The sequence below is a fragment of the Malus domestica genome, chromosome 16 (assembly GCF_042453785.1).
Source record: "Malus domestica chromosome 16, GDT2T_hap1".
NCBI classification, from domain to species: domain Eukaryota; kingdom Viridiplantae; phylum Streptophyta; class Magnoliopsida; order Rosales; family Rosaceae; genus Malus; species Malus domestica.
In genome coordinates this window covers 31,844,465-31,988,643 of record NC_091676.1, presented here as the reverse complement: position 1 = coordinate 31,988,643, position 144,179 = coordinate 31,844,465, and the positions used below count along the sequence as shown (strand labels likewise).

General features: G+C 38.2%; 3 protein-coding genes and 3 long non-coding RNA genes across 8 annotated transcripts; 5 read left to right on the top strand and 1 right to left on the bottom strand.

Annotated features, from left to right (window-relative positions):
- The first annotated feature begins 20,098 nt into the window (after positions 1–20,098).
- On the top strand, positions 20,099–27,359 carry LOC139192819 (uncharacterized). Of its 2 annotated transcripts, none has more exons than XR_011577242.1 (8): positions 20,099–20,679; positions 21,298–21,356; positions 22,171–22,235; positions 23,353–24,977; positions 25,078–25,167; positions 25,430–25,496; positions 26,371–27,115; positions 27,223–27,359. It is a non-coding gene; the product is annotated as an uncharacterized lncRNA (long non-coding RNA). The 2 variants fall into 2 exon arrangements; XR_011577241.1 differs by having other exon boundaries at positions 23,283–24,977.
- A 7,047-nt stretch (positions 27,360–34,406) lies between these two features.
- LOC139192860 (uncharacterized) lies at positions 34,407–47,114 on the top strand. Its single transcript, XM_070815697.1, has 5 exons — positions 34,407–34,618; positions 34,753–34,882; positions 35,274–35,340; positions 36,191–36,269; positions 37,169–47,114. The coding sequence occupies exon 5, from the start codon at positions 39,407–39,409 to the stop codon at positions 42,167–42,169; it is 2,763 nt and encodes a 920-aa protein (XP_070671798.1). The 5' UTR covers positions 34,407–34,618; positions 34,753–34,882; positions 35,274–35,340; positions 36,191–36,269; positions 37,169–39,406; the 3' UTR covers positions 42,170–47,114.
- Positions 47,115–49,698: 2,584 nt separating this feature from the next.
- On the top strand, positions 49,699–53,785 carry LOC139193117 (uncharacterized). The gene is made up of 6 exons (XM_070816085.1): positions 49,699–50,506; positions 50,588–51,024; positions 51,114–51,404; positions 51,489–51,761; positions 53,367–53,426; positions 53,585–53,785. The coding sequence occupies exons 1-6, from the start codon at positions 49,699–49,701 to the stop codon at positions 53,783–53,785; spliced, it is 2,070 nt and encodes a 689-aa protein (XP_070672186.1).
- A 10,835-nt stretch (positions 53,786–64,620) lies between these two features.
- On the bottom strand, positions 64,621–74,297 carry LOC139192964 (uncharacterized). Its single transcript, XR_011577554.1, has 4 exons — positions 74,170–74,297; positions 73,763–73,844; positions 71,895–71,977; positions 64,621–64,684 (listed from the first exon to the last, which is right to left on the bottom strand). It is a non-coding gene; the product is annotated as an uncharacterized lncRNA (long non-coding RNA).
- Positions 74,298–79,109: 4,812 nt separating this feature from the next.
- LOC103403751 (diacylglycerol kinase 7-like) lies at positions 79,110–87,557 on the top strand. 2 transcript variants are annotated; one of them, XM_008342585.4, is made up of 12 exons: positions 79,110–79,583; positions 80,503–80,625; positions 80,744–80,881; positions 80,966–81,051; positions 81,897–81,987; positions 82,492–82,567; positions 83,035–83,117; positions 83,501–83,571; positions 84,180–84,257; positions 85,228–85,315; positions 85,892–86,008; positions 87,038–87,557. In XM_008342585.4, exons 1-12 carry the CDS (start codon positions 79,230–79,232, stop codon positions 87,200–87,202), a joined length of 1,470 nt encoding a protein of 489 aa, XP_008340807.1. In that variant the 5' UTR covers positions 79,110–79,229; the 3' UTR covers positions 87,203–87,557. The 2 variants fall into 2 exon arrangements, 1 of the variants encoding a protein (XP_008340807.1); XR_003769795.2 differs by lacking the exon at positions 85,228–85,315.
- Positions 87,558–104,256: 16,699 nt separating this feature from the next.
- LOC139192922 (uncharacterized) lies at positions 104,257–106,099 on the top strand. The gene is made up of 2 exons (XR_011577480.1): positions 104,257–105,285; positions 105,354–106,099. It is a non-coding gene; the product is annotated as an uncharacterized lncRNA (long non-coding RNA).
- Positions 106,100–144,179: the final 38,080 nt, after the last annotated feature.

The window sequence follows — 144,179 nt, the reverse complement described above, 5'->3', positions numbered from 1 at the left end:
TTAATTAATCAAACGAATAAAGTTCGTTAAATACCTCAGGTTAGTTTTGGGCCGCAAGGCCCAATGGGATTTGAATGTCAAGCCTATTAACTCAACTTGTATGACAACTTGAATAAACAGAAGGCTTTAAAGCCCAATAAACCCTTAAGGCCGGCCAAATAGAGGAGGGTAGTGAACTTGCTTTAATTGCAAGTTTGCCATTCCATTGTGAGGTGGTATAAAGGCAACTTTATAGCCATTTCATCCTTAGGGTTTTCTTTTGGGGAAAGGATGAGAACACAATGCTCTCCTTTTCTCTCTAAGAGGCCGGCCTCCTTGGAGGAGATTAGCTAGCAATCTCTCATCCTCCAAGGTCACTCATTTCTTCTTCAAGTCCCTCCTTGGTGAGGAAAAATTAGAGGTTGTCAATTTTGGGAACTTGGAGAATCCTTTCTACCATCCTCCTCCAAGAAATCGATGGAATTAAGAAGCAAGGAATGAAGGCCCTCTCCTTGGGTGATTAGCCTTTGCTTATGCAAAGAGGAATCAACAAAGGTATAAAATATCTCAACTCACTTTGCTCTTGAGTTGAGTCTTGGTTCACCTTTCTACTAGGCTTTGAATTTCATGGGTAATGTTTTGTTTTTGAGTGCATATAAGCATGATTCTGCCTTTAAATGTTAATTGCATACCATGGATGTTGCTCAAATAAACATGTTTTTCACAAAATTTCCTTCATAAAGAAGAAGGAGGGGAAATGGAAGTGGTAAATGTGAGAAAGATGGGATTTGTTGAGAAGGAGAGGGAGGAGATATGGTAGGAGCAGGGACTAAAGGATGTTGAAAGGTGAACCTAGTTTCATCAAATAGAACATGCCGAGATATGTAGATTCTCTTGGCCACAGGGTCAAGACATTTATAGCCTTTATGATGCAGACTATAACCTAAGAAAACACATAACTTGCTCTTTGGATGTAGCTTTGAAGGAGAATATGGTTGTAACCAAGGGAAGCAAGCACATCCAAACACTCGAAGAGTACTGTAATTGGGAAATTTGTGAAATAATAACTCCCAAGGTGAAGATTTGTATGGAGTAGGTAATCGATTGATTAGATAAATTGCAGTTGCAAATGCATCAACCCAATAGAAATGAGGAACACTAGAAGCTGGCAACAAAGTCCTTGCAGTTTCAACTAAGTGTCTATGTTTCCTTTCTACACACCCATTCTGCTCAGGTGTATGAGGACAACTGAGTTGATGTTGAATGCCATTATCAACTAAAAACTAAGAGAAAGAAGTACTCATGAATTCACCTTCAGCATCAGATCTTATAGCAATGAGTTTAGTACACAGAGAGTTTTCAACAAGATTCTTGAATTGAACAAACACAGAGAATACCTCAGATTTGTATTTCAAAGGGAAAAACCAAGTGTACTTGGTGTAATCATCCACAAAAAGTACATAGTATCGAGAACCATTAAGAGAAGACACAGGTGCTGGCCCCCAAACATCTGTGTGAACAAGTTCTAGAGGTTTACTCGTAGTGCAAGGAGTAGATACAAAAGGAAGTCTAGAACACTTGCCTAATGCATAATCTGAGCAAAAAGATTTATTTCTACTACTTGAAATTGAGATATAAGAGTTTGCAGCCAATTTATGCAAAATCTTCACAGAGGGGTGGCCCAACCATTGATGCCACACGTTATTGGAAGCTTTAACAGTTGCAGTCAAAGCCTTGGGATGCACATCATGAGATGAAGAGGGATGAAAAGGATAGAAACCTTCACTGATTGGACCTTTAAAAAGCGTCTTCCCTGAAGAAAGATCCTTCACAGTGAAGTGAAAAGGATAAAGATGCATTGAGCACCAGTTGTCAATCAAAAATTTGTTTGCAGAAAGTAGATTGTGCTTAAGATCAGGAACATGAAGCACATTTTGTAATTGAAAATTATAATGTGCAGTAGGCAAAATAGAAGAGCCAGAATGAGATATGGATAATCCTTTTCCATCGCCAATATAAACTTGTTCAGGTCCGGTATAGGCTTCTGGATTCTGAAGATTGCCATAAGAGTTGGTCATGTGAGATGTAGCCCCTGAGTCTACAATCCAAGGAGGAGCAGAAGTAGAAGTGTTCGCCACCATTGCAGAGGGAGAGGATTTCGCACCATAATTTGCATTCATGCGATGAGGACAATCCCAAGCTTCATGATCAAATTGTCGACATATTTGACAAGGAACTTTCTTGCCAGAAAATTGAAAATTGTGTCGACCTCCACGATTATTATTATAGTTTTGCCTCTGATTGGTGCGATATGAATTCTGCCGCTGATTGTTATTGTTGCTTGAACGAAAGTTGCCTCGATTGTAAGAGTAATTCCTTGAATTTTGATCCACACCACGGCTGTTAGTTGTGGAATTGGAGAAATTTTGATCTGTTCCATGTCAGATAATTCGTAGTAGTTAGCTTAATCGGGTCCAGAGATCCAATATTCTGAATCATGATTGATGTAATTGCAGAAGAGGCGGAGGAATTTGGGCTTAGAGTAGCTGGAGAAGAGCGATGAGAATCTGCATCAGAGGACGAAGATGCATTAGTCGCCATGGCTAGGGCTTGAAGGTTAGTAATTAGAAAGAAGACAAATCGGGGAAGAAGATCAGAGCGAGAAGCGGAACAGTTGGGATTGAAAAAGAGAGGCGGTCGTTAGACCAAAAAAGGCGGTGATACCATATTAGAAAATGTATTTTCATTTCCTTTTTCCTCAATAATATTACATTTTGAGTATATATACATGTAAGACAAACCTAACAAATTGTCCTAACAAATTGTCCTAACAAATACTAACAGTTACTCACTGTCCTAGCAAACTGTAACAATTACTTAGTCTCTAAGTTTTATCTCTTGAAGAGATATTTACACTTTCATCCTTAATACACTTTACCCATCTTGCTTCCTAGATGATAAGAAAGCATCAGAACCCTGAAAAGTGTGTGAGGTGGCAAGGTACAAGTAGTAGGAGAGCACTATGGTAAAATCTTGCTGTCTATGAGTCTCTAAGATCCTGGTGTCTCATCTTGCCTTCTTTTTGGGTAACACGAGAAATCCCCGGAGGCCATCCTCTATTGAGCATACGTACTGTTAACGAAATTAACATAGCAGAAAATTATATCTTGCAGATTTGACAAAGAAAGTGAAGAATGAAAGAGCTTTCGAATTTTCTTCAAGTGAATACAGTGACTGATACAAATGGTATATATAGCTTACAGAGCTTTCGTGGTCACTAAGCAAAGCTTAACAAGCTAACTGACTCTTACAACAAACTAGCTACTGTTACAACAGACTTCTAACAAACTTAGGTGAGCTGGCAGTCAACTATAGCCAACATCCCCATCAATCTCAATTGGAATTTTCAAGCTTGTGATTGTAACAATGGCTCATAAATACGAGACTATGAAGGCCCCTTGTTAGTACATATGTTGTTTGACTATCAGTGGGAATATAAAGCACTTCCAAATCACCTTGTTGAACCCTTTCTCTCACAAAATAGTAATCTGTGCGGCTGTGCCTAGGTGTTTGATTATAGAGTGAAATACTGAATTTTCAGTCAATGCTATAGCAAACATGTTATCACAGTGAATTATCAGAGGATTAGGGAGAACAATAACCAAATGTTTCAAAATGCACCTAATCCAAGCAATACCGACAGGAGTATGAGTTAGGGCCTTCTATTCTGCTTCAGTAGAACTTTTGAAAACATAATTTTGTTTCTTAGACTGCCATGAGATTGGATTACTGCTTAGAAATACTTTTAAACCTGTTATTGATCTTCTTTTTGGTGTTAAGGTTTGCAACCCAATCTAAGTCTGAAAATGCAGCGAGATTTGCCTAAGTCTGAATTATGATGTATTGTTCATTGAAGATATCTAAGTATTCTTTTGATAGTTCCAAAATGAATTTTTGTAGTGTGGTCGTGAAGTGACATACTAAATTTATTGCAAAACCAATATTTGGCCTAGTAAAGATCAAATATTGCAGTGAACCAACTATGCTTCTATATAAACTTGGGTTTGAAAGTGGTGTTCCTTCTGACATCGTCAACTGATTATGAGGTTCACAAGGAGTAGAAGCATGTTTACATGAATCCATACCTGCCTTGTGAATCAAATCTTTGACATACTTTGATTGATTCACAAAAATATCACCATTTGATCTTTTATGTCAAACACATCAGATAATTCTTGAATCACATTTTGCACTTTCTTAGGATTTGAGCCAGTAAGAATTATGTCATCCACATAGAGTAGGAGGATGATTATATCTTCTCTATCTCTTTCCATATACAAACTAGTATTTAAAGTTGAAGCATAAAAATTCACAGCTGATAAGGAATTTTTCGTAAATTTTTAATTCCATGCTCTTGATGCATGTTGCAGACCATAAAAGAACTTAATTAACTTGCATACACGTGTAGGATGAGTAGCATCAACAAATCATTATGGCTACTTCATGTACACTTCTTCTTGCATATCACAGTGCAAAAATACATTTTTAATGTCCGATTATCTGAGCTCCCAATGATTTATAGCATCCCATACCATTCTAACTGTTGTATGTCTAACAACATGACTGAATGTATGTGAATAATCAATTCCACGCTGCCTCGAGTCTAACTTTATATCTTGGAACACTGCATCTAGGTTTTTCTTTACTTTGTAGACCCATTTCCTTCCAACAATTGATCTATCACTTGGAGGAGGAACTCATATCCAAGTTCCTTGAGCCCAAAGAGAGTCATATTCCCCTTTCATAGTTACCTGCCAACGTGGCATAGTGGCAGCTTTTCTAAAGGAAGATGGTTATGTAGAATCATTCATTTCATAAATAAAGGAATAGCCACATATAAATGGCTTATTTTCAGTTAATTTAAGTGTTTTTAATTCAAAAAAAAGTAGCTAGTAAGGTTGTGTAATTCTTCTTCTCAAGAGCTCCACTTTTCAATCTTGTCATGATAGAATAAACTGGTACAAAATTGATAACAAACTAAATAGAATCAGATGTAAAATCAGATTGTGATGAGAGAGGAATAAGTACTTCAAGTTGTGAATCATTGTGCACATGCATCATTGATGATGTACTAGAAATGGAAGTAGAGTGATGATGTTGAGACTACTTCATATATCTTAAGTAAACTCCATATATCTGCAATTGAGTCGGTAACAAACCATATGTAAGTTTATGTATTAATATATCCTGATCATCAATATATTCACTGTATATATGCATTATGAAAATATTACGAATACTGATGTTCATGATGCGTATATACTAAGAATATTGGTATTGAACATTCATGGAATATAGAGTTTAGAGATGGTTTGAGTTACTTTAAAAAAGAATCGACCTGGCTTAATTGTAATTCTAATCATAAGAACTTAGATTAAAAGAGAAAATATATGGTCGATATTTTCTTCATTATCCAAAAGAAATAGAATGATTGAAGGCAAAGTCAGCAACAACAAGCTAGAAATTCTTGAATTCCATTTGTAGAGTGGAAAGGGAAGGAGGAGAAGGAGGAGGAGGAGGAGGAGGAGGAGGAGGAGGAGAAAGATTTAGATGCGATATATATTTATGTGGAGGATGAGTTAGAAATCATCAACCCTAGTGAATGAAGAAGACAAAAGGTGCACCAAGGCCCACGAGCCGCACAATCAGTCACTTTTTTTTTTCAAGCACATCAATATATTCATTGTATATATGCATTATGAAAATATTAAGAATATTGATGTTCATTATGCGTACATACTAAGAATATTGGTATTGAACATTCATGGAATATAGAGTTTAGAGATGGTTTGAGTTACTTTAAAAAATAACTGACTTGGCTTAATTTTAATTCTAATCATAAGAACTTAGATTAAAAGAGAAAATATATGGTCGATATTTTCTTCATTATCCAAAAGAATTAGAATGATTGAAGGCAAAGTGAGCAAGAACAAGCTAGAAATTCTTGAATTCCATTTGTAGAGTGGAAAGGGAAGGAGGAAGAGGAGGAGGAGGAGATAGATTTAGATGCGATATATATTTATGTGGAGGATGAGTCAAAAATCATCAACCCTAAATAATGATGAAGACAAAAGATGCACCAAGGCCCATGGGCCCTACAATCAGTCACCTTTTTATATTAAAAAAAGGAGAAGTTCTACAAAGCCACATAATGGCCATCCTAATTTGTTATCGAATTTTCTAATCACGAGATTCGAATCTAAAATTTTTCACTTCTAAAGAATACTATCAGAGCGTAGTACTGAATTGTTACAATCAATCACTTTTATACCACAACCTAGCCCGATCCCAACAGAGCTAAATCCTAATCCTCTTTTGCTATAGGTCCACCCCACCCCCGCGGCAGGTGCCCTAGCTTAGGAAGGGTTCTTACATAGGGTATGTGGATTGGAGGTGATGTGAAAAGCGGGCTGAGACCAAATTTTAGGGTATGTTGGTGGGCCTTACTATCAGAGGGTGGGGTATAGTAACTTTTTTGTGCCTACGCCATAAGAAGAAGGGGATTATGATTTTCTACTCTCTTATTTTCTTCCTTTTTTTTTTCTCTCACAGTTTTCTTTTTGTCATTCTTTGTCTATAAAAAAACTCAATACAAGATGTCTTGTAACTACTTAAATAGGAGGAGAGGAAAAATGAGAGAGATTAAAAAAAGCAGAGAATCTTCCTCCGAAAACAGGTGGTCCGGTTTCCTTTCCCTAAAATTTCTCTCTAGCTAGAAGATAACTGTCCTTTTCATTTGTTTTGCATTGCTTTGCTTTTGTTTGGTTGATGAGAAAATTGGGTGAAATTGCAAGATGGATTTGAGCCAGTAATTTAAGTTGGTAAATGACATTAAATTAAGTTGTGGGAAATTCAAGAAATTTCAAGTGCATTGGCTTCAGTTTGTGTTTGACTTTGAAACAAGATGTTTCATTTTTCTTAATGTCTAACCTCTACTCAACTTTCATTGACGATAACTAACTCAACAAATCATTTTTTAACTCATAAAATAGGGTGGTGATTGGTGAGCATCACCATCACTTGAACGTGGTAAGCAAAAATGCTCTCATTACTAGAGAGAGACAGAGCTCGATAACAAGTTTAAAGCTTTTAAACTCGCTCAAGCTCAGCTCCTATGCGAACCCTAGCTTGAGTGTAAAAGAGTAATACTCCACTTACCATCTATTTGCACCATCACCCTAATAAAGTTAGGGTTTACCAACGCATGCGGATTCCATCTCTATTAGAGAGATGGTACAACTGGTAAGAATAACATTTTTTTGTGCGAAAACAAAAGTTAACCTAACAATTTGTGAAAACAAATGTTTTTCTCAAACTTCACCTGAAAAGATAGAACTCCTCAACTAGATCTGGCAATTTCTTATAGGATCCGTTAGCACGACATGTAAACGACACGAAAATAACGGGTTTTTGGTCAACACGATAACTAATCGGATCGTTATCGGATCATATGATAAGAACTCGTTTATAATGGGTCCTTAACAGGTTTACACAAAGGTGACACGCGGGTAACCTGTTTCGACATGTTAAGAAAAAAGTTATTTTGATGATTCTAATTTTTTTAACTACTAAAGAAACTTACTATAAAATACGATAGCCATAGTGTGTATGTATATATTGTATATTAAATATGTATTTTTGTATTATTATTATTCTATATAATTTTAAATTTAAGTTTTGTTTTATTTATTTATTTGGGGTTTTTTAACTTTAATTGACACACCCCGACCGAGATCAAGGCATGCTGGCCGTCACGTGAGGGTGACGTAGCCATGTGCACAATGCAGAAGCAATTTAGATAAGAAATATACAAATATTTAAAAAAACCGAAACTACTAGAGTGCACTAGAAAACAGGAAGTGTTAGGAGTTAGTTACAAAAGTAAATACTCCTAATCAGAGCATAATAAGTCTAGGTGCAGTCCAGTAGGACAAGTACTAGTTATACAATACTAGGAATGTCCTACTATTATTTAGATATGTCAGAACCGTCGAAATCCTTAAGACCACCGACATCAAGCTTACCTAAAACCTGGAGGGCGCAAAACAAAAAACGTGAGTGGGCAAAAACAAATGTTTTACAAAACCATTTCATTTATCAACATTTCTAACCCCTCGCTGTAAAACATGTATAATTTTTTCCCAGAATCAGAATATAAGCATATACATAAATATATATATATATATATATTAATTCAAATCATGCTTCACAATATCATATTCATATGTATGCCATGCCAAGATATAACAGAGTAAGCAATTCAGGTAAGAATAATTTCATATAAATATAACATGTTAGCCGGAACCCCTGTGGTAGTCTATACGGCTGAATTCAAAGCTCAAAAGTCAATCTAGCCGGAGTCACTACAATGACCTATACGGCATTATACTGCACAAGAGTCGGAACCAAATGAAAATGTCTGTACGACAATAATAGGTGTAATATAATCATGCTCAATGCTACTCACACATAATAGATAGGTGATAAATCGTTAGTCACCGACGAGTCAGAACCACCTAAGATGCTCTATACGACATGACTGTGCACCTAAATTGGATCCAATATGAGCATATGGTGTGGGATGTGACATAATAAACAGGCCTGTACCATATCTCTGGCTAAATCACAATCATCTTAGGTGCAGTTCCATGAGCTCAACATTATTCAATCACATATCGCACCATTGATAATTCACATAACCAAACATAACTCACCTGAGCTTACCCAAGCATGCACAACACCACAATTATATATAATGCATCATATACAAATTCATATACGAAATATAAATTCATATGCATGGCATTTAAGGCATACTTTCATTTAAACTTATTTTTTCTGGGAAAATATCAAGTGTATAAATATATACTGAAAACCAAAAGCCCACTCAATGGTATGTCGAAGGTTCGTAGCCCCCGAGTCGCCCTTGAACACGCTCATCCTCGGGATAAATCTCACCTATATGCAAATTAACTATAAAAACGTTATTTAAAGCACATAGGCAAAACTAGCTAATAACTTCTCATACAATGCTCAATTTTGGTATTTGAATATACCACAGTGACCTACACAACCTCAGGATCATTCCCAAATTTTTAGAATATTTTTCTGACCCCTCACGTGCCTCCACGCGCCGGCTAGTGCATGGCAACACACGTAGCCACGCGCAGGGAATCCTGACGGATTCTCTAACTGCCATTAGGAATATTCCGTTAAAACCCAACGGTAATTGTTAACTCTAACTGACGGCGTCAGAATATTCTGTCATAATTGATGGAATATTCCATCGTCTTTTTCCTAAATCCCCAGCGACCGTCACCGTCGTCGAAAACTAGGCATTTTGAAAAATCCTATTTTCTCACTCGTTTCTTCACCATTTTCTATGAAATTTGCACCATTGGAAAGTTGAAGATGAGAGGAATGACATTATACCTATTTTAGGACCTGTAACCCACGAATAATTGCCGAAGAAATTCGAGAAAACCGGCCAACTTCGAAACTAGCTATCCCGACGTCCAATTTCTTCCAACGAACTACTCCGAGTCTCGTGAAGACCTCCTAAAGCTCCCTGTGTCCTTAAAATTCCTTGAAACACAAGATTTTACGTCCACATGAATAGTACCTCAAATCGAAGCTAGGATTTTCATGGGTTTTCGAGGGTTTCCTTACCTGAAAATGGTACCTTTGAACTCGTATGGTTCTCACGAACACAATGGTGATCTTAAAACCTTCGATCTACAAGGTTTGAGAGGGTTTCTAGGTTGGTCCGTACAAAGAAGGGAGAGAGAGAGTGAGAGTCTACGAGAGAGAAAGCATGGGAAGGAGAGAGATAAAAGATGGGTGTGTATGTGTGTGGTCCAAAAGCCACCAATCAAAACTAAGAAAAGTCTTAGTTCTAATTGGGTCACCAATCTAAAACAATTTAACCCAATAATAATTCACACACATCAATTAACGTCCGAGGACAGTTCCATCAAGTTCGGGACGGGCTATGACAATCTTCCCACCTTATAAAACTTCGTCCTCGAAATTACTTACAATCACTGCATCTATTAATAATCATAAAACAAGCATGGGTACATCTCTCTTATCCGATCCTCTGTCTCCCAAGTAGCTTATTCCACTGAATGATTTCTCCATAACACTTTTACCAAACGCATTGTTTTATTTCTTAGTTCCTTATCCTTCCAATCTAGCAGAGTCACTGGTTCCTCATCATAAGTCAAATCCGGATTAATTTCCAAAGGTTGAGAAGGAATCACATGTGAAGGATCTGATACATAATGTCGAAGCATCGAAGCATCGAAACATGAAACGCATCATGCACTTTGGACAACTCTGGAGGCAACCCAAGCCTGTAAGCAACCTCACGGACATGCTCGGTGATCATATATGGTCCAATGTACCTAGGACTCAACTTTCCTTTCTTTCCAAATCGTACAACACCTTTCCAAGGTGATAGCTTCAGAAATACCCAATCACCTACATTATACTTCTAATCAGTGGCATGCTTGTATGTTAACCTCTTTTGTCGATCCTGGGCCGCTTTCAGGTTAGACTTAATTACCTAAACAGTTTGAGTAGTCTCATCCACAATCTCAGGGCCCACTAAAACTCTTTTGCCAACCTCTAACCAACATAGAGGTGTACGACAAGATTTCCCGTAAAGTGCCTCAAATGGTGCCATACCAATACTCGAATGATAACTGTTGTTGTAGGCGAACTCCATCAAATCCAAACAATCAATCCAACTATCTCCAAACTGCAACACTGAAGATCTCAACATATCCTCTAATGTCTGAATAGTCCTCTCAGATTGTCCATTTGTCTGAGGGTGATATGTCGTACTAAAAGTAATCTGGTATCAAGAGCTTCTTGAAATGCTTCCCATAACTTGGAAGTAAATCTAGGATCCCGATCCGAGATAATAGTAAATGGAATGCCATGGTACTTCACAATTTGTGATATGAATAACTTAGCTAATCGGCTTAATGAATACTTCTCCCCTACTAGAATGAAATGTGCTAACTTAGTAAGCCGATCAACTATACCCAAATATTGTCATAACCATTCTGTGCACGAGGAAGGTTGTAGAAAAAATCCGTAGTAATATTTTCCCATTTCCACTGTGGAACGGGAAGTGGCTGCATCAACCCAAACGGCTTCTTCCTTTCAGCTTTAACCTGTTGACAAATGGTACACCTACTCACATATTCGGCAATTTCTCTTTTCATACCTAGCCAATAATAAAATGGCCTATGGTATGATGCATCTTAGTGCCTCTTGGATGCATCGCATATGCCAAAATATGTGCTTCATCCAAAATTTCTTTATTTAATTCAGTATTATTCGGTATATACATTCTGCTTTCCTGTATAAGCATACCATCAGTTTCTCGAATCTCGAAATCTTTCTTTTTACCTTGATTCCTTGCTTGAATTATTTCCTGGGTTTCTGCATCATTCATCTGGGCCTCAAGCACACGATCAATTAAAACTGGCCTAACTTGAAAATTAGCAAGCAAGGCTTCCTCTCGATTTTCCATTCCTAATTCCACTCCAGTGGACCTCAAATCCGCAAGAAGAGGAACATGACAATCATAGATGGCATTAAGTCTAGCTGGAGTCTTCCTACTAAATGCATCCGCCACTGCATTTGCACGATCAGGGTGATACTCAATCGTGCAATCATAATCATTAAGTAACTCAATCCACCTCCGCTGCCGAAGATTAAGATCTCTCTGAGTAAATAGGTACTGAAGACTCTTATGATCTGTGAAGATCTTACATTTCTCACCATAAAGATAATGCCTCCAAATCTTCAAAGCAAAGATGATAGCCGCTAACTCCAAATCATGAGTAGTGTAATTCTTCTCATGAGGTTTCAACTATCTCGAACCATAAGCAATTACCCTACCATGTTGCATCAATACACAACTCAAACCATTCAAGGAAGCATCACTATAAACCTCAAAATTTCCGCTATCATCTGGGAGTGTTAGAACAGGTGCATGGGTGAGATAATACATCAACTACTGAAAACTTTGCTCACAATTATTATCCCACTCAAACTTAACATCCTTTCGAGTCAACCTCGTCAATGGCAAAGTAATCACTAAAAAATCTTTAACGAACCGTCTATTATAGCCTGCTAGGCCAAGAAAACTTCGTACCTCGGTGACGGTTCGAGGTTGCTCCCAATTCTCTACAGCTGCCACTTTCTGAGAATCTACTTGAATGCTGATAGGAGCATATTTATGCAACTTAGTTAGCTTGTTCTTGTGCATTTATGTTGTTATTTCTTAGTTGATTTAGTATTTCAAGCCATTTTCATGTGGTTATAGGTACAAAGGGTTAAAAAGGCAAATAAGTGCATTTTGGTGCCTTTTGGAGTAGTTTTGGGCATGGAATAGATATCACATGCATGGAGCAAAGTGGTTGGACGAAATTAAAGATGTAAAGAAGCTAGGAATGTGCCAAGGAAAGGAAGAAAATAAATTGAGGACCAAGAAAGACAAGGAAACCATTAAGAATGAAGAAAGACTAGTTAAACTTGCCTTATCTTGTCGTTAGCTTTCCTAATCCTAAATTACCAAAGATTTAGTCACACGAAGGGTTCCTAAATACTTTGGGACATTTCATTACATAGTCTACAAGTCCTAAACCTGCCTTAAAAGTCCAAGCCATACCATCATTCACCATTTCTCTTCCTTGTCGTGCAAGATAGCCATTCATTTCCTATTTTCTGCCATAAATCACCCCATTTTACCACCCACGCCTTGCACATTCATCCATGTTCCCTCCTTGCACTCATTTGCTACACCATTCCATTTCCTAGATGGTTTGGCTCCTTCTTCCAAGAGTATTCGATGCATGCAAGTGGTAGGGCTAATTCCCTTGATATAGGCCAATGTCCACCCAATGGCAGTTTTGTATTCCCGAAGCACCCTCACCAACTTGTCCTCCTCTTGTGCAGTGAGTGAAGAAGAGATGATGACGGGCAACGTCTCTTGTTTTCCCAAAAACACATATTTCAAATGGCTAGGCAATGGTTTAAGCTCTAGGGAAGAGGGCTGGATTACAGAAGGATGCAGCTTGTTATTCGAAATGGGAATTGAAATTAGGTTAGGAAACTTACCAATATGCCTTGGATTTGAGTCTACGGCAGCAACCATCTCCACCAATTCTTCTTGAATAGGCACGGCAAGGTGTTCCTTATTGTTACGGTGTGCATGCCTAAGTGCTAACCCTCTGTTTTTTAGTATAATGCTTTGCGTGAGAGTCTTTTCAAGTGCATCCTCACTCAAATCATCAAGGAATTTCTACGTCAAAGAGTCAATCACATCAATAGAGAAACAAGAGTGACCATCATGAGGATATCTCATAGCATCAGAATTATTGAAATCAATAACTTCCCCATCAAATTCCATGGTCAATGTTCCCTTGAATACATCTATCTGTGTACGCGTAATCTTCATGAATGGTCGGCCAAGTAAGATTGGTAATTGAGGGGAATGGTTCAAGACTTGCATTTCAAGCATGTAGAAGTTCGCCGAAAAGACTAGGTGATTCACCTGCACTAAAACATCCTCCAAAACACCTTTTAGATACGCATTAGATCTATCGGCCAGTTGAATGATCACTCCATCAGTTTTTAATTCTCCCAAGTTCATAGATGCATATGTTGAATAAGGCATGGCATTTATTGAGCCCGTCGTCATCTGTTTTAGTTTGTGTTTTTAAGTGTTTTGATTCAAGTAAAAGTCAATTTTCGTCCAAAGTCATTCCTAGTGTCTAGTTTAAGTTATTTGGTTGTTTTAAGCTGTTTTGAGTATTTTAAGTTTGCTTTGAGTCTTGTTAAGTGTTTTTAAGTGTAGTTTTATGTTTTTGAGTCAGTTTAGAGGTTATTAGCAAGCCCTCATAATCCCCGGTCCAGAACGATCCCTACTTATACTTATACTACAATTGTCAAAAGAGGGTTAAATTTGTGTGTTTAGTTAATTTTCGCATCAAGTTTTTGGCGCCGTTGTCGGGGATTAGCAATTTTGCTAATCCTTGTTATTGCTTTTTGTTTATTTTCATGTGTTTTTGTTCCTAGTTGCTAACTTTACTTGTTTTCTTGTTTTAGGTGGTTTATGACTCGAAGTTCTCAACCTGTTCATAAGCACATCCTTGACTTTGGCGACAATTTTGAACGAACTTTGAGATGAGCAAGGAATCAACAAGAACCCCAACCATCTCAACCTGCACCAGATCTTGAAGAAGACAAAGTAGAAGAGCAAGAGGAGGCCACGGCAAGGACTTTTGAAGAAGTCCAAGATATGGCAGTAGACAATCGAACAATCAAGGAGCTTTCTGCTTCAGGATTGGACAATGCTCTGCCTTTATGCATTCAATATCCAAGGGCGGCCCAAAACAAAACCGACAAGTTCAAATTAAAGTCCAGTTTATTGCACCATATTCCTAAGTTCCATGGGTTGTCCATGGAAGATTCTAATAAACATTTGAAGGAGTTCGAGGTTCTTTGTTCGAGCATGACCCTTGTGAATGTTGATGGGAGCATTCTGAAAATGAAGGCTTTTCCTTTTTCTCTCTTGGAAAAGGCTAAAGATTGGTTGTATGAACTAGCCCCCGGAACTGTCACATCATGGGAGAGTATGAAACGGGCATTTTTGGAGAAGTTTTTCCTAACTTCTCAAGTCATTCGACTACACAAAAGAATTAGTGGCATTCAGCAAAACCAAGGTGAATCCTTTCCCATTTACTATGAGCGTTTTAAAACCCTTGTTGCTTCTTGTCCACAACACCAAATGAAGGAGGAGCTTCTTCTTCAATATTTCTATGAAGGGCTTCTACCAATTGAAAGCCAAATACTAGACGCCTCAGCGGAAGGAGCTTTGGTGGACAAAACCCCCATGGCTGCCAAGACCTTAATTGCTAACCGAGCATTGAATGCTCAACAATATGAAGACGTTGGTCAAAGAGACAACCCACAGCAGCAACAAGTTAATGAGGTAAGTGTTATTTCTGAACTTCAAAATCAAATGGCTAATCTTACTACTCTTCTTTCATAGGTGGTTGAAAAACCAAAAGAACAAAGTGTAGCTGTTTGTGGCGTGTGCTCAATGAATGGACATCTCAAGGATAAGTGCCCTCAATTGATCGAGAACGGAGGGTGGGAATCTACCAACGCCATGGGTTTTGGGAGTCAAAACCAACCAAGGAATGATCCGTTCTTGAATACATACAATCCAAGTTGGAAAGATCATCCAAATTTCAAATGGAGGGAGCCCCAACAAACCTAACAACAAAGTGCATTCAGACAGCAACCTCCGGGATTCTACCAAAGGCCGTATGCACCCACACAACCCTAAACACAACCTGCCCAAAATAACTCAGGTTCGTCTTTTGATAATGCTCAAGTTATTCAGTTACTAACTACATTGGCAAAGGGTCAGGAAAATCAAGCCAAAGATATGCACAATTACGCCAAGGAAGTGCAAAATCAAGCTCGAGAGGTGACTGAATTGAAGAGACAAATGGGACAAATGGCTGAATTCATAGGGTAATTTAGTAGAGAACAAGGTAAGTTACCTAGTTCGACGGATGTGAATCCAAAGGGAGGCTTCAAATCTGCCAAAGCCATCACCTTGCGAAGTGGAAAAGAAGTTGGATCTGATCCTAACCCATCTAAATCCAATCAAAATGAGGACGAAAAGATGCAATCTGAGGAGAAAGAACAAGGCCTGCCCTCGGCAAGGATTGAGCAATCTTTGCCGCAGCCACCTACACACCCTAATTCGACCACCAAAGGTAAGTTGGGTTCAAATTCCATAACTTCTAATTCCATTCCACAATGCACCATTTCCTCATAGGTTTATGCAATCAAAGAAGGATGAGAGTCACAAAGACATCCTTGACACATCCAAAAAGGTGCAAGTCAACATTCCACTTCTAGATGCAATTAAACAAGTCCCCAAGTATGCTAAGTTCCTGAAGGAGTTGTGCACTACAAGGAAGAGAGCTTCGAACAAAGAGGTGGTAAGGGTAAGTGAGAATGTCTCAACTATGTTGCAACGAAAATTACCTCCTAAGTGCAAAGATCCTAGCATTTTACAATTCCTTGTGTTATAGGAAATACTCGCTTTGAATCTGCCATGTTAGATCTAGGTGCATCAATAAATGTCATGCCTTATTCAATATATGCATCTATGAACTTGGGAGAATTAAAAAATGATGGAGTGATCATTCAACTGGCCGATAGATCTAATGCGTATCCAAAAGGTGTTTTGGAGGATGTTTTAGTGCAGGTGAATCACCTAGTCTTTCCGGCAAACTTCTACATGTTTGAAATGGAAGACTCGAACCATTCCACTCAATTACCAATCTTACTTGGCCGACCATTCATGAAGACTGCCCGTACAAAGATAGATGTATTCAAGGGAACATTGACCATGGAATTTGATGGGGAAGTTATTGATTTCAATATTTCTGATGCTATGAGATATCCTTATGATGATCACTCTTGTTTCTCTATTGATGTGATTGACTCTTTAACGCATAAATTCCTTGATGATTTGAGTGAGGATGCACTTGAAAAGACACTCACACAAAGCATTGGACTCAAAAACGGAAGGTTAGCACTTAGGCATGCACACGGTAACAACAAGGAACACTTTGCCTTGCCTATTCAAGAAGAATTGGTGGATATGGTTGCTGCCCTAGAGTCAAATCCAAGGCATATTGGTAAGTCTCCTAACCTAATTTCAATTCCCATTTCGACTAACAAGTTGCTTCCTTCTATAATCCAGCCCCCTTCCCTAGAGCTTAAACCATTGCCTAGCCATTTGAAATATGTGTTTTTGGGAGAACAATAGACGCTGCCCGTCATCATCTCTTCTTCATTCACTGCACAAGAGGGAGACAAGTTGGTGAGGGTGCTTCGGGAATACAAAACTGCCATTGGGTGGACATTGGCCGATATCAAGGGAATTAGCCCTACCACTTGCAGGCATCGAATACTCTTGGATCAAGGAGCCAAACCATCAAGGAAATTTTCCATGATTGTCATTTTTATTTATTGCTTGTTTAATTATTTTTGGTGTGGGTTTATTTTTGAAACATTTACAGATATGCAAGGTATTTTTACATTAAAATTCGTGGAAAATAAACATAAGGCAGAAAAATACAAGAGGGAGCCTTCACAAAGGTTGCTTAGGAGAAGTCTCAACAGTCGGCGGAGCCTCAGAAGGAGGAAGCGTCGGAGGTTGATCATTTGGAGCTTCATTACGTGGTACAGCCCCAGAATACGAAGGCAAATACTGTTGGAACAAACCCACAAACCTCTGATGATCAAGTAAAATCTGACCATTAGATTCTTGCATCTGGTCAATCTTCCTCTTCATGTTTGTAGCATAGTTATGTGCGAGCCTGTGCAACTGTTTATTCTCATGCTTGAGCCCTCTAATCTCCTGTTTTAGACTCATCACTTCAGCCGCCAATGATTCAACTTGACTAGTTCAAGCAAATAGGCGTTGGGCTATATTAGACACTGAACCTGCACACTGCACACTGCGAGCCAGAGAATCCTTAACAACCAACTTATCAAACCGTTTGGAAAGTAGTCTGTTATGTTTGGGAGTGACAATGTTCCTAGCCACCACCGTAGCGGTCATATCATTCTTCATCACCGAATCCCCAACGGTAAGAGAACCAGTAGGGGATATGAAGATGGGCGCCATATGTTGTCTTAAGAAGGCATAGCTGCCTTTTCACCAAGGTTCAAGTCAAAACGATGGTTGAAGGGGCCAAAAATTTTCAAAGGTGTTAAAGAAAGAAGAGGTCGGACAAATCAAGATCTTAGAAGTGCAAGAAGGGAGTTCTACAAGCAGAAATTCAAGCATGGGTACCTCTGCAACAAAGCCTCTCGAGTCACTCAGTGTTCCTTATATCAAGTATATAAATATATACTGAAAACCAAAAGCCCACTCACTGGTATGTCGAAGGGTCGTAGCCCCCGAGTTGCCCTTGAATGCACTCGTCCTGGAGATAAGTCTCACCTATATACGAATTAACTATAAAAACGTTATTTAAAGCACATAGGCAAAACTAGCTAATAACTTCTCATACAATGCTCAATTTTGGTATTTGAATATACCACAGTGACCTACACAACCTCAGGATCATTCCTAAATTTTTAGAATATTTTTCTGACCCCTCACGCGTCGGCGAGTGCACGACAACACACACAGCCACGCGCAAGGAATCCTAACGGATTCTCTAACTGCCGTTAGGAATATTCTGTTAAATCCCAATGGTAATTGTTAACTCTAACTGACGGCGTCAGAATATTCCGTCATAATTGACAAAATATTCCATAGTCTTCTTCCTAAATCCCCGGCGACCGTCACCATCGCCCAAAACTGGGGATTTCGAAAAATCCTATTTTCTCACTCGTTTCTTCACCATTTTCTATGAAATTTGCACCATTGGAAAGCTGAAGATGAGAGGAATGACGTTATACCTATTTTAGGACCTATAACCCATGAATTCTTACCGGAGAAATTCGAGAAAACTGGCCAATTTCGAAACTAGCTATCCCGACGTCCAATTTCTTCCAACGAACTACTGTGAGTCTCGTGAAGACCTCCTAAAGCTCCCTGTGTCCTTAAAATTCCCTGAAACACAAGATTTTACGTCCACATGAATAGTACCTCAAATCAGAGCTAGGATTTTCACGGGTTTTCGAGGGTTTCCTTACCTGAAAATGGTACCTTTGAACTCGTATGGTCCTCACGAACACAATGGTGATCTTAAAACCTTTGATCTACAAGGTTTGAAAGGGTTTCTGGGTTGGTCCGTACAAAGAAGGGAGAGAGAGAGTGAGAGTCTGCGAGAGAGAGATCACAGGAAAGAGAGAGAGAAAGGATGGGTATGTGTGTGTGTGTGTGGTCCAAAAGCCACCAATCAAAACTAAGAAAAGTCTTAGTTCTAATTGGGTCACCAATCTAAAACAATTTAACCCAATAATAATTCACACACATCAATTAACGTTCGACGATAATTCCATCATTTTACATCATCAATAATAAAAGTTCAGGATGGGCTGTGACAATAATCCTTCAAGAACATTGAAATTTAAAATAAACTTGCTAGTAAATTACATATTGATTATAATCCCTTGATGTGTCCTTCATTCAAAATAATTAATGTGCATTTTATTTAATGTCTTCCATTAAATTTTTAAATTTATTAATATACAAATTTTGATTTATTTTTTTACCCAAAAAAAGTTTTTTAAATTATTAATTTTATTTAACATTCTTCAAACATGAAAGACTCAATTAATGTACATAAATGTATTAATGTACATAAATGTATGTACCGAAATGTATTATATTGAACTAATGTATTTAAATGTTAGTACTGAAATGTATGTACCAAAATATATGCACCGAAATGTATTATATTAAATTAATGTACCTAAATGTGTGTACCGAAATGTATGCACCAAAATGTTACTACTGAAATATATTATATTGAATTAAAGTACCTAAATGTTTGTATCGAAATGTATGTACTGAAATGTGTGTACCCAAATCTATGCACCGAAATGTATTATAATGAATTTAATGTACCTAAATAAAGAAGACAAAGTACATTGAAATATATTGTATAACAAAAATTAGTTTATCTAAATGTTTACAACAAAATATATTATGATAAATGTGACAGCCCATAAAGTTTTAATAAAGGATTTTACAAAAATGCCCTTTGAGGCACGCGCATTATTCAAGGTTAATCGTTGTGTCGTGCCATCTAAGATTTGTTTTCTTGACATATCCTCATAGTACTCGTCGCTACGGACGCATGGGCGTAGACAATGCGTGATTTGGAGTTATATCGAAGAATTTATTAACGTTTGAAATTTGGGCATTTTAGGAATTATAATTTAGTAAAATCTGGAAATTTTTTTATGATAATGGACGGCCCAAATTTAATGAAGAATTAAATGGATGGCTGGGATGAGAGAAGAAGGTTTGTGGGTGTGAGTGCGTAAGAAGAAGAAGAAGAAGGCCTTGGGAGGAAAAGAAAACAGAGAAAAAAGACAGATTGGGCAAAGCTACCCAATCGGAGAAGAAGGAGGAGAGGCCGATTGGGGAGAGGAGAGAGGAAGCTGACTGGCCAACCAGAAGAAGGAAAGGAGGGAAAGGATGAGGAAGGAAAAACAGGGGATTGGTTGGGTCCATTTGACCCGCGCGGCGACCCGCTCCCGCAAGGCCATTTTCCGACGGTTTTCCGTCCAAATTTCTGGTCTTCTTCAACCTCTCATCAACCCCAAACACCTGCAACATATCCTAGCATCCTAATTGACCCAAAAATCAATGAATTTCGTGGTGATTTCGCAAAGAACACCCACACTGGTGCCACAACTTTCTTGTTCAAATTCACCCAATCCCGAAGCAATTTCTTTCAATTGCCACCACCCATACACTTTTCTTGAGGCCTAGAACAAAGCCCAAGCATTAGTTGGAGCATCGGAGTGGTTTTGGAGGTCGAATTGAAAACACCCATTTCTAGGGTTCCGCACGGATTTTGGTGAAATTGAAGTGTTTCCAGGCCAAATTGGCATTGGCCTCAGGTATAAAGTTTACTCTACTCATTGAGATCTTCAATTCTGTATTTGTTTAGAATTTTTAGAAATAGTTAGATTTTCCGGCGAGCCGGGCCGGCCAACCGCCACCCGCAGCGGCCCGTGCGGCGGCGCGTGGCCAATGGCCCGCCAATGTCATTCTTAGCATGTGTTTAAGGTTCTAGGTTCAGTTTTGATAATTGATGGACGTAAATTGAGTAATTGAACATAAGTTCATTTCGATTCGTGGTTAGATGAAAATGTGAATTGACGATCCGACCGTTGGATCATCACCAAACTTTGATACGTTGTAATACGTAATATTTTAGGATTATAGGAACTTACGGATTGGGAATCCGATTAACGGATCTTTCGGAATTGGAGTTGTAAGTTCATAAAATAGAATGTTAACCGTCACTTGGTTTTGGAAATTGACGGAGATCCGACCGTTGGATGGTAATGAAATTTTAGGATGTTGTCCTAGAGGTATATTGTGGACCTCTGGAAGATATGGATTTGAAATCTGAGTTGCAGATCTTCCGGATCGAACTACGTAGTGACGTATTTTATATAAGTTATATATTCTATCGATATGATTTCTGAGGTTGGATTTGATTATTGTTCTAGGCGCTGATCGTCATGACGCCTTGATTTGTGGTGCTAGGGAGTTATTGGGCGAACTCCAGGTGAGTGGGCAGTATTTCTGTTTATACCTATATACTATCGATTTTCCAGAAATTGAGTTTAAATGAAAGTAGGTTTTAAAATGCCATGCATGCATATTATGAGATATATGAATTGATAATTGATGCATATATATATATGTGAATTGGTGTTGTGGACGCACAGGTGAGTATCAGGTGAGTTTTATGTTATTCATGTGAATCATTGATGATGTGAATTGTGTTAAGAGCTCATAACCTGCACCCCTGGTGTTAGATATTATTCACCGCACCGCACGCTCACCTTGGATCCAAGTACGTGCATGTCGTACAGACCATGAGAGTGTTCCGACATGCTAGTCGTACAGACCACTAGAGGTGGTTCCGACTAGTAGGTGACCTTAGATTATGTGCACAGATGATTGATGAGAGAAGCACTAGAGCATATTATTACAACATTCTTATCGTACAGACTACTTCAGGTAGTTCCGACTTATGTGCAGAGTAGCGCCGTACAGGTCACCGTGGTGACTCCGGTTGGATTGGATATTGAGCTATAGAATTAACCGTACAGGACCAACTGCAAGGTCTCCGGTTGATTCCTTATTTCACCTGTTATATTGATGCATCCATATTCTGTTTTTGACATTATGACATGGCATACTTTTTGGTTTTGATAAAGATTGATGATTTGAGATATTTTAAGGTATATGCTATTATGTTATTTTTTGGGAAAGTATACAGGTTTTACAGCGAGGGGTTAGAAATGTTTTAAATGAAATGTTTTCGAAAAACTTTGTTTTACTGACCCACTCAACTTTGTTTTGCGCCCCTCCAGGTTCTAGATAGCTGAGCTTTGGTGGCCACAAGGAATCCAAAGGTGTTCTGACAGAATGCACAAAAGTAGGACTCACCCTCGGGTGTTTCATCTTAGTAATTGTATCTTTAAAGCTTCCGAACTGTGTAAATGGTTACGTCACTCTCACGTGACGGCCAGCGTGCCCTTCTTCGGGACAGGGTGTGTCAATAAATGAAATTAAAATTAAAATTAAAACAAAATAAAATTAATACATTAAAAATTAGGAAGAAAAAGAGACATAATTACAAATCAAAATATAATTAATAAATGAGGTTATTAATGTATCAAGGGATTAAAATTAGATTTTGATCTTACTCATGATTTTAATCTAAAAGTCATCTTTGCCAAAGATTAAAATGAATTTTCTATATTTATTTTTATAATATACTATAGTATAGGCAAGAGTGAGATTAAAAACAATTATAAAACACATTAAAAATAAAAGTATCAAGTAATTTAAAAATACCAAACACATTAAGAAAATTATAATAATTAATTTACAAGTGCGAAAAATGTGAAAAAATATACAAAGACTCCTGATTGCATCCTCTACGATTTGAGTATGGGTACATTATTGTTTGAATTTTTAAAACCATACAAACCCTCATGAATAGTATTTTTAAGGGAGTTCAAAATAAATAAAATTCATAATCATTAATGTACAAGTCTAAAAAATGTGAAAGCATATATAAATAAATGTGTAAGGTTCCTCAACCTTGAAACGCAACTCCCTTCATTTTTCATATCTTTGAACATTTGGTATTTTATAGTAATGTACTAATATTTTTTTAGTAGGCTCTTATTATGTTTTAAAGTAATATTAAAGTAATATTAAAGTAATATTTATTTGACAATGTTGTGTGCATATACTAATTTAGTATGGCTTTTTTTATTAGCACACCACATAATGTTGAATGCACCCCACATTAAAATTTAATATTAAGTGACTTATGTGACCTACTATGCAATGACCATTTCGACCTTATGAGGTTTAAAGAAAACACGAAATTTCTAAATACACCCCAAATTACTTTTAACCTATTATTTATTTTCTTCAACTATCAAAACTAACACACCCCGACCCGAATCAGGGCATGATGGTCGTCACATGGAGCGGAGAAATGGATTAATCATATTGAGAAGACTTTTCGTGTAATGCAGAGTCAGGGGAATCTTCCTCCTTATAGGTGGGTCGAGACGACTACCTGGTTTTTGGGTTCGGAACCTGCGTCCTGGTGGAGACAAGAGTCTTATCAGTTGACCCCAAAGGAAATTGCGGACTGGGAAGTGTTTAAACAGTTGTTTCAGAAAACGTTTATTCCCCTTGAGTATATTGATCGCAAAAAGAAAGAGTTTACTCAATTAAAGCAGGGGAAGATGACGGCAAATAAGTATTATATGAGATTCATTGACTTGTCTCACTATCATCTGGAGGTTGCTGCTAATCCAGTTGAGATGCTCCGTCGTTTTAGGTTGGGTACTAAGAAGAAATGGCATTCTATGGCGACATCGACTCCATGTGCCACTTACCAGGAGTTTTATGAGGTTTTATTGCTGATTGAGGACTTAGAAAACATGCCCAGTGAAAGTGAAGATGAAGAAGAAAAGAATGGGAACCAGAGGCAAGATGATAAAGGTAAAGGCCAATTTTAATTGATCGTGTGCTTGAAGCTCAGATGAATGATGAAGAGACCCAAGAAATAATTCAAGCAAGAAATCGAGGCAAGCTGAGTCCTAGGTACATTGGACCGTATATGATCACCGAGCGAGTCGGTGAGGTTGCTTATAGAGTTGAGTTGCTTTCAGAGTTATCAAGAGTGCACAATGTTTTTCATGCCTCTATGCTTCGTCATTATGTCTCAAATCCTTCACATGGGATACCTCCTCAACCATTGGAAATTAATCCGAATTTGACCTACGATGGGGTGCTAGTGACTATTTTGGATTGGAAAGATAAGGAGCTGAGGAATAAGGCAGTGTATTTGGTGAAAGTTTTGTGGAGAAATCATTCAATGAAAGAAGCTACTTGGGAGACAGAGGACCGGATGAGAGAGATGTATCCACGATTGTTTTATGGTTATTAGTGGATGTATTGTTGTGTTTGAATTTCAAGGACAAAATTTTTAAGGTGGGTAGATTGTCACAGCCCGTCCCGAATATGTTTATTATTTTACCCTCGATGACATGAATTTACTTAAATGCCTTGGACGTTTTGAGTTGTGTTGTGTGGTTTAGACTTGGGTAGTGGACCAATATGCTAAGTTCTAAATATTTTGGACCAATCCTTTTTATTCCTAAGTATTTGGAGCTAAAGGAATTTGTTTGTGTTGTTTGGTAGCCAATTAGGACCACACACATCCATACACACAAAAACACAACCCATTAACCCTCCATCTTTCCTCCTTCTCTCGAATTTCTGCCATCGTCCGTACCATTGTACGGACCATCTTCAAACCAACCTGTTTCTTCATGGATCGACGTTGAAAATGTAATATTCTTGTTCCCTACAGGCTCCTAAGTCCATTCGTATCAGTTTTAGGACTTGAAAACTTCGAAAACCTGAGGAACCAATATCCTAGTTTTGAGGTACTGTTCATGTGGTCGTAATTGTGGATGTGTCAAGAGATTTTAAGCTTGTAGGAAGCTTTATAACGTCCTTACGAAGCTTAGAGAAGAAAAACCAAGTAATTTGGACGTCGGGAAGTCGAGTTTGACGAGTTGTAAGTTTTAGCATGATTATCGAGTTTTCTCCATCGAGATTCTGTGGATTTCAAGCCTTGAAATTGGTAAGGTTTTGTTCTTCTAGTTAGAAGCTTCATTTTAGGACAAATTTGAGGTAATTCGGTTAAGAAATGACTGAAATATCAAGGTTTTTCGAATTTCCAGTTTTCCGGCGACGGCAACAATTACCGGAGTCGAAGGAAGAAGATGAGCGAATATTCCATCAACTTTGACAGAATATTCTAACGGCGTCAGGTTAGTTTTAACGGTATATGCTATTATTTAACGGAATATTCCCTAATGTCGTTAAGGTTACCGTCAGTGTGCCTGGCACGTGCCTCCGCATGAGCGGTGCGTGGGTGGTCGGATAATTTTTCTAAAAATATGGGAATGTTCGTGAGATTATGTTGATCACATTGGTATATTCAAACATCCCATTTGAGCAATGTATGAGAAGTTATTAACTAGTTTTGTCTATGTGCTTTAAATAATGTTTATTCAGTTATTTCGCATATAGGTGAGACCTATCCCGAGGACGAGCGCAGTCAAGGGTGGCTTAGGGGCTACGACCCTTCAACATACCAGTGAGTGGGCTTTTGGTTTTAAGTAAATATGTATATGCTTGGTATCTTTCCCAGAAAATGCATTTAAATGAGTTATGATTTAAATTGCCATGCCAAATGTTTTACATTTAGAATATGCTATGATGTTTGCATATATATATATATATATATATATATATATATATATAATTGTGATGTTGTGGATGCTCAGGTAAGCCCCAAGTGAGTTTATGAATTGTGAATGTGAATAACGGTTATGATTAATTGAGAAACATTGAACATTGAGCTCATAAACCTGCACCCCGGTGTTAGTGATTTAGCTAGAGATATGGCACAGGCCTGTATAATGTCACCTCCCGCACCATATGCTCACATTGAATCCAATTTAGGTGCACAGTCTTGTCATACAAACCATCATAGGTGGTTACGACTCGTAGGTGATTAGTGATTTATCGCACAGCTATCATGAGAGCGTAGCATTGAGCATAACTATATTACACCCAGTATTGCCGTACAGACCTTTACAGTGGTTCTGACTCGTGTGCAGTGTAGTGCCGTATAGGTCACTTGTGGTGACTCCGGCTAGATTGACTAATGAGCTATGAATTCAGCCGTACAGACCTCTGCAGGGGTTCTGGCTAATATGTTATTTTCTATGAATTTATTTTCACTTGAGTTACTTATTCTGTTTTATATTTTAGCATGACATACTTATGAATATGGATATGTGAAGCATGAATTGAAATTTATATATATATATATATATATATATATATTCCATTTCTGGGAAAGTTATACATGTTTTACAACGAGGGGTTAGAGCATTTGATAAATGAAATGGTTTTGAAAAGCTTTGTTTTTGCCCACTCACACTTTTTGTTTTGCGCCCCTCCAGGTTTTAGATAAGCTTGTTTGTTGATGGCTCATGAAGATTGATTGGAGGTACTGACAGACTATCACAAATGTAGGGCATCTTTGGGTGTCATTTAATTAGTACTTGTTTTCTGGACTGAAGTTAGGCTACTTACGCTCTGATTGTGTATTCACACATATTCTAGCACTTGTCTTAACTAGTACTCTTATGAGTTGGTTTTCATTTATTCATATTCTTTATTATCATTATTGCTTCTACACTGTGCACATGGCTACGTCACCCTCACGTGACGGCCAACATTCCCTGATTCAGGTCAGGGAAACCCATCTCACCCTCCACTCCATTATTGAATACAATTCTAACTATTGAAACTATAAAGACGTTGATTGAGAAAAAAAAATTAACGAATGGAACACAATATCAATATCTCGAAAGCTTCACATGAGGTAAAATTTCATATTTGTTATTATTTTAATTATTCAACGACATCTGTAATTATTTAAGCCTGCTTTTGCTTTCCATACTACCCAATTTCATAGGAGGCCAACCCAGTCATACCTTTTCCGTTCTTATTCATCTTCTGGGGTTTACTTTTGCTATGTTAGGTTACTCCCAGTTGCCATTTTTTAGGAAAAATCCTTTTTTGTTAGCAAAAGGCTTAAGAGACAAAGAAAAGGAGATTGGCTGTGATGGCTGTCACAGCCCGTTCTGGGATTTTATATATCGGGGACGTAAAATGACGAAATTACCCTTGACGGGTATTAAGGTATGTGTATGTGTGACATATCTTTTGGACTAAATACATTTATTTCATAAGTTTTTATAAAATTATTAAGTGGGATTAAAATGTTGGTTTGTAATTTATGTGGTTAGGGAGTTAGGAAAAAGAAATGGATGGTGAGGGGTTGTGATGGACCACACACTTCCTTCCCTCTCTCCCTCCCCCGTGTCTCTCTCTCTCCTCCATCACGGCTTTCTCTCTCTCTCTCTCCCTCTCGAATTGTACGGACAAGCTAGGAACCTCCCATTTCTTCACGGATCAAAGGTTCTAAGGTAAGATTTGAACTCCTAGTAAGCTTGTGAGTTCGTATATGTGATTTGTGGAAGTTAAAACCCACAGAATCGTCGTGAAACCCTAACCCGAAAATGTGCACTGTCCATGCACACATAAAATCTTGCATTTCAGGGAATTTAAAGCTCATAGTGAACTTAAGGAGATCCTCACGAGCTTCGGGGTACTTCGTTGGTAGAATTTGGACGTCGGAGGACTGACAACGGAGTTTTTCAAATTTGGTCGGATTATCGAGCTTTCTCAGGTAAAATCTAGTGGATTTTAGACCTTGAAACTAGTCTATCGTGATTCTACATGTTGAGGGCTTCAAATTGATATAAAATACGAAGAAAACGGTTGAGAAATGAGGGAGAACAAGGGGATTGAAAAATCCCCAGTTTTCCGACCACCGGAAAACACAGTTCGGCGAACCAAGGAAGAAGATGCGCGTGGGGGGTGCGTGTACCCGTGCCTTCCCTGGTGCGTGGGGGCGCGTGCCACGTCAAAAAAAAATTCTAAAAATTTCTCGACGTTCGTGACGTCGAGTAGGTCGATGTGGTATATTCATATACCCAAATTGAGCACCGTATGAGAAGTTATTTCGAATTGTCGGTTATGTGCATTAATTAACGTTTTTATAGTTGTTTCGCATATAGGTGACACCTATCCCGAGGACGAGCGCATCCAGGGACGTCACGAGGGCTACGACCCATCGACTTACCAGTGAATGGGCAGTTTTGTTTTCGTATATACCTATATACTATTAATTTTCCCAGAAATTGAATTTATATGAAAGTACGTTTTCAATTGCCATGCATGCATATTATGAATATTATGAATTGATATTAATGCATATATATATCTGTGAATTGGTGCTGTGGATTCACAAGTGAGTATCAGGTGAGTTTTATGTTAATCATGTGAATCATCGATAATGTGAATGGTGTTGAGAACTCATAATCTGCACCCTTGGTGTTAGTGCTTATATTATTCACCGCACCGCACGCTCACCTTGGATCCAAGTAGGTGCATGTTGTACAGACCCCGAGAGGGTTCCGACATGCTAGTCGTACAAACCACTAGAGGTGGTTCCGACTAGTAGGTGACCTTAGATTACACGCGCAGATGATTGATGAGAGAAGCACTATAGCGTATTATTTCACCATCATAGTCGTACAGACTACTATAGGTAGTTCCGACTTATGTGCAGTGTAGTGTCGTACAAGTCGCAATTTGTGACTTCGGCAGAGCCGTACAGGTCACAGTGGGTGACTCTGACTGGATGGGATATTAAACTATAGAATCAGCCGTACAGGACCATTGTAGGGTCTCCGGTTGATTTATTATTTCACCTGATTTATATTTATGCATTCATATTATATTTTGGCATGGCGTGGAATCTTCTTTCTGAAAAGCGGTGAAGGATTGTGAGTTGAGTTTTTGATGATATATATATGTTTATATACTATTTTTCTGGGAAAGTATACAGGTTTTACAGTGAGGGGTTAGAGACATTTTAAATGTAATGTTTTGGAAAGCTTTGGTTTTACTGACCCACTCAATTTTGTTTTTGCGCCCCTCCAGGTTCTAGCTAGCAGTTGGTGGCTCATGAGGTTCTCTTCGGCGTTCTGACAGACACCCTGCATGTAGGACTCACCTGCGGGTGTTGTAATTTAATTATAGTCTTACTTGACTGCACCTAGTACCTAAGCTCTAAATTGTGTGTTTTATTATATAACTCACTCTAGCACACTAGTTGGTTTTTACTGTTAGTAGTTGGTTTTTTATTCCTTCGTATTTATTATATCCTTTGCTTCTGTATCGCACTTTTGGTTACATCACACTCACGTGACGGCCAGCAAGCCCTGATTTCTGGGTCGGGGTGTGTCAGTTTGGTATCAAAGCCTAGGTTGCAGTCTTGTATAATTGTTAATGCTCTAATGATCTTTTAATGTTTTCTGTCAGAATTATGCCGCCTCGTAGAGAGTCACGCCGTGCTTCTGAACCTAATTTCCCTGATATAACTCAACTAGGGGAAGCGATGGCCCAGGCCTTTCAGAATGCAATCCGCCTTCCTCCTTCTCCTCAGATGATACCCCTGGAGACTATGTATAATTTGAAATTGGATCATTTTATGGGTAATGAAGGTCATGAAGGGGCAGAAAAATGGCTAGACCGTATTGAGATGACTTTTCAGGTGATGCAGAGTCAAGGAAATTTTCCTGCTAATAGATGGGTTGAGACCACTACTTGGTTTTTGGGACGAGAGCCTGCAGGTTGGTGGAAAAATCAAACTCAGTTTATGTCCCCTGAGATGGCAGCTGATTGGGAAGTATTCAAGGAACATTTTAAGAAAAGATTTATCCCTCCGGAGTACATTGATCGCAAGAAGTAGGAGTTCACTCGATTGAAGCAAAAGAATATGTCAACACATGAGTATTACAGGAAGTTTACAGACTTGTCTCGTTATGATCCTGATACATCTGGTAATCAGGTAGAGAAGCTTCGCCGTTTCAAGTTGGGAACTAAGAGGAAATGGCGAACTTTTGCTACTGCACTTCCTTGCAATGATTATCATGAGTTTTTCGAGATCTTGGTTCGGATGGAGGATCCTAACAACCTTCCTAGTGACAGTGAGGATGATGAGGACAAGAATGATGGTCAGAAGAAAGATGATAAGGGCAAGGGTATCTCCACTCAAGGACCCCGTAAGACACAGAATTTTAAGAAAAGTGGACCGAGTTCAAGTTCTTCCAGTGGAGTATTTAGTGTCACAGGCCTGAGAAGAGGTGGAAGATTTGCTGGCGGGGCTAGATTTCAGAGACAGAGAGATTTTGGTAGTGCTGGTGGATCTGGTGCTCCGTTGTGCCGCCGTTGTAACTTCAGACATCAGGGAGAGTGTATGAGGAATAGTGGGGCGTGCTACACTTGTGGACAAACGGGACATCGAGCGGCACAGTGTCCCTAGAGTCAGCAAAGGCCTCAGCAGCCTGTTATGCCACCTCCAGCACCGACTCAGCAAAGCTTTGGTTCAGGCAGTTATGGTTAGACGGGTCGTGGTGGTGCTTACCATTACCAAGGTGATGTTGCTCCTTATGCTCCAGGACAGTATCAGTATTCCCTAGATCCTTATTCTCGTAGTAGGTATTCCCAAGACCCTGGGGGTTTTCCTTCTTATTCTTCCATGCCAGCTAGTAGATCTCAGTGGCACCAGGGAGGTCAGCCCCGACAGGGAGAGGTTGCTGCCAGTGGTGCAGGATCATCTAGGCAGTCTAATCAGTCAGGACAGGGACGTACTTCTCAGGGGCGAGGTAACCAAGGCAACAGAGGTCGTGGTGGACGAGATCAAACTCAGGGACGTGTTAATCACATATCACTGCAAGATGCTCAGAACCATCCAGATTTGATCATGGGTACGTTAAATATTCTTGGTCATTTTGCTAGAGTTTTGATTGATTGTGGTGCGACACATTCTGTGATTTCTCATACGTTTGCTCAAATGACTCAACCTCACCCTTTGCCTCTAGGATTGGATTTAGAATTTGCCATGCCTATAGGGGATAAATGTTATGTTGATAGTGTCTATCTTGGATGTCCAGTGATGGTAGAGGGTGTAGTTATGCCAACTAATCTTATCTCGTTAGATATTTTGGATTTTTATGTGATTCGAGGGGCAGATTGGTTGCATTATAATCATGCCCATATTGATTGTTACGGGAAATCTGTTACCTTTTATCGTCCTGGATTACCAGAGGTTACTTTTGTGGGTGAAAGAAGTGGGGTGAGACATGGTGTTATTTCTGCCATGAGAGCAAAGAAGTTATTATCGAAGGGTTGTCAAGGATACTTAGCACATGTGGTGTTAAATGATGTTGTTCCTAGCAATGTAGAGGAAGTTGGAGTAGACAGGCACTATTCTGATGTATTTCCAGATGATTTGCCGGGATTGCCGCCAGACAGAGATGTGGAATTTTCCATTGATTTGCTTCCAGGTACAGATCTTATATCTTTAACTCCATACAGAATGGCTCCAGCTGAACTGAGAGAGTTGAAAATTCAGTTACAAGAATTACTTGATAAAGGTTTCATTCAACCTAGTAGGTCACCTAGGGGAGCTCCGGTATTATTTGTGAGAAAGAAATATGGAACCCTGAGATTATGCATCGATTATAGGCAATTGAATCGGGTGACAATTAAAAACCGTTATCCATTGCCTCGCATTGATGACTTGTTTGATCAGCTGAAAGGTGCATGTGTGTTCTCTAAGATTGATTTGAGATCTGGTTATTATCAGTTGAAGATTAAAGATGAAGATGTACCTAAGACGGCTTTCAGGACCCGTTACGGACATTATGAATTTCTGGTGATGCCATTTGGATTGACTAATGCACCTGCAGCTTTCATGAGGTTAATGAATGAGGTATTCCAACAATATCTTGATAAATTTGTTATTGTTTTTATCGATGATATTCTGGTATACTCTAAGTTTAAAGCAGATCATATTCGACATCTTAACTTGGTATTAAAGAATTGAGGGAACACCAGTTGTATGCCAAGTTCAGTAAATGTCAGTTTTGGTTAAATGAAGTGGCATTTTTGGGGCATGTAGTGTCGGCACAAGGAATTCAAGTAGATCCTCAAAAGATAGCAACAGTGGAAAATTGGGAACAACCGCGAACCGTCACTGAGGTACGGAGTTTTCTTGGTCTAGCAGGTTATTATCTACGGTTTGTTCAAGATTTTTCTATGATTGCTTTGCCATTAACGAAGTTAACCAGGAAGGATGTTAAGTTTGAGTGGGATGAGAATTGTGAGCAAAGTTTCCAGCAATTGAAATATTGTCTCACTCATGCTCCAGTATTGGTACTTCCTGATGATAGTGGTAACTTTGAAATTTACAGTGATGCCTCTTTGAATGGTTTAGGATGCGTTTTGATGCAGCATAATAGAGTGATCGCCTATGCCTCTCAACAGTTGAAGATTCATGAAAGGAATTATCCTACTCACGATCTTGAATTGGCAGCCATTGTTTTTGCTTTGAAGATTTGGAGGCATTATCTTTATGGTGAGAAGTGTAAGATCTTCACAGATCATAAGAGTCTTCAGTATTTATTTACTCAGCATGATCTTAATCTTCATCAACGAAGGTGGATGGAATTGCTAAGTGATTATGACTGCATTATTGAGTATCATCCGGGTCGCGCTAACGTAGTAACTGATGCACTGAGTAGGAAACCTCAAGGTCGCCTTTATGCTTTGTATGCTTGCCATGTCCCTCTTCTTGCAGAACTGAGGGCTACTGGAGTAAAGTTGGACTTAGAAGATCGAAGAGAAGCTTTTTTTGCCAGTTTCCAAGTCAAGCCAGTTTTGGTTGATCGTGTACTTGAAGCTCAGATGGTTGATGAAGAAATTCAAGAAATGATTCAATTGAGAAATGAAAGGAAAAAGAAGACCTCAGAATTCGAGAATCAGATGGCATGCTTATGAAGGAGAACAGAATGTATGTGCCGAATAATGAGGCATTAAAGAAAGAAATTTTGGATGAAGCACATTGTTCAGCTTATGCGATCCACCCAGGAGGAACTAAGATGTACCATACCATTCGACCATTTTATTATTGGTCGGTATGAAGAGAGAAATTGCTGAATATGTAAGTAGGTGTATTGTTTGTCAGCAAGTTAAAGCTGAAAGAAAGAAGCCTTTTGGGCGAATGCAACCACTTCCTGTTCCTCAGTGGAAATGGGAAAATATAACTATGGATTTCATGCATAAGCTCCTTCGTACACGAAATGGATTTGATGGTGTTTGGGTAATTGTGGATCGCCTTACCAAGTCAGCGCACTTCATTCCAGTGAGGGAAAAGTATCCCCTGAATAAATTAGCTAAGTTGTTCATCACGAAGATTGTGAAGTATCATGGAGTTCCAGTGAATATTATTTCTGATCGAGATCCAAGGTTTACTTCTAAGTTTTGGGTAGCTTTTCAGGAAGCTCTTGGTACGAAACTGCTTTACAGCACTGCTTATCATCCTCAAACCGATGGTCAATCAGAGAGACTATTTAGACGTTGGAGGATATGTTGAGATCTTCAGTGTTACAGTTTGGTGATTCTTGGCATGACCACCTAGACTTGATGGAATTTTCCTATAATAATAGTTTTCATTCGAGCATTGGTATGTCACCATTTGAGGCACTTTATGGTAGAGCTTGTCGTACACCATTATGTTGGTCAGACGTTGGCGAAAGAGTCTTAGAAGGCCCAGAGATTGTGGATGAGACTACTCAGAATATTCAGGTGATTAAGTCTAACCTGGAAGCGGCCTAGGATCGACAGAAGAGCTTAGCGGATCGACATGCCATTGATAGAATGTATAATGTGGGTGATTTTGTATTTTTGAAATTATCACCTTGGAGAGGTGTGGTGCGATTTGGAAAGAAAGGCAAATTAAGTCCTAGGTACATAGGACCTTATAAGATCACCGAGAGGGTTGGTGAAGTTACCTAAGGTTGGAATTGCCTCCGGAGTTATCTAAGGTACATAATGTGTTTCATGTCTCGATGCTTCGACATTATGTCTCAGATCCTTCACATGTAATTCCTCCACAACCTTTGGAGATTAATCCGGATTTGACGTATGACGAGGAACCAGTGACTATATTGCATTGGAAGGATAAGGTTCTAAGGAATAAGACAATGAGCTTGGTGAAAGTATTGTGGAGGAACCATTCAGTAGAAGAAGCTACTTGGGAAATAGAAGATCGAATGAGAGAGACGTATCCAAGGTTATTTTATGGGTATTAAGCGGATTGTTTGGTCGTAGGAATTTCGGGGATGAAATTCTATAAGGAGGGGAGATTGTCACAGCCCGTTCCGGGATTTTATATATCGGGGACGTAAAATGACGAAATTACCCTTGACGGGTATTAAGGTATTTGTATGTGTGACATATCTTTTGGACTAAATACATTTATTTCATAAGTTTTTATAAAATTATTAAGTGGGATTAAAATGTTGGTTTGTAATTTATGTGGTTAGGGAGTTAGGAAAAAGAAACGAATGGTGAAGGGTTGTGATGGACCACACACTTCCTTCCCTCTCTCCCTCCCCCGTGTCTCTCTCTCTCTCTCCTCCCTCACGGCTTTCTCTCTCTCTTTCTCCCTCTCAAATTGTACAGACAAGCTAGGAACCTCCCATTTCTTCACGGATCGAAGGTTCTAAGGTAAGATTTGAACTCCTAGTAAGCTTGTGAGTTCGTATATGTGATTTGTGGAAGTTAAAACCCACAGAATCGTCGTGAAACCCTAACCCCGAAAATGTGCACTGTTCATGCACACGTAAAATCTTGCATTTCAGGGAATTTCAAGCTCATAGTGAGCTTAAGGAGATCCTCACGAGCTTCGGGGTACTTCGTTGGTAGAATTTGGACGTCGAATGACTGCGAACGGAGTTTTTCAAATTTGGCCAGATTATCGAGCTTTCTCAGGTAAAACCTAGTGGATTTTAGACCTTGAAACTAGTCTATCGTGATTCTACATGTTGAGGGCTTCAAATTGATATAAAATACGAAGAAAACGGTTGAGAAATGAGGGAGAACAAGGGGATTGAAAAATCCCCAGTTTTCCGGCCACCGGAAAACACAGTCCGGCGAACCAAGGAAGAAGACGCGCATGGGGGGTGCGTGTACCCGTGCCTGCCCTGGTGCGTGGGGGCACGTGCCACGTCAAAAAAAAATTCTAAAAATTTCTCGACGTCCGTGACGTCGAGTAGGTCGATGTGGTATATTCATATACCCAAATTGAGCACCGTATGAGAAGTTAATTCGAATTATCGGTTATGTACATTAATTAACGTTTTTATAGTTGTTTCGCATATAGGTGACACCTATCCCGAGGACGAGCGCATCCAGGGACGTCACGGGGACTACGACCCATCGACTTACCAGTGAGTGGGCAGTTTTGTTTTCGTATATACCTATATACTATTAATTTTCCCAGAAATTGAATTTATATGAAAGTATGTTTTCAATTGCCATGCAAGCATATTATGAATTGATATTAATGCATATATATGTGTGAATTGGTGCTGTGGATTCACAGGTGAGTATCAGGTGACTTTTATGTTAATCAAGTGAATCATCGATAATGTGAATGGTGTTGAGAACTCATAATCTGCACCCTTGGTGTTAGTGCTTATATTATTCACCGCACCGCACGCTCACCTTGGATCCAAGTAGGTGCATGTCGTACAGACCCCGAGAGGGTTCCGACATGCTTGTCGTACAGACCACTAGAGGTGGTTCCGACTAGTAGGTGACCTTAGATTACACGCGCAGATGATTGATGAGATAAGCACTAGAGCGTATTATTTCACCATCATAGTCGTACAGACTACTATAGGTAGTTTCGACTTATGTGCAATGTAGTGCCGTACAGGTCACAGTTGGTGACTCCAGCAGGGCCGTACAGGTCACAGTGGGTGACTCCGGCTGGATGGGATATTGAGCTATAGAATCAGCCATATAGGACCATTGTAGGGTCTCCGGTTGATTTATTATTTCACCTGATTTGTATTGATGCATTCATATTATATTTTGGCATGGCGTGGCATCTTCTTTCTGAAAAGCAGTGAAGGATTGTGAGTTTAGCTTTTGATGATATATATATGTTTATATACTATTTTTCTGGGAAAGTATACAGGTTTTACAGTAAGGGGTTAGAGACGTTTTAAATGTAATGTTTTGGAAAGCTTTGGTTTTACTGACCCACTCAATTTTGTTTTTGCGCCCCTCTAGGTTCTATCTAGCAGTTGGTGGCTCACGAGGTTCTCTTCGGCGTTCTGACAGACACCCTGCATGTAGGACTCACCTGCAGGTGTTGTAATTTAATTATAGTCCTACTTGACTGCACCTAGTACCTACGCTCTGAATTATATGTTTTACTATATAACTCACTCTAGCACACTAGTTGGTTTTTACTGTTAGTAGTTGGTTTTTTATTCCTTCGTATTTATTATATCCTTTGCTTCCGTATCGCACTTTTGGTTACGTCACACTCACGTGACGGCCAGCATGCCCTGATTTCTGGGTTGGGGTGTGTCAATGGCCCAATGAAACTCAAGCTCAACAAACCGAATTGTAGACTTCTCTTTTTAAAGAATGTTAGGGTTTAAATCCTAAGTCAATTTAATTTATAAAAATTGAAAATGAGTATTATAAGATTTGAAGAATGTGGGTGTATGGAAAATGTAGGGTGTATTAGACCCGGCAATTTCTGACACGACACGAAAATAATGGGTATCGGGTCAACACGATAACTTGTCGGGTCATTATCAGGTGACCCGTTAATAACGGGTTCTTAACAGGTATACATGCGGGTAACACATGGATAACCCGTTTCGACCTGTTAAGAAAAAAATTATTTTGATAATTTTAAAGTTTAATTACTAAAAGATTTATTATAAAATACAATAGCCATATTAATATATACAATATATTCTATATTAAATATATAGTTTTGTATTATTATTCTATATAAGGTTTTTAAAAAAAATTTAGTCATTATTTATTTTTATTATGAGAGTTCCTTATTATCATTGTTAGGATAAATTTTACTTAACATGTTGTTGTCCAAAATTAAAATAAACTAATATAGTATTTGTATAGGCAAGTGATAGGAGCATATTTATGCGACTTAGTTGGCTTATTCTTGTGCATTTATGTCGTGTTTCCTTAGTTATTTTAATGTTTAAAGTCATTTTCGTGTGTTTTCAGAGTCTAAGTACAAAGTATGCAAGAAGATGCATTTTGGAGGCCTTTGGAGCATGTTTCGGGCTTGGAATGGATAGCAAATGCATGGGCCAAGTGGATGGACGAATTTGAGAACTAAAGAGGCCAAGAATATGAAGAATTATGGTCCAAAAGATGAAGAAAACAGCCCAAAAATCTGTCACCCCAACTTGCATTCCTTGCCATGCAAACCACATAGAATTCCCTTTGGATTCCATGCCATGCTTGATCACTCTTGTCCCCTACATAATTTCTAATTTCATGCTTCAATTCATTTAATTATTACACTCAATTGCTTGATACCTCTTGTTCCCTTCACTCATTAGATTTTAGACAACATTTACATCCATTACATGCACCAATTGATGCTCCATCATTCACATTTGGAATCCCATGCCTTGTGTACCACATGTTGCTGCACCTTTGACCCATTTATTGACACATTTTCACCTCCCTTTCCATCTCTATGCAATGTACACAATCATTCATGCCCCCTAGCTACAAGACCACTCCATTTTACCCTTCACACTTTGCATCATCACTTCATTTTCACCCTTGGACCATTGCACACCACACACACAAATTGCCATGCATTTCATCCTTAACCTAACCTGATTTTCTAAGGTTTTTTGGGCCTATAAATACATGTTTACACCCCTTGGCCAAAGGACAATCCCCCATATTCATCATTTTATCACAAAAATTCGTCCATACACACCCTAGGAAGCAAAACACCCCTAAAACACCATTCTAGTGCCTAGAAAACATAACAGCCACTCCACCTTCTTCCACCCTCTTTGCCTAGTTCTCTACCACTCCCCAACCATCAAACACTCTTCCACTCTCACCCTAAACCCTTCCACAAAATTCCCCATCCATTCTACACCATAAATCCACCCAAAAATCTGTCCACAAGCTTCATGCCGCAAGCAAGGGAAAGGAGGAATCTTGGATGCACTTGCTACCAAGTTGGAGCATTTTAGGTGTTTTCTTTCCTTTGATTTTAATGTCTAATTTTATGTATCTTTGCTTTGTGAGTATGAGAAACTAAACCCCTCTTAGTTAGGGGGTGATTCGAAACCATGTACATGCTTGCAATATGATTTGATTACATTCAGTTGTTATTTCATAAGTTGCGGATTCAATTCGTTCATCTACTTGATTGATAACTTATTTGTGTATGTTGATTGAGAGTGCACGCTTAGTTTTCATGCATGAATATGATGCTAGATTATGAGGGAGTTTCACCTAATAGTTACAATCTTATAATCACAAGTAGTGAAGGTCGCTTGAAAACGATCACGTTGAATGAATTCTTGGCACTAGTTTCATGCTCATCATAGTAACGAATGCCTCGTCAACACTTATAGTTCTCATTGTGCTTCATGATTCTTGATTGTATCTTTATTGTGCTCATCACGTAAGGAACCTTTGAGGAATGCTTTGAATTGTTGTATGCGCTTTTCCATCCAATTCATTAACTTAAGGAGAACTTGAAGGTTAATTTAAGCGTATCTAATTAACTTGGGGTGTTGAGTTTCATAATTTATTGAAAGAACAACTGAAAATCATTTTGTTTGCAAGTGTGTCATGTTTGGAGAAGAACCTCCTAACTAGCCTTTTATCCATCCTTTTCATCCAAAAACGTTTTACAATCTGTTTTGTTTTAAAGTTTCTGTTTTGTTTTCAATTTTCGTCCAAAACAAATCCCCCTTTATTTTGAAGTCTTAGATTAGTTAGAAAGTGTTTTGATTTGTGTTTCTAAGTGTTTTGATTCAAGTTTTCATCCAACTTCGTCCAAGTTCTTGTTAGGTTCTCAAAACTTCCCAGAAAGTGGTTTTTAGGCAGTTTTGAGTCATTAGGTTGCTGTTTTGAGTTTTATGTTTGTTTAAGTATTTTAAAGTATAGTTTTGCATTCTTTGAGTCTAGTTTAGTGTTTTAAATTTTGTTTTTATGTTTTTAAGTCATTTTTCAAGTGTTTAGCAATCCCTCCTAATCCCCGGCCTAGAACGATCCCTACTTACATACTTTACTACATTTGATAAAAAGAGGGTAAAATTTTGTGTGTTTAGTTATTTTACGCATCAAATTTTGGCGCCGTTGCCGGGGATTAGCAACTTTGCTAATCTCTTGGATTGTTTTCCTTCGAATTATTGTATTTTGTTTAAGTTTCTGTTTAAGTTGCTGATTTGTTTTGTTTTCTTTGTTTTTAGGTACTAGTTTATGACCCGTAGCTCACAACCTGTTCGTGAGCATATCTCCGACTTTGACAGTGATTTTGAGAGGACTTTGAGAAGGAAAAAGAAATTGCAAGAGTCTAATCCTCCTAGTCCCGAGCCTGAATTAGAAGAGCAAGAAGTTGAGGTTGAAGAGAAGGCCACGGCACAAGTGGGTGGAGAAGAGCAAGGTATAGCCATGGACAATCGTACGCTCAAGGAGCTTGCCGCCTCGGGTTTGGATAATGCCGCACCATTGTGTATCCAATATCCCATGGCCGCTCAAGGTAAAACTGAAGAGTTCGAGTTAAAGTCAAGTTTGCTCCACCACATTCCAAAGTTCCATGGGCTGTCCATGGAGGATCCGAACAAACATTTGAAGGAATTTGAAGTGGTATGCTCAAGTATGACTCCAGTTACCGTTGACGGAAGTATTTTAAAGATGAAGGCTTTTCCATTCTCTTTAATGGACAAAGCCAAGGATTGGTTATACGAGTTGGCTCCCGGTACAGTTACATCTTGGGAAAGTATGAAGAGGGCGTTTCTGGAGAAGTTTTTCCCAACTTCTCGCATCATTCTTCTTTGTAAAAAAATAAGTGGAATTCAGCAAAGCCAAGGTGAATCTTTTCCATCTTATTATGAACGATTTAAATCACTTGTTGCTTCTTGTCCACAGCATCAGATGAAGGAGGAGTTACTTCTTCAATACTTTTACGAAGGTCTTTTACCACTTGAACGGCAAATGTTGGATGCTTCCGCGGGAGGAGCTCTAGTGGATAAGACACCTAGGGATGCCAAAACTCTCATTGCGAATCGAGCACTCAATGCACAACAATATGAAGGTGTAGGGCAAAGAGACACCCCACGGCCACATCATGTCAATGAGGTAAGTTCTATTTCTGAGTTACAATCCCAAATGGCTAACCTTACGTCTATGTTATCGCAGTTGGTTGAAGGCCCCAAAACGCAAGGAACTACAATCTGTGGTGTATGCTCCATTCAAGGACACCAATCTGATCAATGCCCTCAATTAATTGAGAATGGAGGATGGGAATCGGCCAATGCTGTGGGTTATGGGAATCAAAACCAACCAAGGAATGATTCTTTCTCCAATACATACAACCCGGGATGGCGTGACCACCCCAATTTCAGATGGAGAGATGCACCACAATATGGCCAACAAAGTGGATTCCGACAACCCCCGGGTTTCTTTCCAAGGCCAATGGAACCACAACCACCTCCTCAGGCACAATCTTCCCAAACTAACCCAGGTACGTATATGAATGATGATAAAACATATCAGTTACTAACCACCATGGCACAGGGAATGCAGAACCAAGCAAAGGAGGTTAATGAGCTGAAGAAGCAAATGGGCCAAATGGCCGAATTTTTTGGGCAATTCCGTGAAAATGGTAAGTTACCAAGCACTACGGTGGTCAATCCAAAGGGTGGCTTCGAATCTGCAAAGGCTATCACATTACGAAGTGGAAAAGAGGTGAGAAACAAGGAAGATGAGAAGATACAACTCGAAGAAGATGAGAACACCTACCCCACGGCAAGGGTACCATCACCCATGCCGCAGCCATCTAAGACATCCCATCCGTCCACCTCAGGTAAGAATGTTCCAAATGTTATGATTTCGAACACTAATCTGCCCAATGTCCCCTTTCCTAGCAGATTTTTGCAATCAAAGAACGAAGAGGAGGAAAAAGATGTTCTAGAGACATTTAGAAAGGTGCATGTCAACATTCCCCTCCTTGATGCCATAAAGCAAATCCCGAAGTATGCCAAGTGTTTAAAGAAGCTTTGTACAACAAAGAAACGTGTCCGGGAGAAAGAGGTGGTACATGTAAGTGAGAATGTCTCCGCCATCTTGCAACATAAACTACCCCCCAAATGCAAAGACCCGGGAAGTTTTACAATTCCATGTGTCATTGATAATACCCGTTTCAAATCTGCCATGCTAGATTTAGGAGCATCTATTAATGTTATGCTATATTCTGTGTATGCATCTATGAATCTAGGAGCACTTAAACATGATGGTGTAATCATACAATTGGCCGATAGATCTAACGCTTATCCAAAGGAAGTTTTGGAAGACGTTTTAGTGCAGGTTGATCATTTAGTCTTCCCAGCGGATTTCTATGTCCTCGAAATGGATGAATCGGACCATGCCCCTTCATTGCCCATCCTCCTTGGAAGGCCATTCATGAAAACGGCTCAAACGAAGATTGACGTGGCCAAAGGATTAGTCACTATGGCATTTGGTGGTGACATGATTAGTTTTAAAATTTATGAATCCATTGAGACTCATAATATTGTTCATTCTTGTTGTGCCATTGGTAAAATTGAAAAGATAAGACCGGACCATTCAGCACCAAGCACGAAGGATGCATCAAGAACCATGCAAGACGAGGGAATTAGAGTGGAGTACAAGGACCATACGGCCACTGCCCTCAAAATGCTCAAAGTGGCCGAAAGCACCATGGGGAAGAATGTTCACATTGCTGCCACTTCATCACATCACATAGGTAAGCCACCTAATCCAAATCCAATGCCATTTAAAGTTGATAGGTGGTTCCCTTCTTTGGTGCAGGTACCCAAGCAAATCCCCGATGGTGGGCGTATGAACATGAACCTTAGGCAACACAACGCACCCATCAACAAACATCACTATCCATTTCCGTTCAAGGATGTAATCTACGAGAACTTTGTGGAGCATGTTGTGGAGGATATCCCACTGCATGCCGTGGGTTCCAAGGAGAAGTGAAGGTGTTCATCGTCCGGCTGGAAGACGTTAAAGCAAGCGCTTTAAGGGAGGCAACCCATTTATTCTGCCTGATTGTCAATTTTATTACTTGTTTAATTATTTTTGGTTATGATTTTCTATTTTGAAATATTAACAAATATGCAAGGGATTTTTGACATTAAACTTCATGAAATGAACAGGAATCTGGGAAATAAAGAAACATATCATAATACAAGAGGAAGAGCCTTCACAAAGGCTGCTTGGGAGAGGTCGTAGTAGTCGGCGGAGTCGCAGTAGTTGGCGGAGTCTCAGCAGTCGGTGGGGCCACGGAAGGAGGAGGTATCAGAGGTTGATCAGTTGGAGCTTCACTGCGCGGTGCCGCCCCAGAAGACGAAGGCAGATGCTGTTGGAACAAACCCACAAACCTCCGGTGATCAAGTAAAATCTGACCATCAGTTTCCTGCAGCTGGTCAATTTTCCTCTTCATGTTTGTGGCATAACTGTGTGCAAGCTTATGCAATTGTTTATTTTCATGCTTGAGTCCTCTAATCTCCTCTTTGAGACTCTGTATTTCAGCCACCAACGATTCAACATGACGGGTTCGAGCAAATAGGCGTTGGGCCATGTTGGACACAGAACCCGCACACTGCACGCTAAGAGCCAGAGACTTCTTAACCGCCAATTCATCAGACCGTCTAGCGAGCAGTCTGTTATCTCTGGGGGTGACAAGGTTCCGAGCCACCACCGCAGCGGTCATGTCATTTTTCATCACCGAATCCCCAACGGTGAGGGGACCGGTAGGGGATGTGAAGGATGGGCGCCATATGTTGTCTGGTGAAGGCGGAGCTGGCTCTTCACCAATGTTCAAGTCAAAACGACGATCGGAAGGGCCAAACATTTTTCAGAGGTGGTGAAGAAAGAAGAGAGTCGGACTGATTAAGATTTTGGAAGTGCAAGAAGGGAGTGTTTACAGGAGGGAGCTCAAGTGTGTTGTGGAACAAAATTAACGCCTCTATAAAAAGAAGAAATCAAAGAGGCGCTCCTCAGAAATCGAAGAAGCGTCATCTCGCAAATCGAAGAGTCGATGCTCCTTTCTCAAAAGCCGGATTCTTTTCTCAAAAGAGGCGTTTCATTTCTCAAAAAATGGGCTTGCTCAGAAACCACGAGCCGAACCCCGGATTTCAAAAGATCAATTTGTCCAGACGTGTCGTCACTCGTCACATGCAACTTGCAGCTTTGCGGAAATTACGGGCAGCTTTGTCAGAAAGCGCGTAATTTGTACTATTCATCCATCCACCGGCTGCCGACAATGAGTGAGAGAATAGTTCCGGTTGTGAAGAAAAGCCCTATAAGTATCTACCTTCGCCTTCCACAACAAAGGCACACCCTCTCAGCACTTCTTCATCTCTCTGAAATGGCTTTCTAACAAACCCTCTCGAGTCACTCAGTGTTCCTTATTCCCTGGGATACCCCTGCAAACAACCCATCCAGAGCACAAGTATTTCATATCATAAAGGTTGAGAGCACGAGTATCTCATATCATGCTTTCTCCCTGTCCTTTCTCCAGCCAGCACCTGCTCTCGAGTACTCATCATCTTATGTTTCCGCTTCGTCTCTCACGCATAAGGGAAGTGAAGATGATACCTCGAAGCATGTGGAGACAACGTGCTGATTCATCCTCAACTAGGGACAAGGAGAAAGAGAGCAAGAGGTGGGGGCACTTGGAAAGATTGAAGAAAGAAACAGACCAACACCTTTGCCTCGTGCCTGCCCACCGTGCAGAAGAAACAAGCAGAGAAGAATGCAGACTGCACTCTGATATTCCCCGCTCAGAATTCCAAACCAGTTCAAGATCAAAGCTGTGGAAAGTCAACAAGATCAACTATCTCCAAAACCAGATTTGCGTTCTTAAACTCTACTCTGTCTGGTTTTTACTTTGCCATATTTGTCATGTTTATTTGTCGTTTGTTATTTGCTTGTTTTTGGTGTGAGTATATGCTTGAAACATTGAGGACAATATTTGATTTAAGTGTGGGGGGGGTAACTAGTGTTTTGCATAAAATTCGTAGAAAATTATCACCCATTACTTCTAGTGTTGTTCCTTACTGTTTTAAGTATTTTTTTTAAGCTGTTTTGGAGTATTTCAGTGTGTTTTGACATAAAAATCCGAAAATTCATAAAAATTTGAAAAATTGTTTTTGAAAATCCCAAAAAGAGTTGTTTTTGTGTGCTTATTTGTGTCTTAGGGTACCTTCCAACACAATGATGAGGATTCAGTTTGTAATTGCATGACTGTTAAAGAGAGTTATAAACATGGATGAAAGTTTGATTTACTCTTTATTTATGCGTGATTGTGGTTATAACTTATGAAATCACATGTAATCATAAAAGAAAAAAAATTAGTTTTTTTTGTAACATGCTTGAAGGAAAGAACTCAAACTAACGCTACAACCTTGTGAGACTTGAGCCTAAATGTTTATTTGGAGAGTTAAAATCTGTGCATTATTGTTTTCTAAAGTCGTTGCATGATCTCATTATTCTTTGCTTGGTTATTACTTAGAAGGCGTTTCATCATTTAGTTCCAAATGCTAGAACTCATGCCTATTTCATTCAAAGCATGCTATTGATTTGCATAACACATATTCAAGATGAAGTTGTGAAGTTACCACCACCAAAGCCAAACTGCCATGTATCACATATCGTTATATGTTTAAGTTAACCCCATTGAGCCTTGATAGCCTACATTCTTTGTTAAACCACATTATCCTTACCTATCCTAGTTTAGGACCATCCACCCTTGTTCTTGAAGCATAGTGAAGTATGAGTCAAATTGAATTCCTTTTGATTAATGTATGGCAGAAAACAAGTGTGGGGGAAGTGATTCTTGTGTGTGTGTGTATGCCAAAATCATTCATAAGGCACGAGTAGAAAAGAAAGATTCGTGAAAAATAGAATGAAAAGAAGAAGAGCTGTGAAAAGAAAAGGAGTTGAAAAATATGTGAAAAAGAGTTTTAAAGTGTTGCTTGTTGAAGAAAGGGTCCAAAACATTGAATTCGGCCCTAAATATTGCTTGAATCTTCCCTTTGTGTTTAAAAGTTGATTACTGCAATCTAAGTGAATTCTAAGTTTCCATTTCATTACTTTTCTTGCTATTGCTTTAAGAACGTTTGTTATCCCTATCCTTCATTTGTTAGCCAACACCCCAAGCCCGTTACAACCTTTGACTTCAATCTTGAGTGTTATGTGTTTCAATTTGTGGAGTTTGAATTTGGTATGAGCATATGGTGTCACTGGTTCTCGCGTCTAAGTAATAGCATTCCATTCATGAGATCATATCTAAACATGCTTATTAACTCCATAAATTGCTTTCTTTGTGATACATATATGTGAGCATTCGTTTTCATATCTACATCAATCTTCTCACATATAACTAGTATAGGGTGTGTAGTTGGAAAATCTGAGTGAAAATTGAGTGCATATCTTGTAAGGAATTGAGCGAATTCTCTAAGGCATGTTACTACATCAAAAACATTGTTTTAATTGATTAATTGTGAACTAGTAAGTGGTGACTATGATTAAGTATGTGCTTAAGCGTAAAGATGACTCAAATCTGTGGGGATAATGATTTTTAACATGTCATGTGCATTGGAAATCCCTGAGGCAAATGTTGGAAGGTTTAGGTTGTGTTTTATTTGTTTTGTTTCGTTTTATTTCTTTGTTTTGCTCGAGGACTAGCAAAAGCTAAGTGTGGGGGAATTTGATAGGAGCATATTTATGCGACTTAGTTGGCTTGTTCTTGTGCATTTATGTCGTGTTTCCTTAGTTATTTTAATGTTTAAAGTCATTTTCGTGTGTTTTCAGAGTCTAAGTACAAAGTATGCAAGAAGATGCATTTTGGAGGCCTTTGGAGCATGTTTCGGGCTTGGAATGGATAGCAAATGCATGGGCCAAGTGGATGGACGAATTTGAGAACTAAAGAGGCCAAGAATATGAAGAATTATGGTCCAAAAGATGAAGAAAACAGCCCAAAAATCTGTCACCCCAACTTGCATTCCTTGCCATGCAAACCACATAGAATTCCCTTTGGATTCCATGCCATGCTTGATCACTCTTGTCCCCTACATAATTTCTAATTTCATGCTTCAATTCATTTAATTATTACACTCAATTGCTTGATACCTCTTGTTCCCTTCACTCATTAGATTTTAGACAACATTTACATCCATTACATGCACCAATTGATGCTCCATCATTCACATTTGGAATCTCATGCCTTGTGTACCACATGTTGCTGCACCTTTGACCCATTTATTGACACATTTTCACCTCCCTTTCCATCTCTATGCAATGTACACAATCATTCATGCCCCCTAGCTACAAGACCACTCCATTTTACCCTTCACACTTTGCATCATCAAATCATTTTCACCCTTGGACCATTGCACACCACACACACAAATTGCCATGCATTTCATCCTTAACCTAACCTGATTTTCTAAGGTTTTTTGGGCCTATAAATACATGTTTACACCCCTTGGCCAAAGGACAATCCCCCATATTCATCATTTTATCACAAAAATTCGTCCATACACACCCTAGGAAGCAAAACACCCCTAAAACACCATTCTAGTGCCTAGAAAACATAACAGCCACTCCACCTTCTTCCACCCTCTTTGCCTAGTTCTCTACCACTCCCCAACCATCAAACACTCTTCCACTCTCACCCTAAACCCTTCCACAAAATTCCCTATCCATTCTACACCATAAATCCACCCAAAAATCTGTTCACAAGCTTCATGCCGCAAGCAAGGGAAAGGAGGAATCTTGGATGCACTTGCTACCAAGTTGGAGCATTTTAGGTGTTTTCTTTCCTTTGATTTTAATGTCTAATTTTATGTATCTTTGCTTTGTGAGTATGAGAAACTAAACCCCTCTTAGTTAGGGGGTGATTCAAAACCATGTACATGCTTGCAATATGATTTGATTACATTCAGTTGTTATTTCATAAGTTGCGGATTCAATTCGTTCATCTACTTGATTGATAACTTATTTGTGTATGTTGATTGAGAGTGCACGCTTAGTTTTCATGCATGAATATGATGCTAGATTATGAGGGAGTTTCACCTAATAGTTACAATCTTATAATCACAAGTAGTGAAGGTCGCTTGAAAACGATCGCGTTGAATGAATTATTGGCACTAGTTTCATGCTCATCATAGTAACGAATGCCTCGTCAACACTTATAGTTCTCATTGTGCTTCATGATTCTTGATTGTATCTTTATTGTGCTCATCACGTAAGGAACCTTTGAGGAATGCTTTGAATTGTTGTATGCGCTTTTCCATCCAATTCATTAACTTAAGGAGAACTTGAAGGTTAATTTAAGCGTATCTAATTAACTTGGGGTGTTGAGTTTCATAATTTATTGAAAGAACAACTGAAAATCATTTTGTTTGCAAGTGTGTCATGTTTGGAGAAGAACCTCCTAACTAGCCTTTTATCCATCCTTTTCATCCAAAAACGTTTTACAATCTGTTTTGTTTTAAAGTTTCTGTTTTGTTTTCAATTTTCGTCCAAAACAAATCCCCCTTTATTTTGAAGTCTTAGATTAGTTAGAAAGTGTTTTGATTTGTGTTTCTAAGTGTTTTGATTCAAGTTTTCATCCAACTTCGTCCAAGTTCTTGTTAGGTTCTCAAAACTTCCCAGAAAGTGGTTTTTAGGCAGTTTTGAGTCATTAGGTTGCTGTTTTGAGTTTTATGTTTGTTTAAGTATTTTAAAGTATAGTTTTGCATTCTTTGAGTCTAGTTTAGTGTTTTAAATTTTGTTTTTATGTTTTTAAGTCATTTTTCAAGTGTTTAGCAATCCCTCCTAATCCCCGGCCTAGAACGATCCCTACTTACATACTTTACTACATTTGATAAAAAGAGGGTAAAATTGTGTGTGTTTAGTTATTTTACGCATCAGCAAGAACTAAGAAGACATACATACAAATATGAAAAATGTGAAGAATATATAAACACTCATGATTCATCATTATTCCTCCACGAGTAGATAATGGTTACTCGTACATTATCGTTTAGATTTTTAAAATCCTCCAAACCTTCATGAATAATGTTTTTTATTTGAGGGCAAAATTAATAAAATTAATAATAATTATTGTAGAAGTGTAAAAAATGTAAAAAAATATATATATAATCACTCATAGTGACAAACTTTACAACTTTCATGAAGGGGTCAGCTTCGAAATCCAACACTATAATTCATAAACCTTATATTTATATTTAACCGTTCATTACCATTTAGGCTTTATTCTTCTTACTGAATTTCATTTTTAAATTTTCTTTTTTGAAAACATGATCATCTAGTGGATGTAAGAAGATGAACAGTTCAGATTTTTTATATCACGTTTTGATATATACGGTTAATTGAAATATGAGTCAATGTCATATAGTTTATTGAAACTTTATAAACATCATACAATATTTTCACTAACCGTAAAACTCTAAATATAATATCAACGATTCAAACCGTTCATCTTCCTACATCCTCTAATAGATCAAGTTTTCAAAAAAGAAAATCTGAAAAAAAACAAAATTTGATGAGAACAATGAAGCATAAATGTAAACAACAATCAATGGTTAAATTTTGATCTATGATTTATATGATTATAGTGGCGAATTTCAAAGCTAAGCTCTTCATGTAAGTTGTAAAGCTTGACATTACAAGCGTTTATATATTTTTTCTATATTTTTTTTACACTTCTACATTAATTAAAAAACTATTAAAGACTTTAGGTAAGTGAAAATATACTTAAATGAAAAATGCGTTTTTATGTTTTGGATGTGACAATATGGTATGTATATACTTATTTAGTATTATGTTTTTCATTTGATTATTTATTAGTTTAAAATATATTTTTCTTAACGGATAACAAGTCGAGTCATATTACTTGTTAATATTATCGGGTCGAGTTATATTTCCCGTTTATTTTAACGAATGTTAAACGACACGACCCATTAAGATATCGAGTATGATATGAAAACGACACGAACACGGAAAACACGACACGAATGCTAGATCTAGGGTGTATGTCGAAAATATTAGGTGTATGAGAATGTGGGGTGTAAGGGTATTATGAGAAAGTATGTAGGGTGTATTAAGATAATTTTTATTTGAAAAAACAAATGTAGAGTGTATTAAATATGTGGGGTTTAATCAACAATATGTGAGGTGTTAATAGAATAAGCCTTTAACATTTTTGGAATTGGCGTGCGGTGTAAACACCTTCGTGAGAAACCCTAAACTGCGGCGGCGTGTGTTAGGATCCGTTTTAGTGCCTCGTAAGGAGTTTTTGTCCGAGAAAGTCGGAATAAACACCTTCATGTGAAACCCTAGACTGTCGCGGCGTGCGTTAGGGTTTTGCATTCAACAGCATTGGAATACTTTGACTGATTATCGAATTGGCGTGCGGTGTGGTTGAAGTGCACTCAAAGGTTGGCGTCGTGCTCTGGTGTGGTTAACAGCTTTCGGTGTAGATCAGATTGTAGAGCATGGAGGGTTTGGTCACGAAGTTTGGTAGCAGTCTGTCTCTTTCGGAGAAAGAAAAGGGCAGGGTGAAGATTGGGAAGAAGGATGTGGAAGGTGCATTATTAGGGTTTCACTACAGTGTTGTTGCAGAGGTCTTCTCAGTGAAACCTATCAATGATACTGCTTTTGTCGACCAGTTTACGAGTTTGTGGCGAGGAAGAGAGGGTGTTTCCATTAGGGCTTTGGGTGGGGCACGTTTCATGGCTAGGTTTGTGGGTCGGCGAGACATGTACCGTGTGTTAGAGTCCGAGACGCCATGGTTGTTCCGGGAGGATCTGGTGTTAGTTGCGGATGGGGCTAAACATGGGCGGTGGAATGATCCATTGCATTTGGTAACAATGTGGGTTCAGTTTCATAACGTCTTACCGCTTAATATGACGGAAGCTATTGCGTGGGCAATTAGCGGGGTACTTGGTACTGTTGTTAAGGTGGATAGGGATGATGGTAGGGATTGTATTGGGAGATTCCTACGTGTGAAAATTACCTTTGATGTAAGGAAATCGCTTATGAGGGGAACAAATGTTGTTTTTCCTGATGATGAAACAATGTGGGTGGATTTTCAATATGAGGGGCTCCCTAGTTATTGTCTCATTTGTGGTAAGGTGGGCCATGTCACTCGCTGGTCTAAAGAGGAACGAATGGGCGATGAGGCTTCCGACGTTGAAATGGGGGACTTAGTAGCTTTTAAGGGCCTTGACGCAGACTATGACTTGAGAGGAAATTGTCTTGGGGTGAAAAAAGGTGGACAGCGGGGACAAATGGGGAGGAGTGGTTTTTCCTCTTCCTCTACTGGTCGATATCTTGATAGTTCAATTGGGGGGAATTTAAGTGGATGACGTGCGCTGGAAGTAGAGGAGAATGAGAGACGACGGCTAGAGCGGGAGAAAGCCTTTGATGCTGGGCTTATTGGTCCCGGAAGGTTTGTTACTCTGGGTGTGGGGTCAGTAGAGCTGTTGTGTCATCCGGAAGTGGTTGCGGGTATTAGTGAGAATCCGCCAATGCTGCAACAAAGTAAGGATATTGATCTAAATATCCCAATCATGGAAGTGGTTGAAGAGGGGCTTGCTTGGGCACTTGGAAGGTATGGTGTAGAGGGGGATGTCGGCCAAGATATTGCTTCACAAGACTCGGACCCATTTAATCTCCTTCCCATCATTGAGGCTGTTTCTAAGGGAAGGATGAAAAGAGGTCGTGAGGCTGAGGAAGAGGATGTGGCAGTTTTGGATGATGGTTTCGCTCGTGGGCACAAGATACAACGGTCTATTACAGACCAAACGGAGGCTACCTGCGTGAGGTTTCCGCGATCGCAATGAAACTCATATGCTATAACTGTCAGGGTATTAGGGGGGACCTGACAGTTGACAATCTTGTGGAGTAGAATTGGCTCCACTCTCCCGAGATAGTGGCTTTACTAGAAACTAAGAATAATAGTCAGTGGTTCCATTTTTTAAAGAGAAGGCTCGGCATGTCTTGTATGCATGCTATTGAGCCTAGGGGGATTGCTGGTGGTTTGTGTGTTTTTTGGAGGGCTGCGAAGGATGTGGTTTTGGTGAAATATGGGGAGTTCTTCATTAAAGTTTTAATTGCGGATGGGGTGAGGAATCTGAGGTGGTGTTTGGTGGTTGTGTATGCGAGTACAGTTGCAAGCAAACGGGAACAACAGTTTGAGGTATTAAAGACACGGTTAGCAAGCCTTGGGGAGACATGCTTAATAATGGGGGATTTTAATGAATTACTATTAAAATCTGAGAAGGTTGGGGGGAATGAAAGAACTGTGTCGAGTATGAGAACTTTTCGTACTTTTGTGGCTCAAGCAAAGTTGCTAGACTTGGTTTTTGTAGGGTATCCGTATACATGGCGCAATAGAAAGGAGGAAGGGTTTATTCAGGAACGATTGGATCGAGCGTTGGCCACTCATGATTCGATTCAGTCTTATCAGCAAACCGTTGTGAAACATGTGGTGTTGGAGGGATTGGATCATGCCATGCTCATGAAGGGAAATAATGAGATTTATTTGGGATTTCTAGTGACTAGCATGCATATACAATTCAAAATTTATATACATAAGCAACGGAAGCATGTTATCACATAATATCAAAGTTATAGTTATGCAAATCCCCTTCAAGAAGCATAGGTTTATATAAGATGCATCAAAACATTTTATTGAAGAACAAAGTGTAGGAGTAGATTTATACCTCTTAATCTAGACTTGAGACCAAGGATAGACCACCTCCAAGCCCTTTGTTGTTGGAACTCCTTGAGCCTAGCCTCCCTCCTTGCTTCCTCCACTTTGCTAGAATGAGTGCTCCTTGGTTCTCCTTTAGTCTCCAAGATTGAAGACCTCTAAAGATCCACACCCACTAGTGTAGTGAGATGGATGGGGGAATAACCAAAGGGAGATAAGATGATTAGCTAAGTCTCCCCTTTGGTGGCCGGCCTATTGTGTTTGAGAGAGAGAGAGATATGTTTTCTCCTTTTGTTAAATCAACACACAAAAATCCCTAATAAAACTTTTCACTATAAAGTTCCTTTTATAACACAAAGAAACAAGTCAACAACTTGACTTTCTCTCTCCCTCTCTTTGGCCGGCCCTTTGTGTTTTGTTTTGGGCTTTGGGCTTTTATCATTTCAAGTCATCCTATGCTTGAATAAAAGCCTAATGGGTTTAGGCTCAATGGGCCCAAATAAACCTGAACTTTTCTTTAAGCCCAAAACGATCTTTTATCGCTTTTATGATTTCTTTAGACTTTCTAATTAATCACAACACTTAATTAATCCAATTAATTATTTCCATCATCCATTAGTTGTCTCACTACAAGAGTGTATCGGTGTACAATCATTTTAGGTTCCAATTAGCAAGGCAGTGAGGTGATTGGCACCAATCCAATTGATTATATTTAATCCAATCACTTAGTGAATTAAAACTTACTTTTAATTCTCCTTCTTCTTTGACGACTACTTATTTAATCATCTAGAAGAACTCACAAGCCATGAGTGACATCTAACCATATATCATGGCTACCCAAGCTAATGTAGAATTTGTTCGGATAACCTATTCAGTTGGAATTACAATGTAATTCGATCCTTCTCTAAAACAATACTCTCAATCACACTATTAGGGTATGGATATATTATGTCAAACCCCTAATGTGATTATTCCATGTTATATGATTCAATTGAGTCGTATAGGAACGCTTTCCTTTATTACGCTTGATACTTCGGCCGAAGATTCCCGAATCATATCTTAAAGTATTCAACCTCTCATAACAAGGATTAGAGATCCCTTGTTGCTCATTCACTTGCCTCCATGGCTAAGTGGCTTAACCCCAACTATGTCGTGGACACCCGCGGATGAAGTGACTTTGACATAATCAAAGATCAAGGACCTAACCACAAGACAACTATGATGCCTCAGGTCAAAAGACTACTTACATTATTCCAACCATTAGAGTTACTTGCTTGACATGTGAGTAGACCTCCATGCAAGTACTCTCGTTCGATTGTGTTCAGTGAACTCATTCCCTTAATGAGCACCTACATACCTATCTTAGTGTCACTACATGAATGGGATGAGACTTTCCATCCTTCCAATTGAAGGGGACATAGTATGTACTGGTCTATGCATTGTCAGTATCCCTCTGACAATCCTTATGACCAGGAACCTTTTGGACATGATGGTTATGAGAAGAAGGTCTTTGTAGTCTAACATCATTAGATTACTTCTTCCATCGATCCATTGTCCATGGATTCACTATTTAGGACATATATCGTTAATTGAGATATTCCTAATTAGTATCTTTGCCTTTGGATGTATAAGAGTCATCTATACACACATTCATTGTCCTGAAGGGTTTCTTCCAAAGATTGACTTTCAGGGCATATCTCCAACAGCTCGTGTTGCTTACGGAGGTGGTCCAACCTAGACACACGAAACGGTTCATGTATGATCCACGGTGGAATTTGGATCCAAAATGTGATGAGATTGTGCGTGCTTGCTGGGGGAATACTCACGGTGGAACCCATGCTCTTAACATTTTGCATCGTCTTTGAAGGGTTAGGCATGGGTTACTAACGTGGCAAAAAAAAAAGGCTCGGAATGATCAAAAGGAGATCTGTCAGTTAAAGGAAGTTCTTCGTGAGGCGTATTAGCAACCAGTATTTGATGGTCTTCAAATTCATGGTTTGGAAGAGGAACTATCAAGAGCCATTAAAAGGGAATAAATTTATTGGCGTACGAAGTCAAGAGTGCAATGGTTGCGTGAGGGTGATAAAAATACTCATTTCTTTCATGCTCAAACCTTGAAACGAAGAAGACGGAATACCATTCGAGGACTAGAAGAAGAGGATGGGGCATGGTGTACGGATAGGAGTCGAATCCATGGTATTGTCGTTGAGTATTTCACATATCTATTCACCATGGATACACCCACTAATTTCTTTGAGATCCTACAATGTGTACCGACTAGGGTGGATGAGCGGGATAATCGTCTACTAAGTGGCCTAGTGACCGATGTGGAGATTGAAACAGCTGTTTATCAAATGCATCCAACAAAATCACCGGGTCCGGACGGGTTCAATGCAGGTTTTTATCAGCATCATTGGGAGACGGTTGGGGGCGTTGTTATTGGTATGCTAAAATCTTTTTTCTGTTCGGGTAGAATGTTAAAGGATATGAATCACACTAATATTGTGCTTATTCCTAAAGTGGATCATCCCACGAAGATGTCTCATTTTAGGCCGATTTCGCTGTGTAATGTGGTATATAAAGTAATTTCTAAAGTTCTCACGAATAGACTGAAAAAGGTTCTCCCTAAAGTTATCAGTCCTAATCAATCAGCGTTTGTGGCTGGAAGGCAAATTTCCGATAATATTTTAGTAGTGCATGAACTTCTACATTCTATGCAACATGAGAATGAGGAGGGTTTGGATTTTATGGCGCTCAAACTGGATATGGCAAAAGCCTACGATCAGGTCGAATGGTCTTTTTTGAATGCTATGATGCATAAGTTAGGTTTTGGAGAAATGTTATGCAACTGGGTGATGGAGTGTGTACAAACTGTGTCTTATAGTGTGGTGATGAATGGGGAGATAACGGGTTATATAACGCCTAGGAGAGGCATTCGGCAAGGTGACCCATTATCACCTTTTTTATTCCTTATATGTGCCGAAGGTTTTTCATCTTTAATCCATAATGACGAGAGGAGGGGATGCATTCAAGGTATGGCAGTAACTCCTTCGGCTGAGCCTTTGTCACATGTGTTTTTCGCTGATAATTCAGTTTTATTTTGCCGAGCTACGGAGAATGAGGCGTATAATGTTAAATATGTGCTCCAATGGTATGCCGAGGGGTCCAGACAATTCATTAATCTAGATAAGAGCTCGGTACATTTTAGTGTGGGGTGCTCAAAGGGGTTGTAATCTACTATACCCCGAATTTGGGGGATTAAACAACAGGAAGGATTTGGGAAATACTTAGGTATACAAGCTGATTTTGGAGCTTCGAAGAAAAAGGTGTTTGAAGAAGTGCAGAATAAATTGGATGAATGAATTAATGGCTGGGCGGAACAATTTTTATCGGTAGCAGGTAAAAAGGTGCTAATTAAAAGTGTTGCGGCGGCTTTACCTATTTACACTATGTCATGTTTTCAACTGCCTATTCAATTGGCAAAGGAAATCGAGCAAATTATAGCGCATTTTGGTGAAGGGATCAGAAGACGAAAAAGGGTGTTCATTGGCTTGCTTGGAAAAAAGTGGCGCAAAGGAAGATCTCTGGGGGTCTTGGCTTTAAGGAAATTATTGAGTTTAATTTAGCAATGTTGGCTAAGGTAGGATGGAGATTGATCTGTGCTCCGTAGTCACTGTTGGCTAAAGTACTTAAAGATAAGTATTATCCTAATTCATCTTTCCTTGAAGCATCAGTGGGACGTGGAACTTCATGGGGTTGGAAGGGCATTTTACAAGGGCGGAAAATTTTGAAGTCTGGTATTAGGTGGTGGGTTGGTGATGGAAGCAATATTCGGGTTATTGAGGATCCTTGGTTGCCCACACCAAGAACTTTTCGGCCTTTGTCAAGACATCCAGAAATGCCTCAGATGGTTGCGGAATTGGTGTCCATTGACGAAACTTGGGAACATGAGATCATTCAAAGGTGTTTTACTGTTGATGAAGCACAGATCATTCTGAGCATGCCTTTGAGTCAATTGGGGTATGCTGATTGTATCATTTGGCATTATACCCGTAATGAAGTCTATTCAGTGAAGTCCAGATATTTGGTAGCCCAAGAGATGAACAGGAATGGTGAACTGGGGAGGAAAAGGGGTTGGGCAAACTAGTACGAATGATACTATGGCCTTGGTATGGCGGGATCTCTGGAGTTTGAAGGTTCCTCCAAAACTCCACCATTTCATTTAGAGAGGATGTCAGAATATCCTTGTTGTCCGCACTAATTTTCAAATGAGAGGGGTTAGAATGAGTACTGGTTGCCCGTTTTGTGATTGTGAGGAGGAAACACAGGTTCATCTTTTTTTCAGATGTTCTTTTGCTCGTGTCTTTTGGTTTGGTTCTCCGATTCAATTAGATGTGAACATGGTGATGGGCGACGATTTTATGCAGTGTTGGATTTGGTTGTGTGCGAAATATGGAAAGTTGGAGGAGGCTTGTACGTTTATGCGCTGGGTAGTGTGTGGTTTATGGCGAATTTGGAAGTGCCGTAATAGTGTGGTGTTTGAGAAGGTTGTGGTGGAACCCAATGTTGCGCTACAGTTACTATGGCAGCAATGGAAGGAGATTGTGGAGAGTGATGAGGATTTTTTCTTTGACAATAGTTCTAGGTGCATTGGGGACGGCACAATTGTGAATGGGTGGGTAAAGCCTCCGTTTGGGATGATAAAAATAAATTGTGATGGTGCCTGGTGCAATCGTACTAGTGTGGGAGGATATGGGTGGGTCGCTAGAGATTTTGCAGGTATATTTAAAGGTGTCGGCGGTGTGGGGAAGGTGTTCTGCGCTTCCAGCTTTATGGCGAAAGCTGTAGCTCTTCGGCCGGCTGTAATGGCTGCGGTGGACAGGGGTTTTACTATTGTTCATGTGGAAATGGATTCCAAGGTTCTTGTGGATATGGTTCATGGGAAGCTGCAACCTGATGCAACTATGGAAGCTATTTTGTGGGATATTAATCTTATTCAGCAACAATTATGTTATATTGAGGTTAGTTACACTCCTCGTGCTTGTAATGAGGCTGCGCATCTTGTGGCATCTTATGTCACGCGTGTGGGGGGTGCGCATTCCTGGGATGAGTTTGAGCCTGAGTGGTTGTTCAACACTCTAGCGTCTGATGTAAACATTTCAATTCGTATTTAATAATATTTACTCTTTGACAAAAAAAAATAATAGAATAAGCCTTTAGTATTATGTTTTCTATTTTTTGTTTTTTGTTATGTTTTTTATTTTCATTATTTATTGATTTAAAATATATTTCCTTTAACGGGTAATGTTATCCGTTTACTTTAACGGGTGTTACACGATATGATCCGTTAAAATATCAGATATGATACGAAAATAACATAAACATATATAACATGACACGAATGTCAGGTCTACCCTCAACCTTGTGTCAGTAGAGCATCACAACCTAAATCTAACAATTCTAAAGTACAAAACGAACATTAATCAATGTCTATCATAAGGAATTTAACTCGACATCAAAATTTATAAAAATTAAACACCAAGCAAGAAAATTAGCCCTGGACTGGTTATTCAAAGCCAGCAATTGGCTGTGGGATTTCGTCCCACGCCATTACTAAGGATAAGAGAACGAAAACAGGTGTTTCATTACGATTCTGGTTCATCCATTAACAACACATTCAGTTTCTTTTGTTTTTTCAACAGAAGGAACCTTGATTTGCAAATGTAGCAGGGAAGACAAACCATTGGTTTCCCATTTAAAACTGTTTACTAAAAACTGCAGGCATTACCCAAACCCCAAGCAACTAATATACAAAGGTTTTATGAAAATAACCTAACTGCAATCAAATGTAAGTGATAGGAGCACATTTATGCGACTTAGTTGGCTTGTTCTTGTGCATTTATGTCGTGTTTCCTTAGTTATTTTAATGTTTAAAGTCATTTTCATGTGTTTTCAGATTTTATGGACCAAGTATGCAAGAAGATGCATTTTGGAGGCATTTGGAGCATGTTTCGGGCTTGGAATGGATAGCAAATGCATGGGCCAAGTGGATGGACGAATTTGAGAACTAAAGAGGCCAAGAATATGAAGAATTATGGTCCAAAAGATGAAGAAAACAGCCCAAAAATCTGTCACCCCAACTTGCATTCCTTGCCATGCAAACCACATAGAATTCCCTTTGGATTCCATGCCATGCTTGATCACTCTTGTCCCCTACATAATTTCTAATTTCATGCTTCAATTCATTTAATTATTACACTCAATTGCTTGATACCTCTTGTTCCCTTCACTCATTAGATTTTAGACAACATTTACATCCATTACATGCACCAATTGATGCTCCATCATTCACATTTGGAATCCAATGCCATGTGCAACACATGTTGTTGCACCTTTGACCCATTTGTTGACACATTTCACCTCCCTTTCCATCTCTATGCAATGTACACAATCATTCATGCTCCCTAGCTACAACACCACTCCATTTTACCCTTCACACTTTGCATCATTACTTCATTTTCACCCTTGGACCATTGCACACCACACACACAAATTGCCATGCATTTCATCCTTAACCTAACCTGATTTTCTAAGGTTTTTGGGGCCTATAAATACGTGTTTACACCCCTTGGCCAAAGAATAATCCCCCATATTCATCATTTTATCATAGAAATTCGTCCATACACACCCTAGGAAGCAAAACACCCCAAAAACACCATTCTAGTGCCTAGAAAACATAACAGCCACTCCACCTTCTTCCACCCTCTTTGCCTAGTTCTCCACCACCTTCCAACCATCAAACACTCTTCCACACTCACCCTAAACCCCTCCATATCATTCCCCATCCATTCTACACCATAAATCCACCCAAAAATCTGTCCACAAGCTTCATGCCGCAACAAGGAGGAAGGGAGATCCATTGATGCACTTGCTTTCCAAGTTGGAGCATTTTAGGTGTTTTCTTTCCTTTGATTTTAATGTCTAATTTTATGTATCTTTGTATTGCAAGAATGAGGAACTAAACCCCCTTAGTTGGGGGGTGATTCGAAACCATGTACATGCTTGCAATATGATTTGATTACATTCAGTTGTTATTTCATAAGTTGTGGATTCAATTCGTTCATCTACTTGATTGATAACTTATTTGTGTATGTTGATTGAGAGTGCACGCTTAGTTTTCATGCATGAATATAATGCTAGATTATGAGGGAGTTTTACCTAATAGTTACAATCTTATAATCACAAGTAGTGAAGGTCGCTTGAAAACGATCGCGTTGAATGAATTCTTGGCACTAGTTTCATGCTCATCATAGTAACGAATGCCTCGTTAACACTTATAGTTCTCATTGTGCTTCATGATTCTTGATTGTATCTTTATTGTGCTCATCACGTAAGGAACCTTTGAGGAATGCTTTGAATTGTTTATGCGCTTTTCCATCCAATTCATTAACTTAAGGAGAACTTGAAGGTTAATTTAAGCGTATCTAATTAACTTGGGGTGTTGAGTTTCATAATTTATTGAAAGAACAACTGAAAATCATTTTGTTTGCAAGTGTGTCATGTGTGGAGAAGAACCTCCTAACTAGCCTTTTATCCATCCTTTTCATCCAAAAACGTTTTACAATCTGTTTTGTTTTAAAGTTTCTGTTTTGTTTTCAATTTTCATCCAAAACAAATCCCCCTTTATTTTGAAGTCTTAGATTAGTTAGAAAGTGTTTTGATTTGTGTTTCTAAGTGTTTTGATTCAAGTTTTCATCCAACTTCGTCCAAGTTCTTGTTAGGTTCTCAAAACTGCCCAGAAAGTGGTTTTTAGGCAGTTTTGAGTCATTAGGTTGCTGTTTTGAGTTTTATGTTTGTTTAAGTATTTTAAAGTATAGTTTTGCATTCTTTGAGTCTAGTTTAGTGTTTTAAATTTTGTTTTTATGTTTTTAAGTCAGTTTTCAAGTGTTTAGCAATCCCTCCTAATCCTCGGCCTAGAACGATCCCTACTTACATACTTTACTACATTTGATAAAAAGAGGGTTTAATTTTGTGTGTTAACTTATTTTACGCATCAAATTTTGGCGCCGTTGCCGGGGATTAGCAACTTTGCTAATCTCTTGGATTGTTTTCTTTCGAATTATTGTATTTTGTTTAAGTTTCTGTTTACGTTGCTGATTTGTTTTGTTTTCTTTGTTTTTAGGTACTAGTTTATGACCCGTAGCTCACAACCTGTTCGTGAGCATATCTCCGACTTTGACGGTGATTTTGAGAGGACTTTGAGAAGGAAAAAGAAATTGCAAGAGTCTAATCCTCCTAGTCCCGAGCCTGAATTAGAAGAGCAAGAAGTTAAGGTTAAAGAGAAGGCCACGGCACAAGTGGGTGGAGAAGAGCAAGGTATAGCCATGGACAACCGTACGCTCAAGGAGCTTGCCGCCTCGGGTTTGGATAATGCCGCACCATTGTGTATCCAATATCCCATAGGCTGTCCATGGAGGATCCGAACAAACATTTGAAGGAATTTGAAGTGGTATGCTCAAGTATGACTCCAGTTACCGTTGACGAAAGTATTTTAAAGATGAAGGCTTTTCCATTCTCTTTAATGGACAAAGCCAAGGATTGGTTATACGAGTTGGCTCCCGGTACAGTTACATCTTGGGAGAGTATGAAGAGGGCATTTCTGGAGAAGTTTTTCCCAACTTCTCGCATCATTCTTCTTCGTAAAAAAATAAGTGGAATTCAGCAATGCCAAGGTGAATCTTTTCCATCTTATTATGAACGATTTAAATCACTTGTTGCTTCTTGTCCACAGCATCAGATGAAGGAGGATTTACTTCTTCAATACTTTTACGAAGGTCTTTTACCACTTGAACGGAAAATGTTGGATGCTTCCGCGGGAGGAGCTCTAGTGGATAAGACACCTAGGGATGCCAAAACTCTCATTGCGAATCGAGCACTCAATGCACAACAATATGAAGGTGTTGGGCAAAGAGACACCCCACGGCCACATCATGTCAATGAGGTAAGTTCTATTTCTGAGTTACAATCCCAAATGGCTAACCTTACGTCTATGTTATCGCAGTTGGTTGAAGGCCCCAAAACGCAAGGAACTACAATCTGTGGTGTATGCTTCATTCAAGGACACCAATCTGATCAATGCCCTAAATTAATTGAGAATGAAGGATGGGAATCGGCCAATGCTGTGGGTTATGGGAATCAAAACCAACCAAGGAATGATCCTTTCTCCAATACATACAACCCGGGATGGCGTGACCACCCCAATTTCAGATGGAGAGATGCACCACAATATGGCCAACAAAGTGGATTCCGACAACCCCCGGGTTTCTTTCCAAGGCCAATGGAACCACAACCACCTCCTCAGGCACAATCTTCCCAAACTAACCCAGGTACGTCTATGAATGATGATAAAACATATCAGTTACTAACCACCATGGCGCAGGGAATGCAGAACCAAGCAAAGGAGGTTAATGAGCTGAAGAAGCAAATGGGCCAAATGGCCGAATTTTTGGGGCAATTCCGTGAAAATGGTAAGTTACCAAGCACTACGGTGGTCAATCCAAAGGGTGGCTTCGAATCTGCAAAGGCTATCATATTACGAAGTGGAAAAGAGGTGAGAAACAAGGAAGATGAGAAGATACAACTCGAAGAAGATGAGAACACCTACCCCACGGCAAGGGTACCATCACCCATGCCGCAGCCATCTAAGACATCCCATCCGTCCACCTCAGGTAAGAATGTTCCAAATGTTGTGATTTCGAACACTAATCTGCCCAATGTCCCCTTTCCTAGCAGATTTTTGCAATCAAAGAACGAAGAGGAGGAAAAAGATGTTCTAGAGACATTTAGAAAGGTGCATGTCAACATTCCCCTCCTTGATGCCATAAAGCAAATCCCGAAGTATGCCAAGTGTTTAAAGAAGCTTTGTACAACAAAGAAACGTGTCCGGGAGAAAGAGGTGGTACATGTAAGTGAGAATGTCTCCGCCATCTTGCAACATAAACTACCCCCCAAATGCAAAGACCCGGGAAGTTTTACAATTCCATGTGTCATTGGTAATACCCGTTTCAAATCTGCCATGCTAGATTTAGGAGCATCTATTAATGTTATGCCATATTCTGTGTATGCATCTATGAATCTAGGAGCACTTAAACATGATGGTGTAATCATACAATTGGCCGATAGATCTAACGCTTATCCAAAGGGAGTTTTGGAAGACGTTTTAGTGCAGGTTGATCATTTAGTCTTCCCAGCGGATTTCTATGTCCTCGAAATGGATGAATCGGACCATGCCCCTTCATTGCCCATCCTCCTTGGAAGGCCATTCATGAAAACGGCTCAAACGAAGATTGACGTGGCCAAAGGATTAGTCACTATGGCATTTGGTGGTGACATGATTAGTTTTAAAATTTCTGAATCCATTGAGACTCCTAATATTGTTCATTCTTGTTGTGCCATTAGTAAAATTGAAAAGATAAGACCGGACCATTCAGCACCAAGCACGAAGGATGCATCAAGAACCATGCAAGACGAGGGAATTGGAGTGGAGTACAAGGACCATACGGCCACTGCCCTCAAAATGCTCAAAGTGGCCGAAAGCACCATGGGGAAGAATGTTCACATTGCTGCCACTTCATCAAATCACATAGGTAAGCCACCTAATCCAAATCCAATGCCATTTAAAGTTGATAGGTGGTTCCCTTCTTTGGTGCAGGTACCTAAGCAAATCCCCGATGGTGGGCGTATGAACATGAACCTTAGACAACACAACGCACCCATCAACAAACATCACTATCCATTTCCGTTCAAGGATGTAATCTACGAGAACTTTGTGGAGCATGTTGTGGAGGATATCCCACTGCATGCCGTGGGTTCCAAAGAGAAGTGAAGATGTTCATCGTCCGGCTGGAAGACGTTAAAGCAAGCGCTTTAAGGGAGGCAACCCATTTATTCTGCTTGATTGTCAATTTTATTACTTGTTTAATTATTTTTTGTTATGATTTTCTATTTTGAAATATTAACAAATATGCAAGGGATTTTTGACATTAAACTTCATGAAATGAACAGGAATCTGGGAAATAAAGAAACATAACATAATACAAGAGGAAGAGCCTTCACAAAGGCTGCTTGGGAGAGGTCGTAGTAGTCGGCGGAGTCGCAGTAGTTGGCAGAGTCTCAGCAGTCGGTGGGGCCACGGAAGGAGGAGGTATCAGAGGTTGATCAGTTGGAGCTTCACTGCGCGGTGCCGCCCCAGAAGACGAAGGCAGATGCTGTTGGAACAAACCCACAAACCTATAATGTTGGAACAAAAAACATATAATATGGGTAGTTAAAAACGATTTATTTGTGATATAGGTAAATTATTGATAAAAATCTATGATGTAGGTATATTAAATAAGTAAAACTACTGAAATTAACATGGTTGAAGGGATTTAGTTCTTATGATTTGGGATACTACAAACTCAACAAAACAAAAGGATAATAGTTATTAGACCTATTTTTCAAAAAATGGGCTATTCCTAAATTTGACAATAAAACTGACATGTACTAACTTTTTTGTTTAGATTCATAGATAATGACTGACAAAAGAAGGGATTCCTAGACAAAGAAATTTAGAAATCTAATATGGAAAGAACATGAAATTTAGATTTATGAATCCGCTCTTTAAATTTTATCTAAATAATTATCATTTATAAAATTCTAAGAGAATGACAAAGTAGAAGTGAAAATTCAATCTATACTAAAACTGAAAAGACGCTGAAATATTGTTCATAAGCATAGTATTGTTCCATTTTTACCCCCACTTAGTCTCTTCTATTTCATTTATGCCACTATTCCCTTTTGACATTTGGGATCGCACTGAAAGACTCACAGTGGCTCTCTTCGTTTCTGCTCTGCTGCAATTAAATCCAAAACTCCCTCATACGTCGCTCCTCTCCATTCCCGCGACTTCCCTTTCATCCTGGCCTCTACTGCAATCACGCTGCTTTCCCTGCCTCCGACATCGTCCTTTTTATTGGCCTTTGTAGAACTCATGCATGTTCTGTTTTCACTATCAATCACTCTCAATATTCCACAAAACAACATTTTCTGTTCACATATATGAGTAATTAATTTGATTAGGTTCTGGTCAGAGTTGCATTTTATATTCTGCATTTTCTTGAAGAATTTAGTGTCCAATTTGAAAAATTTAGGAAGAATATTTGATTTCGTGCAGATCCCATCTACTAAAATGTATAGCTTTCTTAATGGACTGAAGGAAAAAGATGGTAATTTGGTTTATCCATCCCTCCAAATTTTGATATTACTAGTAATATGCCTGCGCACTGCTGCAGAACTTGAATGTACCAACCTTAACTACATCAATAAGACACAATTAACCTGAAAAAAAAAATTCAATATAATCATGAATGAACAAAAGGGATAGATAAGTGAATGGTGTCGGTAAAATAAGCAGCTTAATTTTTATATACGTTCAACCGAGCAAATTACAAAACCCAAGAAATCACCAGAATTGAAAACCAGCGCCACTGGGATCATTCACACAGTGACAAACTCCGATCACTTTCACCTATTGAAATTCAATTTGAACAGAACTATAGAGAAAGGTAATGATGAAATTTATTCCAATTGTAGAAAACATAATCAAAACAGGGAACCAAAAAATGAAAAATTAACTATCCAAAAACTCTAAATCACTCACCTTTGACACATGAAATCTTGAAAGAGAAATGCACCAAAGAGGAGGAGCAAAACACTTTCAAATCCTGGAAGAAAAAAATAACCAGCACTTATTACCAAGTCGAAAATTGTAGTCCAACGTAATAAACAGAATCCAAAAACTGGTAAGAGCTAAAAAAAAATTATAATAGCATTCTAATTCACATGCTAAAAACAACAATGACTGCAAACCAAGGAAGAAAATATCGGTGATATCGGAAATATCGGTAGTCCGAAAACACGGAAATATCGATGGAAATATCGGTAAAATATCGATATCGATAAAAATTACATGGAAACCACGGAAATTGTAAGAAAAACTTGGAAATTTTTATTGAAACTTTGTAGGATGTTTATTTAGTCAATTATCTATTAGTTTATCACAAAAAATTGGAAGGAAATGCATTGCATGATGGATTTAACATTATCAAGTTGATTATATAGCGATCTGACAAACATTATGAGTGTAGAAAATATGTAGTAATTAATGAAAGAAGTCTAAACACACCATAATCATTTATATATAATGAATTAGTACAATATTTTACACTTTAGTACCACATAGAGTTCCTATGAGGTTCAAATTTGTCACTATCTTCATCATCTCTATGTGTAGAATGAGTGTATTGTGAAGAGTAGTTATCAAATGATAAATCCCCAAAATAGTTTTGCATGTAATTGTTAATATGCCACCCATATGGATCCGAGATTGGTTGAGGTTGTCCATAAGAAAAATCATTTGAAGAGATTGGTTGAGGTTGTCCATAAGAAAAATCATTTGAAGATTGAGGCTGGGATTGTTTCCATGAGTCGCTCGATTCCATCCCAACAGGAATGGGATATGAAGGGTAGGGAAATGGTTGGTTATGAGTATAACCATAGTTACTACTTCCCAATCCAACAGAGTCTGAAGTTCTAGATAACGAGTCATCTTCTTGACTTGACAAAATCCCTTTGCCTCTTTCTCTGCGAGTATTGTCCTTCCCTATGGCACCAATTCCTGGTCCTGCCCGCCTACTGCCATGGTCATCATCCTGTGTTGCATGCGTGAAGTTTGCCTCACCAGTGAATGGGCTCATATATCCGGGAGGTGGTGGTCCATAATAGTTTCCATATCCACCACCACTACCTTCAGCTCCACTACCTCCAGCTCCACTATGTCCTTCATCATTCCTACCTCCGGTGGTAGGTGAGTCTCCTAATCTTGTACTAGAGCTATCATTAGTATCAGCACGATGTTGTGGTTGTGTAGGATTGGAAAAAGGTGGAATTCCAGTGTTGCTTGGTCTTGGGTGCAAAAGTTCTTCGAAAGAGTCAGCGCTGCTAGATCCCACCTCCTCCTCTAATACTCTTTCTACATTTATCCCTTCATTACGTGCTTCTTCAGCAACTCTGGGAGCTGGGTTGCCTTCATCATCATCTAAATGAAGAGGTCTAATCCATTGAAAAAGTTGGTTACCCTCCGTATCATCATCTTCACCAACAATATCAAACACATCTAGTGGGTCACCACGGTCGACATGATCGATTTCTGCTTCCTTATCTCGAATTTGAAGCTTCATGTTGTAGTAGCAATAAACTAATTTTTCCAAGCTACTATGAGCCAACTTATTTCTTTGCTTTGTGTGTATGAGTGCAAATGTGCTCCAATTTCTTTCACAAGCAGATGAGGAAGCTGTTTGTGATAATACTTTTATTGCTAACTTTCTCACAGTTGGTGCATCGGTCCCATACATGATCCACCATTCAGCTACAATGAAAAATAATGTTGATAAGCCTAATAACTCCAACAAATTCTATTATAAACTGATAGTGAAATATGTTTATACTCACTAGGAGACATATTTGTTCGAGCAGCAACTGATGTTGGTTCTCCAAATGTTCTTCTTGCATCTTTAAACCATGTTAGCTGAATACAATAAATTGTGTTAGTTTAATCCAACAAAGTAATTATTATAATTTAAGTAATTGTGTACCTCATTTCCAAATTGGCCAACTGCTGGTGATGCAGGGTCTAATTTAGAGTATACATTATGTACAGCACGTATAAGGTTACCATCATCTCCAACACCGGGTCTATATTGGTATCGGGGATTCAAATAATATGTTGTTCAAAGAAACACATACTCTAATAAGATAAATAATACTTATGCAACTAAAGAAATGAATTGCAAATTATGACATAATTTATACCTGCTGCATGCAAATCGTGGTATAATGTTTTATACCATCGGTCTTCAATTATTTTTACGACCCACCTTGCACCATGTTTTCTTTCCAATTCATCCTTCACTACACGCATCAACTCATATACTGCCCCCATAATAGGATACACTTCTGTGTCAACGATCTGTAAAACTTTGTAAAGAGGTTCAAACACTTGACACACATGTTCTGTTTGACTCCAAAAAGCATGATCAAGCACTATACTTTCCACCATACGACCTGTATTTAAGCGGCTGAAATTGTGGTTGGCCCAATCGTCACTAGTGAATAGTTGCTTCAACCCTGCTTTCTTCTTGAGTAGGCTGTTTAATGCAATATAGTTGCTGGCGAATCGAGTGGTAGCTGGACGAATAATTTCTCCTATGCAAAATTCACGCATCTTTGCCAACAACCAACCGTGATTGTAAATATAATTTGTGATCGTTCTAGCTCTTTTGACCACAGTAGCAACATTCTCTCTCTTCCCCATTTCCTCAAACATAAGATCAATACAATGTGCTGCACATGATGTCCAAAACACATTATGATGCTTCATTAACTTTTTTCCAGCTTTGACAAATGCAGAACCGTTGTCGGTCATGACTTGGACAACATTATGCTCTCCCACCTCCATGATTACATCCCTCAATAATTTGTAAATATACTTGTAATTCTTTATATGGTCTGAAGCATCAACAGACTTCAAAAAAATTGTCTTTCCCTTGGAGTATACCATGAAGTTGATGATAGATAATCTGGTCGGGCCGGTCCATTCGTCACACATGATTGTGCAACCATTAGTTTCCCACTTTAACCTCAACTTGTTAACATACTCGCCAATGTCTTTATACTCCATATCCAAATATTTGTTTCTTATCTCATAGGGAGTGGGAGGTTGTACTCCAACACCGGCTTGTTGACATCCCACAACCATATTTTTGAAATGATGTGATGATGCCTTCGCAGCAGGGACATTTTCATAGATAAAGAACTTGCTAATTAGACGCCCCATTCCCTCCTTCACATTACCTCCCTTGAAATAACTCCAAACACTCTTTTGACGTGCGTTGGATGACTTATATAAACTTGGGGCTATTGGTGGTGTTGGTTGTGATTCTCTAAGACTGCCTCCCCGTCTCATTTGTGCACCACCACTTGTCCCGGAACCTTGTCCCCTATTAGGAATTTTATGAAGGTGTTCTCTTTCCCATGCTGACTGTTTGGAGGCACGTAATGCTTGTTTCAAACTGCGTCGTTCTTCAGGTCCCATGTCATCATCACATTCGTCCTCATCGTCATCATCATCACTGTCAACCGCTTGGCCATAGACTTCTCCCCGTAGCCCAGCTCGAATATTTTCCATTCCTTGTGTCATCTTTTCCTTCTGCTGTTTTTTATTTTTTAATAATGTGCTGATGAATGCCTTCACTTCTGGGGGGACATTATCGCATCGTTGGACATTTTTTGCTGGATCTAATCCACTAAGATGGTACTTAAGTCGTGTCACTCCACCACTCTTCATTACCCGACCACAATATTTGCAAATTGTGCCATGTTTGTTTCCGTCTATTGGGTCGCCATGTTCCCAAGCTGGATCACGTTTACTAGCTCCACTAGACATCTTAAACGTACCTACATTTATTTTTCATGAAAATTAGACAAAAGAATTAAATAATAAAGTTTTTTAAGAGAACCTAAATAATAAAGTTATTCTACAGAAGAATACAATATGAAGTAAAGAAAATGATTGTAAAAATTTAAGTAATTAAAAAAATAATATGGAATAATAAAACCTAATATTAATGAATAATAATCCAATTTGATAAAAAAATAATCCTAATATAAATGATGAATAATATTCCTTTTTGATAATAATCCTAATATAAATAATCCTACTATAAATGATGATAATTATGTTTCATGAAAATAATCCTAATATAAAACATAGTGATGAATAATATTCCTTTTTGATAATAATCCAATTTAATAATAATCCACTTTAATAATAATCCAATTTAATGAATAATCCAATTTGATAATAAAAAAAACCTAATATTAATGAATAATCCAATTTGATAATAAAAAAAACCTAATATTAATGAATAAAAATGAATTATTCGTTTTTTTTTTCCTAAGTTTTGGACCTTTTGGTTCAACCCAACCCAACCCAAGTGTGGTTATGTTTGAGATTTGGGCCTAAGGTCAAGTTTGGAGACTACATTGAGTGGGCTTTAATGAATAGTCCAATTTGATAATAAGCCAATTTAATGAATAATCCAATTTAATGAATAATAATCTAATTTTATAATAATCTAATTTAATGAATAATAATCCAATTTGATAATAAAAAAACCTAATATTAATGAATAATAATCCTATTTGATAATAAAACCTAATATTAATAAAATAATAAATAACATTAAACATATTAAAATTATCCTAGGGAATAATTATACAACATTACTTAATTACTTACAAAAATTAACAAGTAATTGTTAACATTACTTAACTACTTACAAAAATTAACATGCAAGTATTAATTACTTAAAAAAATTAACATACGAGTCCACACAAATTTATTTGTTGTTGTATAAATTACAATAATATAAATATAAGTTTGTAAACTTACCTTAAATATGGAACCCTTTGTGTTCAAGCTTTAGAATGGATCTAGAATGGCTTTGAAAATGGTAAGGGAAATAAAATAATAAATAACATTAAACATATTAAAATTATCCTAGGGAATAATTATACAACATTACTTAATTACTTACAAAAATTAACAAGTAATTGTTAACATTACTTAACTACTTACAAAAATTAACATGCAAGTATTAATTACTTAAAAAAATTAACATACGAGTCCACACAAATTTATTTGTTGTTGTATAAATTACAATAATATAAATATAAGTTTGTAAACTTACCTTAAATATGGAACCCTTTGTGTTCAAGCTTTAGAATGGATCTAGAATGGCTTTGAAAATGGTAAGGGAAATAAAATAATAAATAACATTAAACATATTAAAATTATCCTAGGGAATAATTATAATTGTTAACAATACTTAATTACTTACAAAAACTAACATGCAAGTATTAATTACTTAAAAAAATTAACATGCAATTGTTAACATTTCTTAATTACTTACAAAAACTAACATGCAAGTATTAACATTACTTAATTACTTACAAAAACTAACATGGAAGTATTAATTACTTAAAAAAAATTAACATGTAATTGTTAACATTACTTAATTACTTACAAAAACTAACATGCAAGTATTAACATTACTTAATTACTTAAAAAAATTAACATGCAATTGTTAACATTACTTAATTACTTACAAAAACTAACATGCAAGTATTAATTACTTAAAAAATTAACATACGAGTTCACACAAATTTTTTTGTTGTTGTATAAATTATAAGAATATAAATATAAGTTTGTAAACTTACTTTAAATATGGAACCCTTTGTGTTTAAGCTCTGGATCTGGAATGACTTTGAAAGGGGTAAGGGAAATAAAATAATCGAAAAGGCTCCTCTGATACTCCACCTCTTGAAATTTTTTCACAATGACAACTTTGAAAGAATAACACAATACCTCTGATACTCCACCTTTTAAAACAATATTGGCACACGGTTTTGAATGAAACCACCGCCCATGGTTTGAAAAGACTACAAATTATGGTAAAAGCTGCATGAAATTGTCCAAATAATTGTAAAACTTGTCGAGAATATGGAGTGAGTCATGTGTCCTCCTGACAGGACGAACCCACACACACACACACACAAATGACCACCATTCATGGTCTGAAAAGAATACAAATTATAATTGTAAAAGCTGCATTAAATTGTCCAAATAATTGTAAAACTTGTCGGGAATATTGAGTGAGTTGTATCCTCCTGACAGGAGGAACCCACACACACACACACACAAATGACACATCGCACGCACACACAACGCACGTATGCAGACAACCTCAGTCTCTCTCTCTCTCGATCCTTCTCGTTCTCTTTTCTCCCTTCTCTTCTTCCACACACACACTCACACAGAGAGCTCCTCAGTCTCTCTCTCTCTCGATCATCCTTCTCGATCTCTCTTCTCCCTTCTCTTCTCCCACACACACACTCACACAGAGAGTTCCACAGGTTGACATCGGATCCAACACACGCACACACAGAGATCGGACTCACAGAGATCTCCGATCTCTCTTCTCCCAAACACACACACGCACACAGAGATCTCTCGATCTCTCTTCTCCATTCTCCGATCTCTCTTCTCCCTTCTCCGATCTCTCTTCTCCCAAACACCCACATACAAAGAGAGATCTCCGATCTCTCTTCTCCCAAGTCCCAAACACACACACACACACACACATATCTCTCGATCTCTCTTCTCCCTTCGCTGTTGATCGTGGCTCTGGCGAAGTCAGAGTTGTCTCAGTCGTCTGTGGCGGTGCGTCGCTGAGCAAGGATCGTTCGTCTTCGTCTTCGTCAGGTGAGATTCCATTGAAACCCTAAACCCTAAACCGACTTCACCCTGCCTTGAATCGTTTATGCATGCGTGAAATCTGAAGTATATATGTGAAATTGATGTTAAAATTCGTGTTTTTGCAAGGTTTTTGGGACGAAACCGGCCCGGGAATCGCCCCACCGTCTCCGACGTTCTTCTCCGACGTCGCCTCGGATTCCGATTCCACCAACCCATGGATATTTCTCCGATATTTCCAAAATATCGCGATATTATCGATATTATCGATAATATCGCGATATTTGGCCGAAAACCATTCGGATACCACTTATAATATCACCCTCCCGAAAAACCGATAATATCGGCGATATTTCGCCGATATTATCGGCATTTTCTTCCATGCTGCAAACAAAACACAGTTAATCTCCATACACAAAAGAAATGGAATCACCAATAAACACCAGGAAAATAAGCAATAAAGATATGACACAGAAGGCAAAGAAAATTCAAAATAATTTGAACAATTAACATTAAAAACCACATAGCACCAATCGAAAGGACAAAACAGCACTCTTTACCTCTTTTCTTTTGCCTTTGTATTAATTGCGAACAAAAATTATTTGCCTTCAGCCTGGACATAGAGTTAAAAATTTTCAGACACCTATATACCAAAGAAATTTGTGACAATACATTGACAAAGCAAATAATCATTGATTAAACATAACTAACAAATATGTACCCATGATCTCTATCCAACCATACGGTTTATCTTATCACTTGTTCCTTACTGCCCTCTAACTAACAAAAACTATTTTACCTAATTAATAGAGTTTAAACAATTAACATTAAACAAACCATATTGTTCGTGGCGGGAATTTCCATGGGGAATGCTTCCTGGCCGACGAGCACACAACTCTCCGAGAGGTTGGCGCCGGTTGATGCTTTTCTGTCAGGCTTCTGCTTTGCTGGCGGGCTTTGTCGGGCAAAGCCTGTCGGGCAAGGCCTGTCGGGCAAGGCTTGTCGGGCAAGGCTGAAAGAGAATGACAAAATTAACTTTGAAAGGTGCCTTTGTGAGGTCTTAGGTGTAGGCATTGAGGCTCACGATCAAGATTAACTTTGATTTGCTCAGGCGTGCCACTACCATCTTCAGCATGGTAGATGTAGAACGGATGTTTGAGTTTTAATTATATGTGTTCGAGAGACTATGTTAGTTATTGACAGGTGCCTTTGTAGGGCCTTAGGTGTAAGCCTTGAGGCTTCCCGTAAGTAACTAACTTAGTACTCAAACACATAAGGTTCCTTTTGTGAGTTATATGGTTCTTATAACCATTATACTTCTGATTACCTGAGCTCAAAGAGCAGAATGGATCCAAATAGGTGCCTTTGTGGGCCTTGAATAGGCCTTGAGACTTCCCATCAGAACCCCTTCTATACTCAATGTTCTTGCCCGAGAAATAGGATGAATCCAAATAGGTGCCTTTGTGAGGCCTTAGGTGTAGGCCTTAAGGTTTCCTATCAGAATTCATCCCGTACTCGAACGTTATATGGTCATCATAATATAACAGAAATAAAACCAAGTGGTAGGTCGATTACTTGCGCCCCAAGTAACTTCAGACTTCTTGTTATCAAAGCTTGTAGTGGATGGGTGAAGTCCACATCAGGTTCTTTTTTATGCCTTGAGGCCAAGGACTTTTAGGGTGATCAAATCTTATATGCCCGAAGGCTTAGAACTTAGATCTGGCTTGAATTGTGAAGACATATTCAAATCGGATTCAAGCGCTGAAAGAGTCTTTTAAAAGCCATATTACTAGAAATAACTTGGATATAATTTGAAGTATACAACATATTGCTAGGCTAATGAATGAAAAGACAAAAACAAAGGAGGTCGGGCAAGGTTTAACCTTGTCGGGCAAGGCTGATCGTCTTGCAACTTCCTATCTTTGTGGGTTAACAGAAGGTTTGAAGGCTTGGAAAAGGGGTTGAGAAATGAGTTTGCAAAAAGAAAATCGATACTACAGCAGGCGTTGAGCAGGGTAGCAGAGCTATTACAAGGGGTTTATCCCGAAAGGGATGAGGGCTTGGGCTGACTACAGCTTTGTTTTGAAGGCAAATCTGGCTTTTGATCAGAGTTTGTGCTTTTGTTTGTTTGTTTGAGTGTCCCTGATTCTGACCTCTCTTCCTCTTTTTATAGACACCTTGGCTTGGCTTCCTGTAGCAGCAACCTTGCCCGAATACAGTTTGAAGGGTAGTGACTCATCAACTATTTACTTGTACTGCCATTAAAAAGTACTTTTTGGGCTTCGACTGGGCTTTAACTGGGCCTTCGAGTTTCTCTCCCCTTAGGCTGTTCTTTGGGCCAACTTCCCCCGAGCCCAAAGTTTATGTTTTGATCCAAACACATATAGCACCAATTGAAAGCACAAAACAAGAGTCATAAAATTTTTACCTCTTTTCTTCTCCCTTTGTATCAATTGCAAACAAAAATTATTTGCCTTCAGCCAGGGCACACGATTGAAATTTTTAGACACCTATATACCAAAGTAATTTGTTACTGACAACGCAAATAATCATTGATTAAATCTAATTAACAAATATGTATCCATGATCTCTATCCAACCATATGGTTTATACCTTATCGCTGGTTCTCTACTGCCCTCTAACTGACAAAAACTATTTTTCCTAAATAATAAAGACTAATTATACATGCATATAACCAACCAATGATTATGTAAACAAATACACATGTGGAAATTCAGCAAAGAAAAGATAATCTAGAAACCAAACCCATCAATCAATCCATAAAATCAATTGCTAATCACAAAATTACCTGCCCAATTCTGCCGTAAAACTTACCAGGATCCTCCGCTTTTCTGTGTTTAAATTTTTCTTTGAATTTTGGGTTGGCGTTGTTCTCGTCGTCAATAAACTAGGGGCTTGATCAACATCCGTCAAACTCCCACTTCAATTTTACAAAAGCTGCACTGAGAAAAATAATAAAAAACACAAAACAAAGTTTGACAAAGGGGCACGACGACAACAAAGTTGCAACAGATTGAGGAAAAATGTTCAATCAAACCATTGGATAACATTGGTATGGAAACAATTTTTGACATCTAAACTGCCTAATAAGACATGTCACCTTTTTTTTTAATTGTCAAACCAAAGTGGAAGATGCAAAACATACACAGCAACATGATACCCTTCTCAACAGAGTCACACATATACATATTTAAAACCAATCGGTAAAAGATAGACACACACGGGAAATGAAACGCAGATTAATCTACAAAGACTCTTAATTAATCACTTTGTTGTCCAAAAATAAAGACGAAATGAAAAACATTTTGTAGAACAATACAAAAATATTCAAGCCCATACCTAGCAAAAGGGTCTCCAACTAATTCCTTTAAATGTTCTTTGTACAATTTTCTAGTTCTAAAAATTCCCGCTTAACGCGGCCTAGGCCCCATCTAGTGCGGTCTAGGTCCCATCTAGACACTAAGTGGCTGATTACTATCTCGATTAATCTCCAGGTGTTTGAAAATTATGAAATGACGCCTAGAGCGCCTAGACACCCACCCCTTAGGCACCTGCCTAGGTGGCAACTTAGACAGAAAATAAATAATTTTCATTTTGCATTTTATTTGATTTTTAAATAAATTGTAAGAGACATGTTGAATATTTAGATGAACACACTTTATATGCTTGTTTCTTATGTTTTCATTATGTTCTAATACTTTATAATTTATATGTCATTTTATTTTACAATTTATGTACCCTAATGAAATTATGTATTTTTTTAAATACAATCAGACACTTATTTATACGATATATAATAAATTTACCTAAATCTGCCTAAAGCCCTGCCTAGCCGTCTAAGCGCTAGGCTCTAGTCCACTGCCTAAGTGCTAAAAAGTCAATCATGGTTGACACACCCCGACCTAGATCGAGGCATACTGGCCGGCCCGGACCGGGATGTGACATTGGTACTATTCATTTTACCCTTTTTTTTGTCTTTATTGTTAAAATTCAAAGTTTTCAAGCACTTTTCATTAATTTTTCTTAAAAATAATGATAAATTGGTAAACAGCGGAGTGATTACCGCAACATTCTCTTGTCATTACCACCTCATTCTACTTCACGTACCCTTTTTTTATCAAACACTTTACTGAATTTTTTTTAGTAAATGCTATATTCTACACTTATCTATAGTAAGGGAAGTGGGAAAGTTTGAATCCAAGATGCAACAGTCAGTTGAAAAAGAAAGTCCTAACCATCCACCACTTGCTTTTAATAGTTTCGAATAGTTGTTTTTCTTTTAATAATAATAAAAAAAAGAAGCAAAAAACAAGGTTCTAAAAGACGTTAGACATTAGTTGGGTCGTGGGCTAGGGCTTAGCACTTAGTTGGATTGTCGTCGTCTCCCTCGTTCGGTGTCGGGAGGAAGTCGAGAGGAATCGCCCTAGTCAAACCATGTGCAATTTAAGGGATAAAGCACTCTAATTTCAATCTTTTATTGTTAACTTGAATCGTGTTTACATATTTAATTAAGACTTGTTTTTGTTTTAGAACGAGAGAAAAGAATGGGATTTGGTCGAACAAAAGAATCTCATCCCTGGCGTCCATGTGAAGCATCGCAAGGGATGCCCGCCCACAAGAGAATCTAATACAAATATATCATATTAAATGCAATACAAAATTGTTTTACACATGATTATAGATTAGGCTCGACCGTTAAGTAATATTCTTTTTTATTTGTAATTGAAATATTTTATGTTATAGTATTGTGGATGACAATTCTCGACTAATTTATTTCACTGGTCTCTTGGTATAAAAATATAGTTGTATGACAGAATATTATAGATTAGACTATTCTCGTGTTAATCTTACTGCACGTCTAAGCATATATCTTGAGCTACGCATAATTAGCAACTTCAATGTTTGAATTGCATTCTCCTTTATGTACAGCATTTTCAACTATAGTTCAAAGTTTTTAACAGTTAGATCTTCAACTGTTAAATTTAACGTTTGAAAGTTTTCAAGTACAAAATATTTTTTTATTTTTATTTTTATTTTTTTATGACAAACGATAGATAATTTGTATTTAAGTCATAAAAACTACTAGGAGGGGGAAGGATTTGAACCAGAATTTAGTAAATTGAAAGAAAAAAAAAAACTCTACGTACCAAGACAAGTATAAAATATCGCCGTGCATGATAGGATTTATGTATATAAGTGAAAGGGTAGTAGCGTCGGTCATAAAGTGTGATGGTTTAGGAAGCAATAGCATTAATTGATGTTTCGTGTCGTTCCGTCACTTTTCACTCCCCACCCTCCGCCCACTCATCCACCCATTAATCTCGGCAGTTAGTGGACGTGGATCTGCCATGGACAGTTGAGAACCATTAATATCCATTATTAAATTGTAAGGAGAAATCACTCATATTCCTTTTTACAAAGGTCTTAAGTTTGAATGTCATGGATAACAAATTTGATACCAAATTAAGTTGCACATTGTGTAGCTTAAACAAACTTTCCCCTTCTCTTAGTGTAAAATTTGATACCAAAGGGATATTATTAAGGAGAAGGAGAAATGGATGTTAGACCATCTCCAACCGAAGGAGGGACAGAGGGCTCGTTTTAGCCATCTGACCCTTCAAGAAATTAATATTTTAATGAACAGTGGATGACCATATTTCTTACCGTCTCCAACCGAGGGCCAGGTCAAGCATAGCCCTATCACAAAAAACCATCTCCAACTGAGACCCAAAGGACCATAAGGCGAAAGATAATTTATTATTTTAATTGAATTAGTATGGTTACTTAAATTAAATTACCTCAATAATTTTATGTTATGGATTGTCAATAATTCTCATGTTGTTAAATGTTTTTAATAATGTTGTTAAATTTTTTTTATATTGTTTAATGTTACTTAATGTTATTTAATGTTGTTTAATATTGTTTCATGTTGTTTCATGCTACTTAATGTAAAAAAAAGTACAAACAAATATGACGTCAGCATGTGGCCCGGCTTGAGCCGACTGGCTGGCTCATTTGGGCCTTATTTCATTTTTTTTCTTCCCTTTATTGAAATGCAACACTTATAACTAAAAGTTATGTGAAACGTGAATAAACGTGATTGTGGGGGAAATTGTACGTCAATACTAGTTTAAAAATGAATTTGGAAAAAATAAGTTCATATATGAAAAGTTTAGGGAGAAATTGACAAATATTTATAAAAAAAAGAATTTAGTAGAATTATATTAAACAACTCATGCACTTAATTTTTGTTTTTTGGAAACCTTTATATATATATATATATTTACACTAAAGGGTCAGAGAAAAAATTAGTATCAAACTTGCTATTCATGAAATTCAAAATTAAGAGAGTGTATTGTATGTGGAGTTTGACAGAATTTGTTTGACTCTCAAATTCAAGTGTAATCAATATAGACTTTTAAGAAGTCTACAAAAGTCATCAATATTGCATAAAGACTTTTTATGACTTCTTAAATGTCTACCGTAATTCAAATTCAAGTGTAATTAAAAAAAAAGAAAAAAAAGTGGATTTCAAAACTACACGATATTCCCCAAAACTCCCAAACAACTCAACTGCAAGTACCCATCCTTGTTGCACGCTCCTTCTCTGTCTATTGTCTCTCCAACTTCGTCATCCAAAAAGGAACTATGATTCCATTAGATTTCAATCATTGACTCTATTTGATTCGTTTGACTCGTATTCGATTAAATTCGTTAATTTCAATTTACTCTAACTAGTTTCGTCGATTCCATTTCAATTCGATTGAATTCAATCGATTCAAAGTTCAATTTTGTTGAAAATAATTGTTAAATCGTGTTAAGTATTGGTGTGTATTCTCTCCGATGATGACCATGATACTTGGATGGTCTCAGAGGTTGATGAGGAAGGAAAAGAGAGAGAGAATATGAGGCACCCTTACAATGACCACTATTAACACCACCATCACCATGACCACTATCCCCATCCCTACTCCACTACCTCAACACCACCCGGTCACCATAATCACCAAATTAAAACACAAGCTTTACCATTTTGCCAACAATTACCTCGTGACACTTCCATCACCATTGTTGCTACCACCACTTCATAAAACCACTTTGTCATGGCCATGATCACCATTTCAGTAATGAATACTTGAAAAAAAAAAAAAAAAAGCTTATCAATAAATTGGTCATTAAAAATTATATGACAACCCACTATCCTAAAGATTCTAGCATTGAAGCCTTCAAAATTCTAGAAACGCCTATCATTTGACTCATTTCCCACAAAATATATCCTTTAAAAATTTATAGAAGTTTACAATAGTCAGTAAAAGTCGACTAAATCAGTGAAAATCTATCATTATATAAACTAAAAAAAAGTCCATATAAATCTTAACATACTACAGCCTCTGAATGATTTTACAAATCAAGAGAAATATTACTAGATTGTATTACTATATAATTTGTTTATTTGAAACGTATTACTATTTCACTAGTAACATGATTAAATTATTCCACGCGCATAGCATGTGTATATATAATTGTTCTCCCTAATTTTTCATATTAAATAAAAAGAGGCGTGTAATGTCAATAATTAAAAAAAAGGCCTTTTGGATGAGCATTAGCACGTGCAAAGAGACTATTTTGAGAAATTGAGATAAGATGTCTTAACCACAGAGTATTGACGGCCAAGAATAGAAACTAAATATATATTATATTTACCCAATAAATAATAAATAAATAAATAAAATATTGTTGAATAATGTTGACAGCTTGACCACATCATTCTCTCCCATTGGCACTCTTTGAAAATTCAATTACAAACGCGCTTTTTAGAGAGGGAGAGAGGGAGAGAGGGAGAGAAAAACGGAGAGAGAAAGATAGAGAGCGAAATGGATTCGCCGTCGTCGTCGACGACGCGGATCACTGCGCGGTCGTCGATGATTGACTCTTTCCGGAGCTGTACCCTATCGGGTATGACGATTGATAAGGAGGAACTCAAGAAGAAGCTCTTGATGCCGCAGTACCTCCGCTTCGCTATGCGCGATTCCTTACGGTTTAAGGACCCAAGAGCCGGCGAGAGCTGGCTTCCGGGAAGGCGAGACCTCGTCGCCACCGCTGCCGTCGGGAATGTGGAGGAAAACTCGCCGGAGTCGCCCATGGTTGTGTTTATAAATCCGCGTAGCGGTGGAAGGCACGGCCCTATGCTCAAGGAGAGGCTCCAAATGTTGATGGGAGAAGAACAGGTACCTTATTTTCCTTAAAGTTTATTTAATTTGCATTAACTGCCCCCTTTGAATTTTGCTTTATTTTTCTTTTTCTGGCCGACCCATTTGAATTTTTTGGTTTTTCTGATAACCCATTGAATAATATGATTTATAAATTAACTAAATTTTCTCAGGAACTGGAAAAATTCATTTATGATTTATGTGTGTGTGTACATGAATTTTACGTGTTCGTGTCTGTTTTCCTTATTGCTCACGTATGGTTATGGGGTTTTTGGTTACGTATGATAATAATAATAATTATTTTTTTTTTAAATTTGTTTTTGTTTTATGTAAATTTTTACTTTTGGGTTTTGATGGGTGAGTTTATCCTGCTAGTTCATGTAATGTTACGAACCTTTTGGGGTTTGTTTGAAGGAAGCCAAGATTTATCAGATTTGCTTTTAGATAAAAGAAGCAGAGGAAGAAAGTGGTGTAGGACTGTTTTGCAAGTGTTGCAATCTTTGCTAGTTAACCTTAGTTCTGCTATCGATACGACTGTAGTGAGGTCGGAAATGCTTTGAGGATGTGACTGAACAAGCTTGGCTAAAATGGTGCCATCATTTTCTTGATCATGTTTTAGATTCAAGTAAAATTGAATTACTCCTCATCGTTACGTTTGTTTGTGGAATCGATTCTGTAGTCAAAGTGGTTACTTTCTCCTAGATTACTAAATGCTGAATGGAAAAACACGTGGAATTGAAACCTTCTAGTCGAATGTATGTTTAGCGTGAAATTGTGCATTTTGATGTAGGCTGACCTTTCTCATCTAAGTAGTAATTTTATTTTGTTCTTCTGTTTTCTTAGTCCCTTTTCTTTGTTTTCTATAGAGGCTTTCTTCATATTTCTTGTATTTGTGTAAAGTGTGGTTTGCTTGAATTTGAAGTAATTTGTTATGCAGGTTTTTGACCTCTCGGATGTGAAGCCTCACGAATTTGTTCAGTATGGGTTGGGTTGTCTAGAAATATTGACTGATCTTGGTGATGTTTGTGCCAAAGAGTGTCGTCAAAAGATCAGGGTTATGGTATGATTGCGGCACATTTACTTAAAGCTCATATCACATAATTACTCTGAGTTTAGCATCTAGTGAGATCCCTACACTATTTTAGTTTGACACGCAAGATATTGGAATGATTGGGCAGGTTGCAGGGGGTGATGGTACAGTCGGTTGGGTACTTGGTTGCCTTTCTGAACTCCAGAAACAGGGTCGGGAACCAGTTCCTCCAGTAGGAGTTATTCCACTTGGCACGGGAAATGATCTTTCCAGGAGTTTTGGTTGGGTAAGCCTTCTTTTGCAATGAATTTTCAGTTTGTGGAAGATTTTTCTTGCATTATTGAGCATTGGGTATATATGTTCTCATCAGGGTGGTTCATTCCCTTTTGCCTGGAAATCGGCCATTAAAAAAACTCTGTTCAGGGCTACTGCAGGTCCAATATGCCGTTTGGATAGGTAAGCTTATTAGGTAACAGTTGTATATATTTTTAGAAAGCAGGTAGAATTGAAGTCTTTCTCTAATCATGTCTAGTAAATGATTGTGCCTAGCTAGTGACTTAGTGGTCAGTGAAATTAGAATTTGTGTCACTCTCATGTCCTGGTTAGGTTTTATTAGAGAATTGTTTGCATTTGAGATGTGGGTTCCTTCTTTCCCCTCTTTTCTCCTGCAAACATGTTGTGGTTCCAAAACATAGGGAATTGAGTTGAAATCAATCTGTTGCATTCTACTATCATCCTTTAAATTGCTTTTGATTTTTACCTTCCTTTCTTTACCTCTCTCTCTCTCTCTCTCTCTCTCTCTCTCTCTCAAAAGGAAGAGAGCAAGGACATTTTATTCTTCTGTACTTTTTATTTTTCCTAAAAGGATCTTACATAGTAAATGTTTTACCTAATGGATATTTGGTGGTCAGTCTGGATTTCTGTTATGTTGTAGGCAAGTTTAACGTTGTGCTTGTATCTAGCTTCAGAAAGGAAAGTGATGAAAAAATATATATATATATATATATATATATGAAACTTATTGTAAGGTTCCAGTTGGTTTGCAAATATTGTTATAATGAATAATGACAACCCACATAGTTTCTAAAATGTCTTTTGTGTTTCATGTGTTATTCTCTGTCCCTCACTAGTTTATACATGGCCCAATATTTTGCTCCTTTCTTATCTGTATATAAATAGGGATAAGGTCCCATTATTAACTAACTGTGATTGTACTAACAGTATAACTATTTTAGTTTTATTTATTTATTTTTTTCTTCCAGCCAGCAGTTTTATCAATATTTGCTTTTCTTATGGTGCAGTTGGCATATTGTGCTGTCAATGCCAGCCGGTTCAGATATGGATCCACCCCATTCTTTGAAGCTTACTGAAGACTGCACTCTTGATGAGACTGTAAGTCTAGTTACTCTTGATTTGCTACTCTTACTGGGTTTACCTTTTGGATGCTTAATTTCTACAAATAAGAGTTTTATTTAGATACCAAATACTGTGAAAATACATGTTCCAGTTTTTGAGTTACTCTGCTGGGTAAAATGAATGTTTATATTGCTCAATTCTTTGAACCGATGACATTATCTCTTCTAAATAGGATAATCTCTTGGAAACTAAAATAAGACTGTTTCTGGCAAAGCATTTTGTATTATTGTTTTGAAAAATGAATATTAAGTGCTGATGAAAGGCGCCCTTCATATCTCCATCTTCACTTTTACCTTTTTCTCCTTGTGTAATCTTTATTTGGTCAACTTCTCTGCACCTAATAAATGTCTATATCGTTAAATTTTGTTCTAATTTCTAAAATTTCTGAACCTGATAGGCCTACATCAGAGTCACCTACATCACATGCCGAAGGATACCATGATTTTATACTTTATGTTTGACACTTTTTAGTGGCTGCAGGGATTGGAAATTCAAGGGGATTTGCCTGAGAAAGCTACTTGCTACGAAGGAGTATTTTATAATTACTTCAGTATAGGTATGTTGTCTTCATTGGTTTATGGTTTTATTTGAACATATACTCTAAAGGGGTGTTCGTACTAAGCATTTTAGATTTTTAGTAGAATTTCAAACGACGTACTGAACACATATACTCTTGTGTTCAGGCCATGTTTCTTTTTTACTATTCCAGTAAGGAATTGCACTTCTAGAGATCACCCTATTATATAGACAATGGATTTAGTTGGATTCAATTGCATATTCTACATGCATTGTTCAGGTGTCGAGATGTCCATACCTTTATCTTGAACAATTATCTCTAGATGTGTTGAGTAAAGAGTGTTTTACATCTAAATCTTGGCCTTGTCCCCAAACCCCGTCACCTAAGATTAAATTCTGTTTGCTAAGATATTCTTATCAGAGAAAGATGATTTATACCGTAAAAATATGTTTAATAGGTTATTGTTGTACGTTATGTGATCCTGTTTCCGTTATTTGGTTATACAGGAATGGATGCCCAAGTTGCTTATGGATTCCACCATTTACGAAATGAAAAACCCTATCTTGCACAAGGTCCAATTTCGAATAAGGTCTGGTCGAATATCTTTTTACTTTTACATATGATTTGAATTCCTGTGGGGTGCAGGTTTATCAATTATTTAATTTGCATGGTAATCTGGGAATATTAGAGCTGAGAACAGTGTCCATTTAAGCAACGTGTATAATAATAATTTTCTTCTTGGAACAGAAGAAAACAGTGTTAGAAGCTTGTATGCTACTTTTTCTTATAAGAATACTACAAATCTTATAATGTGATTCTCACATTTTTATTCAATTTTTACATCCTATCAAATTTTTGTATTATTATGATGAACCATAAAATCTTAATCTGTTTTCCGGTAATGAAATGCGGCTGTATTTGATAATTGATAACGAAGAATTTATATTGTAACTGATCAATCTGTTATTGCAGTTGGTTTACTCAGGTTATAGTTGCACTCAAGGTTGGTTTTTCACACCTTGCACTAGCGATCCAGGTTTAAGGTTTGATATCTTTAAACTGATACAGTATTCTATTTATTTGCTTTGTTGGTTGCTCACCTTGTTATTTTGTTTTATGCTGACAATTATATGTGTTGATTAAAGGTGATTTCTTTTTTTAATCCGACTCTAATTGCCTTTTGATTTTCCAATATCAATTTTTTTTAAAAAAGGACTGTTTAATATTCACTTGTAGTTCAGCTTCTTGCTTGCTCAAAGAATACAACTCTTGTCCCTGGTTGAAATACGTCCTTGTGTTTGTGTGGGAGGGAGTAGAAGTGAGCCCCTCCCCTCAAAAGAAATTAAATTATGTTTTCATGCCAGATGTGAGTAGTGTGCTTGTAATTGAATAGTTCTGGACACTTTTCTAACTGGGATAGTTTTTACATCCTTTCTTGTTCTTTTGTTGAATGAATCACATAAGCTTCGTGATTGTATTTTCATCTTAAGCCATAGCACCAAGAGTGTGTATAATTATCGATTATGTGGAGGCAAAATTTAAGATACGGAAGCTACTTTTCACATCATGTAAAATTGCCAAAAGCTTTTAATGCTTTCTCTTCCTTTTCGTCCCTTTTCTGATGTGTATCCAATTATTTTTCTGGTTGTAGGGGGCTAAAGAACATCCTAAGGATGCATGTCAAAAAGGTAAATTGCTCAGAGTGGGAGCAGATTCCAGTGCCTTCAAGGTACAGTTCTTTTCTTTCCTCTTTTTTCTTTTGCACATATAATAGCTCCTGGTAATCTCTTTGATTTTTCAAGCTTGCCTCCCTTTCTTACTTGCCTTATATTAAAAACAAGTTATCTATCACTTAAACCCAGGAAATTTAAACTATTCATCACTCATTTGGTCCTCATCCATTTGTGTCCACATGCATACTTGTTCCTTTTATAGTCTGTTTTTCTTCTTTTGAACGTAAGATAATTTAAACTAAAATGTTGCCAGATATGGAGTACTTTTAAGGGAAAAATTTGTCCTTTTGCTGTAGGGAAATTTTTATTGGCATTCCAAAAACCTCATTTTGCACTCCAAATTTTCTATAATTAGAAAGGAAAATGCACTTGTGAGGAGTGCAACAACAACAACAACAACAACAACAAAGCCTTTTCCCACTAAGTGGGGTCGGCTATATGAATCCTAGAACGCCATTGCGCTCGGTTTTGTGTCATGTCCTCCGTTAGATCCAAGTACTCTAAGTCTTTTCTTAGAGTCTCTTCCAAAGTTTTCCTAGGTCTTCCTCTACCCCTTCGGCCCTGAACCTCTGTCCCGTAGTCACATCTTCGAACCGGAGCGTCAGTCGGCCTTCTTTGCACATGTCCAAATCACCGGAGCCGATTTTCTCTCATCTTTCCTACAATTTCGGCTACTCCTACTTTACCTCGGATATCCTCATTCCAATCTTATCCTTTCTCGTGTGCCCACACATCCCACAAAGCATCCTCATCTCCGCTACACCCATTTTGTGTACGTGTTGATGCTTCACCGCCCAACATTCTGTGCCATACAACATCGCTGGCCTTATTGCCGTCCTATAAAATTTTCCCTTGAGCTTCAGTGGCCTACGACGGTCACACAACACGCTGGATGCACTCTTAATAAAACTTCTCTTGCTGTATTTGTTACTGTTTTGCAATAGCTTATGTTATATCTTTTTTCAGTGTACGGGCAATTGTTGTTCTAAATCTTCATAACTATGGGAGTGGAAGAAATCCATGGGGTAATCTGAAGCCAGAGTACTTGGAAAAGGTATTATATTATTATATGGTGTTTGCCTATCAGACAGAGAGGGACTGAAACATAAAGAGAAACTCAATAATTGCTTTCATCGATTATCTAATGAGTACAGCACTATATATGTTACACTTCAGGAATGAGTCGAGTAATAGCTTAAGCGTTAATGAATCTGTAACAGTGGCTAACTACTCATAACAAATCTAATCAAACTGTTTTGACTACTAACCAATGGAATATGAGTGGCTAACTAACGGGTGACTGGCAACTCTGTTGTCTTTGGATAGGCTATCAACACAAACATGTTTTGTTTTGTTGTTTGTGTTTAAAGGTGGGAAGTTTACTTGTGCAATTTTGGGCTCCTAGCTGTCTTTTGTTGAATGCCTGGAAGTAGGTCCTGGAAGTTTGGTTCATGTTTGTATACCAGTTACTTTGTTTTCATTAATTTTGTTTACACTGGAATTATGCTAGTAGAATCTAAAGTTTTGGTTATCATGCAACTTTTATTCAATGTGCTCACTGAATCCTGCTTATCGGAGTGACTGCTGAATTGCAAGCTAATAATAGTTATCTTAAACTTTATTGTTTCAGAGAGGATTTGTGGAAGCCCATGCTGATGATGGCCTTCTTGAAATTTTTGGCCTGAAACAAGGATGGCATGCATCTTTTGTTATGGTTGAACTCATCTCTGCGAAACACATTGCTCAGGTACTGCAATAGTGTCTATTTACTTGCTATCATCTCAAGGTTTTACACAGCATGCAGAAGTGTTTTAGCATATTGATAGCATCAGAATGCTTTTGTATAAAATCTTAATTTTTGGGATGCATTTTTGTACTCGAATAATGGCATTTTGTCTTCTGCTCGTCCTAGTTGGTCAAAAGTATATATGTTCAACGAATTAAATTTCCTTCTATCTAAATAATGGATAATGCTAGGAGACCAAAATTTTAAACCAAATTTGTAAACCAAATGATGAGTCACCAATAAGAAACAAGCACGTTAATCGACACTTAGTTAATAATCCAATCCTCTACAGCCACATCATTTGGTTTAAAAAATTTGGTCTCCCTAGCATTACTCCTAAATAATTTATAGTTGATAAATGAAATTTCAGAATATACTCCTGTGGCTGTGCTGCAGGACAATTTTGATGCGGTCTTATGAACTTGCCTAATAACAAGATTCAGATGACAGCTGTTTATTTAATCATGTACATGCATATTGAGGGTTTACTTGAAAAAAATGAAGAAAATAACATGCAACTGTTGTCTATTTGGGAATGCTTCATCTGTTCCCTCTTGGCCAAGGCTCTTAGAAAGGGAATCTGGATTGCTAGTCAATATTTTAAAAGAATTGGAAATTCCTTTTAGGTTCATATTGTCGAGGGTATGAACTTTTAGCCACTGTAGAAACTGTGAACGCTGAGATTGATGTTTACATATGCTCATGATGCTTTTAGTTGTTAGTGTAGTACACTTTATGGTGCAGGCATATTAGATCGATAATCTTAATCTGTTACACATTTTGTGTTTGCCTTTTGAAGTCGGTTATACAATTCTCAATATATGTATTTTTTTCTTTGTGAATGGAGGATGTTGTGCCTTTTCCTGTTAATTTGTCCAGAGTGACTGACATTGTTTATTTTCTAAGGTATAAGCATGCATTGTGATTCAATATGCTGGAAATTTGGTACTCTTTTATATAACAACTTAAACTTACTCTGGTATTGATTAGGCTGCTGCAATTCGGTTGGAAGTTAGAGGTGGGGAATGGAGAAATGCATATATGCAGATGGATGGGGAACCATGGAAGCAGCCAATGCATGAGGAGTATTCAACACTAGTGGAAATTAAGAGGGTTCCGTTTCAATCACTGATGATTCATGGAGAAGACCACTGAGATAATTAAGGAAGACTAACTTTACTAAAGCTGGCCTTCTACTCGGGTGTGATTCTTGTTTTATAGCTTGTTTTTCATACGATAGTGGGCTTATCGCCTGAGGGTTTGTATATTGTAACTCATTGGTATTTGGCAACTGTATTTAAATCTATTGTCGGTCAAAATCTGTGTGTAAGTAGGTTACATTATCAGGTGAGGATTAGTGGGTCAATACGTTGTTAAGCGAAAAATGTCTTATGTAGGATTCCTCTGTTGTTATGACAATGTTTGAACTGGTGATGGTAAAAATTGGTACTAAGATCATCCGCTGTGCTGATTTAACGATTTGGTGTTAAAAGTAATTATTTTTGTTTTAGTTCTCATTGTGTAAGTAATCGATGACTCCGTTTTATTTTAATTTTTGCTCGTTATATGCTGTTTATTTTTATTATTTTTATGTTAATGAATTTGAGTTAGCTAGATGTGCAGGTGATGATGAGTCTGATGCAAACTGATGGCTTATATAGGCATTCTTACATAGAAGCTCATGCCCAGCAGATAGACAGGGACAGAAAAGACAGTACAGCTTTTTTCACCTTTTTCTTGTATTTTTATTTTTATTTTTACAGGCATTTAAACTTATGATATGTGCTTAAGATTCATTTGAGATGAAACTGTGTAAGTTTCGTGTTGAAATCGGTAACCAAATGCCTGGAAGAATCAGGAATTATATCAACCAGGGGCCTTTCTTACTTCCCCCATTTCTATCTTTGTCAATTTTTTACTTTTCTCGTTTTTGTTTAGTAAACATGCCATCATAGATAAGTTTAAAAAACTAAAATGACCGATATGGTGACGAAGAGGTTTTGATCTTTTCTCGTTTTGAGTCTACGGTGGTTGGTTAGGTGGATCAAAAGTCAATTCTGATCTTTTCTTTGATTGATTGAGAATGACATAGGTTGACTCGTGTGCGAAGCTCCAACCTCATCTCTACAGATCTCTTGTCTTGTGAAGCCTTGTTCTTTGCCTCTTCTTCTGTTGCTGATGGTGGCGGCGGCAATTGTTGCGGCAGAGGAGTATGTAGGATTACTGGTTTGTTCTTCTGTCCTGGGCCTGACCCTTTATTTTGTTGTCTGGTTGATCTCTGTCTTTACTTTGTGCTTAACTTCGTATGTGGACCTATCTTTGGTTTTGTTAATGAATTATCATTTTCCAAAAAAAATAAAAAAATAAAAAAACAAAATAAAAATTAAGGTTTGTTTTGTAGTTCTACCATTTCTTCAGGCATCTTCAGGATTGCTCATAGGAATGTGATACCATGGGAATCTCATAACCTTCGATCCTAAGGAATTCTTCTTTTCCCCACTAATCTAAGCATTTAATGGATTTCCTTTTGACTAATTTACCCTTTATAAAATTTGAATCCATTTAATAGAATGTTTGTATCTAGTGGTATTTTTTCGATTCAAATTTCGTGAATAAGGAATTCGATACCAAACAAGCCCAATATAAAGAAGAGTGTTCTAAATATACTAAATCAACTAAGTGAGGCCTCTAATTTGGCAGTCGTTTGTAGTCTCTTCAACATATTTTGAATCTAATGGACTAGCGTATTAAATTCAATTTTTACTTACCAAAAATGTATTCAGAGTGTAAACATTATTTAAGGGCGATTAAACAAAAGTATTTTTTTCTTATGTTAAAATAAAGCATATGTATTGCGCAACTGTCCCTGGCTGAAGAATCATATATGAAAATAAATGTGTATATACATTGCCCAAGAGATCGAGAGACTTAACAACCCAAATCTATCACTTTTGTTTGTAGAACGCAGTGGCAGATTTATAAATTTATTTTGGAGAAATTGCATGTAAAAGTTTCTACATTTTATTTTTGTTTAAAATACCCTTAAAAATCAAATATATACCATTATCTGAAACAATACAAACTACAATTGTACCGGATGAGTTTCATATTCTCCAAATGTTGCATTTTAATTTCAATATCAACAAAACGGTCCGCACGATAGTGATAAGCGTTTGTCGTTCTTTGAGCTCTAAGCAACATCTCCCTCAAGCTACATATGCAGCATTCATGTTAGGAATTTTAATATCATATTTTTATTCATAAATTAAAGATACTTGATCACAATTTTTAAAATATCGGTATCGATGAAAATATCAATATGTCAATTTGTGAAAATATCCATAGATATATCGAATACTAATATCAATATTAGTTGTTTTCGGTGGAAATGATAGAAATTTAAAATGAAACTTTAAGGATTGTCAAATATTAGTTTGGACGAAATACAAGCATTTCTCTAATATTTAACAAATGAGTTAGGAATATGGACAATATATGTCGATTTTAGCCTAAACTCAAGAGTTTCTTCGATATGAGGTGAAGTTTAGACTTCAACCCCAATTTCCATATCTTTCTCTGACTTTTTTTTATATTTCCATGGAAATATCGACCTTATCGGACAAACTTTAAACTCCGCTTCATCGTGAAAAGACAAAGAGGTGCCCAATTGGTAATATATTTTGTTGATACACAAAATCAGTGAGGACTTTGGTATAACAGAAAGTGTTAAGTTTGTGACATTCGCTAGATTGCTTCGGTCACTAGTGTGGATAAGTATGTAAATGGATAGAGATAGGGAAGCAAACACAAGATGTACGTGGTTCACCCAGATTGGCTACGTCCACGGAGTAGAGGAGTTCTCATTAATTGTGAAGGGTTTACACAAGTACATAGGTTCAAGCTCTCTTTTAGTGAGTACAAGTGAATGATTTAGTACAAATGACATTAGGAAATATTGTGAGAGAATGATCTCTATTTATAGAAGAGAGTTTATAGTTTCATTCTGACATTGACACGTATCGTGTTGTGATTGGCTTCTGATGTTGACACGTGTCGCGCTATGATTGGATTCTGATGTCGACACGTGTCGCGCTGTGATTGGCCTCCTGGTTGGAAGGAAACTCTTCTGGGTCCTTGACGGTATAACGTTGATCGGTGCTTAATAGTTTCGGGATTGGTCAAGTATGGTACAAACAGTGCTCCCCTAAGTTCCCTAGCGAGGGAATCTCATCGGTTGGGGAATTGCAAGATCCAAGCCGCTGAGTAATCACGAAACTTCTAAGTATCGAAGTGTGGTATCATCTTCACTTGCCTTATCTGCCTCATAGGTAGACGTGACATCTTCTCTATAAGTACTCTTCCTCCATCCAGGGGGTATCTTTAACCGGTGGAGATGCACAAGGTAATGTATCAATTTCACTTGAAGCTTGCTTTTAGTTTCAGGCTTGGTCAAGTGTGATACAAACCATGTAGTAGGAGTCCCCCAAGTTGCCGAGCTAGGAGATTTGCCGAAGGAGGTAACAGACAAGGTAAGCAATCAGATTTCCAAGCAAGCAACTTGGATTGAAGGTTCGACTTCGGCTTTCGGTTGATTGTTCTCATTCTCCTCGTGTCGTAAACAACAACAAGGATAAGGAGAAGCAAATGGAGAAAAGATGATATGAGATACTTTTGCTTTTGAAGAAGTAACTTTCCACAGGCTTTTTCTTGAACTGGGCTGGAGGGTTTTCTGGTTTCCTCCAGAGTATAAGGCCAATTCAAGAATTTGAGGGTCAAAACAAGTTCATCAAATTAAGAGTGCGTTCGACCTTGATGATATGGGATACTTTTGCTATTGACAAAGTGATAGATGAAACGACACGTGTTCTGTTGCGCTTGTCTCCACATGCTTCCTTGTATCCTTCTCACTTGCCCTATCTGTTCCTCGGGCAGATGTGGTATCTTTTGTAGAAGCATAAGATGTTGAAGATGAGTACTCGAGAGCAATGCCAGGTAAGTAATCAGGCAAGGGGTTCCAGGCAGTCAGTTCTTGACTGGAAGCTTGATTCCAAGTGCTGACTGATTACTCTCTTTCTCCTTATCTTGCAGGTAAGAACAAGGGCAAAAGAAAAGACAAGGAAAAAGCATGATATGGGATACTCTTGCTTTTGACCCTGATGATATGAGATACTTTTGCTCTGGTGTGGCTGGTTTGCATAGGTATTATTGAAGGGAAGAAAGCTGAGTATTTCAAGAGGCTTCATTGGGAGTGCCATCTCAGATATGAGGAAACGTTGAGCATTTTTGCAAGTCTGCCTGTCCATAGAGGATGAAGTTCGACATATATAGGAGTTTCCCTAACAACAAGTAGTAATGTTATTCCTTTACCCTTCTTGGTCATAGCAATGTAGTGGGAGCAGCAAGCTTTATGTGTTTTAACTTTGTTAGAGCACTTTGAAAAAGTGGTTTGTGGTATCTGGAAAGCTGATGTTGTGTGTGAAGATTGCAGACAAGCTTTAACCAAGGAAATATGGCTCTCGAAGTTTGGAGAGCGGTGCCTCTTCGATTTTTGAGAAAGCAATCCTGTTGGGAGTTTGGCTCTTGAGATTCAAAGAGCGTCTCTTTGATTTTTGATTTTTGAGAAAGTAATCCTGTTGGGAGTTTGGCTCTCTAGATTCGGAGGGCGTTGCCTCTTCGATTTTTGAGAAAGTAATCCTGTTGGGAGTATGGCTTTCAAGATTTGGAGGGCGGTGCCTCTTCAATTTTTGAGCAAGTAATCTTGTTGGGAGTTTGGCTCTCGAGATTCGGAGAGCGGTGCCTCTTCGATTTTTGAGCAAGGAATCTTGTTAGAAGTGTTTTCTCGAATGTGAGTAAAGGTTGGGCATTTTTGCCAGTCTACCTTGCCACGAAGCACGGAGGTTGACACACATAGGGACTTTCTAGTTATCAAGCAGTGGTACTGTTCCTTTACCCTTGTGAGTAATAGTAGGGTAGCTAGACCTTCAAAATTTATGTGTCTAAACTTGGTCAGAAATCTTTGGCAAAGTTATCTGAGGTACCCGATGAGCTGATGTTGCGTGTGGAAAGTGGTGCCTCTTCGGAATTCGAAGAGTGGTGCCTCTTCGATTTTTGAGAAAGCAATCCTGTTGGGAGTCTAGCTCTTGAGATTCAAAGAGCGGTGTCTCTTTGATTTTTGATTTTTAAGAAAGTAATCTTGTTGGAAGTCTGGCTCTCGAGATTCGGAGGGCGTTGCCTCTTCGATTTTTGAGAAAGTAATCCTGTTGGGAGTATGGCTCTCAAGATTTGGAGGGCGGTGCCTCTTCAATTTTTGAGCAAGTAATCCTGTTGGGAGTTTGGCTCTCGAGATTCGGAGAGCGGTGCCTCTTCGATTTTTGAGCAAGGAATCTTGTTAGAAGTGTTTTCTCGAATGTGAGTAAAGGTTGGGCATTTTTGCCAGTCTACCTTGCCACGGAGCACGGAGGTTGACACACATAGGGACTTTCCAGTTATCAAGCAGTGGTGCTGTTCCTTTACCCTTGTGAGTAATAGTAGGGTAGCTAGACCTTCAAAATTTATGTGTCTAAACTTGGTCAGAAATCTTTGGCAAAGTTATCTGAGGTACCCGATGAGCTGATGTTGCGTGTGGAAAGTGGTATCTCTTCGGAATCCGAAGAGTGGTGCCTCTTTGATTTTTGAACCAACGGCCCTGTTGCCCTTTCTTTTATAAGGGCACCAATTGTGTGCAAGAAGTACATTCAGAAAGTTATTGCTTGTAGGAATTTTCCCCTTACTTCAGAGATTTATTGCACCTTATTTCTCCTGCATTATTTCTAAAAATGTCTGGCCCATCGGACCGTCGTTTTGACTTGAACTTTGGTGAAGAGGCAGCCATGCCTTCTCAAGACAACATATGATGCCCATCCTTCTTATCCTACTGGTCCTTTTACCATTGGGAACTCTGTGATGGAATGATATAACCGCTGCGGTGGTGGCCAGGAACCTTCTCACTCCCAAAGATAACAGACTACTTTCCAAACAGTCTGATGAGTTGGCTGTTAAGGATTCTCTGGCTCTCAGTGTTCAGTGTGCAGGTTCTGTGTCTAATATGGCCCAACACTTATTTGCTCGAACCCGCCAAGTTGAATCATTGGCGGCTGAAGTGATAAGTCTCAAACAGGAGATCAGAGGGCTCAAGCATGAGAATAAACAGTTGCACAGGCTCGCACATGATTATGCTACAAACATGAAGAGGAAGCTCGACCAGTTGCAAAAATCTGATGGTCAGATTTACTTAATCATCAAAGGTTTGTGGGTTTGTTCCAAAGACATTTATTGCCTTCGTCTTCTAGGGTTGTACCATGTAATGAAGCTCTAAATGATCAACCTTCGGTGCCTCCTCCTTCTGGGGTTCTACCTGGTACTGAGGCTCCGAATAATCATCCTCTGGTGCCTCCTTTTTCTGGGGCTCTGCCGACTGCTGAAACTTCTCCTGAGCAACCTTTGTGAAGGCTCCCTCTTGTTTGTTTATTTTGATTCATGTATATGTACATATTTGTAACTTGTCGGAGATATCAATAAACAAGTTTTGCTTCATTTTAACGTATTGTGTTAAATACACCAAGGCCTTCTTCACTAAGTTCTTTGAATTTTTCCTTTTGTTAAAGCTTGTATGTTGAAGCTTTGTGAGTGAAGCATGTAAGTTGAGGTAGTGCTCCCTTAATTTCCCGAGTGAGGAAAACTTCTCAGTTGGAGACTTGAAAAAATCCAAGTCACTGCGTGGTTGTGAGACTTCCGAGTATCAAGGTGTAGTAGCATATGGTAGGAGTCCACCAAGTCTCTGGTCGAGGAAGTTGACGAATGAGGTGTCTTGCTAGTAGCCAAGTTTCCAAAGTAACAAAATTTCACCATTTTCCTTTCTAAGTGGTAGCCCAAAACTCCTCCTTCATATATATTTGTTATGAAAGTTGTTAGGCCCAAAGAAGAGGAGAGGCAATTTTTTTTTTTGAATTTTTGAATTTTTGAATTTCCAAAAAAAGAAAAAAAAAAAAAAAATATATATATATATATATATATATATATATATATTAAGCTTTATAGGTGAAGCTTTGTAGGTGAAGTTTTGAGGTTGAAGCTTTGTTGGGTACCATGAATTGATTTTGCTTCACACCATCTTGATCAAGATAGTGTGAAGCTTTTATAGGTGAAGCTTTTGTGTTAAAGCTTTGTAGGTGAAGCTTTTGTAGGTGAAGCTTTTGTGGGTGAAGCTTTTATGGTGGGTGAAGCTTTTGTTGGTAGAGCTTTTATGGGTGAAGTTTTTGTGGTGGGGGAAGCTTTTGTGAGTGAAGCTTTTGTTGGTGAAGCTTTTGTTGGTGAAGCTTTTATGGGTGAAGCTTTTGTAGGTGAAGCTTTTGTGGTGGGTGAAGCTTTTTTTGGTGAAGCTTTTATGGGTGGAGCTTTTGTAGGTGAAGCTATTGTGGGTGACGCTTTTGTAGGTGAATGTCTGGAGTTGAAGCTTTTGTTGGGTACCATGAATTGATTTTGCTTCACACTATCTTGATTTTGCTCTGGAGTTGAAACAAATTGCTTTTGAGAATTTGTAGTTGTCATCCATTGATGAAGCTTTGTTGAACTTCCTAATTTTTTTTTTGGGAAACTAGAAATTTGAAAATGTGAGAGAGACAACATATACAAATTTTGCTTCCACACTGTTGAGCAAGAGATTGTGATGCAAGCCACACCTTGTAGTAGTCGAAGGTTTCGATGAACCATATAAATTGAATTTGCTTCGAAGGTTTGAAAATTGTAGTTGCCCTCCATTGATGAAGCTTTTGTTGGCATCATAAATTGGTTTTGCTTCACATTGTCTTGATCAAGAGTGTTAAAGCTTCTGAGTATTTTGGTTGCCCTCCATTGATGAAGCTCTTATTGGCACCGTAAATTGGTTTTGCTTTACACTGTCTTGATCAAGAGTGTGTGAAGCTTTCTATGAGTTGTAGTGTTTGCATTGTTACAAAGGAGAAATGTCTGAAGCAAATGTAAGAGGGCTGAATAGCTTGATCTTTGTATGCCATGCACTAAAGTTATTGTTGGCTTGCAATAAGACTTTGTTGGTGATTATAACTCTTGTTGGGCATAAGTGCTCCCCTAGTTGAGTTGTAAAACTTGAGGGTTTTTGATTATTTGTGAATGCTAGGAGTTCACATGTACAAGTTGTACCACTCATTTTCTGGTTGGTGGAATGAATGGTGAGTTGCTTTCATCACTTGGTTGGTGGTACGAAGGTGAGTTCCTTCATCACACATTTCATCACATTTCATCACGTGGTTAGTGGCACGGAGATGAGTTCCTTCTTCACCTGGTTGGTGGCATGAGTGGCAAGTTGCCAAATGATATTAGAGTACGGGTTGTACGTTTCATCACCTAGTTGGTGGCACAAAGATGAGTTCCTTCTTCACGTGGTTGGTGGCATGAGTGGCAAGTTGCCAAATGATATTAGAGTACGGGTTGTACATTTCATCACCTGGTTGGCTGCATGTAGGAAAGTACAGGTTGTACATCTCATCACCTGGTTGGTGGCACGAAGATGAGTTCTTTCTTCACCTGGTTGGTGGCATGAGTGGTAAATTATGAAATGATATTAGAGTACGTGTTGTACATTTCATCACCTGGTTGGTGGCATGAAGGAAAGTACGAGTTGTACATTTCATCACCTGGTTAGTGGCATGAAGGAGAGTATGAGTTGTACATTTCATCACCTGGTTGGTGTCACGAAGATAAGTTTCTTCTTCACCTGGTTGGTGGCATGAGTGGCAAGTTGCCAAATGATATTAAAGTATAGGTTGTACATTCATTACCTGGTTGGTGGCATGAATGAGAGTACGGGTTGTACATTTCATCACCTAGTTGGTGGCATGAAGATGAGTTCCTTCTTCACCTGGTTGGTGGCATGAGTGGCAAGTTGCCAAATGATATTAGAGTACGGGTTGTACATTTCATCACCTGGTTGGTGGCATGAAGATGAGTTCCTTCTTTACATTTCATCACCTGGTTGGTGAGAATAAGGGCAAGGTGTCGAGGCACATTGTAGCAAGTGTCGAAGACACAAAGTATGTTAAACCCTTTCGAAGCATGGTTGGCTTACGTATGGATGTGTTGGAATGTATGATGTTTATGTATGAATGTGTTGGAATGTATGATGTTTATTGATTGATATGAGTGATGCTTATGAATGTTTTGCTATGCATGAAGGGATCCATGCTTTTGATATGTGAACCATGTTGGTTGTAACACTTAGTATCACATACTTTGTGTCAAATTACGCATGTTGAAGCTCTGAGTTGTAGTATAAGGGTAGGTCAGCGTAGACCAAGTGTTTCAGTGCTAGGAACGTAAAAGACTTAGAAGAAGTTGTCCGAATTCCCTATTCTTTAAATATTTGCCGAATGACTTGTGTGACAAAAGATCTCAAGCGGTTGAGAGTCAAAACATTTGTAATGTGTATGCCTTCTTATAATAGTATTTCCTTCAGTACCTAGTCCTCCACTTTGGAAGAGTGAGGCTTGGCCCCATAGTCATAATAGTCGACGGTACGTTCACTCCTGGTTGTCTTAATACGAACTTTTATCCTTCTTGTTGTAATGGGCTTGCTGAGAGTAAAAATCCTTCATCTTACCAGGAGACAGATACGTTGAGGTAGGAGATGATGCAATGGGTGTCTGAATGGCCAATGTCTCCTCACTTGGTAGAACTTGACTTTCACTTCCCACTTGTTGATAGGGGTTAACCATATGGGGATTCCCTTGGTATGCCCTTGCTTCGGTGGAGGCATGGTTATAAGCCTATGCCATCACCTCAGAGTAACTTTTCCAGGTGTTGGCATTGATCATGTACTTGAAGAAACAATCACGTAAGCCTGCCATGAAGGCCTTGAGGGCGGTCTTGTCATCTGCCTTAGCGTAGCGAGAATACTCATGGCTGAAGCGACCGGCATACTCTCGTAGTGACTCGTCTGGCTTCTGGCGAATAGTGTACAAGTTATCTGCAGAATGCAAGCGATCCGTCTGGAAGATGTGTTGAGAGACAAACAGTTTTCTCAATTCCTCAAATGAGTCTACTGTCTCATATGGAAGATGTCAATACCAGTTTAGAGCTCCACCAGAGAAGGTTAAGGGGAAGAGAAGACATCGCTCCGATATGCCATGGTGGACTAAAAAATGTTAAGGTGTTCAATTTGGTTCTCCCTTCCAGTATAGAGTTGTAAACCAAGCTTTTGTTTTGTCTTCGCTTGAAGGGGTGTCGAGGATCCTTCTTGTGAGAGAGCCAGGCCTGGGTTGGTTCCAGTCAGGTATCTCGGCCTGACGTTCGGCCTTCAACTTGTTTACTTCCCCAAGGAGATATAGGACAAGGGGGTCTTGAGTGGAGTCATGTACCACTGAAATTTTCTTTCGTAAGTCTCCATCACCTCTTAGAAGTAGGAAAGTTTGAGCAAAGGCATGTGGTTTTTTCTTGGACTTGCCATATTGACTTCTAGGGCGAGTCTGTCAGAATACCTCAAAGTCCCCTGTACCTTCATGTTCCTCTGGGACCTGTTGTTCATTCCCTAGATTGGCAGCTGGACTGGGTCATGGGAGGGGATCGAGTCTTTCAAAAACCCTTAGAGTTATTGATCTTCGAGCATATGTGAAGGGGATTATCTCGACATTGCTTTAAAAAGTCTCGGCAGTCATGATAAACGGCTTTCGATCCATCCAAACCTTATGCAAGGAGGTGTCTTCCTCCACTTCTTCTGCTTCGGGTCGAAGCATCTGGGTTGAGAGAAGTCTCATGTTGATCAATGTTTTGATGATTAGCTCGCTCCTTATCAGGGATACTCATGTCGAAGGGAGGTGACCCTCCGTGTTGGGGGGCACCCAGATAATGGTTGATGTCCATAGGGGCAACGAGCTCGCGTGTTTGAGTACGCCTAGTTTCGTGGAACGTCTCAAAGAGCTTCTCATATTGCTCCTGGAAGACCTCATTCTTCATTGCTATCTTGTTGTTCTGAGCTTCTAGCTCATCGACTTTAGCTTAAACCTCTTTCCTTCCTTCTTTCGTTGTTTCGCACTAGGTGTAAGAGGGGTGTCAATCTGTGTGATATGGCTTCCTTCGCTGCCCATGTTGGAGAGGGATGTCTGGTCAAAAGAGAGTGTACGAATGGTGGAAACCAGCTTAACAAAGCTGAAGATAGTGGGAATAAGTGTCGTTCCCACAGACGGCGCCAAATGTTGATGCACAAAATCAGTGAGGGCTTTGGTATAACAGAAAGTGTTAAGTTTGTGACATTCGCTAGATTGCTTCGGTCACTAGTGTGGATAAGTATGTAAATGGATGGAGATAGGGAATCAAACACAAGATGTACGTGGTTCACCCAGATTGGTTACGTCCACGGAGTAGAGGAGTTCTCATTAATTGTGAAGGGTTTACACAAGTACATAGGTTCAAGCTTTCCTTTAGTGAGTTTACACAAGTACATAGGTTCAAGCTTTTCTTTAGTGAGTACAAGTGAATGATTTAGTACAAATGACATTAGGAAATATTGTGAGAGAATGATCTCTATTTATAGAAGAGAGTTTCTAGTTTCATTCTGACATTGACACGTATCGTGTTGTGATTGGCTTCTGATGTTGACACGTGTCGTGCTATGATTGGATTCTGATGTCGACACGTGTCGCGCTGTGATTGGCCTCCTGGTTGGAGGGAAACTCTTATAGGTCCTTGACGGTATAACGTTGACCGGTGCTCAGTAGTTTCGGGATTGGTCAAGTATGGTACAAACATATTTATTACTAGCAATTGAGCCCCTCGCACGATGCCGCCAGTTTTAGGATCGTTTAGGGTGATATTATTTTACATATAACATGTTTGCACTAAGAGAGATGATTTTAAAGTGTTATTTACTAAGAGAGATGATTTTGGACGAACCTGAATAGTAACGGTGAACATGGTAGTCATCTATAAGTCAACCCTCATAAATTCATCCACTTCTACTATTCTTCTAGTGACTGATAAAGAAAGCGAAGCTGCCAGGTTTGCTGTAGTTTCAGTAAGTACTCCCTAACCATATAATCAATAAAGTCTTTTAAAAGGAATCCCAATTTCTCAACATAAAAGAAAACCATAAAAGCATTTGCTAACAAGGTTCTAAAAGACGCTATGCGCTAGTCGGGCGGCGGGCTGAGGCCCAACGCCTAGGCAGCTAGGTGACTTAAGTAAATCTATTATATTTCGTGTAAATAAGTGCTTGTTTATACTTCAAATATATACAATTTCATCATAAACTACAAAATAGAATGACATATATGTTATGAAGTATTGGAACATAATGAAAATATGAGGAACAAGCATATAATGTGTGTTCATTTAAGTATTGAACAAGTCTCTTACAATTTATTGAAAAAATAAAATGCAAAATGAAAATTATCTATTTTTTGTCTAAGTGAGTCGCAACTTAGGCGCTAGGCGGGGATTTTTAGAACAGTGATTACTAATGACTATATCTACAAGCCTATTGGTATTGATAGACTTGCATGCTTTAATTTATTGCCATTCTTATAAATATGGTGTTTTCCTAAAGTATTGTACTTCAAATGTTGAAAAGTTAACGTGGTTTTTACACGGTAAGCAGACACTTTCAATCTACATTTCCTCCCATAATGCACAATCAATCAAAGTCCTACTCAAGACTAAAATTAAAAATCCTATTTATACAATACCAAAATCAAATATGTAGATATTCAAATTCAACAAAAGGGTTTATTTAAAAACTGATATTACTATTTTCTTAAGCCTTACCTGACCACGACGAAATAATGGGCTCAGAAGTACTATTTGAAATTGAATTTGAACGATGACAACTACCTCTTTCTGTGAATTCAAAGCTGGAAATTGGAAAAAATACTATAAATTTTCAATCACACAATTATTCCATACAAAAGGCCAAATTTTCATACATGCAATTCAACTACGATTATCATTGTAGACTATTGCAGAATTAATTACCAAAAACAACATTATACTATGAGTGGGGATTATATCCCTCTAACATAGCCGACTTACTAATTGTTAAAAGAATAAGCAAAAAACACTTAAGAATAAGCAAAGATCTACTGAATAATAACAGAAGCTGTCTCTACAAAAACCAACAATTTAGTGAGCACAAACACATCTTTTAACCTTATCTCTTCTTTTGACAGTAGTGTTCACAAACCACAATCAGTGTCACACTCTCCACGTGATGTTACATTAAATGGGATGATCAAACACTCACATATACCATTTCCTTGATTCTTTTCCCCTTTGTCCTGGAAAATATGGGTGAAAAATATATACATCTTTTTCAACAAAACTCTATAATTGCACACTAATTCGAAACTTGAAAACTAATCTGCCATTGCAGGTGGAATTGTGTTTAAGGAGAAAAGCTGCACCAAAAGGCATGAATTGTGGTGCATTCATAGAACGTGGTGCTTAGGCCATCTCCAACCGATCCGGCCAGAGGGACATAGGGCTAAAAATAGCTCGAAATGACACGAAAACTGTCGAGGGCTAGGCTAAAGGGCTCCTGGGCCCCACCGGGAAAACCAGCAAATCAGGCTCACCAGCTGGCCCAAAGGAGCCAACTAGCCAACCCCTGGCCGACCCAAACTTTCAACCCCAATGGCTACTTTGCGTCAACATGATGCCAGCTAGCAACGGCTAGCTGACATCATGTTGACGTCAGGTTACTGTTGGATTTGACATTTTTTTTCAGACAAAATTTAAAATAAAAAAATTTCTAATTTTTTTCCTATAAATACCTAAACCATTCATACACCGTTTCTCACATAATTTTCACCATTCCATATTATCTTATTTCATTTTATTTCAATTCTTCATATTCTATTCTCTTACCTCTTCCAATAATTATTCCTTCAATTTTTCCAATAATTTTCAAATGGCCACATTTGCAATGAAAGTTAAGGCTTGGACCCGACAAGAAGATGAAGCTCTTTGCAGGGCTTATAGATGGGTCTCGGAAGATAGTGTGAGGGAGAGTTCTCAAACAAGTTAAGGTGTTTGGACTCGTACGTCCAAAAAGTACTATGCCTTCTACGAAGGCACCACTCCACCGAATTCCCGAAACCACGAAAGTTGTTCTTCAAGATGGAAAAAATATCTTCATCCAAGTTTGAATAAATGGCATCAAGCAGTGTTAAAGGCCGGAAGCAGACATGAAAATGAAGCCAATTACTATGATGAAGTAAGTGTTTTCACAAGTTATTTTAAATATTTAATTATATTACATTTAATTTCATAAATTAATTTCCTTTAATTTTTGTAATTATATTTTCTAGGTATGCCAAGCGGAGGAATTGTATATGGAGGACAACTCCAAACCCTTTAGTCATCAAGGTTGTTGGGAAATTTGTGAAGGGTGGGTTTATTACCATTCAAGAAACAAGGGTAGAAAATCCGTCTCCAGGTGAAGATTCCATACCTAGGGCTACGGGATGAAACAAGGCCCGAAAATTGAAGGAAAAGGGCAAGGTAAAGGATGGTTGAGCCTTTCAATAGGAAATGGCGGCCTCATTGCGATTAATGGCGGAGCAAAATGTCTTTGCCGTAGAAGAAATGAACCATAGGCATGAAGAATGGGCAAAACAAATACAAGAATAGATGGATGATAGGAACATGCAAAGGAATACTTCGGATTACACTCCAATGAGTAAGACATATTTTGATAAGAAAAAGAAGGAAATTATGGCCCGATGGGAGTTGTTTACATCCAACTATACTCCTACAATGGCGGATGATGATGATGATTATAGTCTTTAAATTTAAGTTGTTGTAGTCTTTAATATTTAAGTTGTAGTTTTTAAATTTAAGTTGTTGTAGTCTTTAAATTGAAATAATAATTTAAGTTTGGCCTATGGCCCTTTGGCCCCCTCGATTGGAGATGGTTTTTTGTCACAGGCTATGTTTGGCCTATGACCCTTTGGCCCCCTCGGTTGGAGATGATATGAAATAGCCTGTCACTGTTCATTAAAATATAAATTGTTGCAAGGCTATAGGGCTAAAAAGAACCCTCTGACCCTCCTTCGGTTATGAATGGCCTTAAGTCTCACACCTATCTCAAAACAACTCTCAGAGAAATGTAATATGTCTCCCAAAGCTCGAACCTTTCTTGTCTTTGAAGTCACCGGAAGTTGAGTTTGGTTTTTGGTGCTTCTCTTATGACACTTTCATTCTCTAAAAGTATTATATATAATTGAATCCAATTTCATTTTTAAACAAAACCCATGATTTTGATCACGATCAGAAATTCTCCATCAAATCCGATTCAGCACAACCAAACATGACCCAAATTCTACAATCAGATCTTGATCTCAATTGAAATTCTGAATTGCATTTTTGAATTTCATGTAGTAATTGAGCACACCCAATTGCTCAAAATCCCAAACATAATATGATTTTTTTTTTTACACGTTTAACAATATGTATATTCTTATAACCTCACCACCAATTTTTTCTAGCACCCTTGAATCTTTTCCAGTGAACCACCAAATTTTACTAAAAAGCAAAGTTTTTTGCTGGGTTTTTTAGATTGGACACCAAAAATCTCAATACAATACATTATCTATTCTAAAGTTTGAGGGCAATTGGCCTGTTCATGGCTACAGTGAAACAAATGCGACTCAATTTCATCTTATTTGCAAGAAACCCATCTGATATGGGCTGGGTTGGATGATAATTAATAAAGTTAGGAGAGTAATTTTGTCTTTGACCAAATTTCCATATATTTACTATTTTGCCAATCTATTCTAAAATGGACCCTCCATTTTACATTATTTACATTTCTGCCATTGTTTGCTGCTGTGCTTCATCTTTGTTATAATTTGGGTCTTCAACTTTAACTAATTAACCCTTTCTCTTTCTCCCAACTCTCCATCTCTCTCAACCCTCACCATCTTCCCCTTCTCCGTAAAACCCAGAGGCTGAGAGGCCTGAGTCCACATCACAATTCACCACTTCGCCGAGCCTCAACTCCATCAAACAACCACTAGCTCCCTGGAATCCCCCTTCTTTCTTTGAATTGGTGGCTTCGAAGGTGACCATGAGAGAAAGAGAATGGGTCGTTGGGATGCGGGGAGAGAAACAGAGAAGGAAGGGTGGGGATCGTGAATAGCCGTCGTTCCTCAGTCCATGATTCACTCACAATCATCTATGCTCTGTTGCACCTTCAGATGAGTCACTTCTTGCTTTTGATTTTGGACTCAAATCTTAATATTTGTTTTTATTTCTTTCATTTATATCTGCTTGCATGTTCATATGAGTTAGTTTGTCCTTTTGATTTTGTACTCAAATCTTAATATTTTATTATTTCTTGCATTTATATCTGCTTGCATAGTCATCTTTTGAATTTGTGCTCAGATCTTAATATTTTATTATTTCTTACATTTATATCTGCTTGCAGATTCGATTTGTCATTTTGATTTTGTACTCAAATCTTAATACTTTATTATTACTTGCATTTATATCTACTTGCATGTTGGGATTGAGAGGCCATAATTAGTTTACAAATCTTCCTGCACTGTTTGGTTAGTTTTCTCTTTTTTTTAATCGATTTGGGGATTTTCTCACCCTCTATTTATTCATTTGCTCTCAGTTTTGTTGGAAATCACAAAATACACTTGTACACTGACAATTCGGAATCTGTAAATGTGCAATGATCGATGGTGGGAAATATCTACAACTTATACATTCGGTTCGAGTATCAATTAAACCAAACAAGAATCCATATTGCAAACCAACTCTCAACTGACCTGGAAAGTTTGTATCAGCATATGCACTTGTTTATACCATATTTAGGACCTCGTATAAATACTCGAGGAACTTAAATGTAATTATGTAATAAAGGAAGGGGCAAATATGTAATTAGAGGAGCCCTTATTCTATTAACGGACTCCTCACCCTCTCAACGCTCTCACTCTTAGAGCTCTCTCTCCCCCACTTCTCAGAGAAATACAATACAATCAATGTGGATGTAGCCCAAACCTTGGGATGAACCACGATACATCTTGTGTCATTTACATTACTTGCAGATTCACGGTCGGATTTACGTTGTTCCAAGACCTCCGGTTTTATGCATTAACATTTGGCGTCATCTGTGGGAAACGACATGAAAAGCTATGTTGGTTCTCTCTCAATTTTTCATCTCCGCCGTGAATCTGCAAAATCACAAAAAACTCAAAAACCTCTCTCTCTGGTCAAATTCTCTAAGCAGCCCAGACACGACACCTACAGAACCAAAATCTCTTTCTCTCTCTCCATTCTATACTCCTCGCGGATTGCATAATTTAATGGAAGCTTTCTCAAATATATTTCCATATTTTATTTCCTTCTCAGAAAGGCCGGATTTTTGTGTTTACGTGTGTGCCCATCTGTGAACTAGAAGCGGTCTCAGGCGAACCAAAAGCGGCAATCAGAGAGCTCTTACTTGCACCAGATTCACAGCCAGCAGCAAGCGGTTCGCCCATCTTCCTGTACAACTTAACGGACTCGGACCCTGCCCGACCCGGATTCAGCTCCCTTTTTTTTGCAGTTCGAAGACAGAGACAAGAACTCAACAGCAAACAAAGAGGCCTGACAAAGAGAGATTCAGTGGTAATCCACCCCGCTACCACAGCCGTCTCTTTCTTTCAAGATCTGCTGGATCTCGATTTTTGTTCCTTTCGCTGCTACCCACCCTGCTACCTCCCTCGCTGCTCCACGAAGCCAGACACCGACACCATCGACAACGAAAACCCACAAAAGTCGACCGTTGAACCCAATTTAGATTCAAACCCCACGAACCCATTAACACCCTCTTGGAAAGATGCAATCTTTTCTCCTATACCACCATCAATTTCTTGATTGATATTCGATCTGGGTTTGGAAGGTTCGGGGGACAGCGCAGGTTCGAGGGACATCTTCACCGTCGTTGTTTTACTTGGGCTTTGCGAGAAACACGATAGACGACGTGAATGGACTTCGGAGCCGCCATTGCCAACGATGTCTGCAGCTACAAATCCTAGTTCTCCCCCTCTTGTCCGTTAGCCTCCTATTCAATTTAGGTTCGGCAGACGAGCCCTCAACTCCCAAGAATGGAGACAAAGCTTCAAGTGGGTCAGCGGCGCTCAAGGCAATGATTGTGCTGCTGGGGATGATGGCTGTCATCGGAGAGTTAGCCTCTCTCTGAAACGGTAAAAACCCATCGAAACCCAGTATTGCGATTCCGACATCTTTCAACCCATTTGGAGTTTTTATGCAGGTTTCAATCTAAAACCCAGAAGAAACCCCATCAAGAGCTGCAAAAGAGAGATGGTGTACTTGCATAACCCTTGGTCGCCGGAGAAGCTGATTCTCTGCGAGCTAGTCGACGGCGGGTGCAGGTGGTGGAGTGCACGGAGTACAGTGGTAAACCCAGAAAATCACTCCGACCTCTAATCGGATAAATTACTAAAAAAGATGGGGAAGGATGCGAAGGCACGAGGAAAATGGAAGGGAAAGGAACAAAATAATGCGATGGACCCCAGGCACCTGCACTTATGTTAAAGCAAGGCACAGACTTTATGAAAATAAAAAGAAAAGAGAAAAGTGAGAAACAGAAACAAAAGCATAAACTAAAAGAGAAAGGAAATGATTATACTTTTGCTTTTGTCGACCACCAAGATGCATGTTCCTATTTTTTGAAAGCCAGAGAAAAGCAAATGGGTGATGTCGGAAAGGCTGTCCAAGGCAACTGTCATTATAGAGAAAACGAAAGCAAAAGCAAAGGGGAGGCACATGGGGACACTGCAAAAGCAAGGAAAAAACACCCTACCAGAATGATGTAATTTATTTTTATCTTTCGGAGACATCTGTATAAACCCCATCAGAGGGTAATATGTATAAACCCCATCAGAGGGTAATAATAATAATAAATAAAAAAATAGCAAAGCCCAAAATAAATGGGCTGGCATGTTGTGAAGTGAAGGAAATCTTTTGGGAAAACATGTTCATTTGAGCAACATCATGTAGCATGCAATTAACAATTAAAGGCGGAATCATGCTTGTATGCACTCAAAAACAAAACATTACCATGAAATTCAAAGCCTAGTAGATTGGTGAACCAATAATCAACTCAAAACAAAGTGAGTTGAAATTAATACCTTTGTAGATTCCTCTTTGCATAAGCAAAGGTTAATCACCCAAAGAGATAGGGCCTTCATTCCTTGCTTCTTAGATCCATGGATTTGGATGGAAGAATAGGTTCTCTAAGTTCCCAAAATTGAGAACCTCTAAGTCTCTTCACCAAGGTTAGATTGTAGAAGAAACGAGTGACCTTGGAGTAGTAGGATTGCTAGATGTACCCTCCAAGGTGTTGGCCTCTTTAGAGATAAAATGGAGAGACAATTCTCACCAATTTTCCCCCAAAATTATAATCCTTAATGAATATTTGGCTATAAAGTCATTTATATAGTCACTTCTTTAAGTGACCTAAACAACCAAAACCCTAATTCATTCCATATGGCTGGCCATTTAGGGATTTTTGGGCTTTTGGGCTTTAATGAATCTTTATTCATTAAATTGTCATACAACTTAAGTTAACGGGCTTGACGTTCGAAGCCCATTGAGCCTTAAGGTCCAAAACTATCCCGAAGTCATTTAACGAACTTATTCGTTTGATTAATTAACATATTAATTAATCCTTGCCATAAATAAATGATTAAACCATTTAATCATTCTTACTCATTTCCGTTTAATCTCCAATCTCTACCTTTTATGGTGTGCGATCCATTAGGTTCCTTTTAGCGAGGTAGTGAGCGATTAAAACCATTTTACATCGATTGTGAATTGAAACTATTTTCAATTCTCCCTTTAGTGATTACACACGTTTAGGGCTTCCACAAACCATGAGTGACACCTAGCAGCATATCATGGTTATCCAAGCTAATCAGAAGAGGTTAGAGAATCTATTCAGTTCGAGATTACAAATGCAATACGGTCTTTCTCTAATCTAATACTCTTGACCACATTGTTTGGTTTGATAGTTTATTTTCTCATGTCTACCATCCAATGTGTGTCTTGTGCTTATATGATTACCTTGAATGTGATTCGGAACGCATTCCCTAATCTCATTCATACTCTGGCCAGAGATTCAAATCATATCAGAGAGTATTCTCCCTCAAACGGTTTGAAGGTTAGAGATCCCTTGTTGCGCATTCACTTGTCTCCATAGATAAGTGGCTTGACCCCAACGATGCCGTGGACACCCTCCTGATGGAGTGACTTTGACATAATCAAAGATCAAGGACTTAACCACAAGACAACTATGATGCCTCAGGTTAAAGGACTACTTTGCATTATCCCAACCATGAGTTCTCATGTGACATGGAATATGAGAACTCTTCGTTGATCGCGTTCAGTGAACTCATTCTCTATTGAGCACCTACCGTACTTGTCTTGATGTCACACACACCAATGATTCGAGACTGATCACTCTCCCTGAGAGAAGACATAGTACGTACTGATCTTAACGGACTGTCAATGCCCAATTGGCAATCCTATGATCAGGAACGTTTAAGATGTGTCTACGAAAGAATGGTCTCATGAATCTAACTTCATTAGATTACATTCTCCCAATCACATATTCCTTGGACTTTATCGTTTAAGCATATAACATTTATATGAGACGGCTCAAACAATAATCTTTGCCCTTTATATGTAAAACTAGATTAGTTTAACATGTGAAATGTCCGTAAAGTATCATCACATGATTGGCTTTAGGGCACATTTCCAACATGAAGAGCGAAGGCCCATAAGCCCAAAATAGCACCAACCAGGTGACCAAAAGTACGCCCAGTACTCCACAATTATTCAGCAACCCGCCGCTATTACCACCAACCAGGTGACCAAAAGTACGCCCAATACTCCAAAATTATTCGGCAACTCGCCGCTATTACCACCAACTAGGTGATGAAATGTACAACCCGTACTCTAGTATCATTTGGCAACTAGCCATTCGTGCCACCAACCAGGTGATGAGATGTACAACCCGTACTCTAATTTGGCAACTAACCATTCATGCCACCAACCAGGTGATGAAATGTACAACCTGTACTCCCCTTCATGCCGCCAACCAGGTGATCAAAAATACACCTAGTACTCCAAATTATACATGAGCATTACTCATGTCATTCATACATAAACATTCATAAGCATCACTCATGACAATTATACATAAACATTCATGACCATCATTCATGTCAACATTCATGAGCATCACTCATGACAACATCCATAAGCATCACTCATGTCAATCAACATAAACATTCATGAGCATCACTCATGTCAATCAGCTTCAAAAGCTTCATTTACAGAGCTCTAGCTTCAAAAGCTTCATTTACAGAGCTCTAGCTTCAAAGTTTCACTTGCAAAGCTTCACCTACAAAGCTTCAGTGCAGGGTATACAAATACTGCCTTCGAACAACCACCACTTCGGCCCATACATGGATTCAATTTGAAGTCTCCAGCCAACAAACTCGATTGACCGAAGACTTGGGGGACTACATTATGTACCATATATTGGGCCTCAACTGGGCCTCATGAAAAATACTTGGGGGACTCTAGCCCATCACTTATGTATTGAGGAGCGAGCCCTTATTCTATAAAAGGGACTCCCTCACTTTCATTAGAGAGCACTCATGAAAAATACTTGGGGGACTTAGCCCATCACTTATGTATTGAGGAGCGAGCCCTTATTCTATAAAAGGGACTCCCTCACCATCATTAGAGAGCAACGTCACCAAATAAGCAACCGCCTCGCCGCGAACATCACTCCTAACCCATCACTTATGTATTGAGGAGCGAACCCTTATTCTATAAAAGGGACTCCCTCACCACCATTAGAGAGCATCGCCGCCTACTGAGCAACCGCCTCGCTGTGACCATCAACTCTAGCCCATCATTTATGTATTGAGGAACGAGCCCTTATTTTATAAAAAGGACTCCCTCACCATCATTAGAGAGCATCAACTCTAGCCCATCATCCATGTATTGAGGAGTGAGCCCTTATTCTATAAAAGAGACTCCCTCACATTCAAACACCATAGGCCGAGCCAACCAAGGCAACATAAGTCACAAGTCGAGCAGCCTCGCAGTGTGTGCTACTTCTAGTTGAGCATCATTTCAGATTGAGCACCGCCTCATATCGAGCATCAGTTCAAGACAACATCCGGTTACTTTGGCCCACACATGGACTGAATTTCAAATCTCCAGCCAAAAGACTCTCTTGACTGAAGACTTGGGGGACTATTGTTTATACCATATTTAGGGCCTCGTATTTAGACCTCATATAAATACTCGAGGGACTTAAATGTAATTATGTAATAAAGAAAGGGGCAAATATGTAATTAGGGGAAGAGCCCTTATTCTATAAAAGGACTCCTCACCCTCACAATTAGGGGGGCCATTTCTGAAGCCAATTCCTAAGGCTCCTCACCCTCTCAACGCTCTCACTCTCAGAGCTTTCTCTCTCCCCCACTTCTCAGAGAAATACAATACAATCAGTGTGGACGTAGCCCAAACGTTGGGGTAAACCACGATACATCTTGTGTCATTTACATTACTTGCAGATTCATGGTCGGATTTACGTTGTTCCAAGACCTCCGGTTTTGTGCATCAACAGCACTAATACTCTACACTGTATAAACATCTGATAACTACACACCACCCATCTTTCAACCTCCCAAGTTTAATAGCCAAAAATACTTGATGAGTTTAATGGAAGATCTCTTATCTTGTATGTCATGGAACTATAAAGATTTACAAATTCCTGAAAGACAATGGAAATGATACCGTTAACCACTCTGGCACTCTTGCTCCTTGGATGCTGTCACTGTAGGCGAGATAAGGTTTGACATCAAGTACTCGCTGTCGATAAAACCAAACCAAGCATTTAAAAAAAATCAGAACAAAAAGAAAATGGATGTAGCCAGTTAACCAAATCCACACCCGAGAGTAGAAGCATACTCCCTTGTACAACTTCCACCTAAAGTACACAGTATATTTTTATAAGACTCGAGACTCTGTCTTTCATAAGCATATTTTCAATCTTTTATGCAAAGTCAAACGTTAACTTTAAGATAGGAACACATATAGAACGGTTTTCTAGAGTAGAAATAATTAAGAATGGTTATATGCAACAAAAAGTAACTAAGTTAATATTGTACTTGAAATGTTAAACCTAATTAGTAATGCTCTCCTAAGGTCCCCATTTTGAGGACCTGTAAGGTCCTTTGTCATATAAACTCTTAGATTAATCTGATGGTGAATTAATTAATAACCTTATATTGTCCTTGTTACACCCAAACAAACCTCTGGAGAGGCGAATCAGCCGCATCTTCCTCCAATCAACAATCACGTCTTCCTTCAAATGTCCATCTGGGTTTTTTCCTTCCAATTGCTCCCCTACTGCCAAGCCAATTCCAATCAAGCTCCTTTGTTGTTCACTTGCACTGAATGGTCTACAAAAGATTTTGGTCCTTGTGGACCAAGCACATGGGCTACTCCGCAAGGTTAGGCTATTCAAATTAGCAGAGGTGGTCAATGTCTTCCTCTAGGGCATGGTGGCAGTGGTTGCAAAGAGTTAGGAACTCAATGAAGGGAGGCTTCGTGGTCTTTGACTTGACGTTCCAATTTGACTTCCTATTTTTCGACGGCAAGGGCCCATGTGTTGGGCTTGGCCAAAGAGACATTGTCGCTACCATGGAGGGGAGGGGGAGATAGGGCATGGAGGGGGAAAAGGCTGGAAGGGAAGAAAACGGCTTGACGGATGAGGTTTCAAGTGTGAATCCGTTTTTCAATTTCTTTTTTAGTTGAGATTATTATTTTGTTAGGGTGTAACGGAGATAATATAAGGTTATTAATTAATCAACCGTTAGATTAATCTAAGAATTCATATGAAAGAGGACCTCACATGTCCTTCAAAAGAGGACCTTAGGAGAGCATTACTGTAAACCTAATATATACATATATATGCCAAATACTTCTCACCACTTCTCTAAGTGTTGGCAAAGGAACTTGGAGAGTAAAGAGTAAAGTTAAAACAAGTAAAATAGTTGGCCCAACACAGAGGAGCATAACTATAACACGATGTTTGAGAACGGCTAGACCCAATAGCTTAATGTATATCAAGCTACCCTTCCACACGTGTAGCCCCATCTTGGATGTAGATAGAGAGAGAGAGAGAGAGAGAGAGAGAGAGAGAGAGAGAGAGAGAGAGAGAAACAGATGGGTGCAGCCTGCTTAGACCTGGCAGTTTCTAACACGACACGGTGACATGATACAAAAATGACACGAAAATAACAGGTTTCGGGTCAACACGATAACTTATTGGGTCATTATCGGGTGACCCGTTAATAACAGGTTCTTAACGGGTATACACGCAGGTAACACGTGGGTAACCTATTTCGACCCGTTAAGAAAAAAATTATTTTGATAATTTTAAAGTTTAATTACTAAAAGATTTATTATAAAATACAATAGCCATATTAATATATACAATATATTCTATATTAAATATATAGTTTTTTATTATTATTCTATATAAGTTTCAAAAAAAGTTTAGTCATTATTTATTTGTATTATGAGAGTTCCTTATTATCATTACTAGGATAAATTTTACTTAACATGTTGTCGAAAATTAAAATAAACTAATATAGTATTCAAGAACTAAGAAGACATACATACAAGTATGAAAAATGTGAAAGAATATATAAAGACTATTGAATCATCATTATTCCTCCACGAGTAGATAATGGTTACACTTACATTATTGTTTAGATTTTTAAAATCCTCCAAACCTTCATGAATAACGTTTTTTATTTGAGGGCAAAATTAATAAAATTAATAATAATTATTGTAGAAGTGTAGAAAATGAAAAAAAAATATACAATCGCTCATAGTGACAAACTTTACAACTTTCATGAAGGGGTCAGCTTCGAAATCCAACAATATAATTCATAAACCTTAAATTTATATTTAACCGTTGATTGTCGTTTATGCTTTATTCTTCTTACTGAATTTCATTTTTAAAATTTTCCTTTTTGAAAACATGATCATCTAGCAGATGTAAGAAGATGAACGATTCAGATATTTGATATCACATTTTGATATTTACGGTTAACTGAAATATGAGTAGCTGTCATATAGTTTGTAGAAACTTTATAAACATCAAGCAATATTTTCACTAACCGTAAAACTCTAAATATAATATCAACGATCAAAACCGTTCATCTTCCTGCATCCTCTAATAGATCAAGTTTTCAAAAAAAGAAAATATGAAAAAACAAAATTTGATGAAACAATGAAGCGTAAATGTAAACAACAATCAACGGTTAAGTTTTGATCTATGATTTATATTATTATAGTGGCGAATTTCGAAGTTAAGCTCTTCATGAAAGTTGTAAAGTTTGTCATTACGAACGTTTATATATATTTTTCTATATTTTTTTACACTTCTACATTAATTAAAAAACTATTAAAGACTTTAGGTAAGTGAAAATATACTTAAAAGAAAATTGTGTTTTTATGTTTTGGATGTGACAATATGGTATGTATATACTTATTTAGTATTATTGTCACAGCCCGTCCCGAGATTTTCTATCGGGAGTGTTAAATGACGGAAGTACCCTTGGCGTTACTAAGGTGTGTGTGTGATATGTTTTCGATATTTCATATTTTTCCTAACTATTGGAAATATCATTAAGTGGATAAAAATATTAAAATGTTGGATTGGTTGTGTGGTTAGGGAATTAGGGAAGAAGTGGATGGTGGGGATTGTTTTTGGACATCACAAACCCTCTCTCTCTCCTCCATCTCGACTCCCTCTCTCTCACACACACCCATACGTACGGGCACACCCAAAACCTCCCAAATCTCGGTGGATCGAGGCAACCAAGGTATGCATCTTCATCCTTGAGTCATTTTAAGTCGATTGGTACTAGTTTTAGGAAGTGAAACCCTTGGAATCACGTGAAACCCGAACCTCCATTTTTGGTCACTGTTCATGCAAACGTAAAATGTTGATTTTCAGGGAATTCTAAGCTTGTAGTGAGCCTAGTGAGGTCCCAAGGAAGCTCGGAGTGCTTCGTTTGAAGGTTTTGGAAGTCGGGATCACGTGGCTCAACTTTGGCCGGTTTTCTTGGGATTTTTCCCGGTGAGATTTCTTGATTTTTAGAGCCTTAAACTAGTCTATCGTGATTCTACGTGTTTGGGGCTTCAATTTGGTATAAAATATGAAGAAAATGGTTGAGAAACGAAGGAGAACAAGGAGTTCAAAGTTTGGCCGGAAATCGGCCGCCGGAAAAACCAGTCCGGCGACTGGCTGAGGAAGAAGGTGCGCGTGGGACCTCCAAAAATTTTTCTAAAAATTTCTCGACGTCCGTGACGTCGAGTAGGTCGATGTGGTATATTCATATACCCAAATTGAGCATCGTATGAGAAGTTATTTCGAATTATTGGTTATATGTTTAAATTAACGTTTTTATAGTTGTTTCGCATATAGGTGACACCTATCCTGAGGACGAGCGCATCCAGGGATGTCACGGGGGTTACGACCCATCGACTTATCAGTGAGTGGGCAGTTTTGATTTCGTATTACCTATATACAACTGTTTTTCCCAGAAAATGCGTTTATATGAAAATTATGATTTAAATTGCCATGCATGCAAATGTTGAGATATTTGAATTGAGAATTGATGTATATATATGTGAATTGACGCGGTGGACGCACAGGTGAGTTTTATTATCATTCAGATGAGTTATTTTATATGAATTGCATTGAAAGCTCATAACTTGCACTTAGGTGTTAGTGCTTATATTGTTATTCACCACACCACACGCTCGCCTTGGATCCAAGTAGGTGGATGTCGTACAGACCATGTGAGGGTTCCGACATGCTAGTCGTACAGATCACTAGATGTGATTCCGACTAGTGGGTGACCTTAGTTATGCGCGCTGATGATTGTTGAGAGAAGCACTAGAGCGTATTTATACACCTATCATCGTACAGACTACTATACGTAGTTCTGAGTGATGTGCAGTGTAGTGCCGTACAGGTCACAGTTGGTGACTCCGGCAGGGCCGTATAGGTCACTGTGGTGACTCCGACTGAGTGGGATGTTGAGCTTTAGAATCAGCCATACAGGACCATTGTAGGGTCTCCGGTTGATTTATTATTTCACCTGATTGATATTGATGCATTCTGATTATATTTAGGGCATGGCATATCATTTCTGAGATGTTATTATGATGGATTATGATTTGAGCTTTTGATGATATATATATGTTTATATACTATTTTTCTGGGAAAGTATATAGGTTTTACGGTGAGGGGTTAGAAATGTTTTTAACGAAATGTTTTGGAAAATCTTTAGTTTTACTAACCCACTCATTTTGTTTTGCGCCCCTCCAGGTTCTAGTTAGCAGTTGGTGGCTCTCGAGGTCATTTTCCGGCATTCTGACAGACACTTGACAAGTAGGACTCACCTGAGGGTGATGTACTTCTATTTTTGTCCTACTTGACTGCACTTAAACCTATGCTCTGAATTTATGTGTTTATCTTAACTCGTCCTGTTATTCTAGTAGGCTATTCTGCTAGAGTTGGTTTGAATTCCTTCTTATGTATGCTGTTGTTTCGCTTCCGTGTCGCACTTATGGTTACGTCACGCTCACATGACGGCCAGCACGCCTGGATCCTCTGGATCGGGGTGTGTCAGTTTGGTATCAGAGATTAGGTTGCAGTCCTGTATAATTGTTAATGCTTTAATGATCTTTTGATGTTTTCTGTCAGAATTATGCCGCCTCGTAGAGAGCGTAGGGAGTCCCGCCATACTCCTGATCCTAATTTTCCTGATATCGTTCAGTTGGGGGAAGCAATGGCTCAGGCTTTTCAAAATGTGATTCGTCCTCCTCCCCCACCTCAGAGGACACCCCTGGAGACCATGTACAATTTGAAATTGGATCGCTTTATGGGTGATGAAGGTCACGAGGGGGCAGAGAAATGGCTAGATCATATTGAAAAGACGTTTCAGGTAATGCAAAGTCAGGGGAATTTTCCGACTGATAGGTGGGTTGAGACCACTACCTGGTTTTTGGGTCGAGAGCTGACAGGTTGGTGGAGGAATCAGACGTAATTTATGTCCCCAGCAATGGCATCTGATTGGGAAGTATTTAAAGATAATTTCAAGAAAAGATTTGTTCCCCCAGAGTATATCGATCGCAAGAAACAGGAATTCACTCGATTGAAACAGAAGAATATGACAGCTCATGAGTACTACAGAAAGTTTACTGATTTGTCTCGTTATGACCCTGATACAGCTGGTAATCAGGGAGAGATGCTTCGACGTTTCAAGTTGGGATCTAAGAAAAAGTGGCAGACTTTTGCCAGTGCACTTCCCTGCGCCGATTACCATGAGTTTTTCGAGATTTTGGTTAGGATGGAGGACTCTGATAATCTTCCCAGTGAGAGTGAGGATGACGAGGTCAAGAATGACGGTCAGAAGAAGGATGATAAAGGTAAGGGTATCTTTATTCCGGGACCTCGCAAGACGCAGAATTTTCAGAAGAGTGGGGCGAGTTTGAGTTCTTCTAGTGATGGATATAGTATTACTGGCCCGAGGAGAGGTGGTGGTAGATTTTCTGGTGGGCCTAGATTTTAGAGGCAGAGGGATTCTGGTGGTGTTGGTGGTTCTGGCGCTCCATGGTGCCGCCGTTGTAATTTTCGTCATCATGGTGAGTGTAAGAGAGGTAGTGGTGCTTGTTTTACTTGTGGGCAAATGGGACATCGGGCTTCTCAGTGTCCCCAGGGTCAGCAGAGACCCTAGCAGACCACTATGCCACCTCCAGCACCGACTCAGCAGAGTTTTGGATCAGGCGGTTATGGCCAGTCGAGTCGTGGTGGTGCCTACCACTACCAGGGGGATGCTGCTCCGTATGCTCCCGGACCTTATCAGTATCCCTAGGAGCCTTATCCTCAAGCAGGGTATTCTCAGGACTTTGGGGGTTATTATTCTTATTCATCTATGTCAGCTGGTGGATCTCAATGGCATCATGGAGGTCAGCCCCGTCAGGGGGAAGTTGCTACTGGTGGTGCAGGATTATTGAGGCAGCCTAGTCAGTTAGGCCAGGGACGTGCTCCCCTGGGGCGAGGTAATCAAGGCAGTAGAAGTTGTGGTGGACGACAGCAAGCTCAGGGGCGTGTTAATCACATCTCACTGCAAGAGGCTCAGAATCATCCTGACTTGATCATGGGTACGTTAAATGTTCTTGGTCATTTTGCTAAGGTTTTGATTGATTGTGGTGCTACGCACTCTGTGATTTCTCATACGTTTGCTCAAATGACTCAACCTCACCCTTCACCTCTAGGATTTGATTTAGAGTTTGCCATGCCTAGAGGAGATAAATGTTATGTTGATAGTGTGTATCTTGGGTGTCCAGTGATGGTAGAGGGCGTGGTTATGTCAGCTGATCTTATTCCGTTAGATATTGTGGATTTTGATGTGATTATAGGAGCTGATTGGTTACATTATAATCGTGCCCATATTGATTGTTATGGTAAATCAGTTACTTTTTATCGTCCTGGATTACCCGATGTTACTTTTGTGGGCGAGAGAAGTGGGGTGAGACATGGTGTTATTTCTGCCATAAGAGCAAGGAAATTATTATCGAAGGGTTGTCAGGGATATTTAGCACATGTGGTGTTAAATGATGTTGTTTCTCCTAGTACAGAAGAAGTTGGTGTGGTCAGACATTATCCTGATGTATTTCCTGATGATTTGCCGAGGCTGCCGCCAAACAGAGAGGTGGAATTCTCTATTGATTTGCTTCCAGGTACTGACCCTATATCTTTAACTCCTTATAGAATGGCTCCTGCTGAGCTGAGAGAATTGAAAATTCAGTTGCAAGAATTACTTGATAAGGGTTTCATTCAGCCTAGTTCGTCACTTGAACCGGGGGGAATAAAGATGGAACTCTGAGGTTATGCATTGACTATAGACAATTGAACCGGGTAACGATTAAAAACCGTTATCCATTGCCTCGCATCGATGATTTGTTTGATCAGCTGAAAGGTGCGGGTGTCTTCTCTAAAATTGATTTGAGATCCGGTTATTATCAGTTGAAAATTAAAGAGGAAGATGTACCTAAGACAGCTTTCCGAACCCGTTACGGACATTATGAATTTCGGGTTATGCCATTTGGGTTGACTAATGCACCTGCAGCTTTCATGAGGTTGATGAATGAGGTATTCCAGCAGTATCTTGATAAATTCGTTATTGTTTTTATCGATGATATTCTGGTATACTCTAAATCTAAAGCAGATCATATCCGGCATCTTAATTTGGTGTTAAAGAAATTGAGGGAGCATCAGTTATATGCTAAGTTCAGTAAATGTCAATTTTGGTTGACTGAAGTGGCATTTTTGGGGCATGTTGTATCGGCTCAAGGAATCCAAGTTGATCCTCAAAAGATAGCGACAATGGAGAATTGGGAGCAACCTCGAACCGTCACTGAGGTACGAAGTTTTCTTGGTTTAGCAGGTTATTATCGACGGTTTGTTCATGATTTCTCTATGATTGCTTTGCCGTTAATGAAGTTGACCAGGAAGGATGTTAAATTCGAGTGGGATGAGAATTGTGAGCGGAGTTTCCAGCAATTGAAATATTGCCTCACTCATGCCCCAGTATTGGTACTTCCTGATGATAGCGGTAATTTTGAGATTTATAGTGATGCTTCGTTGAATGGTTTGGGATGTGTTTTGATGCAGCATAATAGAGTGATTGCCTATGCTTCTCGGCAGCTGAAAAATCATGAAAGGAATTATCCTACTCACGATCTTGAATTGGCAGCTATTGTCTTCGCTTTAAAGATTTGGAGGCATTATTTATATGGTGAGAAGTGTAAGATCTTCACTGATCACAAGAGTCTTCAGTATTTGTTTACGCAGCATGATCTTAATCTTCGTCAGCGAAGGTGGATGGAATTGCTAAGTGATTACGATTGTACTATTGAGTATCATCCGGGTCGTGCTAATGTGGTAGCTGATGCACTGAGTAGGAAACCTCAAGGCGGATTCAATGCCTTATATGCTAGCCGTGTTCCTCTTCTTGTTGAGCTAAGGGCAACTGGAGTAAGGTTGGAGTTGGAAGATCGAAGTGGAGCCTTTCTTGCTAGTTTTCAAGTCAGGCCAGTTTTTATTGATCGCATACTCGAAGCTCAGATGGTGGATGAGGAAATTCAGGAAATGGTTCAATTAAGAAGTGAAGGGAAAAAGAAAGACCTCAGAATTCGGGAATCAGATGGTATGCTTATGCAGGAAAATAGAATGTATGTTCCGAATGATGAAGAATTAAAGAAGGAAATTTTGGATGAAGCGCATTGTTCAGCTTATGCGATGCACCCGGGAGGAACGAAAATGTATAATACCATTCGACCATTTTATTATTGGCCGGGTATGAAAAGTGAAATTGCTGAGTATGTGAGTAGATGTATTATCTGCCAGCAAGTTAAAGCAGAAAGAAAGAAGCCATTTGGGCGAATGCAGCCACTTCCCGTTCCCCAGTGGAAATGGGAAAATATAACCATGGATTTCGTGTATAAACTTCCTCATACACGAAATGGATTCGATGGTATTTGGGTGATTGTGGATCGACTTACCAAGTCAGCGCATTTCATTCCAGTGAGGGAAAAGTATCCTCTGAATAAATTGGCTAAATTGTTCATTACGAAGATTGTGAAGTATCATGGAGTTCCGATGAACATTATTTCTGATCGAGACCCAAGATTTACTTCTAAATTTTGGGTGGCTTTTCAGGAAGCTCTTGGTACGCAATTGCTTTATAGCACAGCTTATCATCCTCAAACTGATGGGCAATCAGAGAGGACTATTCAGACGTTGGAGGATATGTTGAGATCTTCAGTATTACAATTTGGTGATTCCTGGCATGATTGTTTGGACTTGATGGAGTTTGGTTACAACAACAGTTTTCACTCGAGCATTGGTATGTCACCATTCGAGGCACTTTATGGTAGGGCGTGTCGTAAATACTACGGGCTTTGAGCAACGCCTTACGTGACCATACATTCGTCGCGTAAAAACCCCACGTTTTCTATAAATTGAGGGCTTCAGTTGCTCTTCCTCACATCAAAATCCCCAAAAACCCTCAAGTTCCCCTTGTTTAGTTTTTCTCCAAACCTCTGAATTCCCTTTTGTACGATGGATAATTCCATTAGTGGTCCAAGTAAGGGAAGCGAGGGGGAAGGATCAGGGAAAATATTGGAAGAATGTCTGAGCGGGTCCGAAGGGGAATTAATGATGGCGTAGGCGAATCGTTTGGAATGATTTTCGGGGATCTCAGATGGAGACGCAAGCAGAGCTTTCGCATGACATTGGGGTAGTGATGCATAACAAATGTCCTACGGCCGAGCGGGCATCTTGGAAGAAGGTGTCGGAGGACTTGAAGAAGTCTATGTTGGAAGAATTAGCAGTTAGTTGGAATTTCAAATTATATATAATTTATAATATTGTTTAATCTTCCCACATTTTGACTTAATAGGCATGATATATTATTGATGAAACAGACCCAAACCTGATGAGTTTCATTAATAATAAATTCAAGGCGCGTTACTGACAGTGGAAGAATGACTTCAAGCGATATGGAGAAGCACCACCAGCGGTGTAGATTTTTATTTTTGATGTTATGGTTGAATAATTTAATTTTTATTATGTATTTGTGGGCGCTTTGTTTTTTAATATAGAATAGAAATATTAATTAAATATGACTTATAAATAATTATTTGGGTTATTAATTTATCTTATATGAAATAGTTCGTCAAAGTAATAGTATTGACAAAGTCCTCAAACTTTGGAGTTAACAACTTTTTCAAGCAGCAGAGAAAAACTTTGCTACTTGGAAAAGTTGTTCACTTCAAAGTCTCAAAGCTACGCAACGAAATGAAGAAGTAGTAACTTTTGCGCGACGGATTTGTTTTGACAATAGCACAACGAGATGTTGTGGACTGAGAATTTGTGGGACGAAACAAATGAATTTTGTGTGGCGAATGCTTCATCACAAAAAGTGGTTGTGAGAGGCAGTTAAAATTGCAAATTTCTTCGCAGCTGCTTCCTCTACCACACATCCTACCAAATTTTAGTCCCCTTCGTCCATACGCGATCAAGTTCATCCTCTAATACGCCCTTCATATCTTCTTCATACATCCATCAATCCCGCTCTATTTGGTAAGTGATTTGATTTTGTTTTTAAATTTTCCATTAATGCATACTAACAAAATTAATTGTGTTTATCTATAGGTTTGTATATGATTAGAGATCAGTAAACAACGAATTTGGATGTTTTTTCTTCGTTTTTATATTATTATAATAATTTTAGTTATTTATTATATAAGATGTTGTTATTTAATTTAATTGTATGGAATACATCACGCACAAAATTGTTGCGAGTTGTACGAAGTAGAGTATACTTAACTTCGTACGCTTTTTTTTCAATAAAACCTTAGTTTTCCGTTTGAGTATTAGTTGGATTTCACACCATGGATGCAAAAGCATGACGGCGGTCCAATTGGTTGTTGAGTTTTCCCATTATTTGGACAGTTTGGGATGCGTGTAGGAGGTGTAACAACTCAATAAGGGATACTTTTGAAAATGTTCGTTTTCATGTAGTAAGATATAGGAAACATCATGGGGAACAATTATACCTTCCTTCCTCTTCAAATGTGACAAAAGTGGACAATGTTGAACCTAATGTGGGACCTAACAACCAAGTTAAGGAAATTTGAAATAACGCTTATCCATTCCCTTCGACTTACACCAATTAGGAAGGCAGACATGCTGTCCCTTCCCCTATGGATGGTGAACCATTCAAACAATATGAAGACTACTAAAAGTGCTAAACAAGAATTATAGCTGGGGTGTGAGGAATTTTCAGTATTGACGGCCATTGTGGAGTTAATGTATGGCAAAATTAAGTATCGTATGTTAACCAGTGTTTTGATTATTTTCTAGGGGTTTTTAAGAGAATGCTTCCAAAGGACAATAGTTTACCTAAAGATCATAAAAGTGTGCAGAAAGTGTTGAATGGTCTCGGACTCGGTTATGTAAAAATACACACTTGCAAAAACATGTATACTGCTGTATAAGGAGATGCATAGTTGGATAGATTGACTTTGTGTAGTGAGTCGAGATTTAAAATGACAACTTAGAATAGAACGACGAAGATTCCTTAAAAAGTTATGCGTTATCTCTTATTGAAGCCTATGTTGCAGCGATTGTATATGTTGACTCATATTGCAAGCAAGATGAGATGCCATAAGGAAGGATGAGTAGATGATGAAGTTATAAAGCATTGCAAATGGAGAGGCATATAAAGAATTTGATCGGACATACCTCAATTTTGCGGCTGATCCGCGGTATGTCAGATTGGGACTTGACATTGACAGATTTAATCCATTTGGGGTTCTAACCAACACCACAACACTTGATCGATTTTTGTATTTCCGTGTAACTTGCCGCCTTGGAAATGCATGAAAAAATAATATATGATGATGAGTCTTTTGATTATTGAGGATCTCAGAAAGTTTATAGATGTTGATTTGAGGCCGTTGGTTGATGAGCTTAAGGAGTTATGGGTGGGAAATAGGCGTTCGTACTTACAACAAAGCTATTGGTTAGATATTCACCTTGTGGGCAGTTGTGATGTGGACAATCAACGATTTTCACACGTACGCCATATTGTCCGGATAGAGCACTAAAGGCTACATGGCATATCTCGTTTGTAAGGAGAATGTCATGCCTTGGGATCATGAGTGGCGTTAGAATGATAAAACCTTTGATGGCAAAACAAAGACTAGCCCAAGACCCACAGATCGGTTCGGCGATGAAAATTTGGACCAGGTAAATTGTTTGGATTTTGGTCCGTTCAGTAAAGCAGTTACTAGGACTAGACCAAGTACACATTTGAACTGGATGCACAAGACTATGTTTTTTGAGCTCCCTTACTAGTCTAAATTGAAATTGAGACACAACCTAGATGTCATGCATGTTGAGAAGAATGTTTTCGATACATTTGTTTACATCGAGGGAAAAATGAAGGATACGATCAAAGCTTGCCTCGATTTGAAACATATGGGCATAATGAGAAGGTTATGGATGACAAGAGAGGGTAATAAAGTCATGAAGGGTCTTGCGTTTTTTATTCCTCGGTTAAACTTGAACAGGAAAATGATTTTTTGAAGTTTCTATCTTTAGTAAAGTTTCTTGACAGGTATGCTTCAAATATTGCAAGTTGTACGAACATTGACAGTGGGAAATTCTCTAGACTAAAGAGTCATGATTGTCATGTGATAATGCAACGCCTTCTCCCCGTACACCTCCTATCGAATAATGTGATGAAGCCAAACATGTTAATGTCGAGATTCTTTGTGCAATTAACTTCGCGGTCGTTGAAAAAGTCTGATATTAAACAATTGTGCGATATTGTCCATGTGCTATGCAAGTTTGAACAAATAGTTCCTCGAGCTTTCTTTACAGGCATAATCCATGTCATGATTCATTTGCCTGATGAGGCCTTACTTGCTGGACTAGCCGAAAGGTTAAATTGTTGAAGCATAGGTCAGGTATGAGTTGTTGACATTTTGCGGAATGCATCTAACAAGATGTTGAGACGACTTTTAATCGACCTCAACACAATAATGACGGAGGTACAAGAAAGGGAAAACTTTCTGTATTTGCACAAATCGCCCAACCCTTTGGCAATGCAATATGAGGCGAGTTATTTTCACAGAATGACGTGGAGGTAACGCATTGATTCTTACTTTACAATTGTGACGAGACAATGACATACTTGGATGAGCATGAAGAACTCACGAAAAGGGAATATCTTTCGCATTTATATGCAAAGAAGCATTGTGAATTGTTTCCTCGTTGGTTTCTCCAATATGTAAGTTATAGTGTTTTGTACTTAGCACATTTAACTAATTCCATAATTGTAATTAAGACTTTGTCAAACTAACATTTTAATTTTTTTAGTTATATTAGGTGAATAAATTGAAGGAATAAAAGTCATCCTTGTACACATAAGAATTGTATAACTTGGCGTTTGGACCGCTTTGCGTGTACTCAGGTTATCATGTTAACGACATCAAATTCTTGGGGTCTAAACGTGATGACAAGTTGTGTACTCAAAATAGTGGGGTCCTTTTACAAGGTGCAGGGGACAATGCATACATTGATTTCTATGGTAAACTAACAAGTGTAATACAATTGCTTTACAAAGACTGTTGCCAGTGATATTGTTTAAGCACTGCTAGTTCGATACAAACCCACGTAGGAATACGAGTGTGAAGTGAGAAGCCTACTTTCAATAAACATTAGCAGATGTTGGTACGATGACGAGCTGCACATTCCGGCAAGTATGGCAAACAAATTTTCTATTTCGATGACCCTAAGGCAGGTAGGGGTTGGAAAGTCATATAGAAAATTGACCATAGGGCAGTCTATGCTATTCTGGAGGTAGATATCGTTGACGAAGACAACACAAATTTCGCTGACCAATAGCTACAATCATCAACATAAAATGGGGTGGAATCACTCTGGGATATTGATATTGTCTAAGAGCCGTTTGGGATAGCTGGAGTTCTTGTAATTGAAATACCAATAGAATTGGATTTGGTGATCTTGGAGACAGTCAGGGTTGAGACGTTGCTGGTAGCGGCGACGTAGGAGAGGGTGGGCTTCAGGAAGCTTGTCGTCGACAGCGATGGTGGCAGAGATGGGTTTGGAGGCGGCAGTGGTGAAGTAGAGGAGGGATGTTGGGTGGGGGGAGTGTTTGAAGGGGAAGGATGTAGAAGCACCACCGAACAGCCAGAAATAGATCACGCAAAGTATGCAACACCACCCTTTTCTTCTATTCACTTCTCTCTCTCTCTCCTATTTCTATCTTTGTTCGCTGCCTCTATCTCCAACCTTGTTCCCATATTTTGTTATAAAATTTCATTGACTTTTTAATAGGAAAAAAAAATGCAAAAACAGTTCCTGGATTTTATTTTTAATTTTTTTTAAGAACCTAGACATGGTGAGAGACATGGAAATTTTTTGGATCGCATATCACTGAAAACATAAAAAATAAAAAATAAATAAAAAAGGAAAATTTCTAATCACATATCGGTGATAAATTGCAATCAAAGGGGAAAAAGAAAGAGATTAAAAAGAAAAAAAATGTGAGTTATGACCCTTGAAACCATGGCGGTTGTGCTACGAACACAGAGAAAGAGAGAAAATGGAGACAAAACTGAATGGAAGGAAGTAACTAGAAAGGGGTGAGGCAACCTCGTTACACTTGAAAAGAGGATTTAATTTTTTGATTTTTTTTTTTAAATTTAAACTTTTTAATATCCACATGGCTTAGATTTACACGCGATGTCTAGTCATTGTCTATATAGGCGCCACGTCACATGTTAGCGGTTGTTTTAATAGAAAGCTTAACGGATGTATGGAAATGCCTCAGAATTATCAATTTAAGTACCATACTGGGATGAAAAGAACTTGATGTATGATACATTGAAAACTAAGAACCTTCAGGACATTAAGCAGAGAACTACATTAATTTCAATTCAACTCAAAATATCATATTTTTTCCGTTAAAGCTTCTTCTTTATTATTTGTATGAATTTAGTTAGTAAGATTTTTAAAATCAATTTAATCTCTGTGGAACAATATATGTGCTTATATGCTATACTGTTATATGGTTCGTATGCTTATTAGCACTAAATTTCGAGACTTCATGAAATTAATTTTGATCATTTAATTGCGCAACACTGATCATTTTCGTTTTTGTTGCAAGGTTTATTATGTTATTTGGTAGTTTTCTATTTTGAAGTTCAGATAGTCAATTTATGTCATGGAAAAACGAAACAACATGTGTGAAAAAGATTAAGATACTATGGATCATCTAGTTATGGAGGTTTGTATCAATTTTTTGTTTTTTTTGTTTTTTTTAACAAGTGATATTATCTACACTAAGAGATTGAACTTAGCCTCACACTGGGTCTCAATAATATGGTTCAAATTGGTCTTTGACGAGAATTGAACCTAAGACCTCTCACTTACAAGTGAAGAGGAATACTACTAGATCGTAGTACTAAGTGATAGTTTGTAACAAGTTTTGAATTTCATGTAGGTTTTTTAGCCAAAATGATCCCTGAGATTTTTATAACACATAACTTTGGTCCCTGAGATTTTAAATCAATAGAAGTAGTTCCTGAGATTGTCCACCATCCATTATTTTGGTCATGTCATTAAAAAACTCTGTTAAGTGGTCCCTGAGCTTTTTAATGAAATGGTCAAAATGATGGATGATGGATAATTTCAGGGACCAAAGTTATGTGTTATGCAAATCTCAGGGACCAAAATTATGTGTTATGTAAATCTCAAAGAACAAAGTTATATGTTATACCCTCAACTCAACGAAGTTTTTTAACGAAATGACCAAAATAATGGATGGTCGACAATCTCAGGGATTACTTCTATTGATTTTAAATCTCAGGGACCTAAGTTATGTGTTATGGAAGTCTCAGAGACTATTTTGACTAAAAAGCCTTTAAATATTTCTTAGTTAGGATAAACTTATACATCAGATGTGAAGATATTTAATTAGTTTATTAATATAGATGCAATGTTACTATTGTAGTCTTAGGTCAAGGACAAGTATATGATAAAGTGGAACATACCTTTTTTTCTTGGGTGCAGTTTTGCTCACGATCTTTAAGTGGTGGTAATGCTCACTATTCTAGTTATCATTATTGAATGATTTTAAATTTTAAGATTTGTGTTTATCTTCTACACAAATTTTGATATTTAAACTCTTCTAACGGTAATATATAGGATAATAAACATTACCATCACTTAGAGGAAGTGAGAAAAAATAATTCATTCTCCCTGCTCATCTTTTTGTTGATGTGCTTTTCTTGAGAAGAAAGGTAAATGTTATTACCAACAGAAACTATACAACAGTAGGTCCATTTACAAAGAAGCACAACGTACAAGTGGACCTTACAAACAAAAAATACAAAACCCTAACAAAGGCCCAAAACCCGAGACAAGAAAATGGAAAAACCTAGGGATTGGCTACCCCCCCCCCCGGCCGCCGCCGTCGCCGCCGCCTCAACAACGCCTCATGACCAACACACTCTGCCCCCAACACATGCCAAAAAACCCAATCAAACAGCACCTCAAAGATGAAATGAAAGACAATTCCATCATCCAGTGAAGAAGAATACCACTTACAAGTGAAAAAGAATATCATTATACTGTAATATTAAGTAACTCATTTTTTACTAATTAAATGTCTGAAGTGAGAAAAATTGCATCATACATATATTCCTTTTTTTTTTTCTGAGGGAATATAAATGCATTAAAGGGCAAGGAACCTCTTTTGATCTTTCACAAAAGGATTATGCGTGAGGCGTCTGATGAGATTCAAATGGGCTGGATTAAATACTGCTGCAGTCCGTATTTAATAGTAAAACCGGGTACTAACAAGCCCAACCCGCGCGGTATGAAATGAAGGTATTTATATCATCGGACAATTTGTTCCCTAGTACCACATAATTTTGGTCTCTGAGATTTAAAATCAATATAAATGATTCCTGAGATTATCCACCATCTATTATTTTGGTCATTCCGTTAAAAAGATCCGTTAAGTTGAGGGTATAACACATAACTTTGGTTCATGAGATTTGCATAACACATAACTTTGGTCTATGAGATTGTTTATCATCCATCATTTTGGCAATTCCATTAAAAAGCTCAGGAACCACTTAATTGAGTTTTTTAATGGAATGAACAAAATAATAAATGATCAATAATCTCAGGGACCACTTCTATTGATTTTAAATCTTAAAGACAAAAGTTATGGGTTATGAAAACCTCAGAAACTATTTTAGCTAAAAAATAATATATTAAATGATCTAAGGATGATCATTGTCATATTTAAGAATAATGGTTAAATAAAAGGAATATTTATCCTCAATTAGAAAATCATAGTATGAATTAAAGTGATTCCACTTTACAGAGCTCCGTATCTTTTGACTGCCGTTTTGAATAATTAGGAGGACAAAAGAAAACTTGAGATGTCAGCATCTTCTTTATATAGGTCGGCATGTGATCAAAAAGTTGATGCATTCAATATTTCTTCCTACACAATTCTTTTCTATTTAGGGGTTTAGGTAAACCTTTGTAGCTGGACCTACATGCTATTGCTTATGTTTTTTTTTGCAATGCCCCAACCTTTACACCATCTCACTTTATTCTCAAAAACTAATATTTTTTTTTATCTTACACGTTATGACTCGAAATTTCCCCCACTTTAACAAAATTTCGTCAAATTCATTACATTGGTGTCAACTTTGCTGATGTGGCCATTATAGACCCCCTAATTTGTTGATATGGTATTCACATTAACTTTTTTTTCCTTATTACAAAAATGCTATTCTTATCTAGTTATACTATTGTTTGTACAATTTCTCTAATAAAGAAGAGATATGCACACTCTGCCTCTATTATAGAGATGATACAAAAGATGATATAAATAAATGTAAGTATAATATTACTCTTTTTGTTATGCCGAGTGGTGGGGCCTTCCAGCACCTCAACCCTCTTTCTTCCTATGAGTCTCCCAAACCCATTTCCTAAGCCGCAGCTGCCACCCCACCTTGAGCTCTCTTACCACCGCACGCAAAAAAATAAATAAAAACCTTTTGCATCATCTCCTAACAAACATACATAAACATATCATTTTTTTAATTCTCTGTTTGTTTGCTGAGAAAGCTGAGGGAAACAAAAGAAAAAGAAAATAGCATTCCTAGTCTCGTATTCTGTAAACATGTAATCACCTCATAATATATTTTTAAGTTTCAAAAAGCAAAAGAAAATCAAGTTTCAAGAGTTGCGTATCATTTTCTTCATTTTCGTTTTTACAAACATTTTCTCGGAGCCAAACAAAAAATTTAAGCTAAAAACAACCTCACCAATTCACTGGAGCATTTCCACTCATTCATAGTTCAAAAAATCTAGAATCTAAGAACATTAAATGCAAGTAAAATTTGTTGAATCATAAATGATCAAATGAAGGCTTGCGGTGGCAAGAGAGCTCAGAGCGGGGAGGTAGGGTGTTAACGACTTGGGAAATAGGGTTGGGGAAAATAGATCTGAAAGAAAGAGGGGGTAGAGTGGGGAGGGTGTCACAGCCCATCCCGAATTATTTTTATTGATAGTGTGAATTGATGAAATTACCCTTGAGCGTTTGGTGATGGTGTGTGTAAATGGGCTAAACTTTTGGACCAATAAGTTCATTTCCTAACTATTTGGACCCAATCAAATTTTAAAGTTTTATTTGTTTTGGTTGGTGACCCAATTTGGACCACACACACTCACCCTCATCCAATTTCGTTGACTCTCTCTCTCCCTCTCGATTTTTCTTCCCATTTTCCGTACAAATCGTACGGACAAGTTTCAAGTATCCATTTCATTCACGGATCGAAGACTTGAAGGTTGGTTTTGTGTTCCTTGCAAGCCCAGGAACACATTGGTACCCTTAGTTGGTCGCGAGAATGTCAGGATTGTGAGAACTCGAATCCTGATTTGATGCACTGTTCATGCACACATAAATGTGTAGTTTTCAGGGAGTTTTGAGATTATAGGAAGCTTTAGATCACTCCCCCGAAGCTCGTAGAAGAGAGTTGAGGCGTTTTGGACGGCAGGAAGCTCGGGGAATAGTGAGTTGCAGAGGTGGCCGGTTATCGTGCATTTTTCCGGCAAGATCATGTGAGTTTTAGGTCCTAAAACTGGTAAGGATTTGTTCTACTTTTCTTAAGCTTCATTTTGGTATAAAATTCGTGAAATTTGGTTGAGAATTGAAGAAGATATTAAGGTTTTTCGAATTTCTAGTTTTCGACGACGGCAACCTGCGATTCGCAGGAGAAGAAAGGAGAATATTCCGTCGATATTGACGGAATGTTCCTAACGGCAACTAAGGGCATCAGGTTAGTTTTAATAAAATATTCTAATTTTTAGTGAAATATTCCCTAACGGCGGTTAAGGATTCTGTCAGGGTTGGTCGCGCGTGGGGGCATGTGGGACGTCGGAATTTTTTTCTAAAAGTATGGGGATGTTCCTGAGGTTAAGTAGGTCACGGTGGTATATTCAAACACCCCATTTGAACATTGTATGAGAAGTTATTTCCTAGTTTTGTGTATGTGCTTTAAATAACGTTTATTCAATTATTTCGCATATAGGTGAGACCTATCCTGAGGACGAGCGCCATTAATCGAGGCTCGGGGGCTATGACCCTTCGACATACCAGTGAGTGGGCTTTTGGTTTTCCGTATATACCTATATACTTGAGATTGTTTCCCAGAAAATGAATTTGAATGATTATATGTTTTGAAATACCATGCAAATTATCTGCCTATTTTATTTATGAATTAGTAGTTGCATATATTTATAATTGGTGATGCGGACGCACAAGTAAGTTCAAGAATTAAAGATTGAGATTATTTCAGTTATGTGAAATATGATGTGATGTATTGAAAGCTCATAAACCTGCACCTCGGTGTTAGTACTCCTGCCCAGAGTTAGGGCATAGTCTTTCACGTGATGTTCACTTCCTGCACTGTATGCTCACCTTGGATCCCAGTAGACTTGTTGTGCATACCACTGATAGGAGCATATTTATGCGACTTAGTATGTTTGTTTTCGTGCATTTATGTTCTTAGTTCTTAGTTATGTTAGTAGTTTAAGCCATTTTTGTGTGTTTGTAGGTTCTATGGGCCAAGGATGCAAGAAGATGCATTTTGGAGCATTTTGGAGCATTTTTGGGCTAAGATTGGATGGTGCAAACATGGAGACATGAGGATGGACGTTTTGGGCTTTTGTGTGTGCAAGTGTGTGTGTGTAATTGCAAGGATAAACACATGCAAAGAAGCCCACATGCAAACTCAAGGCAAGAGAGGGAGAAAACACATGCAAAGAAGCCCACATGCAAAGTAAAAGGGACATACATGGCAAAGGGGAAGGAAATGGTGTGTTTTGTGGTTGAAATGATGAAGCAAGTGTGTGCAAATGCAAAGGGGATCTAAACATGGACAGCACATGTCATGTGCAAAGGAGAAACAAAGATGACAACACACACATGCAAAGAAGAAAACAGCAAGAAAGGCATGTGCAAAAGAGAAACATGGACAACCAACAAATTCGTCAAAACTGCCTGTGCAGATTAGCTGACTTTGGAAGCATGTTACGAACAGCTCCAAATGAATGAGAGAATGAGCCTTATATGCTTGTAAAGCTACGGATGTCTATTTTCTGGAGCAATTTACAGATTGTTAATATCATTTTTCTAGAAGAAGTTATGGGCATTTTAACACTGAAAGGTTTAGAAACGGGCTAAGCAGATTTGGCTAATAAAAGGCACTTGTTTTGTGTTTTGCTTTGTCATCAACACTCAGCAGCAAATGGGGTTATGATTACACTCATTTGTCTTTGGAGCAAGTGGAAATGCACAGCTAGAAGAGAAGGCACAACACATGCAAAGGAAAGGAGAAACATGGGCTGAAAATGTGGGTGTTTGGTGCTTGAAATGATGAAGCATGTGTGTGTAAATGTAAAGGAAAATAGGGCAGAAAATGTGTGTGTGTTGTGGTTGAAATGATGAAGCATGTGTGTGTAAATGTAAAGAGGAAACATGCCAACACACACCCACACAAGCTCACATGCAAAGGAAATGGAGTGGTCCTATCTCAAGCCTATAAATACCACCTTCCATATTCATCAAAAGGAGAACAGATTTTCTCTCCAAATTTAGCCAAAAACCACCCCTAGCCACACCACCCATCAATCCTAAACCTTTCCATACCATTCCCCATCCATTCTACACCATAAAAACCACCCAAAACCGTCCAAAACCTCTAGTGTCGCAGCTTGCAAGTAAGGAAGGAGAAGGAACATCTTGTGCCGTGCCTAAGCCCAAGCCTTGGGAGTGTTGGAGCGTTTCTAGGTGTTTTCTATCTTTGATTTCAATGTCTAATTTTATGTATCTTTGTTTTGCAAGTATGAGGAACTAAACCCCCCTTTAGCTAGGGGGTGATTCGAAACTATGTTTATGCTTGCAATATGAATTGATTATCTTTGGTTGGAATTTCATAAGTTGTGGATTCAATTTGTTTAACCGTTTGATTGATAACTTATTTATGTATGTTTATTGAAAGTGCACGCTTAATTTTCATGCATAAATATGACGCTAGAATATAAGTGAGTTTCACCTAATCGTTATGAACTTATATTCACAAGTAGTGGAGGTTGCTTATAAACAATCGCGTTAAATGAATTCTTGGCACTAGTTTCATGCTTTTCATAGTAATGAATGCCTCGTCAACACTTATAGTTTTCATGATGCTTAATGATCTTTGATTGTATCTTTATTGTGCTTTTCACGTAAAGGACTTTTGGAGAATGTTGTGAATTGCGTTGCGCAAACCCATCCAATTCATTAACTTAAGGAGAACTTGACGGTTAATTTAAGCGGACCTAATTAACCTAGGGTGTTGAGTTTCATAATTTATCGAAAGACCAACTGAGAATCGATCTTGTATTGCAAGTGTGACATGTGTGGAGAAGAACCCCTTAAGCTATTCCATCATCCATATTTTTCATTGCATTCATATTTACATTTTGCCCTTAATTATAATCTGTCCATTTAATTTAATCTCGTCAAAAACAACTCAATTTCCCCCCCCCCCCATATTTTGTTAAAGTCTTAGTCGTTCAAATCTATCTTATTTTATGCTTTTAAGTATTTGGAGTCTTTTGAACTTGTTTTGAGTCTTTTGGTTTGTCTTAGTGTTTTAAAAGTTAGTTTTATTTATTTGAGTGAAGTGTTTAGCACCCCTAGTTAATCCCCGGTTAGAACGATCCCTACTTAAATGATTACTACAATTGTCACAAATAGGGTTTAATTTGTGTGCTTATATATTTCTCACATCAAATTTTGGCGCCGTTGCCGGGGATTAGCAAATTTGCTAATCCCTTGGTTCTTTTCTTTTTGTTTAGTTTGTTTTTGTTTTAGTTTCTGACTTAGTTTTGTTTTCTTTGTTTTGTGTTACTCTTGATATTTGATTTAGTTTTGTTTCTTTGATTTCAGATACTAGAGAAGTAAGACATGGATTTTGCTAACATTCAAGCTCAATTGGCGAATCTTACTTCTCAATTGTCATATATTGCCGGAAGGACCATAATGCAAAGTGTCCCTACATTTGGCATGTCCTATGGGCACGGATATCAAACTCATCAACATCCTCAATTCAATGTGAACGAAGATGCTTGGGGTTATCAAGGCTATGATCAACCAAGCAACAACATGTTTTCCAACGCTTACAATTCGGCTTGGAGAGATCATTCAAATTATATGTGGGGGGAACCTCAACAATTCCAACAAGATGGATATTGGCAGCCATATGAGGAGTTATATTCAAGACCTATGCAGCCACCACAGCATCCCCCACAACAATTCCAATCAAATCAAAGTATGCCCATGAATTATAATGAAATTCTTGAAGGACTAATTTCTGTGGCGCAGGGTTTACGAAAAGAAGAACAATTGCCGCCATCAGAAGAGTTCTATCAGTGGCCATATGAACCGTCACAGCCACCACAACAATCAACCCAATTCAATTCAGGTACGTCCTTGGATAATGATACACTTAATAAGTTACTCACCTCTTTGAATCAGGGAGTAGAAAATCAAAACCAGGAGATGCAAGACCGAGTCAAAAGATTGGACGAATTGGATATGCAAGTTGGGCAGATTGTGGAATTCATGGCACAGATTCGAGATCAAAGTGAACTTTCCAACTCAAACATTGCAAATTCAAAGGCAGAAAGTGAAATCGATGAAGCCATCACCTTGGAAGGTGACATGAAGGATGAAGCTGTCCCAGAACCATCCAAACACAGCCCGAACATGGATAAATTGCTGCTGCAAGCAGAAGAGGAGGAGGACGACCTGGGCAGTTTAGAAGAATTCTTGCTGCAAGCTCCTCAAATCCCTATGTCATCCAACTCAGGTGAGGAAGTTCTAAATTCACTTCATTCTAACATTATTCCACCGAATGTCCTTTGTCCTTGCAGGTTTTTGATTCCAAATATCAAAGAGAGTGAAAAAGACATTGTGGAAGCTCTTACAAAGGTGCAAAGTGATATCCCAATTCTTGGTGCACCAAAACAAGTTCCCGATGGTATTGAAACGTTCAAAGAACCTTGCACACCAAGAAAAAGGATTCAAGAAAATGAAGTGGTTGAAGCATATCAAGAATACATCCAAGAGGCTGTGCATGAGACAATCAAGCCCAAAGCAGTTGAGTTTGATGACACGGGACAAGCCACAACCATCATAGTAAACCTGGCCAAGTTCAAAGTCCCGGAAATGTTCAAAGATGTGGTGTTTGTCATTGAGTTTGTGTCGGAAAAAGAAAGTAAGCCATCTTCTCCAATTTTAATTTTAATTTATACTAACATGTTTCTGATTTTGATGATTCAGGCACCCACTCTTGAATTTAAACCATTGCCGAATCATTTCAAGTATCACCTCCCATTAAAAGATAAATTCCATGCTTTGGAGCCGAGGGGAGTTTAAAGGAAAGATTCGTTCGGCTAAGGACGTTAAATCAAGCGCTTCTTGGGAGGCAACCCAAGCATTCAACGAAGGGAGACTTTGGAATCGCTAACCAAATCAGATTTGCATTCTTACACCCTTATCTTTACTGCTTTCATTTTGTTTTGTTTAGTTAGTTGTGTTATTTGGTTGATTTCTGTGAGTTTGTGTTATTTAGTTTAAGTGTGGGGAAGGTTAAACAAAGTCTTTTTACATTGATTTACATATTTTACATATTAAAAAAAAAAAAAAAAACATAAAAGTAAAAATATTTTACAATGATGTGTAAACTAATAGCATTCATTGGTCAGGTGGTGCTTCAGTAGTCGGCGGAGCTTCAGCAATCGGCGGGGCCACGGAAGGAGGAGGTATCGGAGGTTGATCAGTTGGAGCTTCACTACGCGGTGCCGCCCCAGAAGACGAAGGCAGATGCGGTTGGAACAAACCCACAAACCTCCGGTGATCAAGTAAAATCTGACCATCAGTTTCATGCAGCTGGTCAATTTTCCTCTTCATGTTTGTGGCATAACTGTGTGCAAGCTTGTGCAATTGTTTATTTTCATGCTTGAGTCCTCTAATCTCCTCTTTGAGACTCTGTATTTCAGCCACCAACGATTCAACGTGACGGGTTCGAGCAAATAGGCGTTGGGCCATGTTGGACACAGAACCCACACACTGCACGCTAAGAGCCAGAGACTCCTTAACCGCCAATTCATCGGACCGTCTAGCAAGCAGTCTGTTATCTCTGGGGGTGACAAGGTTCCGGGCCACCACCGCAGCGGTCATGTCATTTTTAATCACCGAATCCCCAACGGTGAGAGGACCAGTAGGGGATATGAAGGATGGGCGCCATATGTTGTCTGGTGAAGGCGGAGCTGCCTCTTCACCAAGGTTCAAGTCAAAACGACGATCGGAAGGGCCAGACATTTTCAGAGGTGGTGAAGAAAGAAGAGAGGAGGACTGATCAAGATTTTGGAAGTTTACAGGAGGGAGTGTTTACATGAGGGAGCTCAAGTGTGTTGTGGAACACAATTACCGCCTCTATAAAAAGAAGAAATCAGAGAGGCGTTCCTCAGAGAAGCGTCCTCTCGCAAATCGAAGAGTCGGGGCTCCTTTCTCAAATGCCTGATTCTTTTCTCAAAAGAGGAGTTTCCTTTCTCAAAAGCCGGATTCTTTTCTCAAAGGAGGCGTTTCATTTCTCAAAAAATGGGCTTGCTCAGAAACCACGAGCCGAACCCCGGATTTTAAAAGATCAATTTGTCCAGACGTGTCGTCACTCGTCACATGCAACTGGCAGCTTTGCGGAAATTACGGGCAGCTTTGTCAGAAAGCGCGTAATTTTGTACTATTCATCCATCCACCGGCTGCCGACAATGAGTGAGAGAATAGTTCCGGTTGTGAAGAAAAGTCCTATAAGTATTTACCTTCGCCTTCCACAGCAAAGGCACACATTCTCAGCACTTCTTCATCTCCGAGAATGCATTCCCAAAGAACCCTCTCGAGTCACTCTGTATTCCTCATTCCCTGGGATACCCCTGCAAACAACCCATCCATAGCAAAAGTATTTCATATCATAAAGGTTGAAAGCAAGAGTATCTCATATCATGCATTCTCCATGTCCTTTTCCTTGTCTTTGTTCTAACCTGCAGGACATGGAGAAATTGCTCTCGAGTACTCGTCTTCCACTGCTGATGTACTTCCAAAGAAGCTGCCACATCTACCTGAAGAACAGATAAGGCAAGCGAAAATGATACCAGCAGCATGTGGAGACAACGTACAGAAGAAACAAGCAGAGAAGAATGCAGCTTGCACAATCATCCCAGCGGAAGGAGTCTGAGATGAAGAACAAGAGAAGCTGCCACATCTGTTTGGAGAACAAATAAGGAACTGCAACATTCCCAAAGAGCAAAGCTTCGCCGTACAATATCATCAAATCATCACTTGCAAGTAAAAAGCTAAGTGTCACCCAGTTCAAGAGGAAAGCTGTGGAAAGTCAACAAGCACGACCAATGATCACTTATTAGTTCTATTCATTGTCTTTTATCGTGATTTTCAATTTTTCTTTGCAATTCTTGCGTTACTTAACTGAATTATTTCTTTTCTTTGCAGGAACTTTTGGTTATTTCCACCCTTGAAGTTGATTACAGAATTTTAGCTTGGGGGGTCATCGCTTGGTTTTACTGCAAACTAGGGAAGTTTTCAGTCCAATTGCTTTATTTTGTTTCTTATTATTTATTTATTTTATTTTTATTATAGTGTTTTCTGACATTGGGGTATAGATTTCATGGGTCCTTTCCCTCCATCTTTTGGTTTCACTTATATCTTGCTAGCTGTTGATTATGTTTCCAAATGGGTGGAAGCCAAAGCCACCCGGACTAACGATTCAAAGGTTGTTGCAGATTTTGTGAAAACTAATATCTTTGCTAGGTTTGGCATGCCTAGAGTTCTCATTAGTGATGGAGGCAACCCATGGAAATAAAGAAGACCTAGGAATTTCCGACTCCAAAACCAGGTGTTTGCGTTCTTTAACCCTCCTCTCTGTTGCTTTTACTTTGCCATGTTTATCATGGTTCCTCGTTGTTTGTTTGTTTGCTTTTGTGTGAGTTTATGTTTGAAACATTGAGGACAATGTTAGATTTAAGTGTGGGGGGGTAAACAAGTTGCTGTTGCATGATTTTCGTGGGATTTTATTCACCTATCACTTACAATGTTGTTTCTTGCTGTTTTAAGTGTTTTTAGTGTGTTTTTAAGCATGTTAGTATGTTTTGACATAAAAATCCGAAAATTTGACAAAAGTTTGAAAAAAAATTGTTTTGAAAAAGCCAAAAAGAGTTGTTTTTGTGTGTTTGTTTGTGTCTTAGGGTACCTTCCAACACAATAATGAGGATTTGGTTTGTTAATTGCATGACTGTTAAAGAAAGTTATAAACATGGATGGAAGTTTGATATGCTCTTGATTTATGCTTGGTTATAGTTATAGTTTACGAATTCACATGTAATCACAAAGAAAAAAAAATCAGTTTTTGTAACATGCTTGATGGAAGGAACTCAAACTAACACTACAACCTTGAGAGACTTGAGCCTAATACGTTCTTTGGAGAGTTATTAATCTGTGCATTTTTGTTTTCTAAAGTCGTTGCATGATCTCACCATTCTTTGCTTGGTTGCTACTTAGAAGGCGTTTCATCATTTAGTTCCAAATACTAGAACTTATGCCCGTTCCATTCAAAGCATGACATTGATTTGCATAACACATATTCAAGATGAAGTTGTGTAGTGAACTAGAGCCAAAAAGCTTATCCCGTGCATATTTGTTTAAGTTTAACCCCGTTGAGCCTTGTTTAGCCTGTTTTCTTTGTTAAACCACATTTCCCTTACCTAGCCTAAATTAGGACTATCCATACCCTTGTTTTTAAAGCATAATGAAGCATGACTTAAAATGAATTCCTTTTGATTGTTTTTATGCAGAAAACAAGTATAGGGGAATGAGATTTTTGTGTTTTGTGTGCCAAAAGAAAGTAATAAGGCACGGGTTAGAAAAGAAAAAGAAAAAAAAAGAAAAAGAGTTTGAAATAAGTGAGGAAAGACTCACAAGTGTTGTTTATAGTTGAAATCGGCCCTAAAAAGTTGAATGAATAACCCCATTGTGTTTAAAGTTAGTTGCTGCATTCCAAGGGAATTCTAAGCATCAATTTCATTACTTTGCTTATTATGCTTTAAAAACGTTTGTTTCCTTACCTTTCATTGTTAGCCAATCACCCCTAACCCCGTTACAACCCTTAACTTCAATCTTGAGTGTTATGCGTTTCAATATGTGGAGTTTGGGATTGGTACGAGCATATGGTGTCCCTGGTTCTCGCATCTAAGTAGTAGCATTCCAGTCATGAGATCATATCTATACATGCTTAATAACTCCAGAAATTGCTTTCTTTGCTATAAACATATGTGAGTGTTCGTTTTCATGTTTACATCAATCTTCTCACATACACCTAGTGTAGGGTGTGTAGTCAGAAAATCGGAGTGAAAATAAGAGTGTATCTTGTAAGGAATTGAGCAGATTCTCTAAGGCATGTTACTACATTCAAAACATAGTTTTAATTGGTTATATGTGAACTAGTATGTGGTGACTATGATTAAGTATGTGCTCAAGGGTATGGAAGGCCAAAATATGTGGTTATGATGATCTTTTGCATGTCATGTTGCATTGAAAATCCCTAAGGTAAATATTGGAAGGTTTAGGTTTTGTTTTGTTCTTATGTTTTATTTCTTTGTTTTGCTCGAGGACTAGCAAAAACTAAGTGTGGGGGAATTTGATAGGAGCATATTTATGCGACTTAGTATGTTTGTTTTCGTGCATTTATGTTCTTAGTTCTTAGTTATGTTAGTAGTTTAAGCCATTTTTGTGTGTTTGTAGGTTCTATGGGCCAAGGATGCAAGAAGATGCATTTTGGAGCATTTTGGAGCATTTTTGGGCTAAGATTGGATGGTGCAAACATGGAGACATGAGGATGGACGTTTTGGGCTTTTGTGTGTGCAAGTGTGTGTGTGTAATTGCAAGGATAAACACATGCAAAGAAGCCCACATGCAAACTCAAGGCAAGAGAGGGAGAAAACACATGCAAAGAAGCCCACATGCAAAGTAAAAGGGACATACACGGCAAAGGGGAAGGAAATGGTGTGTTTTGTGGTTGAAATGATGAAGCAAGTGTGTGCAAATGCAAAGGGGATCTAAACATGGACAGCACATGTCATGTGCAAAGGAGAAACAAAGATGACAACACACACATGCAAAGAAGAAAACAGCAAGAAAGGCATGTGCAAAAGAGAAACATGGACAACCAACAAATTCGTCAAAACTGCCTGTGCAGATTAGCTGACTTTGGAAGCATGTTACGAACAGCTCCAAATGAATGAGAGAATGAGTCTTATATGCTTGTAAAGCTACGGATGTCTATTTTCTGGAGCAATTTACAGATTGTTAATATCATTTTTCTAGAAGAAGTTATGGGCATTTTAACACTGAAAGGTTTAGAAACGGGCTAAGCAGATTTGGCTAATAAAAGGCACTTGTTTTGTGTTTTGCTTTGTCATCAACACTCAGCAGCAAATGGGGTTATGATTACACTCATTTGTCTTTGGAGCAAGTGGAAATGCACAGCTAGAAGAGAAGGCACAACACATGCAAAGGAAAGGAGAAACATGGGCTGAAAATGTGGGTGTTTGGTGCTTGAAATGATGAAGCATGTGTGTGTAAATGTAAAGGAAAATAGGGCAGAAAATGTGTGTGTGTTGTGGTTGAAATGATGAATCATGTGTGTGTAAATGTAAAGAGGAAACATGCCAACACACACCCACACAAGCTCACATGCAAAGGAAATGGAGTGGTCCTATCTCAAGCCTATAAATACCACCTTCCATATTCATCAAAAGGAGAACAGATTTTCTCTCCAAATTTAGCCAAAAACCACCCCTAGCCACACCACCCATCAATCCTAAACCTTTCCATACCATTCCCCATCCATTCTACACCATAAAAACCACCCAAAACCGTCCAAAACCTCTAGTGCCGCAGCTTGCAAGTAAGGAAGGAGAAGGAACATCTTGTGCCGTGCCTAAGCCCAAGCCTTGGGAGTGTTGGAGCGTTTCTAGGTGTTTTCTATCTTTGATTTCAATGTCTAATTTTATGTATCTTTGTTTTGCAAGTATGAGGAACTAAACCCCCCTTTAGCTAGGGGGTGATTCGAAACTATGTTTATGCTTGCAATATGAATTGATTATCTTTGGTTGGAATTTCATAAGTTGTGGATTCAATTTGTTTAACCGTTTGATTGATAACTTATTTATGTATGTTTATTGAGAGTGCACGCGTAATTTTCATGCATAAATATGACGCTAGAATATAAGTGAGTTTCACCTAATCGTTATGAACTTATATTCACAAGTAGTGGAGGTTGCTTATAAACAATCGCGTTAAATGAATTCTTGGCACTAGTTTCATGCTTTTCATAGTAATGAATGCCTCGTCAACACTTATAGTTTTCATGATGCTTAATGATCTTTGATTGTATCTTTATTGTGCTTTTCACGTAAAGGACTTTTGGAGAATGTTGTGAATTGCGTTGCGCAAACCCATCCAATTCATTAACTTAAGGAGAACTTGACGGTTAATTTAAGCGGACCTAATTAACCTAGGGTGTTGAGTTTCATAATTTATCGAAAGACCAACTGAGAATCGATCTTGTATTGCAAGTGTGACATGTGTGGAGAAGAACCCCTTAAGCTATTCCATCATCCATATTTTTCATTGCATTCATATTTACATTTTGCCCTTAATTATAATCTGTCCATTTAATTTAATCTCGTCAAAAACAACTCAATTTCCCCCCCCCCATATTTTGTTAAAGTCTTAGTCGTTCAAATCTATCTTATTTTATGCTTTTAAGTATTTGGAGTCTTTTGAACTTGTTTTGAGTCTTTTGGTTTGTCTTAGTGTTTTAAAAGTTAGTTTTATTTATTTGAGTGAAGTGTTTAGCACCCCTAGTTAATCCCCGGTTAGAACGATCCCTACTTACATGATTACTACAATTGTCACAAATAGGGTTTAATTTGTGTGCTTATATATTTCTCACATCAACCACTTTAGGTGGTTTCGACTCGTAGGTGACCCACGATTATTCGCACAACCTTCACGTGATCGTAGCACTAGAGCATATTTACTTTACAACTAGTCTTGTCATATAGACCACTGTAGGTGGTTCCGATTCATGTGCAGGATTTGATTTGATTTGATATGATTGAGATTTGTTATGAGCTATATACTCAGCAGTGCAGTTTGAGTTAAAGAGATTTGGCTGATGCGATATTTGACATTTATATATTCTACCTGGTTTACCTATAGCATTGCATTGAGATACTTTGACATGGTATACTTCTATGGATTTTCATCTTGAGTATGATTTCGGATACAACTTATTATTATTATTATTATTATTTTTTGGGGAAATTATACAGGTTTTACGGTGAGGGGTTAGAACTTTTGAGAAATGAAATGATTTTGAAAAGCTTTGTTTTTGCCCACTCACACTTTCTGTTTTCGCCCCTCCAGGTTTTAAGTAGAGGTGCTTTGGTGGATCACGAGGATTCTAACGGGGGTTCTGATAGAACATCACCCTGTAGGATCACCCTCGGGTGTTGTATTATTAGTGCTTGTCCTGCTTGACTACACTTAGACTATTTATGCTCAGGTTGTGTATTTTGCACTCTATCTTAACTAGTTCTGCTAGTAGTCTGGTTTTTATTCCTTCACAATTCCCTTTTATCTCTATTGCTTCTGCACTGTGCATATGGTTACGTCACTCCCACGTGACGCCCAACATACCCTGATTTAGGTCGGGGTGTGTCAGATGGTCTCACCCCTTGGTATAATAAAAGAGTAATGCTAATGAGACTAAATTTGTTAGCTAAATGATGTGTCACAATAAAAAATAAATACGTTAATCAATATTTAAGTAATAATTTAATTATCAATTTTCATGTCACTTAGTTTATAAAATTTAGTCTATAAATTTAGTCTCTCAACTATAATAAAAAGTTAATGTGGCTGCTACATCAACAAAATTAACACCAATTTAACGGATTTGACAAAATTTCACCATAGTGAGACTAATATTGTGTTTTGGACTATAATGTGACGAAATTTTAATTTCAAAAAAGAAAGATAGATATACAAGAGGCATGGGTGGAGCTTTTATTGTAGACTTTTATCTTCTACTTTTTGGGTGATGTCAAAAGTAAAAGGATAACCAAATTAAGTAAAAGAAAAGCTTAATGACTAGTTTGGTATTGCTGTATTTTTTAATAAAATTGTTTTATGTTGTGCTTTAGAAATAAATAATAGTAAAATAAAGTTGTTGAATGTTTGGTAAATATTATTTGTAAAAGTGATTTTAACAAAAAAACCAATGTTGGAGTATTTGGTAAACTTTTATATAAAATTGCTAAAAAATAATATGGTATTTAATACGATGTAATACTTGCTAAATAGGGTATGCATGGGTAAAAATTATAATTTTGTAAAATATGCGGAAGTATATTTATCATTTGAAAATTTAATTAAATGGGCACTATTTACTATGCTCTGAAAAAACTTTTTTAGAAGCATGGTAGACCATTGTTTTGCTTTTCTACACTTTTCCCCGTCTTTGACAACAAGTTTTTGAATTTTTTTTTTTAAATTTTACCAAACACATTTGATGTTTTAAATTTTTAATAAACTCTTTTTTTTTAATTTTTTAAAAAGCACCACCCCCCAAAATAAACCCAATTAAAGTATGTTCCATCCGTATTTGTATTGTACTTTTGTCTTATGTTAATGTCAAGGAAAATATCCCGACAATTTTTACTTATAAGTTCCCAAGAATTATACGTAATATATATAGAAGCCTAGACACGCTCTTTGTAGTACTTTTCCTTGATTAAAGTACGAAGTATATAGGATGCAAGATATTTTTTGTGTGTTTAGAGCATAAGGTGGGTAGATCATTATAATTATACAAATAGAGATATACTTACAATATAAAACTCCTCTTTACTTATAATCACATGTGGTGTACCACTCCATGTTCCGGATAAATTGAGTTTTGTTTATTGGTCCATGTTTACTTGGATTCTATGAACCATGGCTTATAAAAAAGAATAATGTTAATAAGGCTAACTATTTAGATTATATTTTGTAAACGATATAGTATTGTTGTTGACAATTAAATTATTTTTTAAGTATATTAACATATTTATTTTCCTTTAGTGGCCCATCATATAATTAGTTTTAAAAGTTGGTCATTACTCTATTAAAAAGGACTTAATGGTGCCTCTTTGTTTGGCTTTTGAAAAGCACTTTTACCATATGAAGCAAAAGCATGGGAATTTCGTGGGAAAGACCAAAGTAAAGCACCGGCCTTTTGAACGGTTGCGGTTTATGGAAAATTTTGTTGAGGGGTCCAATCGTTTTGTTTGAATCTTAATAAGAAAATAAAAAACAAAAGAAAAATCGGTGGATTCACTTGATAATCATAAGTTTCATTGTAGTATTGGGATTCTTGAAAGTGTTTTTAGAAAAATATTTTTGGGTTTTAAAAACACTTAAAGTGTTTCTTGTAGGAAGGACTATTGTAGATAGCACTTTAAGTGTTTTTTTTTTAGGATTTACTTACATTTTTTCCAAATATTGGTTCAAAAAATATATTCACAAAAAGCGCTTCCAGCCATTATAAAGCAGTTCACTTTTAAGTTTTGTATTTAAAAATAAGGAATTGTTATTAGCATTCAAAAAATCTCATTTGACACTTCAAACTTTCTATAATTAGAAAGAAAAACACACTTGTGAAGAGTGTAGAATGAAATTTTTGAAGTGTTAATAACAGTTCCCTAAAAATATAATAAAAATATTTTAAACCCTTAAATCTCCGGTTTCTCCTTTTTCCGGATTTTAATTTGCATAAGCTCCCTATTTTGGGTTTGACCACATTCCTATTTGCTTAACCTTGTATAGGACATGCCCTCAAAGAAAGTTCTCTTTTAAGTTTGAGGCTATGTGGCTTTAACACCCTGAGTTTTAGGATATGATTAAAAAGGCTCAGGTTTGTCACTTTGAGGGCAATCCTAATGATCAAATCAGATCTTGTGCTGGCGTTTTAAGCCTTTTATTAGTGTTTGGAATAAACAATTATTTGGTAAAAGTACTTTGAAAATAAGAAACTTACAAGATAGTTTGGTTGATATTCATGAAGGAAAATATTTGAGAACTAAAGTTCATTAAGCAACATATGCAAGCATTTAACAATCCAATGGCAGAAGCATACTTGTATGCATTTTAAAACAAAACTTAAACCATGAACTTCAAAGCCTAGTAGTGATGGTGAACCAAGACTCTACTCTAATCACAAAGAGAGTTGATAAATTTTATACCTTTGAAGCACCTCTTTGCTCTCCATGCTCCTTGACTCCGTGGATGTGGATGGTGAAACTTTACTTCTTGGCTCCATGTCTTCTTGGATTTGGATGGAAAAAAAGGATTCTCCAAGAGTCCCCAAGGTCCAGGGCCTCTAAGTTTCGACACCAAGATGAAGGTGGGATGAAAATGAGTGGTATGGGAGGAAGATTGCTAGCTAATACCTCCCATATGGCCGGCCTTTTAGAGATAATGAGAGAGCAAAGTTTCTCTCATTTTTCCTTAAAGAAAACACTGATGAACAAAAGGCTATAGAGTTGCTTTTATACCTTCGTTCATTTGAGTGGCAAACTTGTCATAAGTCCAAAACCACTCCCTTTCTTAGCAAGGCC

Excerpts from the sequence above, each read along its gene's own strand:
- LOC139192860 (XM_070815697.1), top strand. The coding sequence starts at position 39,407 with ATGACCCGTAGCTCACAACCTGTTCGTGAGCATATCTCCGACTTTGAC.
- LOC139193117 (XM_070816085.1), top strand. The coding sequence starts at position 49,699 with ATGGAGGGTTTGGTCACGAAGTTTGGTAGCAGTCTGTCTCTTTCGGAG. Across the intron at positions 50,507-50,587 it reads GGGACAAATGGGGAGGAGTG|AGGAGAATGAGAGACGACGG; the intron begins GTTTTTCCTCTT and ends CGCTGGAAGTAG. Across the intron at positions 51,762-53,366 it reads AGATTTATTTGGGATTTCTA|TATCCCTCTGACAATCCTTA; the intron begins GTGACTAGCATG and ends ATGCATTGTCAG.
- LOC103403751 (XM_008342585.4), top strand. The coding sequence starts at position 79,230 with ATGGATTCGCCGTCGTCGTCGACGACGCGGATCACTGCGCGGTCGTCG. Across the intron at positions 80,882-80,965 it reads TTTCCAGGAGTTTTGGTTGG|GGTGGTTCATTCCCTTTTGC; the intron begins GTAAGCCTTCTT and ends TGTTCTCATCAG. Across the intron at positions 83,572-84,179 it reads ACTAGCGATCCAGGTTTAAG|GGGGCTAAAGAACATCCTAA; the intron begins GTTTGATATCTT and ends TTCTGGTTGTAG.